The sequence below is a fragment of the Zonotrichia leucophrys genome, chromosome 2 (assembly GCF_028769735.1).
Source record: "Zonotrichia leucophrys gambelii isolate GWCS_2022_RI chromosome 2, RI_Zleu_2.0, whole genome shotgun sequence".
NCBI lineage: Eukaryota > Metazoa > Chordata > Aves > Passeriformes > Passerellidae > Zonotrichia > Zonotrichia leucophrys.
This window is the reverse complement of record NC_088171.1, coordinates 3,177,168-3,319,229: the sequence shown is the minus strand read 5'-3', so window position 1 is coordinate 3,319,229 and position 142,062 is coordinate 3,177,168. Positions and strand designations below refer to the sequence as shown.

The 142,062-nt window shown below is 45.6% G+C and overlaps 4 protein-coding genes and 1 pseudogene across 17 annotated transcripts in view; 2 read left to right on the top strand and 3 right to left on the bottom strand.

Annotated features, from left to right (window-relative positions):
- Positions 1-8,045, bottom strand: part of SEC22C (SEC22 homolog C, vesicle trafficking protein) — a 24,443-nt gene extending 16,398 nt beyond the window's left edge. Inside the window, exons 1-4 of one of the 7 annotated variants that reach the window (XM_064703801.1) lie at positions 7,188-7,244; positions 4,416-4,469; positions 2,941-2,993; positions 2,178-2,387 (exon numbers count right to left, since the gene is read on the bottom strand). In XM_064703801.1, the coding sequence (XP_064559871.1) occupies positions 2,178-2,359 (182 nt within the window). In that variant the 5' untranslated portion in view covers positions 2,360-2,387; positions 2,941-2,993; positions 4,416-4,469; positions 7,188-7,244. Of the gene's footprint in view, positions 1-2,177; positions 2,388-2,803; positions 2,911-2,940; positions 2,994-4,415; positions 4,470-4,878; positions 5,089-7,011; positions 7,168-7,187; positions 7,245-8,000 lie in introns of those variants that run through there. The other 6 variants (XM_064703803.1, XM_064703800.1, XM_064703805.1 and 3 more) reach the window with 6 other exon arrangements.
- Positions 8,046-30,323: 22,278 nt separating this feature from the next.
- NKTR (natural killer cell triggering receptor) lies at positions 30,324-80,069 on the top strand. Of its 8 annotated transcripts, none has more exons than XM_064703795.1 (17): positions 30,324-30,424; positions 30,689-30,768; positions 42,149-42,223; positions 49,684-49,791; positions 50,407-50,451; positions 52,073-52,160; positions 62,589-62,618; positions 63,430-63,575; positions 65,319-65,541; positions 66,077-66,226; positions 67,443-67,530; positions 68,885-69,030; positions 70,466-73,396; positions 73,975-74,070; positions 74,199-74,258; positions 75,933-76,028; positions 77,721-80,069. In XM_064703795.1, exons 2-17 carry the CDS (start codon positions 30,711-30,713, stop codon positions 77,797-77,799), a joined length of 4,419 nt encoding a protein of 1,472 aa, XP_064559865.1. In that variant the 5' UTR covers positions 30,324-30,424; positions 30,689-30,710; the 3' UTR covers positions 77,800-80,069. The 8 variants fall into 8 exon arrangements, with proteins under 8 accessions (XP_064559865.1, XP_064559863.1, XP_064559862.1 ...); XM_064703793.1 differs by having other exon boundaries at positions 75,930-76,028; XM_064703792.1 differs by having other exon boundaries at positions 66,074-66,226; positions 75,930-76,028.
- Positions 80,070-88,802: 8,733 nt separating this feature from the next.
- Positions 88,803-90,705, bottom strand: LOC135444248 (PWWP domain-containing DNA repair factor 3A-like; annotated as a pseudogene).
- Positions 90,706-100,941: 10,236 nt separating this feature from the next.
- On the top strand, positions 100,942-124,132 carry ZBTB47 (zinc finger and BTB domain containing 47). The gene is made up of 6 exons (XM_064703791.1): positions 100,942-101,371; positions 112,527-113,891; positions 117,247-117,394; positions 117,905-118,020; positions 118,355-118,499; positions 119,403-124,132. The coding sequence occupies exons 1-6, from the start codon at positions 101,369-101,371 to the stop codon at positions 119,768-119,770; spliced, it is 2,145 nt and encodes a 714-aa protein (XP_064559861.1). The 5' UTR covers positions 100,942-101,368; the 3' UTR covers positions 119,771-124,132.
- A 3,442-nt stretch (positions 124,133-127,574) lies between these two features.
- On the bottom strand, positions 127,575-139,461 carry KLHL40 (kelch like family member 40). Its single transcript, XM_064703262.1, has 6 exons — positions 137,087-139,461; positions 133,245-133,405; positions 131,634-131,741; positions 129,742-129,927; positions 128,613-128,759; positions 127,575-127,775 (listed from the first exon to the last, which is right to left on the bottom strand). The coding sequence occupies exons 1-6, from the start codon at positions 138,230-138,232 to the stop codon at positions 127,664-127,666; spliced, it is 1,860 nt and encodes a 619-aa protein (XP_064559332.1). The 5' UTR covers positions 138,233-139,461; the 3' UTR covers positions 127,575-127,663.
- Between the last annotated feature and the right edge of the window lie 2,601 nt (positions 139,462-142,062).

Here is a 142,062-nt window from a genome sequence, read left to right as displayed (position 1 = left end):
TTGTTTAGTAATTAAATGTAATTATTATATAACCATAAGAAGAATACTGAGAAACTATGTTGGAAATTCAGAGAGGGGCTGAATTAATGTACACAATAGAACAATACAAGTTTAATAATTAACATGAAAGTGATGTAATGATCATTTTGGATGTATGGTTGGAGTCAGATTTGGGTTGAATACACCCCAATTCCCAGAGCTCTTAATAAAAACAACACATATAATCCCTGTGATTATGTGTTTTTGAACACTAACAACCAGGTAAAATTCACTTTCTTAAATGAGTTTCAAGAATTTTCTTCATTTCCTTCTCTGTAATTTCTTTAACAAATTTCTTCTCCTAAACCAAATCATTCCAAGGTACTTGGATGCCTTCTTAAAGGGATTTGTAGAAATCCATGATTCTCCAGCTGCTAAGAGTAACAAGCACTGCACATTTTTGCTACCCAAAATGAAAATTAACATGAGCAAAATATATGTAAATAAGAAATACACAATATATATAACTAAATGTGTATAAATATTGTGTGGGTATCTATAAATATATAACTAAATGTACATAAGTATTGTGTGTATATATAAAATATATAACTAAATACATACATATATATACTGTGTATGTATATAAATTATATAAGTAAATATGTATAAATATTGCGTATTTGTGTAAAATATATAACTAAATGTGTATAAATATTGTGTATGTGTATAAAATATATAACTAAATGTGTATAAATATTGTGTATGTGTATAAAATATATAACTAAATGTGTATAAGTACTGTGTATGTATATAAAATAAATAACTAAATATATAAATATTGTGAATGCATACAAAATATATAACTAAAAATATATATTGTGTATGTATATAAAATATATAACTAAATACATATATATACTATGTATGTATTAAAAATATAACTAAATGTGTATAAATATTGTGTCTGTACATAAAATATGTAACTAAATACATATATATACTGTGTATGTATATAAAATATATAAATTTGTATAAATATTGTGAATATATCTATAAATATATAACTAAATGTATATAAATATTGTGTAGTTATCTATAAATATATAACTACTTATAAATATTGTGTATGCATATAAAATATATAACTAAATACATATATTGTGTATGTATATGAAATATATAACTAAATATATATAAATATTGTGAATGTATACAAAATATATAACTAAAAATATATATTGTGTATGTATATAAAATATATAAATGTGCACAAATATGGTGAATATATCTATAAATATATAACTAAATGTATATAAATATTGTGTAGGTATAAAAATATATAACTAAAAATATATATTGTGTATGTATATAAAATATACAGATGTGTACAAATATTGTGAATATATATATATAACTAAATGTGTATAAATATTGTGTAGGTATCTATAAATATATAACTGTATAAATATTGTGTAGGTATCTATAAATATATAACTGTGCATAAGTACTGTGTATGTATACAAAATATATAACTAAATGTGTATAAATATTGTGTATGTATATAAAATACATAACAAAATACATATATATATTGTGTATGTATATAAAATATATGACTAAACATGTATAAATATTGTGAATATATAAATATATAACTAAATGTGCATGTATATAAAATATATAACTAAATACATATATACTGTGTATGTATATAAAATATATTACTAAATATATATAAATCTTGTGTAGTTATCTATAAATATATAACTAAATATTAATAAACATTGTTTGTGTATGTATATTTAAATATGCATAAATGCATGTGTATTTATATGTATAAATGTAAGTGCAAATTGAAATCTATGTAAATATAATATAGTATAAAATAAATAAGAGTTATGTAAGTGTGTTTATATAAATGAACATCCAAAATACAATATATGAACATACAAATATACATATAAATATATACAAATATATAACTAAGCACATGCTCACTACACTGAGCAGGAAATGAGGAATAAGCTTCAAAATCACTGGAATTCACACCCTACACAAGCAGTGTGGCATTTCAGGCTGGAATCAGCCACTGCACACCACACCCACAGCATTATTTCAATACAATTCTGCCCCCTAAGAGCAATATTTCAAAAATTAAAGCAAAAAAGCCCCATCAGAGCAGAGCAGGGACTCACTGGATGCTGAGGTTACGTCCTCTGGCCGTGCCCCGACTGGGGTACCGCGCCAGGATGGAGGACAGAGCCTTCAGCCTCTTCCTGCACTCCAGAAAGTCCTGGTTGAGATGGAAATCCGTGGAGGCTGAGAGGGGAAGCCCATCCCTCACCCTCACCACGCAGGCAAAGAAGATCATGGACATTCTCCACGGGAGTATTCATGAGGACAACCTGGAAATGAAAGGTTTTGAGTCAGTTCTTTCTGAAATTCCAGGCAGGATCAGAGTGAATTCAGCACTGGAACTGAACAGCACCTCTGCCACTGCAAGGCAACCAAACTGTTCTCAAAACTCATGGCTGTGCCCAATTCTTGCCTCTCAGATTAAAAGATGAGGCAGAGGATTTGATAGAGCAATTATCTACCTGAAAAATATTCCTGTTTTCCCTCCTGCTTTGCCCAAAGCCTCAGAAAGGCTGAGGAAAGCTCTCACAGGAGTCTGTGGAAGCTGCTGTGCTGATCCCACATCCCACTGATGTGCTGCATCCAAAAACCTGCCTGAGCATGGCACTTCTCTATTTTCTAGTGTAACACACAAATCCAAAAATAAATTTTAGGCTAGAGCCCATCAGGTTCTTTTTAAACTCACCTAGGGCTAAATATAGAATAAAAGTTGCCCTCTCTTGACTTCTTCCTCTTTAAGAGGTCACAAACTCCTGTGGAAAGTTATTCTTGGGCTTCACCTGGCAAATTCAGAACATGCAGAGATGTGTCCTTCAGACATACCATGAGGATCCAGGGCACGGTGTCAGAGGATTTAACAGCACTTCATATCATCCCTGAAAGAGAATCAGAATGAACTAATTAACAATTAGTTTAAAAACTTCATTAATTACCTGTATTTACATGCATTTTTACCATCAGATCTCCTGTGCAGTGGGAAAACATATCCTAGAGGAAGTGTTTTGCCTGAAGGAAAACAAACAACTCATTTTCTTATCTAATATATTCATTTCTCGACTCAGTCAAAGATGGTGTGGAATGACATGCAAAATATTTATGATGCCCCAATCATGGTTTTTTTACGTTATATCAGTAAAAGAGCAGCTCTAAATCAGCAGATTTTAAGGGATTATCACAAACAACTCAAGGAATTAAAAAAAGGCAAAAAAGGAAAACCAAAGGCATTTACTTGGCTTCAGGCAAACTACACAAATAAAGCAATGGGGAAATAAAAAGAAAGGGAAAAAACACTTTGTGAAGTCAAACTTTTGATAGAGAAAACAACTGCTTTGACCAGGCCTGTATCACACAATTCATTAGGGTGCTCAAAGTGTCTTTGAAATGTGGCTCTTCAGGATGAGCTTTTCTTGTCTGAGAAGTCCAGAGAGCAAAATCTTCTCTCCTGATGTCTGATAAGGGCTGAGCTCCTGCCACAGGCAGCACTGACAGGGTCTCATTTCTCCCCCACAGGAACCAATCCCACAGAAATTGTGGGAATCATCCCTCTGTCCAAGGTGCCAGCACGTTAAAGCAACTGCAATTATCAGAGGGTAATTATCAGAGGAATTAGCAGAAAGCACAATGGCACAAAACTTGTTTCCTTAGAAAAGCATTTTAAAACTACAGAAGATCAGACATCTCTTGAGAAGTGTTATCTTGAACTTTGTAAACAGAGATTAAAGAATTAGATGTGATTTTTTTTTCCACAATCCCTCTGACAGTTCTCTTCCAGCTGTCATTTCAGTTGTGACAGCAAACTAAGCTCACAAAATCCAACACATATCAAAAAGGATTTCAACAATAATCATGATTGTTGTAAATCAGTTTGAAACATCTCACCCATCTTCAGTGTGCCAATAAGCATTGATAAAACAGTGCAGAAAATTTTCAGATCAAAGTGAAATAAACCCAAAAAATATGAACTTTAACAGAAATATTAACTTCAACACAGCCAACTTGTTGCTCAGAATTGCTCAGAAGTTTTAGAGTGAAGGGTTGGTAATGCTGATGAAGTTTAGCTCCAAAATAACTCCCAAAAAACCAAAAGATGATCAGGACAATGAAAAAGCACCAAACTGAGAAATCAAAGACATTTTCTAAAACCTACTCAGCCCATGAAATTATTCAGCTCCCTATGCCACTAACAGCAAGAGTTGAAATTTAAATATCCATATTTTTTATAAATCACCAAGGATGACATCACCTACAGTTAACCAACTGCACATAGAGAGCTTTCCAACTTTCCAAAACATACAAACCTTCTTGATGAAGGGCCTAATGCTGCCAGCTGCCCATCAGAGGGATCCTTTGCTCTGGGAAGGAAAAATCCAGGAAAACTTCCAAATGAAATGGCAGACTTCACTGGAGAAAGGAATGCACTCTCCTTCCTCAGAAAAAGAGGTGCTGGGTGTCCCTTTGGCACAGCCCTTGCTGCTCTCCCACCAGAGGATGGGCAGAGCTCTGTGGCTTTGCCAAGTGACAGCCACCACTGGCACTGCCCTTGGAATTTTAACGACTTACAAGCCAGTTCTGCCACGTCACCTGTGCCCAAGCACAAAGTGTCACAGCTGAGCAAGGTGTGCCCACAGACAGGTGGCTCAGAGCTGTCCCTGTGTCACCCTGGCTGCCCTTTCCTCCTGCAGACTCTCTGTTTGCTCCCCATCAGCAGCCCAAAGATCTGTCACCGCCAGGACGTGGCAGCTCTTTGCCCTTGGCTCTGACCTTGGACAATGAACTCGAGGCTCTGCATTCAAATCTGGCAGAGTTCACAGGTGATAACATCATGGCAGCATCTGGCACAGAGCAGAACCTTGGGAAGGATTTCAAGCAATTATTTCAGAACTGGTTATAATTTAGGAGTGAAGGAAACAAAGTTGTTTTGTTTTTTTTTTTCATTTCTTGAAGCACCTGTACACCCAACAATGCTTCAGAGTAAAAGTGCCCAGTGCAAGACTCACATTAACAGCCCCAATCTCAGAATAAACCATTCCTCAGTGTATCTAAGTGACCTGGAGCACAATTCCCCCTTCCCTCACTTCCCAGGGAGCAGCCAACTCTCCCCTGGCTGAGCAGGGATTATCAAGGCAGCCTCAATCAGACCTCCTGCACTTCACTGTGTGTTACACAAGCTCCTCTGGGTAAGAAGATTACACCCAACCCACCAGGCCACGCTTCCCCAAATGCTCAACAAACTCCAGCCTAATTGCCTGGACTTAGAAAACAATCTGCTCAAAAAGCTGTGAGAGCAAATGCAAAGCAGTGCTGAGTTCATAAGGGAGATTGTATCCAAAACCTGGTTCTTTCACAAATTATCTCACCAGCAAAAGCAGGTTTCCTTCCAAGAATGGCACACTGCTCCCAAAAGATGTGATTTCTCTCAAGTATTCACTGTCTCTCCCTGCTCAGACACATTTCCCTGCTCTCTAGAGGTGTCCAGCTTCAAGCCCATCTGCTTTGTCCAACTCTCTCCTTCCTGCTGAAGGAAGAGCCAAAAGCTTTAGTGGATATTTCCATGGCCCTGAAACAGAACGTGAATTTTTTTGGACACATGACAGATTGATATCTGAACAAAACTATTGCCCTAAAGCATCCTTGCTCAGGCAGTTGATCTCCAGAAGGAGCCCTGGACAGCTCCAGGTGGGATGAACATCAAACAGATTCAGGTTGACTCATCAAACACAAAACCTGAGCTGCAGCTCCAGTGCTGCTTTGGGTCTCACCCAACAAGGATGTGGTTCATGAGGGAGATTTATCACCCCCCCGAGGGATCACAAAGTGGAGTTTATCTTCTTCTCAGATATATAAAACAACAAATCCAGACCAGTGTTAAACTTCTCATTTTCTAAGATTGCACCAGTATCCACCTGATCCTTGCCAGTGAGCTGCCTCCAAGCCCCCAGCAGCGCTGAGCAGCTACAGACACCCCAGACTCACCTTCCAGACTGAGCAGTGAATAAAAGCAATTTGAAAACACACTACTATCTCAAAGTTTAACACAGGATTTGTGCATATCCAGAGCTTTTAGGCTCCTATAAATCCTACAGGCTTACTCTTATCCCCAAGGGGAAGCATGTGGAAAAAACCCTTACCATCACAAATCTGTCTGCACACACTCCTGTGGATTACCAGAAATAAAGCACACACAAACCTCCAACCCCAGCATCCAGCTCCCACATCAATCCCACTGCTCCAACAGACAATGCTCCAAACCACACTGCAACAACTCTGTGATGCTCTGAGGCTCTGCCCCACCTTCACCTCTCAGAGACACCAAATTCACCTGGTCCCAAATATTCACCCACCCCATATGCTTCAATCCTGATGCCTCCCCAAACGCAGCAGCTCATCCCTGTCCCCTGACGATCCCACCTAAGGACCCATCCTACATCCATCCTGTTCTACTCACATTACACAGAACTACCCCTCACTCCCACCTCTCCTCCCCTGCATTAAACATCCTAATATCCCTCAAAGAACCCTCTTCCCACACTCTTCAATAAACCCAAGCACTTTGAAAGCAAACACACCCATGCCCCCACTCAGGGCTCTGCTTTGTGCTGACAAGGCCTTCCACACATCCCTCCAGCACGCAGACACCCCAAAACCTTACCCCCATCCCCAAAGGCTCACGTTATCCCTGCTCATCCCAAACCATCCCCAACCCTCCTCCTCTACCCTTCAAACACCCCAAGGAACCCCCAAATCTTATATCCTATATCCCAACACACACATCCCCTCGCTCCCTACCACATCCCCAAACTCCCCTCATCGCCTTCCCAAGCACCCCAATCCCCCCAGACACCCCCACACCCCAATTCCCCCCCGGTCCCTCCCAGTTCGCTTCACCACACACACCCCGGACCGCCCCGCCCCGGGGACAGGGGCACAGGAAGAGGATGCGGAGCAGGGTCGGTGTCCCCCTGTCCAGCCGGGACCCTCCGGAGCAGGGTCGGTGTCCCCCTGCCCACCGGGGACCCTCCGGAGCAGCGCCGGTGCCCCCTGCCCAGCCGGGACCCTCGGCCGCCGCTCACCTCCCGTCCCCCGGCGGCCCCGCGGCCTCGGCCCCGCTCCGCCCGGCGCCGGCCCCGCCCGCATCACCAGCGAGGAGCGGCGGGAGCGGCCGCGCGGGGAGCGCCGGGACAGCGCCGGGAGGACCGGGAGAGCGGGGTGGGAACCGGGATAGGGACCGGGACTGGGAACGGGAGAGCGGGCTGGGAACCGGGATAGGGACCGGGACTGGGAACGGGAGAGCGGGCTGGGAACCGGGCTGGGGAACGGGAGAGCGGGCCGGGAAAGGGGATGGGAACAGGGCTGGAGACCGGGATTGAGAACCGGGCTGGGGACCGGGAGACCGGGCTGGGACCGGGGCCGAGAACCGGGATTGGGAACCGGCCCGGAACCGGGAGAGCTGGGTAGGAACCGGGCTGGGGAACGGGAGAGCGGGGTGGAAATGGGGCTAACACCGGGACGGGGAAGGGGACTGGGGAGCGGGCATGAGGAACTGGGCTGGGAACGGGATAGGGGAACGGTTGAAGAGCGGGCGAGAACGGGCTGGCACGGGACTGGGACCGGAATGGAAGGCTGGGCCCAGGAACCGGGGGACGGACTGGAACGGGTGGAACAGGCCGGACGGGGGAGCGGATTGGGAACGGGGATGAGAACTGGGCTGGGAACGGGAGAGCGGGCTGGGAACGGGCTAGGAACGGGACTGGGGACCGGGAATGGGAAGGGGCTGGAGAGCGGGTTGGTACCGGGCTGGGAACGGGACTGGGAACGGGTTGGGGGTGCCTCGGGATAGCGATGGCGTGTGGGGAAATCCCTCTAGGAAAAGGCAGTGTCCATACAGGAGGAGAGAGAGGGTCCTGCAGCCTCATTCAGTAAAGGAGAGCGGCCCTGGGCACATCCCCGCGGGGTTTTCTCTCTCTCTCTCGGTTCCGGAGGGTGCAGCCTCCTTTACCCGAACTGCGCCGCTCGCTGCCCTCTGCCTTCCCCCTCTGGCGGGGGTACCAGGGACATGCCGCCTTCCCGAACCGCCTGCCACATATCCCCCCTCCAACCTGTCATTTTACCCCAAAGTTTAGAAACTCAGGGTTGTGCGGCCCCATTTGGCTGGTTCGGGAGTCAAACTGCCCGGGCTCTGTAACAAACCCGCGGCTGAAGTTGGTACAGTCATTAAACCCCATATCAAAGCCGTTAACAGCCATCCCCTCACCCTGGAATTGTTTGTAGAGACATAGGCACACATCTTCCCTATCGGGAATGAGTGAGGATGGGGTTGGGGATGAGAATGGGAATGGGGCCAGGGTGTAGAGATGAGGATTGGCGTGGGAATAGGGATGGGTGCAGGGTTGGGATTAAATACCCGAGGTGGTATTTTTTGTTTGGACTTAGATGTTTATTAATTCTTATCTATATTACAGTCTCACAGACTATGAGTTCTACAGCACTTCACTCTAACAAACTAAAAATAGAGTCTTATCTCTTTCTCTACAAGTGCTTTTTAAGGATAAACTGTCTAATTAAGAAATTACATTTAGATTACTTTTACTTTTAACCTAACAACTGTGGCTTGTAATGTGGAATTTTATCTAATTACACAATACCACCTACACCTATTAAGAAGAAGGATTAGTCTCAGTCCTAAAACTTTCATCTTGCATTATATATCTAAAACCTTTATGTTTTGTTCTATGTGATATTACACATTTCTATTCAAACTATACACTTATAATCTCAGTTTTATCATTCAATTTTGGAAGTCTTCTCTATGGCTTTAGGTCAAATGCAGTGTTCTCTTGGGGGTCAGTGCCTGTCAGCACAGAAAGTCAAAAATTCTCAGTATCCGGGGTTCCAAGAGGGGTGGGACTGGATATCTTTAATAATCTTCCCAAACCCAAACCATCCCCTGACATCACTCTGTGTTTCGCATTGCAGGTGTTGCAGCAGCAACACAACACAAACTGCTCTCACAGGACATTCATCTGAAAAAGCAGCAGAATAAAAAGAGTAAACAATAAATCACTGCTGAACAAGGGAGCTCTGCACTCAAAAGCTGTGACGTGGAGCTGTTAGATCTGAGTTGCTGCTGTCTCTCAGCAATAGCAGCCCTGCTCAGCACCACTGAATGGCCACTGGTGTTCTGCTGCTCCTCTGACAGATTCCACTCCCCACAAACACATTTATAAGGAAAAAAAAAATAATATTTCCATCTACACATCAGCAATGATCTACCCAGTGGAGCAGGAGAGAAACAAAAAGCTGATTTTTCCCTTGCCACAGCCCCAGCTGTAAGAATGTGAACAATGAGGCACAGAGCACCACTGAAGTTCCAAAGAAAACAAGTTTACATGCAGACAGGCTTGAGCCAGATAAGCTGACACAATCTGTATCCCATATGAGAAGCTTTGCCAGGGAATTTGAAGCCAATCTATGCTTCCATTTTTAAGCAGAAAATCTTTATGTCAAAGAAAAAAAAAATCTGTAGAGAAAAGCATGGACTGAGTATTTGGGGCAAAAGGCATAAAAATAAAGCTGCACCACTGAATAGTGGAGTGTTGGGAGAATCCTTCTGTGTTAAGCACTACAAACAAACAAACAAACAAAAAAGCCACAAAACAACCAAATCCAGGGAACATTCTGAAATGACAGCATGGTTTATACAAATAAAATATGAATATATTTGAAGGTTTCCTTCCTCAGGGTGCCATGGAGTGGGGTCAGCACACTTTAGAAATGGCATATATAGGGTCAGGCAGCTCAGCCAAGGGGGTCACACAAACTCAGGCATTATTCCCTAAATCCTCAGGGAGCTGGGGAAGTGCCAGCCCTCATGAGCAGGGCCTTGCTGTGAAAATACCTTGCAGTTATTTCACTGAATGGGTTTCTAGGCTGTATTAAATGCAAATTCACTTCTTCTTGCCATGGCATGGGGGTTAGAAAGAGGCAGGGCACTCATCTACTCAGCTCCCCAGGGCACTCAGGAAAATGTGATTTTTTGACTGACCTCCTGTTTGAATTATCCTGCCAACCTCAGAACAAAAGATTGCTTTATGAGATTGCTTGCCTTTGGGATTTTTTTAGGATTTAATGATCCTAGCCATGACTGGGAAAGAACAGAGCGTGTCAAATACTGGAACTTTCCCTAAAATTTTAAATTAAACTAGAAGAGAACACAGTGACATGCAAAACCCTTGACAGCTCTCTGGATGAATCCAAGCTGGCATTTGGTGGTTGTGTTAAAATAGACATGATGGCTTGTGAGAGCTCAAATGTCCTCACCACTGCTTCCTGAGTGAGCAGGAGGGCTGGACACTAAGCCTGGGTTTAAAAGGCCACAGTGCTGCTTCCAAGGTAAATAATTGTGAATTACTCAAGTGATAGCACACAGCTCTCCCTGAAAGGAAAGGTACACCCTGGTCTGACAGACAAAGCTCTGGCAGGCTTTCTGCCCTTCACAAATGCTTATTTATGGTTATGTGGATGCACCTTGTGGGTGTCTGAGTAGTGGAGTGAAACCACTGCTGTGAATCTGAGGGTTTAGATGGGATATTGGAAGGGAATTCTTGGCTGTGAGGGTGGGGAGGCCCTGGAACAGCTTTCCCAGAGAAGCTGTGGCTGCTCCTGCATCCCTGGAAGTGTCCAAGGCCGGGTTGGACGGGGTTTGGAGCAACCTGGGACAGTGGAAGGTGTCCCTGCCATGGCAGGGGTGGGATGGGATGAGCTTTAGTGTCCCATTCCAACCCAAACCATTCTGGGATTCTGGCACCTTAGATATGCAAACAGTGAACGAAAACCATTGCAAAGAGGGGAGGAGTGTAAGATGAAAACCTCAGCACGCTCCATTTGACACCTGCCCAGGAACCAGAGCCTCCATGAAGAGCTGCTGGGGGAGGTATCAGTCACTCTCTGGGTGTTTTGATGTCCCACCCACAGCAGGGGATCAGGACACCCCTCTGACAGAGGCTGGCAGGACCAGGTAGCTCAGCACCTTCTGCAGCAGCCACATTTCTGTCTCACCCTGCCAGAAGGGTGACAGGATGTCACCAGAGATGTCATTAAACATTTTGTGTCACCAGCACATCAGTGTAAGACCCTGTAAGCTCTACATTCACACAGTAATGACAGTCTCCAAATCACATCATAATGCTAATTTCATTCCTTCCCAAAACCTCCACGATGGAGTAACTGAGAAAATAAAGCCTTAAATTTCCATTTCCTAAGAATTTGGGTTAACCTCTAGAACAACTGATTTCATGCTGTAGCAGGAGGTAAATCCTTTTATTTACTGTATATTATTGCAGAAGAACATGTCATAACTTGTAATCCAAATCCTCAATCTTGTGAGCATTTGATGAGCATGTGGGAGGTTTATTTGTCTGACTGCTCTCCCTGAACTGAATGCATCTATGCCTTTAAAGAAATGTCATTTTGGCTTGTTTAAATGTGCTCAGGATATAGGGTTTGTTTTACACTTCATTTGGAAAGAATCATTGAATAATTATTCTGCTTTTTAATATTCATGTGAATGGTTTCTTGTTAATATATAAAAAGGGACAGGGATACTGATTCAGATGGAATGTCTAAGTAGTTTTCAAAAGTACCTAGAAAAGCACATGTCAAAGAAAGGATAAGTGATATTTCCCACATGAGCTAGAGCTTCCAACTACTTTCATCCCAGAGAATTCTGTGAACCTTATGTGGTTTTTCTACTTGGTAATCCTCAGCAGGACTCTCTCAAGTCCTGCCTTAATTTCCTTTTCAAGCCAGGAAAGCTTTCTCCATCCACAACCTCTGGCAAGGAGTTCTAAGGTTCAGCTGCCCACAGCATGAAGAAACATCTCATCTTCCTCTGTATTAATATTGAAATATGCAAATGCACACTGACCTTCTTCCCTGTGTTTGTTGTTTGGGGTTTTGGGTTGTTTTTTTTCATAATGAATTTACTCTAAGTTCTCCTGTCTTTGCCATGTTACCATGGCTCACATACAGTGTGAAAAAATGCGTGTATTTTATGATTGGCTTTTCGCAAATATTAAAATGAATATTATCTGTGTTGTGTTAGAAAGTAATGCTGTATTAATTTTGTTAAGTACTGTGTTAAATATAGTTTTAGGTTATAAAAATTGTTAAAATAGAAACTATGCTATGTAAGATGCTTTGTTTAACAGAAAGGGCTTGCAGTGAGACAGCAGCCACAGGACACCTGAATCTTTCAGAGAAAGGGAATTTATTGCCTTCTTATCAGAAAAAATGAACTTTTGCCCGCCTCGAAGGCGCTGTTAGGATTAGAAGGAAGAAGTTGACACTGACCAGATGGAATCCTGTGTTTGAATGGAATTTATGCATCATGTATGAGGTGTATGAATATACAACAGGCTGTTGTTCTTAAGGGTTAATCCTTTGTTAACCTGTGTCCTTTTTCGGGCTCGTGATGCCCAGAAAAGGTACCCGGACGTCCGTAACTCTTTGTTTTTATTGTCTCATATTGTCTTAATTCAATTTGTCCAAATTGTTATTACTCTAATTGTGTTACTGTTTTTATAACCATTTTATCACTATCAAACTTTAAAAATTTTTAAAACAAGTGATTGGTGTTTTTCACACACAGATAATTTCCATCGCTCCTGCTGCCCCTGTGCCATGAACGCTGAGCAAACCCGGAGCCTCTGGGTTTGCTCTTCCACTCCCCGTCTCCAAGGACAAAGAAAGGAGCCGCATCCTCAGGCAGTCCCAGCAGCTTTCCACTCTCTGCCCAGGTTTTACAGGTGCTAAAACCGACAGAAATGCTTGAAGTCTTGTGACACCCTGCTGCTCATCCCTGTCCCGCTCTGCCGCGGTGGTTTTGGTGGGGGCAGATCAGAGCAGGAAGGCAGAAAAAGGAGGAGATTGACGAACTCCTCCGTGTGAGCCCCGGGGCAGGCGGTGCAGCCAAAGGAGCGGTTCAGGAGGAGGTGAGAGCGCTCTAAGCTTTGAGGAGGTTTCGCGTTACGTTCACCCTGGAGTCAAGCAGCAGCTCGGAATATTTTTATCAGCAGGGAGCCCCGAGTACTTTTGACTTTTAAAAGCCTGAACAGCATAAGCAATAAACCAGACGTGCTGTTTGTCTGCTAAATGCAGCCCCATCACCGAGGTTTCATTCTGTGTCCATGTGAAACGGGGACTAGAGGGCACCATGCCTCTGGAAAGGGAAATAATAATCAATTCCACATTCATACTGGCAAAGAATCCCACCATTGTAATACTTAAGTGACCAGAATGGGAATTAGCTTTGATTTTATTATTTCCTACTTCCCTCTGTTATGAATAAGAAGCTTGACTAGGCCAATATTCAAGCAGCAATCAATTTATTATTTAATATGGTAAAGTATGAGCAATACAGCGCTGGGTACAGTGGGGGAAGTTTTCCCTCCAACTGCACACCGATAACTGATGGTTATAGGTATTTTTAGGGGTACTCATCCGTTTTTTTCAGCAGTTTCTATTTCCAATCTTTTACTCATCAGCAATTTTTATTGCAATTTCATCACAATTCTATACATTATTGTGATTTTAATTTCTCAGGATGTATCTCAAAGGAGTATCCCCATATGGTGATGGTCCAGTTTCCAAAAGAAGAAAGACAAATCCCATCTGGTGGGGTCCAGCTCCCCAGATGTGTGTCCACCTTTTAATTGCAGAGACTCTAAATCTCATAACAGTGATGTCCGGCTTCCCTTTGGTTGAAACCATAAATCCTCGAGGTGATGTTCATCTTCCTTTCTCAAGCTGTTTTTCTCTGCTTCAATAAGGCGTGAGATAAGCATATTTCCTTTATATATATTCCAAAGCTATAGTTTCAAGGATACAAGTAATATTCTAAAATTATACTTCAAAAGGTTATTATTGCAGAGCTTTTTATGGATTAAATGCAAGGAAAAAGCAACATCTTTAACACCTTAATTCCATTGTTCCTAAATCAACCAGGGTTAATTGCAAACAAAAGATAGGTTCAAAGGCCTTTTTCCATGCTTTATTTTCCTCAGTTATTATGAGAATTCGCAACTATCCCATTGTCAGTGTCCACACATATCACAGTCACAAGTACACATGTCACCTGTCTGTACCTGACACGAAACACAACTTTGTATTTCACATCTCTGCCAGGAAGAGCTGCTTGGCAAGGCAGGGCAGGCAGAGCCAGACCTGCACCCCAGCTCAGGCAAGGACCAGGGGCATGGTGCTTGTGAAAAATGTGTATTTTATGATTGGCTTTTCGCAAATATTCAAATGAATATTATATGTGTTTTGTTAGAAAGTAATGCTGTATTAATTCTCTTAAGTAGAGTGTTAAATATAGTTTTAGGTTATAAAAATTGTTAAAATAGAAACTGTTATGTAGGATACTTTTTTAAACAAAGGACTCTCAGCGAGACAGCAGCCACAGGACACCTGAATCTTTCAGAGAAAGAGAATTTATTGCTCCATTTTCAGAAGAAATTAACTTCTTCCTGCCTCGAAGGCGCTGTCAGGATTCAGAGGAAGAAGTTGACTCTGACAGAATCCTGTGTTTGAATGGAATTTATGCATCCTGTATGAGGTGTATGAATATGCAACAGGCTGTTGCTTTTAAGGGTTAATCCTCTGTTAACCTGTGTCCTTTTTCGGGCTTGTGCTGCCCAGAAAAGGTACCTGGACATCCGTAACACTTTGTATTTGTTGTCTCATATTGTCCTAATTCAAATTGTCCAAATTATTATTACTCTAATTGTATTACTATTTTTATAACCATTTTATTACTATTAAACGTTTAAAAATTTTAAAACAAGTGACTGGCGTTTTTCACAGTGCTGAAACAGATCCCTCAAGGCCAGGGCTGCAGGTTCATGGGGAAAACTCCAAGCAGGAATTCTCAGGTTTCCACAGCAGCCTGATCCAATGTTCCAGCTGCCCTGAACGAGGGCTGACCCTGAGCACCTGCAGCCAAAGGGCTGGGAGGGGCAGGAAGAGGCTGCAGAACCTGTTGGTGCACTCAGGGCTGTCACAGTCACCTCCTTTCACCACTGTTTGTCCCCATTTATTGTATTTGTTGGGAATGACTCCATGAGGGCAGGAATGATCAATTTAACTTTATGTTTTTAGAAGGCTAATTTCTTACTTTATGATACGATATTATATTAAGGAATACTATATTAAACTAAAGAATACAGAAAGAATATTTACTCAATAATAAAAAGATAATAATGACAATTTGTGACTCTTTCCAGAGTCCTGACACAGCTTGGCCCTGATTGGCCAAAGAGTGAAAACAACTCACACCAGAATCCAATGAAACAATCACCTGTGGGTAAACAATTTCTAAATACATGTTACATGAACAAAACAGAGGAGAAGCAAATGAGATAAGAATTGTTTTCAGGTTTTTTGAGACTTTTCAGCTTCCCAAGAGAAAAATCCTGAGCAAAAGGATTTTTTTCAGAGAATGTGAATGCTACAACCACAATGTTACAAAGATCCTGCTTTGGAGGAGCAGGTGTGAAATGCTTGGTGCACAGATATCATCCCTCAGAGGCCACATTCACCTCAAGGTGTCCAGAGCCAGGACAGGTGTCTCAGTTTGGGGTGCAAAGCTCTGTAGATGCTCCCAACAGGCTCAGCTGTGCTGGGATTGCACCAACAGGACAGCCAGCAGGGCATTGAAGTGTCAGGGCCTCTGTCCCCTGCTGTCCCCTCTCAAGGGCCACAAAGATGTTCTGAGGGCTGGAACATGTTTTGCTCTGGAGCCAGGCTGAGAGATCTGGAGAACAGAAGGCTCCAGCGAGACCTTAGGGCAGTTTCCAGTAGCTAAAGGGGCTCCAAGAGAGATGGAGAGGGACTTGGGACAAGAGCCTGGAGTGACAGGACACAGGGAATGGCTTCCCACTGCCAGAGGGCAGGGTGAGATGGGATATTGGGAAGGAATTCTTGGCTCTGAGGGTGCTGAGGCCCTGGCACAGGGTGCCCAGAGCAGCTGTGGCTGCCCCTGGATCCCTGGAAGTGTCCAAGGCCAGGCTGGATGGGGCTTGGAGCACCTGGGACAGTGGAAGGTGTCCCTGCCCATGGCAGGGGTGGGGCTGGATGGTCCCTTCCAGCCCAGGCCACTCTGTGATTCTATGGAAGATGTTGGCAGGCACTTCATCCATCTGGGACTGTGGCTGAGAATGAAGGGGACAATCCTGTGTGCAAGGCAGGGACTGAATCCTGAGAGTGCAGCACAGGGCAGGAGAGAGCCAGAGCCCCCAGGTGGAGCAGTGACCTGGAGGGGAACAGAAATGCAGGTGACAGCCCCTGAGAGCCTCCCACAGCACCTGGGCAAGGGGAGCACAGCAGGCCCAGTGACAGTGGCCACGAGTCCAGCAGATGCCACACAAATCCAGAGCACGAGGCAGGTGCAGGAAGCCAGGAGCAGGTCAGGATCAGCAAGGAACAAGGCAGGGCACACAGAGACCTCAGCATCCCTCAGGCAAGGGAAGGAGCTTCAGTGCAGCTCCTGAAATGCAGGAGAGAGACCCAGACAGGTCCTTCCACACTCAGAGCTCAGCAGGAGGACCCAAAGCCGTGGCTGAACCTTGTCAGGGCTCCCCCAGCACAGGCAGCCCCAGGGAAGAGAGGAGGCTGCAGAGCTCAGTGGTGCATGCAAGGCCCCGAGGGGGTTTCCTCTCTCCCTGTACATCCTCTTGTCATGCTGCATTAACATTTGAGACCAGACACAGGGCAGGAGCCTCTCCAGCTGTCTGGGACTGTGAGGGAGCTGTTTGCAGCTTTGTGCTCCTTAAAACAGAGCCTCCCTCTCTCTGCTCCCTTTCCCTGTGGAGAGCCTGGTTTAAGCATGGCTTAAAGAAAGAGGCCATGAAGGTATTCAGCAAAGAAAAAAGCAGCCTTTCCCAGGCTTGATCCTGTAAATAATTAGGTTCTCAGCCACCTTTTATATAAACAACAAGATTCTCAGACCGTTCTGTCTTTGGCTGCTACTGGGAACAGACGGCCAGTCTGGGAATAGATATGAAGGTTTTGAGAACCTTTCATATCATGGTGGGAACACTGATCTTGGTTTCAGTAAACTAACTTCAGGTATTGTAAACAAAAGGAGGAGCTGAAGTTTTCTCTACAGCCTGTCAGGAGCTCAGATTGTGCAATATGCATGAACTTAATTAACACGGTTATAAAAAGGGACGGATTGAGTAAATAAACGGAGTCAGATGCGAAAATCAACAAAGGTGGTCGCTCCCTCACTTCGACATTTCCCCCTGTAATTCACAGAACCTTCAGGCTTTAAAAATTGTCAGCAGTTCATACTGGAGAGCTTTGATGTTTCTTGGGAACTAACATGTCATTCAGAATAAATGTTATGGCAGTTCTTCCATCATTGCTGCTGCTCCTCCTCCTCAGGACTGGTCCTGCACTGACAGGACATGGTTTAAAAGCTCAGCCATTTTTCTGCCTCACAAATAAGCTAATTGACAGTATCTCTACCTGTAAATAAAGGTCAGGGTTCATCCTGTGACCTGAGAGCAGGGCTCCTGTTGATGCAGCTGAACTGTGCTCCTGCTCTCCCCACAGGACAGGCTGGCTCCTTCCTGCTGCTGGGCCATGGCTCTCGCAGAGCCTGAGGCAGGCAGGAGATGCCAACAGCATCCCAAAGTGATGCCAACATCTCCACAGACAAGTGTCCACACCAGTAAAGTGTCCCTCTTTACTGGTTTTAGGTGTCCATGCAGTCCTTGGGGTGGGTATGTACTTAATTCTTTGTAAGATTTGATCCTAAAAGCTGTCTCATTTTCTCCTCTGATTCCCAACTCAAAAAGGGAGAATTTCAATGTACCTGCCATCCACAGGTTGCTGACTTTTACTTCCCCCTCTTTCATGCCAAATTACAGAATATATGGAGAAATACCTGGGGAAAAATCCAATCCCAAATGAGGTCAGACAGGACAATTTCCTCAGAGGACATTTCCTCAGAGCCCTTTAGCTCTCACTATCTGAGGACTTGGGTGCTGACACTTCTGCCTTTTCCATCTTTGTTTTTCTGCCTGCCCTGTGTCACTGGCCAGCCTGGCTGAGCTGGGGTCCAGCTTTCCCTCAGTGCCAGCATGTAGGAATGCAGCACTTCAGAGAGGCAGGCACGACCTTGGTTTTGGTTTGCAGCATCTCCTGTCCCCTGTGGCACTGTCAGACACCAGATAAAGAGCCTCTGTGCTTGATGAGTGCTCTTGCTTTCTCTCAGCCAGAAGGAATATTTCAATTTCACAGCCTGAGTTTCCCTTCTTAACCCTTCCCCTGCTCTCAGGGTATTTTTATTCTTCCCAGTCTCCAAGAAGATTCAGACTGCAGGTTATGTTTGACTAATTAGCAGTAGGCAAATATGCAGTTTTATAATGTTCAAAGAACCTTTTTTCCCCCTGGGGATTCTTAGAATTAGTGATTTAGAGCAACAACATCACCCACCACACAAACACACCCTGCTGGAGCACCTTCATGCTGAATGCACTGCAAAATTTAAAAAAAAAGCTTATCAAGAGTGGCCAGGGATAATTAGAGGAGGAAGGAAGGCCTGGCAGCAGCAGCCAGGAGCAGCAGAGCTCACAGCCCCACTAAAATGCTGTTGTTTAATGAATCCTGGTGCCAGGATTCACACAGCAGGAGGAACTGTGGCACCCGCAGTGAGTGACAGTACGGGGGTAGCACACCCTGCTCATCCAAAGAGAGAGGAACAACAGAGTTACTGCTCCTTCCACCCTGCTTCACATCCCTGCCCACAGGGATGCAACCTGTGAGATGTCTCATGGATTCACTGAATCATTTTGATGGAAAAGATCTCTGAGGTCATCAATTCCTACCATTAATCCAGCACTGCCCATTCACCACCAAACCATGTCCCCAAGTAACACATCCACCCATTTTTTGAACACTTTCAGGGAAGTGTTTTACTACAATATATAAAATATGAGGTTTTAAGGTTCAAAATTCTGGGATAATGGGAAACCAAGGAAAATCCTTTCCAGAGCTGTCCTGGGGTGACGTTATAATTCTTATATCCCCATTCATCTCTTCTGTGCCTTTAAGACCAGCTCTGAAGAGTGGAAGTTTTGTTTGGGTTTCTCTTATCAGGGACACAGAGACAAGCGGTACATAGGGCTGGTTTGCACTTCCAGCTTCAGCTTGCTGCTTTTGCTTGCTCTCTTTTTCTGCTCTGCTTTGGCCTCTGCTTATTAGCTAGCTCTAGCTAACAGTCCACATTGCTTCCTCTCCTGTGTCTGTGACCATCTGAACCTGCTCCGGACTGGGACCCGGGAACACCGAAGGTTCGGCTGCAGCGGCTGCCCCAGCGCCGGAGGGACTGAGAACAGAGCAACCACCCCCGACAGAGACTTTCTGATTTTGCCATCTTTCTCAGAGCGGTGTCATCGGGTATTGTTCATTTTGTGTGCTGGGGGTGCTGTGTCTGTCAAACAAACAGGTTCTTTCCACCTCTCTCCGAGGAATTTTTTCCCGAACCGGTTGTGGGGAGGGGCCGTGTGGGTTTTGCTTTCTGGAGGGGCCTCCTTTGCAGATTCTTTAACAAATTTGCCCTAAACCAGGACAAGAGCAAAGGTACTTTGTAAATATTATAACAGGAAAGTAGAGCAAAATTATGAATCCCTGCAAGCATTTTTTAAAAAGCACTCCAGCTGTCTTTGCTTTAAAAATCTTAGAGGCTTTAATTTGGGTTTATGATCCTTTGGGGTTGGACTCGGGGGATGAGCATCTGGAGGTGATGTATCTGAGATACCAGAATACCCAGATACCACAGAGCCTGTGCCATGGCAGGGACACCTCCCACTACCCCAGGCTGCTCCAAGCCCTTCCAAGCTGGCCTGGGACACTTCCAGGGCTGGAGCAGCCCCAGCTTCCATGGACAACCTGTGCCAGGGCCAGAAACTTCCCCATCTTGCTGCCACATCCTTTAAGAGCTCATGGCAGCCTGATCCAGAGCTGCTTCCTAATCCAGAGCAATGCCCACACATCCCTTGTGTGGCATTCACATCTTCTGAAAAAATCCCTTCACCCAGGATTTTTCTCCTGGGAAGCTGAGGAGCCTCAGAGAAAAGGAAAGCAATTCTTATCCCATTTGCTTCTCCTGTGTTTTGCTTGTCTAGAATGTGTTTGGAGATTGTTTGCCCACAGGTGATTGTTTCATTGGATTCTGCTGTGAGGTGTTTTGACTCATTCACCAATCATGGCCTGTTATTATTATTAATATTATTCATTATTATCTTTTTAGCATTAAGTAGCTTTTCTGTATTCTCTAGTATAGTTAGTATAGTATTCTTTAATATATTATATTATTATAAAGTAATAAATTGGCCTTCTGAGAACATGGAATCAGATGCATCATTCCTGCCTTTGTCGGGGCATTTCCCTGCAATTACAATACCCCTGCTGCCTGCAGAACAAATATTTGGTGGGTATTAAGCAGGGAAGGATGTAGAAAATGACAATGTGCTCACATTTGCACAAATCCCAGAAGTCAGGCAGGCTCAGCCTTACAGGTGGTTTTGATGTTGTTTTCTCAATTTTCCTCCCAAGAGCCCACATTTCACTGCTCTCAGCAAATGATGCCTTTGCTCACAAATATTGTTTCTCCCAGAAACCTCCCTTCTAGGACAAAGCTCACCCAACCGTGGCACTACAACATTCCAGTTACATTTAATCCAAATTAACTTGTCTCAGTTTTCACACATCAGTACCACCAGTGCTGGTAACAGCCCATAAAACTGCAAGGGAGACACCAAAGCACCAGGAAAATTATTCAGAAATTCTGCCCCATTAGGGAGAGAACAAACCAAAAGAAAATCACCGGCCTCGGGAACAGAAAATGAGCTGTGTCCCTCAAACATGATGTTTGCTGGGAATAATGTGGCATATTCATGCTGACTTTTGCAAATGCTGCAATTACTGTCTGGCTGCCTAAATAGTCCCATTTATCTCGGGAGACTTTCTCTGCTCTGTGTGATTTTTCACGGCTCATCCTCGGAGCTGTTTGCTCCCCGGCAGAGTTGTTTACATGCTCGTTATTTTTATGGTTTTCCCCTTCATTTCCCTGTAAGTAGAACAGCAAATAAAAGGTGTGGAGAGGGTGAGTTCCTGCCAGGGGTCAGTGGCAGCTCAGTCAGCAAGAAGGTGGTTCTGACAGCAGGTTCATGCTACAATTGTTTGAGACAAGTCAACGGCTGAGGTTGACTTTAGAGAAGGAAAATGATTTATTTATGTGGTGCTCTGGCAGGAAAACAGGAAGAAAATTAAGGCAGAGACATAGTTTTACTTCAAGAAATAAATTGCTTTCACCTCAGAATTAAAGGACACATTATTCACGTTTATAGCACCAGGAGGATTTGATTCAGCCACACCTTACTTGTCAGTGCCAGCAGCGATGCAGGAGAAAACGTGGCCACAGAGATGTGATTAAAGAAGTATTCCAATTGTTTTCCTTGGCTCATATGTTCTAACTAGACCCAGGTGCATCCAGTGTTTGGGTCAGAAATGACACTCAAAACCTTTTTCTATTCTGTGGGTTTCAGTTTGGTCAGCTCTGCAGATGTTGCTCAGTAGCACTGAAGCAGCCAGCATCTGAAACATTTGCTGGTGTAGCCAGGATCTAAAAGCCTAGGCAGAAAGAGTCATAGAATGGAATCACAGAACTGTTCAGGTTGCTAAGGTCTTCTAAAATCAAAATTAACCATTAACCTTGCCAAGGCCACCTCTAAACCATTCTCTAAGTGCTACATCTACACATCTTTTAAAGGAATGGTGACTCTCCCACTTCCCTGGGCATCCTGTTCCAATGCCTGACCACCCTTCCCATGAAGAAATCTTCCTTAATATCCGATCTAAACTTCTCCTGGTGCAACCTGAGGCCATTTCCTCTCGTTCTGTCACTGGGAGAAGGGACCAACCCCCAGCTGGCTGCACCCTCCCATCAGGGAATTGTAGAGATCAAAACCCCCCTGAGCCTCCTTTTCTGTGGGAACCCCCAGTTCCATGGGGTTTATATACAAACCTACATGTGGGTTTACAGCTGTTTCTTGCCTCAGAAGCTGAGGCTGGATCTGTGCAGCCACTCTTGCATTGATCCTGATTTATGTTTATGGACACTGTGTGATTTTATCCCTCCTTCATTTACCCACATCCATTAACCCTTCCACACCTGACTGCCTGTTAGAGACCAACAGACAGAAACAGCTTCATGGCTGGATTTTCCCTCATTCTGTTCCTTAATTCACCATTAAAACTTCATTATTACTGTGATGGGAAAAGGCTCAGTTATTCATTATCACTGTCCCAAAGGCCAGGCAGATCCCCTGGACAAACACGGGGCAGATTCAAGCACCAGGGCTAAATCTCATAGGGTGATGCAGAATGGAACAGAAATTATTTCCTGCTGATCCATAATCCTCCATCAGAAAAGCAACATTTATCAGTCTTTGACTGACAAATATACATGATTTGATCAGCTGCAGGTACAGGATGCCTCCCTACATGACATCTGCAAAAGATGATCTTCAAAAGGTCTGTTCCAACTCAAACTATTCTATGATTTTCAAAATCTCTGCATTGTTTCTCACATGGCCAATCCTAATTTCTCACACTGGGAGGGAAATTTTGGCAGGCATTGGGAGCAAGCAGGCTGGAGTTTGGCTGCTCCCTAATTCACATTTTATTTACATGTTTAAATTCAGGTTGTACTTTAAGCACCTATCTTATCATAAGGCAAACTCTTCCTATGCAGAGGCATAAATAAGATTTTCACTACATCATGCCAGAGTTTTATATATCTCTGTCCACCAAGATATCTTTTAGTATCAAATTAAGTGAGGCACTGAACTCCCAGCACAGATATTTTGCTGTTGCTGCAGGAAAGAGAAATTGTGATTCCCAAACAGATCGATGCAGTTTCCTGTCTCTGACAGTGGCCAGCGCTGAATGTTTCAGAAGACAATATAAATCCTTCCCTTCTTCCAACCTGCTCTGGCCATAAGTGCACACACTGCACTTAATTGTTCCAGCCAGAAAAATAATACCTTCCTAACCTTAGCTGATTGTAATTGCATAGAGCTTTATTTATATCACCATCAATATTCATCTGGATGGGTATTACCAGCACTGCTACCAGAGGCACTGAGTGTTTTATTACTGCTGTTCTCTGAAGGCACTGTGCCAATCCAGGACTTCTGGCAATCCTTCATTCCCCGGATAGAAACCGCCCACTTTGCTGGAACTCCCTGCAGGAATCCATCCTGCCTGTGCCCACAAGCCAGAATTTCACAGGGTCACAGAATCACTGAATTATTTGGGAAGGAATGGACCTGAAAGATCATAATCTTCCAACCTCCCACTGTCCCAGGGTGCTCTAAGCCCATCCAGCCTGGCCTTGAACACTTCCAGGGATCCAGGGGCAGCCACAGTTTCTCTGGGAATCCTGTGCCAGGGTCTGCCCACCCTCACAGGGAACAATTCCTGCCCAATATCCCACCTAACCCTGCCCTCTCTCAGTTTGAAGCCATTCCTCCTGTTGCTGTCACTCCATCCTGCCTGTGCCCACAAGCCAGAATTTCACAGGGTCACAGAATCACTGAATTATTTGGGAAGGAATGGACCTGAAGGATCATCTTCCAAACCCCTGCCATGGTAGGGACACATTCCACCATCCCAGCGTGCTCCAAGCCCATCCAGCCTGGCCTTGGGCACTTCCAGGGATCCAGGGGCAGCCACAGCTTCTCTGGGCACCTGTCCCAGGGTCTGCCCACCCTCACAGGGAACAATTCCTTCCCAGTATCCCACCTAACCCTGCCCTCTCTCAGTCTGAAGCCATTTCCCCTATTGCTGTCACTGCAGGCCCTTCTCCAAATCCCCTCTCCAGCTCTCCTGGAGCCCCTTTAGAGCTCTGAGGCCACCCCAGACCTTTCCTCCGGGTGAACGTCCCCAGCTCTCCCAGCCTGGCTCCAGAGGTGTTCCAGCCCTTGGAGCATCTCCATGAGCTCCTCTGGACCAGCTCTAAAGATCCATGTCTGTCCTGCACTGAGGATTCCAGAGCTGGACAGGGCACCCCCAGGTGGGGTCTCATGACAGAGTAGAGGGGCAGAATCACCTCCCTTGACCGGCTGACCTGAATTTTTCCATGCCCTCATTTGTTACCAGGATTCTCTGTTCATTCCTCAGGTTCAAGAGCAGGGAGCTGCTCCCTTTTGCCTACTCAGATCCTCTGTGAATCCCCCAGCTCGCTGCAGCCATGGCTCTGCCAACTGCTCAGCTTTTCCTTCCTGGCACTGCTCTTGCTGTTATTGTCACTCTGCTCTGGAGCCTCAGCTGCAGATTCACTGCTTTAACACCAGAACAAAGCACTGTATCAATTAGTTTGACCTCCCAGCTCACAGGGGCCACTACATTTCACCCAGTTCCCTTCGTGCTGTGCCTTCAATTCTTTATTTTTAAAGCACTGGCAGCTGTATGGATTTATCCATCCCCGACATGGCTTTGTGTGGAGTCAGCGTGGTTTCCATATGATTCAATGGTTCAGGAGCAGCAGTGCATACAAATGGAGCTGCACTTGTTCCAGAGCCAATTTGGGTCTCAGAGCGATGCAGAGCTCAGCTGGTCCTGCTTGGAGCCAGCTCCAGCCTCTCCGTGCCACATGTCACACCCCTGGAGCAGAAGTTTGGGACAGCAGTGACAAGGTGTCCCACCAGCACCACGTGAAGTCATCTCTGGCTCAGCACAGCGAAGTGATGAATCCCTGCCGCTCTGCAGAGCTGCTTTGATGGTCCCCAGCACAGGCAGGGCCCCGAATCTCTGCCTATATTTGCATCTCAGCTAATTAACAATCCCTCCTGCGAGCTGCAGAAGCTGTCTGAGCTGAAGCTAACAAGCTCTGAAGCACCTGAGCTGACTCAGATTCAAGCGTTTCAAGCTGCATGACAGAGTGTTCTCAGATGGTGCTGGGTGAGAATATCGAGCTGGATTTACACGGCTTTAATAATGCAAAAGCAAAAAAAGGTAAATTAAACTTTAGGGGAAAAAAGAAAGGGAAAAATCTAGGGGAGAGGAATCATCGTGCCATGTTCCCCTCAAAAAGGTATTAATTAAATATTAGTTCCAATCGGAGTGATCCTGGGGATATCACAGCCTCTCACAGGGTTGTGTGGTTGCCTCCAGCAATACACATGAATTTTCTGTTTCTACTTGCTCAGTACCATTTCTTATTTCTAATCTCTGCCTTGGTGTCACTTCTGAACAAGAGCAGGCTTTTAGGCAAAATTGCCTTATCCCTTTTCCCGACAGCAGACCGATAGAGGCTGTCACAGTCCCTACCAAAAGCTCTGCGTTGTCACCCACTCCGAGAGCTCAGGATTTAACAGGAGAGACAAGAGGCACAGGGAGACAGATGGGAGATGGCAAGAACACAGCAACACAAACAGTTTAATTTTACTGAGAAGGGTAAAACCTCCCCTGAGCTGCTGTTCTGCAGCATGTCCCACTTACTGGTTTTCCACGTAAGGCTCCACATGCAGAAGCAGACATGGCATCATTAACCTCCACAATCTCCCAAATTCACTGGTTAATTATACACTGCAGAAACGAACCTCTTGCTTTTGACCTAGTTTGAGTGCTACTGAGTGGGTAAATCATGTCTGAGATGAGGTAATACACTTCTGCCTGTGCATAAAGAATAGTTTGGAGTGCTAGCAAGACATCAGGGTGGGAGGTTTTTTCATAATTCTGAATTTTAACACCTTGAAGTAAATGGAAAAAAAAATAAATTAATCACTTCAGGGTTGGGATCAGGCCAAGTGTGATCTTGAGACATTCTCAAGACACCGACCCACACATCAGGCATTTATTAGTTAAGGAGATGTAAAATCATCAACTTCTTTATCTTACACAGTAGAATATTTTTAAAATTGAGATATTTTTGTAAGATTATTTAGAGAGAACTCATACTAATGCAGGCAGAGGAGCAAATAAGCATGTAAATAGAGAGGAAGGTTGTGGAAGTAGGGATCGCCCTGCAGCAGCTGGGATGAAATGTGGATTTCAAGGCCTGGAGAAGCCACAAGCACAGGAATACTCCCTGCCCCATTAAGCAATTCACACATCATGGATTAATGAGTTGCTGATATTTCTATCACGCTGGGGCAGTCATTAACAAATTCTGTTTACTGCCTGGATGGCAGATGGGGCCACCTACTCATGCCAGGGATGGAAACACTGCTAAAGCTTCAGGGCAGCATGGGGGGATGCTCAGTAATCCTTCAGAAGTGTGTTAGTGGCTCAGGTATTAAGTGGGCTCACAGGAAATCCCAGGGGAAAGGGAAGCCTGAGTGAAGAGAAGCACAGGCAGATTTTGGATGTTTGAGGTTACAGATACTCCTGTACCCTGGCCAAGTGTGTCCCCACATCAATGCTCCTTCCCAGAAAAAGCCCTGGGATAAAAGCTTTGCTTGAGATGTGCTGTTTCCTCTCCTTTAGCTCTCTAAACTCAAGTGCTGACCTGGGTTTTTTTTAATGAAGCCCCTTTTTGCTGTTCCTGTTTGTTCAACAGATAAACTGCCTACCAGCCTTTCATTTTTAATTTCAAGTGTGCTCAGCACGGAGGCTTGCCATAATTAAAGCCCCTTTTCAGTTCTTCTGGACTGCAATATTTACTTTTAGTAACAAGCACCAAAGAGATGGCTTTGCATGAGTGACTGACTGAAGGGAACACTCCAGGTGCTCGTCTGTTCTTCAGTAACAAGTTTTTTAAATTTAAATGTACAATTTTCCAGCTCTTTTTTAATCTTTGAATGCTCAAAGCCTCAGTGACCCCTGTGAACAGTTCTTTTCCTGGTGTCAACACTTTGCATCCCCCTCCTGGAGCAGAATCTGCATGGAACAGTGAAGAGTGAGATTTTGAACAAGCAGCCATGAATTTGTCTCACCAAAGAATTCTGAGCACCAGCCCCCGAACCCAAATGACCCAGATAATGAAAAGCTTTGTTGGAAATTCCTTCTCCTCCTTGAGTAACAAAATGGACATATTTTTGTAATATTATTTGGGGAGAACTCATACTAATGCAGGCAGGGGAGCAAATAAGCATGTAGATAGACACAAAGTTGTGGAAGTAGAGAAAATCCCACATTTCATCCCTGCAGCAGCTTGGATGAAATGTGGGTTTCAAGGCCTGAAGAAAGGCAGGAAAATACTCAGCACCAAGGAGTAGAGCAGAGGTTTTTCAGGCTCTAGGCCCTCTACCAACAACTTGCTCAGGAAAAAAACTCATTTCCCATTGCAGTCTCAGGTTCCATGCATGGAATTTACAAAAAAAAAAAAAGATAAGGAAAAGCCTCTACAAATACCTAAACAAAAGCTGCTTAGCTCAAGCCTTCATGGCCACATGGAGACTAACAGTTATTAAGGCAATCAAAGGCTGTTTGGAAATTAAAGTGTGTGCCCCAGTTCAAGCAGTTTTACCCCAAAATGCCTGCAGGCTCTGTAGCTTTGCAGCCTCCTACTTTTCACCATCCCAGACCAAGAGGGCTCTGTCTCAGGGAAGAATGCAGCTTCCAGCCAAGATTTGTCAATGTGCATTCTTAGGCATGAGCTGTACCACCAAGAAATATCTAAAGTTGATTTGAGATAGGATAAAGTTGGATCCTTGGTGTGCTCAAAAGTTGTGTCTTGGACTGGAAAATAAATAATCAGGAAAATTTTAGGAGGGTGTTTCACACTCTTATGGCTTATCAAACATGAGGATGACACAGAAGCAATTATTCATAACAGTGCTGAGTGTGCTGCCCCTCACACAGCCTACACCCAGAGCCACTGCCATCAAAGGGCACTTTGTCACTGCTTTCAATGGACACAGGATGTGACCAGAGCAGCATCTGCAGCAGCTCCCAGAGAGGAGCACGAGAGGAAAAATCTTCATTTGTAACTCAGTGTTTCATCTTTCAAAAGATCAGCTTCAGAAACTCTCCTTTTGGGTATCTCTTTCACCAAGCTGCATATTTATCAGCTCTGTCCTAGACATGATCTTAGGAGCTTATCTCCCAAGTGATCAGAACTTCTTTCCAATTTGCTTTTTTATTAAAATAATCAGGGCTTGAAATCAGCTTCTTTTTTTTTATTATTGCTCACAATCTTTGCTATTTTCATCATGAGCAAGCAGCACATTTCCATGTCTTTTTTGAGACTTTCTGCTTATTTATTTGCTCACCTGCCTCTAGCAAGTTCATTCATGAGGACAGAAAAGCAAGAAACTGCAGGTGAAAGGGAATCAAGAATCTATTTGAAGATTAAGGAAATCAAGGAGATGTGCTTTCAAATTTTAATTCTGGCAAGGAATTCCTGCAGCTCAACCCCTCAGTAGCTTTGTTTCTCAGCTACCATGGAAAAGTGAGGCAAATAACACCCTTCTACTTTATGAGAGCATTTCACAGCCAAATAATTGAGGGCCAGACTTGCTCCTTTTTTTTTTTTATTTCACTTTTTTTGACAGCTTACCCTGTAAGTGTCCCCCCAAGGACCAGCAAACCAGCGTGACAACTCCAGTGACAGGATTCCTGAGGGACCACTTGCACAATCATGTATTATTAGACCTAATAAAGAATGACAGAATCTGGCTGTTGAAACTTCAAGAGATTCTCAAACACTATCGTGACAGCAACCATTAAACTATAGATAAATTACATCTAAAACAATCCCACTTTGCTGCATTCCCAACTGCTAAAACATCCTGTGATTTCAGCATTGCTACTTTATTCTCAGCAGGGTTGTTTTGGGTTTTTTTTTTTCATCTAAAACCTCTGAATTTCTCCTCAGACAAGGACATAATTGCAGACACTGCTGCCAGGTAAAATTACTGCAGAGTTCTGGTTTGTACAACTTTTGGGAAACATTGGAAATAATTTGTTTTTTGAGTGCTGAGGACTAAATGTCCTTCCTGCTTGGAAAGGAACAAAACTTCTTTCTGCAGTTACTACAAGTACTGTTACAAGAGGATTTATATAAATTAAATTAATAAACTGAAGTAGTTTAAGCTTCTGGATATCCTTGGTGTGAAGTAATTTTGCCTGAAGGATGTGTTGAGCTGAGGATTTACAGTTTTAACACTCCTTCCTCAACAGTTTGACACTTCAATTTCTCGTTGCCACTTCCACACTCCAGCACAGTCCAACATCCACGACGCAGAATAAATAACCTATGGCCTGCTGCAATCATTAAAATGTATTTGGTTTAAATTTTTTTGAGTTTTTAAGATTGAGGCTGAGCAAGAGGCAGGGTGACCCCAGGCTGGCAGCAGCCACATTCTCATCCTGAGGGGGAATCAGGAATTCATTGCAGCAATCATTTTCCATGCATATTCTTCTGAGGGCTTATTTATACTCGCAAAAATAGTTTTCTTTTGTGGAGAGTTGTGAAATTAAATGTGAAATTGAAGAGGTGAAGGAACTGGGGGGATCCCTCAGCACGGCCATAAGAGTGAGGGGTCAGGGCAGCGAGATACGCCGACCATGGGGTATTATTTATTCTGTAAAGGTTATTTATTCTGTTATTTATTCACTGTATTTATTCTGCAAAGCTTATTTATGATGCTATTTATTCTCGTTATGTATTCTGTAAAGCCCCTTTGTGCTCCCCGAGCCGCGTTCAAAGAGGTGGGCAAGCAAATTCCCACTCCATTTGTATAGAGAGGGGAAAACACCGGAGGGAATCGAGCCGCTATTTCCAGGATTCAAACTCACTTACAGGCAATTACACTTCCCACAGGGGGAAAGCATGAGTTAAGAGTTGGATTTTTAATTTTTTTTTTTTTTTTAACATTCATCGTTTTAAACGCGGCAGCGGAGAAGCTCGCTCACGCCATGTCTAGCAAGGAGCGGAGCCCCCTTCCCCTCACGGCGCCACTTCCTTTCGCGCCCACCTCAGCAAAGCATGAGTTAAGAGCTGGATTTATTTTTCACACTATTACTATTATTAATTAATTAAACATTCATCATTTCCAACGCGGCACGGGGGAGGTCGCTCACGCCTTCCCTCACGGCACCGCCCCCCGGCCCCTCACGCAGAGGGCGGGAAAGCGCGGCGGGCAGGGCGAGCAGGGGGCGTGGCCTGGCGCGGCCATTGGGGCCGGGCGGGTAATGGCGGCCGGGGGCGGCGGCGCCGCCTGGCGGCGGGGCGGGGAGGCAGAGGGGGCTGAGGGGGCCGCGCCGTGAGGGGACAAAGCGCCGGAGCCGCCAGGTAAAACCCCGGGAGAAGGGAGCGATGGGGCGGGCTGGGAAGCGGCTGCGAGGAGAAGGAGGAGGGGATGGGCCGCGCTGACGGTGTCGAGCCCGGCTGCGCGTTCGCGGCAGGAACCGCTTCCCCTCAGAGCGAGTTTCCCCCGCCGCCGGGGTCGGGGCTGAGGCGGAGCCGCCCCGCTGTAATTGAAGCCCTGGGTGAGGAGGGAGGGAGGGACGGACAGAGGGAGGGACTGCGGGGGCTCCTTCTGTGCTTTGTGTCCAGGTGGCGAGGCCGAGGGGCGGCCATGGGGGTGCAGGACCGGCCCCAGTGCTTCTTCGAGATAGAGATCAACAGGGAGCCAGGTAAGGCTTTTAAAGGGGCTTTTAAATCACGGGCTTGCCCGCATCATGGGCCCAAGCCGCTAGCAGCGACTTTGGCCATTGATGCGTTATTTCTGAGTTACTTTTTAATAACTTCGGCTGTTTTCTGGGGTGCTGGATGCTCCTCGTTGCCCCTTGAGATCGATTTTTATTTGCACGCGTGAATATAAAGGTTCGGCAGGGCTGAGAAACGCAGTTCTGAAGGTAAAAAGCCGTCTGGTGATGTGTTATACCTTTTCTATTATATCTTTGTTATGCCACTTCTGTAAACTGTGGAAAATCGGGGCAGACTGAGCAGAGACTGGATATTTACTCCTATAAGTGTTTTAATTATGCAGTAATTAGAACTGGGAAGGAACTTAGGAGGTCATCTGGGCTAAATCTTTCCTTGTCCTGCTCAAAATGCGTCTTCTGAATGTAAAGGGAGAACAGGGCATTTAATCATAGAAGCACAGAACACCTCACCAGCTGGCCTGTTAAAAAAAAAATCCAATAATAAAAATAAATCCATCTTTTAACTCATATTTTCCCTACACAAGTGTAATGCCCAGAAGCAGTGGGCTGTGAGTTGTAATGCTGAACAGCAGCTTGGTTCCCTCTTGTGTTTTCCCCCCTCTCTGTAAAGATGGGAGTGGAGATTTTCTCACCCATCTCTTTGAACGAGCATTTATCAATGCATATTAGTTGTCTCGCACATACTCCGTGCTTTATCTTGCTACCACTTGTCTCTAGAAAAATGAATGTATGTGATGGCTTCATTAGGCTTTCACTTTCATTTTCTGCTTCAATGTTTCTCTGAAAACCTTTGAATTAAGAGCCTCTATCTCAGACATGAATTTCAGCCTCATTCAGATGCAACTGAAACCCTTTCAGTGTTTTATTTCCACCACAGTTTCAGAAGAGAGGCTCTGTTCTAATTTCAGAGACCTGATAGGGCATATCTATAAATCTGTTGCTGTTGGAACTCCTCTCTGAGTTATTTTGATTGGCACTGTGGTTTCTGAGCACTTCCAGTGAGGAGATAAGTGAGGATGTAAACGGAGTTTTAACGTGTTCAGGTGGAATTTACTATGGAATGAGACAACTAAAGCTGTTTCAGGTTGGGTGGGTTTCCACTTAGGAATGGTAGCTTGATGGGATTGATTAACAGCAAATGAGATTGAGAATGAATTGTCTTTGCTCTAAATCTTTTTAGGTTTAGTGTGGGTTTGTTTGGTTTTTGTTCTGACTCCATCTGAAGGCTCTCTCCCCGTGCTGTTCCCTCTGCTCTCCCTGCACGGGTTGCTGCTCCCGTTTCATAATCTCCCTCCTGCCTCGTCCCCTCCTCAGCCTTGAGCTGTTCATCCCCAGTGAAAGTGGATTTGGGTTTGGTGGCTGCTGGAGCTGGCAGGGAGGAATTGCAGCCTTGGTGCTCCTGGTGCTGCAGAGCTTGGCTCACCAGGGCTTTGGCTCTCTTTGTGTCTGTCTGCATTTATTTGCTTTCGAAAATAACAGGAATCTCCCAGCTGCACATCAAACTTGGAGCCCTGCTGGTGTTCATTCCACCTGACTCATGGCTTGGGTTTTTGCAGGAAAAATGCCAGTTTGTGAAATTAGTGCTGGGACTTGTGTGCTGTCTGCTCATGCTGCTTTATTCTGGTGCCTGTTTATTAATTCACCACGCAGCTCTGGCTCAGGATTTAAGGATATATTTAAAAAGCTTCAATGTTGCTCTCTTAGCTTGAAGATGACCTTCAAAAGCTGAATCAAGTGGTAAATCAGAGCTTCCAGATGACACCGAGCACTAACTCTGAGATGTGCTCTCCTGCTGGCACTGGTGAGGGATTCATTTTAACTTTCACACTGCCAGCACATTTCCAAATGAACATTTTGCTTATTTTGACTTCAGCAAATAAGCTGATAAAAAGGCTTATTGCATTTCAGGAGGAGTGGTGAAATGCATCACTTTTTATTTGTTAAAATATTCATTCAAATGAACATTTTGCTTATTTTGACTTCAATAAATAAGCTGATAAAAAAGCTTATTGCATTTCAGGAGGAGTGGTGAAATGCATCACTTTTTATTTGTTAAAATATTCATTCAAATGAACATTTTGCTTATTTTGACTTTAGTAAATAAGCTGATAAAAAAGCTTATTGCATTTCAGGAGGAGTGGTGAAATGCATCACTTTTTATTTGTTCAAATGTTCATTCAAATGAGCATTTTTGTTAACTTTTACACTGCCAGCACATTTCCAAATGAGCATTTTGCTTATTTTGACTTCAGTAAATAAGCTGATAAAAAGGCTTATTGCATTTCAGGAGGAGTGGTGAAATGCATCACTTTTTATTTGTTCAAATATTCAAGTGAACATTTTCCTTATTTTGACTTTAAAAAATAAGCTGATAAAAAAGCTTATTGCATTTCAGGAGGAGTGGTGAAATGCATCACTTTTTATTTGTTAAAATATTCATTCAAATGAGCATTTTTGTTAACTTTCACACTGCCAGCAGATTTCCAAATGAACATTTTGCTTATTTTGACTTTAGTAAATAAGCTGATAAAAAAGCTTATTGCATTTCAGGAGGAGTGGTGAAATGCATCACTTTTTATTTGTTAAAATATTCATTCAAATGAACATTTTGCTTATTTTGACTTCAGCAAATAAGCTGATAAAAAGGCTTATTGCATTTCAGGAGGAGTGGTGAAATGCATCACTTTTTATTTGTTCAAATGTTCATTCAAATGAGCATTTTTGTTAACTTTCACACTGCCAGCAGATTTCCAAATGAACATTTTGCTTTTTTTGACTTCAATAAATAAGCTGATAAAAAAGCTTATTGCATTTCAGGAGGAGTGGTGAAATGCATCACTTTTTATTTGTTAAAATATTCATTCAAATGAACATTTTGCTTATTTTGACTTCAATAAATAAGCTGATAAAAAGGCTTATTGCATTTCAGGAGCAGTGGGCAGCAGAACAGCCCTGCATTTTGTTGCTAGCCAAGACAAAAGGCCTTGCCCCACCTTGTGTGCCCTGAAAAGCTGCCCCAACATGCAGAGAGAAGGGGATGTGCCCCTTGCAGCATCTTTTTGCCTGCAGAACACAGAACTCTCCATTTTTACACTCTGCCAGTCCAAAAGCATTTTTAAAAAGCATTTTTCCCAGTCCCAAAGCTTTCCCCCCCTGCAGCTGCCAGGCCTTGGCTCTGCCTGCCCAGGGTGTGCCAGGATACCTGGAGCAATTAAAAGTCAGCTCAGTTTTACTCTCCTCAGATCCCTTGGAGAATGCAGGAGTGCAGCTCTGGTCTGGCTGTGCTTCCAGAAGCTTTGTTACAGCTTTTGTGTCCTTATTTTATTACAGCTCCACAACCTTGGAGTGAAACTCAGTGCCAGCTTGTACTTGCCTCTTCCAGTGGGGCAAACTTTGTTGGCTTGGTGGTTTTTAGAGCTAAATTTAGTCTGCTTTTAACTAAGTTGCCTGTTCAGCATTTTTTGTAATGAATGCAGGTTGTGGCTCATAATTTTTAAAGGGCAAATGGAAAACAAATCAGGAAGAAGCATTTCTGCATTTCTTTTGATGGTGGCACAAACAGTGCTGCTCCTTTCTTTTGGGCCCAGTGAGTGTGCACACAGGATTAAAGTGCTTACAGTATTCCCAGAATTTTGGGATGGCAGCAGATGCCTGTTTCAATAATTCTGTCTTTACTGTGTGAGGCAAAATCTGTGTGAAGCTGCAGAATTCAGGTACCGTGGTCATTGGAACAGATGTCCCACCAGGATGTCACAGATGCAGTCTGTGACCATCCAAAATCTTCTTCCCACATCTCACCCCACCCCTGAGTGGTTTCATCCATCATGAAGTTTGGTAAATTTCTCAGTTTTGCTTTGTTTCATTCTTATTCATAAAATAATTTAATTTTTTTTTTCTCCTGTCTTCTGTTACTGGCTCATTGATTTGTTCCACTTGAGTTTCTTTCATTCCTGGGATGTGTCCCTTCCCAGAACAGCCTGGTTTTTCCTTATTTCTGTCTTTCTGGTCACTTTAGCCTGAAGTTTGATGTATTTTGGGATTTCAGCTGCTATGAATTTATGTGAAAGGAGCAACCTTGTAAAAATCATTCTCTTGTGCCTCCAGTAATAGCCCCAGTGATGCCTTGTGGGATTTTTGTTAAATTCCTAAAGACAGAAACTGTTCTCAACTGGTTTCATATTAACTTTTAGTCTTTAGAAGGGAAAAAATTGTATATTTGCAGAAAATAGAAGCCAGAACTTTGGCTGTCCATGAACCCACTGTGTGTGGGAAAGGGGATCCCATATGGAGAAAACATTTCTCAGGGGTGGGAAATGGAGATTTGAAAGGAATTGATTCAATAAAAAATTTATTCAGAATAACCACGTGGAATTGTCAGTGCAGGATGAAACACCCTGAGGTCTGGAACAAGTTGGATCAGTCAATAAAAGAAAAATTGATATCAGCCTCTTCTCCAGCAGGCCAAGGGCAGCCTCTCACTTCCTGAAGTGAGAGGACTGAAATCAAAGTTTGGTTTTGTGCAGAATGCAGGGAATTTCAGGTGGTGTTTGTGAAGAATGGGCTTAGAGAGAAGTTTATGGAGTTTTTCCTTGCAAAGAGTGCAGGTGAGGCACAAAGGTGTTAACAAAATGTTCATGTGTCAGGGCATCCATTCTTCATACTCCTATTTTAAATTTTAAATAAAATCCATTCTTATTCCACACTAAGATTTTATTTCCTTGAAAACTGTAACCACATTTCTACTTTGAAGCAGCTTTTTTAAAATTCATATGCCTTAGCATTGACAAATTTAAGGATAAACAAATGAATAAAATTGAAATTGAGTCCTTTTAGTGAGCTGTTATTGAGCCTTTGGGCCCTGGGCTGTGCATCATTGGCTCCCTGCCTGAACCCCTGCTTGCTCCTTCAGCAGGATATTCCTGCTGATAGGCTGGCAAATACCTCTGCTTTGGTTCACTCTTCAGAAATTGAGAAAAGATAAAATGCAGTTTTGAAAAACCAGGTTTGTTTTGGGAGTGTGTAGCTGAACTCAATAGCTGTGGGTTCAAACATCATAAAGCAAAGCATTTCCCATTACTTGGAAAATAACTTGAAACAATGTGTGTTTGCCTCCAAAGGGTTTTTTTCCAAAAGGTTAAGCAGCTAAATTAGAGGATTTACCTTTGAAACAATAAACATTTGAAATCAATGATTATTTTAATAAACTTTGCTTATTGCAGTATAGCATGGACATTCCTACCCTGATTAATTAGAATCAAGTACTAGCTCTTCCTCAGCTGGAAAATTGTTCAGGAGTTCAAAAACAAAATCATCTTTTAGTTTGAAGACAGAGTTCTGAAATTGGATTATTTTTGGTCATTTTACTTTCTGGTTTCTCTAATTGGTACAGCTCATTAGCTGCAGAGAGCATTTCATCAAATTTCCAACCAGATTTTATATAGGCATCACTTGTATAATGCATCAATTAAATAATGTACATATTTCTTTCACCACTTACTCTGATTCTTTAAAAAATAAGTTCAAAGCCTGCTTACAAATAATACTTTATCAAATTATCATTTTATAAATAATAGGCAAGTGCAATCCCAGCAGTTTTTAGTTCAGCCTGGAGTTGGGGTGTCTGTGCTGTCATTTCTTGGTTAAAGCCAGCTCAGGGCTCTGGGTGGGTTTGTCAGCAGCTTTGCTTACTGGACTGACTTTGTAGCGATTTTTGTTTGTTTATTTTCATTTACTGTGCAAATATTGTGGTTATCACAGAGAGCTTGTTCCCTGATCACATCACTGAACCTTTGCATGGGGAAATGAAGCTGAAAAAGCTGAAATTGTCTGCACTGAAGGTGGATCATCTCAGAGGAGAGGTGTCTAAATCTGGGGTTATAACAGCATCTCAAATGCTTTTTTTATCTGTGTTATATCAGCATCTACCTCAGTTCCAAGTTTAAAATGAGATTTTTCTCTTTTTTTTTTTTTTTTGTGATGAGAGATAAGCCAAGAGAAAGATTTGTAGGTGCTAATCATACATACTTGTATTATTTTTTTTTGATCAGCAGCTGTTCTTTCTGCATCTTTGCCCAAGGTGTGAAAATGGGTTTGATCTTGCTGTGGCACATTTCATTGCCTGTTTGTCAGTGGCAAACACGAGCTCTCAGTGCTGATGGCATCCATGCAGTTGCAGGGAAATGCAGGCAGTAACCCAGCAGATGGATTCCCAGTGTGTGCTTTGCATCTGCTGGGGCTGCTCCAGGTTTTATCCAGCCCTCATCTCATAAACTGTGTCTGTCATCTTTGGATCTTGCCTAGGTGTGCATTACAATTTGTAGGATTAAAGGATCAGGCTGGATGGGCATGGAGCAACCTGATGTAGTGCGAGGTGTCCCTGCACAGGGAACTGGATGATTGAAGGTCCCTTCCAGCAGGGATCCTGTTGTAATCTTCACTGCAGTGTTCTCTCCTCTCTGCTGGGGCTCTTCTCCATTCTCTGCAGCCCAGCCCCTCCTGTCTTCTCAGGGGCTCCTCCTGGGCTCTCAACCCACCCCTATTTATCTCAGTTACCTTCACAAGCTACAGCTGCTGCCCAACCAAGGACCCTGCAGCTGCAGCTCGTTTGGAGCAACTCAGACCCACACAGATCTTACACTACACCATATATTCAGGCCCCCACAGGATCCTTCTGTGATTTTATGAGCACCTGGCAGATTTGTTATTGACAAAGCACTGGTGAAAACACTGCTGGAAGTGATGAATGTCTCCTTCCATCTTCTGCCTTGTCATCTGCAGGAACATCAGAGAGTTCTTCTGTCCGGTTTTCGGCTGTTTGGAGGGCCTGGAAAGGCCCGGGGTGGCCTTGGGGCAGCCCGCGTATCAAAGGATGAGAAGAGGCTTCAGTTCTTTTCTTGGTCTCGGTGTTTATTAATTGTTTATCTAAAAGATTTTCTCTCAGCCCGACAGAGCTCTGCTCAGCAGCCAGCCATGAGCACACTCCTGCCCTCCGGGCGGTCACCTATCTTTATACCCAAAGTTACTATACAATATTTATCATTTTTCCCCAATACCTTTTACCCTTATTGCCAGTGCACTTTTAGTAATGACCAATCCCAAAGTGCCACCATCACCACAGAAGATGGAGGAGAAGAAGAAGAAGAAGAAGGACAGGACACGCCCCAATTCCTCCATCTTACTTCTCTAAACCCCCCTGTACAGAAATCCTAAACCCTGTGTTTCACTCTCTAATTAACTGATCCCTTCACCATTCACCCCGGTGAAACCCTCCTATCCTCATACAGGTGTCGTCTCCTGTGTAGGATCAAAGTCCAGCCACCAGACACTTCTGGAACATTCCAGGACTCCCGAGCCCCCCAAGGGTGCTCTCGGTGACTCGGCACCTCAGTCCTGAGGTGCTGAGATCCCACATTCTTCCGGTGGTGGTGCTGTCTGCTGGTGCTCAATGTGCTGGCTTTGCAGCAAAATCCTTCTACAATTTATGCCTCAGAGCACCAGTCCCTTCTGGAGGCTGCAGGGACTGACAGCCCTCAGTTCCTTGGCACTGGGCAGAGCAGGATGGGGGCAGTGCCAGCTTTTTCCCTGGAAAGTGTCCTGGGTGACTTCACCAGAGAATGCAGAGACAGAGCTGGGGCTGTTCAGCCTGGAGAAGAGAAGGCTCCAGGGAGATCTCCCAGGAGCTGGACAGGGACTCACATGTGAACTGAAGGGGGATGGGATTGTTAGTGTTCAAAACCACAAAATCACAGGGATTATATGCGTGGTTTTTATTCAGAGCTCTGGGAATTGGGGGGTATTCAACCCAAATCTGACTCCGACCATACATCCAAAATGATCATTACATCACTTTCATGTTAATTATTAAACTTATATTGTTCTATTGTATACATTAATTCAGCCCCTCTCTGAATTTCCAACATAGTTTCTCACTATTCTTCTTATGGTTATATAATAATTACATTTAATTACTAAACAACCATCACATCTAACAATTATATAATTTATCACACTGCTTATGCAGGTGCAGTTGATCTGGGAAAGCACAAAGCCCAACATTTTAGATTCTATCTTGAACTTTTTCCAGGGTTCCACTATCAGGATTATATGAGATATTAGGTAGAAATTCCTCCCTGGGAGGCTGCTGAGCCCTGGCACAGGTGCCCAGGGAATCTGTGGCTGCCCTTGGATCCCTGGAAGTGCCCAAGGCCAGGTTGGAGAGGGCTGGGATAGTGAAAGGTGTCCCTGGAGGGGGCTGGGACAGTGGCAGTGTCCCTGGGACAGCAGAGGTGTCCCTGCCATGGCAGCAGAGCTGGCACTGGATGAATTTCCAAGTCCCTCCCACCCCAAACCATTTTGGGTTCTCTCCATAACTCACGTGGCTCTGAAGCTCTCGGTCACTGCTCAGTTTGTGCACAGAGAGTGGGAGTGGGATTTGTGTTCTCCTGGATTCCTGGGCTTGGATGGAAATTGGGAACTCTTCAACCAAACTCTCTGGTGTGTTCCTTGTAGGAATGCTCAGTCTCCCAGCTCATGTGGGATCTCAGCAGCTCAGGACTGAGGTGCTGAGTCACCGAGAGCACCCTTGGGGGGCTCGGGAGTCCTGGAATGTTCCAGAAGTGTCTGGTGGCTGGACTTTGATCCTACACAGGAGACGACACCTGTATGAGGATAGGAGGGTTTCACCGGGGTGAATGGTGAAGGGATGAGTTAATTAGAGAGTGAGACACAGGGTTTAGGATTTCTGTACAGGGGGGTTTAGAGAAGTAAGATGGAGGAATTGGGGTGTGTCCTGTCCTTCTTCTTCTCTCTCTTCTCCTCCATCTTCTGTGGTGATGGTGGCACTTTGGGATTGGTTATTACTGAAAGTGCACTGGGCAATAAGGGTGAAAGGTATTGGGGAAAAATGATAAATATTGTATATGTAACTTTGGGTATAAAGATAGGTGACCGTCCGGAGGGCAGGGGAGTGTGCTCATGGCTGGCTATTGGAATATGAATACCAATATAACCAGTTAGATGGTGCCTGGGCCAGTTCTGACTCTCGCTGCTGGGCCAAAGGCAGCACTGTGGTGTTTTACCCCAGAGATACCTTGGCTGCTGGAGATTGCAGCGGGGCACAGACGCAAGTCCAGGCTTGTCAGGACTCCATTTACCTCAGGAGACAGAGCTTCTGGCGATGGTGAAGATAAGAAAGGAGTGGATTCTGCTGGAGGGTTACCAGATGTTTATTCCATGGGTACAGAGGTCTGACCCGGAGCAACTGCTGCCAACAGAATGCGGCCGCATGGTCTCATTAACCTTTTAAGCTCAGGGCAGGGGAAGGGGAGGGGACAGGTGAGCCACCAACCAGGTGAAGGGGCAGGGTCTCAAGGGACTGGGGACACCTATACGGGCCAATGTCCCCCAGGCCTGAGGGACCAATCACACGACGCCTTGCTGGTATGTTAGCCTGATTGACAGGGCACACTCAGCGAGGGGCGAGGGGGAAGGGAGAAGGGATAGGCACACCTGGGAAGGGACTGAAAGTTTAAAACACGACATTGCAACACACCGCAACAGCTGGCTGCTGAGCAGAGCTCTGTGGGAAGAGAGAAAATCTTTTAGATAAACAATTAATAAACACCGAGCCCGAGAAAAGAACTGAAGCCTCTTCTGTTCCTTTGATACGCGGGCTGCCCCAAGGCCACCCCGGGCCTTTCCAGGCCATCCCAACAGCCAAAAATCAGACAAGCTTAGGGCGCTTTCACACCTGCAGGCAGCCTTTGTGTCCGTGCTGGTTGCAGAGGTGCTGTTTTCTTGCTGAGGGGGGCATATGTGGCCCGAAGTTCAGAGTCCGGCTAGCTGAGGGCGAAAGGCCGACGCCCCTCTGCAATTCCTGGCCAGCTCCCTTCGGCGTCTGAGGGCCTCGGGCTGTGCTGGCTGCGGACTGGCTCACACCGCTGGTATAGGGGAGGAACGGAGCTGACCATTTCCCGGGGGTTAAACATCGGTTTATTGAAGGTGTTGCGGGATCCAAACGCGGGGAAACCAACCGGGAAAAAGTTTTTTTTTCATAGGGGGTGAAAAGAGGATTATAAAGCAAGGGGGTGGGTACAGACGGAACCAATCGGGAAAGGTGAGGGGATGAACTTCACAGAACTGACACTCCATGGAGACCAATAATCAAAAGGTAAAGGAGGTGTCCTGGGACCCCAGCCAGCCACCATCTCCAGAGAGGAGAAGGTTCTCGAAACCTGGGAGGAGAAAGGGGGTGATTGACTGGACAGGGAGGAAACAACTTTCACTGATAAGGGAAACCAGGGGAGGAGCAATTACACATCGGCAACTATGAATAGCGGTTACTATGGCAACTTAGCTGACAGGCTAGCAGTGGCGGGAAAAACTGGGGGAACGAAACCATTTTACACATAATAGGGGAGAACAATACATAAATTGGGGGAATAACACAAGAAACTTAACAACACACTACAACACTGTTTGATATTCTCAATTTCTTCATTCTTTGGACTCTCTCTGCCATTTTCATTTTCATTTCATTTTCATTTCCCTGCTGTGGTGATGAATGCTCAGAGAACATTCTTGCTGCACTCATTGAGATTCAGACCTTCCAACAGCTCAAGGCACCTTGAATCTTTATCTCATTTTATATAATGCTGTTATTTTAATTCTTCCTTTCTGAACCAACAATTCACCATCTTATAACTGCATATATTTGGCCAGAGCCTTAAAATCGAATGCAGTTTCTTAGGAGCCTCTCAATTTTATTTTTTTTTAAGTATTGAATGAAATACATTTGAACTTTCTTTTTTAAAGGAAAGAGAAGTTATTCCTGGAGTTGTTATTTTTAAAATGAAGTCTTACCAATGTGCACCACTAGAGTGTAGTGCTCATTGCCAGATGCTCTCCTTGTAATTCCAACACTGAGGATTATTTTACAACCTGCAGACATAGCAATTTTGTCTTTATTAATTATGTATTTTTTAAAGATTTCATACATTTGGTCATGGATTTTTTTTATTACTTTACATCCCACTATCTTGGAAAATAAAATAGAAAATGTAAATCAGTTTTAAAACCAATTTTTATTCTATTCAACCACTTTTCAGCAGTATTTAAATAGAATTAATGGAATTTAATTACTTATTGTCTTATTTTTTATTATTCTGTTATTCTTCTTTCTTGCTGTGTATTCTAATATATGCATACCTAAGATATTTTCTTATCCTGCTTGATAAAGTAACCTTTTCTCAGAAAATTATGATTTTAGAACATACAGATTGATTTATATGCAGAATTTCTTATTCCACACAGTTCTAAAACTCTAATTAATTTTTAAATTATTTTCTAGTTGGTCGAATTATGTTTCAGCTCTTCTCAGACATTTGTCCAAAGACTTGTAAGAACTTCCTTTGCTTGTGCTCAGGTATGTAGCTGATATTTCAGATTTTTATTGCTAATAAATAACATTTTTAATGCTAATAATTATATTGATAGTGATTTTATTGGCAGTTATGAATGTCTTCTTCCATTTTCTGCCCAACAGCAGGCTTTTATGGATTATTTTACAACCTGCAGAAATACCAATTTTTCTTTATTAATTATGTATTTTTTAAAGATTTCATACATTTGGGAGCAGACATTTGCTTTTCACTTCTGGGTCTGCAGTAGAGGCAACACTGGAGATGTTCTGTTGGTGCAGGAATGGAATTCTTTGAATAAGTTTAAAATTAATAATCAATAACGGTTTTTTAATTGGTGGGGGTTTTTAATTGATAAGGGTTTTTTTATTGATGGGGGTTTGTTATTGATGGGGTTTTTATTGATGGAGTTTTTTTATTGGTGAGGGTTTTTAATTGGTGGGGGTTTTTATTGTGGGGGTTTTTATTGATATGGGTTTTTTTAATTGGTGGGGGTTTTAATTGTAGGGGGCTTTTAATTGGATGATGGGGCTTTTTATTGATGGGGGTTGTTTATTGATGGGATTTTTATTGGTTGGTTTTTTTTTAATTGATGGGGGTTTTTAATTGATTGGGGTTTTTTAATTGATGGGGGGCTTTTAATTGATGGGGGGCTTTTAATTGATGGGGGTTTTAATTGATGGAGGGCTTTTAATTGATGAGGGTTATAATAATATATTATTAATTATAATTATTAATTATAACTATTATAATGGTATATATAATAATTTTCAATATTTTTATTATGAGGTTTTTTAATTATGGGTTTTTTTTTTTTAATTGATGGGTTTTTTTTTAATTGATGGGGGGTTTAATTGATGGGGGTTTAATTGATGGGGGTTTTAATTGATGGATTTTTTTTATTGATGGGGGCTTTTAATTGATGGGGGTTTTTAATTGATATTATTGTTGGGTTTTTTTAATTGATGGGGGGCTTTTAAGTGATGGGGGTTTTAATTGTGGGGGTTTTTATTGATGAGGGTTTTTAATTGATGGGGGTTTTAATTGATGGGGGTTTTTTATTGATGGGGGCTTTTAATTGATAGAGGGCTTTTAATTGATGAGGGTTATAATTATAATTAATTAATTATTATTAATTATTAATTATAATTATTACTAATGATATATAAATAATTTTCAATATTTTTATTGATTGGGTTTTTTTAATTGATGGGGGGTTTTATTGATGGGGGTTGTTTATTGATGGGGTTTTTATTGATTGTTTTTTTTTAATTGATGGGGCTTTTTCATTGATGGGGGTTTTTAATTGATACAGGGTTTTTTTTATTAATGGGGGTTTTTACCTGATGTGAGATTTTTAACGGATAGTGATTTTTATTGATGGGGGATTTGAATGGATAATGCTTTTTATTGATAGTGGATTTTTAACTGATAGGGGGTTTTTAATTGATGGTGATTTTATTGCTAATAATGATTTGTTCATCCAAGCACAAAGCCCAGCCCTCTGCAAGGCCTGTGCCCCCCTGAGGAGGTGAATTACAGTGGGCAGGGGATGCAGAATCTGCACAAAGCCATCATCAAGCCATGATGTTTTTGGCAGGTGGAGGAGGACAGAGTGAGCCTGAAGTAGATTTGGCCCCTGGAAATGTCATTTTTCCATTCCACAGCTGGCCTTGCAGATGTGCCCACCTATGGAACCAAGCTGTGGGGTTTGTCAGGAGCTGATTCCCTTCTGATCTCAAACTGGCACCCAATTCCCACTGAGCTGCCCCTCAGTGCCAGGGCACCTCTGCCATCCCAGTGCCCAGGGCTTTGCAGGCCATGGAAAGAGCTGCTTGGGCAGGATGGGCTCAAAGCCAAGGATTCTTCTTTTCCTGCCAAAATTCCTGCATGTCTGGGGCAGAAAGAGCAAGGCTGGTGTTTGGCCTGGTGTGGGATCTCAGGATCTGAGTCCTGAGGTGCTGAGCCACCAAGAGCACCCTTGGGGGGCTCGGGAGTCCTGGAATGTTCCAGAAGTGTCTGGTGGCTGGACTTTGATCCTACACAGGAGACGACACCTGTATGAGGACAGGAGGGTTTCACCGGGGTGAATGGTGAAGGGATTGGTTAATTAGAGGGTGAAACACAGGGTTTAGGATTTCTGTACAGGGGGGTTTAGAGAAGTAAGATGGAGGAATTGGGGCGTGTCCTGTCCTTCTTCTTCTTCTTCTTCTCCTCCATCTTCTGTGGTGATGGTGGCACTTTGGATTGGTCATTACTAAAAGTGCACCGGCAATAAGGTAAAGGTATTGGGGAAAAATGATAAATATTGTACACGTACACATGGGTATAAAGATAGGTGACTGTCGGAGGGCGGGAGTGTGCTCATGGCTGGCTGCTGAGCAGAGCTCTGTTGGGCTGAAAGAAAATCTTTTAGATAAACAATTAATAAACATAAAAACCGAAAGAAGAACTGAAGCCTCTTCTCGTCCTTCGATACGCGGGCTGTCCCAAGGCCACCCCGGGCCTTTCCAGGCCCTTCAAACAGCCGAAAACCCGACAACCTGGAGCAGAGGGCTGGGTGCTGTGTGAGGGGGTCTGAGCTCAGGAGGGGCTGCAGCCCTGCCAGGGAACAACTGCTCTGCCTGGGAAGGGAAAGCACTGGTGTGGGAATCCATAAAATTAGAGGGTTTTTAGGAAATGGTTCAAAAAGAGTATTTAGGCCTCAGGATGTGGCCCGAAGTTCTGTTACAGCAGAAAAGTTTCCCAAGCAGTAGACGTGGCAAATAACAATAGGACTTTGTAGATTTGGCTTTAGGATGGCAACAAGTTTATTTAATGTATATCTTTAGAAGGTTACTGTGAATAGAGCTCTGTTTTTTGTCTTTTATGAACCAGTCTTTGTTCTAACTACTATTACATATGTTTTATAAGGATTGGATGGAAAGCTTGTCAATATGTCTTGTTTTGGTGTGATTGGCTGAAATCTAAACTGAGATGGTTTTATGTCATTCTGTTTTACCCCACCTTCGGGGGCATTTTCCTTTAGGCCAGCATGCTGTTAACATCTAACAATGTTCTGAGGCTGATGTGTTAATAATAATAATAATAAAAGCTGGTCTAGATTTGTCCAGTGTGGTCCATATTTGGACTTTTTGCCGTGGCAAGTGGGTTCCTCTCTTAAGACGTGGGTTCCTGGCACCATTGGATCTATGGCTACCCTGGTGCCCCGTGTGCCCACTGCTCTAAAGGGGGGTAACAAAAGGGACTGGGATTGTGGCCGCTGCCAAAGCTCCCAGCTCACCACCAGCTCTGTTTAAGAGCTTTAATTTTCAGTTTTAAAAGGAACAGAAATGTTATTTATGTGTTCAGAATATAGAATTCAGAAAATACCATGAAAGTATTACAGCGTGTGTGACCGTGCTCACAGGGCTCTGAGGGTGAGGGAGAGATGAGGATCTGACTCCATGTTCCACAAGGCTGATTTATTATTTTATGATCTATATTACATTAAAACTATACTAAAAGAATAGAAGAAAGGATTTCATCAGAAGGCTGGCTAAGAATAGAAAAAGAAAGAATGAATAAGGTTTGTGGCTCAGACTCTCTGTCTGAGCCAGCTGACTGTGATTGGCCATTAATTAAAAACAACCACATGAGACCAATCACAGATGCACCTGTTGCATTCCACAGCAGCAGATAATCAATGTTTACATTTTGTTCCTGAGGCCTCTCAGCTTCTCAGGAGGAAAAATCCTAAGGAAAGGATTTTTCATAAAATATCATGGCTACACAGTGCCATGAAAATCCTTCATTTGTGTGAAGTGTAGCACAGATCACCTGTGAAGAGCCTGGTTCAGACATGGCTTAAAGAAAGAGGCCATGAAGGTATTCAGCAAAGGAAAAGCAGCCTTTCCCAGGCTTGATCCTGTAAATAATTAAGGTTCTCAGCCACCTTTTATATAAACAACAAGATTCTCAGACCGTTCTGTCCTTGACTGCTACTGGGAACAGACGGCCAGTCTGGGAATAGATATGAAGGTTTTGAGAACCTTTCATGTCATGGTGTGAACACTGGTCTTGGTTTCAGTAAACTAACTTCAGGTATTGTAAACAAAAGGAGGAGCTGAAGTTTTCTCTACATCCTGTCAGGAGCTCAGATTGTGCAATGTGCATGAAGTGAATTAACACGGTTATAAAAAGTGCTGGGTTGTTTAATAAATGGGAGCCAGATGCGAAATCAACAAAGGTGGTCACTCCCTCACTTCCACAATCACCCATTTCATTGTTCGTTTTTGAAGGTCTAAAATGTTTCAACTGATGTAATATTTGTTTGGAAAAGTGTGTAACAACTCCTCATTGGAGGGTTTTATGAGATCCCATCTTATTAAGACAATTTAAATGCAAACTCTGGTCTGAGCTGCTTTTCCCTGGTGATGCTCTGGAACTGTTCCAGCTCAGTGCAGGATCCCATCTGAGGGGATTTTCCATGGCCCTGAGGGAATGCTGAGGCTTGGCCAAACATGCAGGCAGATATTCCATGGTGGTGTTCAATGAAGGTTTTCAGTGCTGCACAAAGAGGGAGGAGTGTGTCCATCCCTGTCATCAACAGCTCTGCTTGCATAACTCATGTGGAAATCAAAAACAGGGGAGGAGGAGGTGTGGATTGGGATTATGGGTGTGGAGAGACAGGTAAATAACTAATAAATAAATATTCCATGAGTGAGGGATGATAAACAGCAGTGCCCTGAGTGGGTTTGGTGCCACAAAGTGCCCTTATCCTGGCACTGCTGGGCTTGGAATGGCAAATTTGGGGTGATTGGGGTGGCACAGGAATAGATGGCAGCAGGGGAGTGCTGGCTCTGGGTAATGAGTGGATCTGCATTTCTGAGGGTGCAGAATATTTGGTGAAATGTCAAATACCTGTTCCATAACCAGTGATGGTGTGACACTGAATTTTGGGTTCTTTGTCCTGTTATTTATTCTGTCAATTCATGTTTCAGTGCACTGCATCTCCTGTACATATGGATTTAACAGTTGCACAGTGTATAATATTGTTATTTTAATCTTTTATTGTTAATTGGCACATTGTGCCAGCTCCCCCACTCTGGGAAGCTCCAGTCAGTGTCACCTGAGCAGCACAAATCCCTCATGGCCCTGCTGCCCTGAACCTCACCTGGCATTGTCACCTCACCCACGAGCCCAGGGCAGCTTCTCTTCTCAATTTTGGAAGAAATACAAACAAAACTTGAAGTTGTGGGATCACTAATTCAAAAATCTCCAGCCCACCTGATTGCAGCTGCTGTAAAGGGGTGTGCAGACACTGGGCATGGATTGGGGAAGGTGTGGAAGCTTGGAGTAGCTCAGTCCCTGTACATGTGGATAATGTGGGGCTTTAACTGTTTGGCATATCATTATTATTATTATAATTTTATTATAATTATACTTTTTATAATTATTTTATAATTATTATAATTTTATTATAATTTTTATAATAAAATTATAATATTATAATACAGTTGCACAGTGTATAATATTATTATTATTGTTATTATTATTATATTTTACTGTTAATTGGCACATTGTGCCAGCTCCCCCCCTCTGGGAAGCTCCAGTCAGTGTCTCCTGACCAGCACAAATCCCTCATGGCCCTGCTGCCCTGAACCTCACCCTGGCATTGTCACCTCACCCACGAGCCCAGGGCAGCTTTTCTTCTGAATTTTAGAAGAAATACAAACAAAATTTGGATGAAATACAAACAAAACTTGAGATTGTGGGATCAGTAACTCAAAAACCTCCAGCCCACCTGATCTGCAGCTGCTGTAAAGGGATGTGCAGACACTGTGCAAGGCTTGGGGAAGGTGTGGAAGCTTGGAGTAACTCAGTCCCTGTACATGCGGATAATGTGGGGCTTTAACAGTTGCACAGTGTATAATATTATTATTATTATATTTTACTGTTAATTGGCACATTGTGCCAGCTCCCCTTCCCTGGGAAGCTCCAGTCAGTGTTTCCTGAGCAGCACAAATCCCTCATGGCCCTGCTGCCCTGAACCTCACCTGGCATTGTCACCTCACCCACGAGCCCAGGGCAGCTTCTGTTCTCAATTTTGGAAGAAATACAAACAAAATTTGATGTTGTGGGATCAGTAACTCAAAAATCTCCAGCCCACCTGATCTGCAGCTGCTGTAAAGGGATGTGCAGACACTGGGCATGGATTGGGGAAGGTGTGGAAGCTTGGAGTAGCTCAATCCCTGTACATGTGGATAATGGGGGCCTTTAACTGTTTGGCTGCTGCTCCTCCTCCTCCTCCTCCTCCTTCTCCTTCTCCTCCTTCTCCTTCCTATTATTATTATTATATTTTACCTGTTAAATGGCACATTGTGCCAGCTCCCCCACTCTGGGAAGCTCCAGTCAGTGTCACCTGAGCAGCACAAATCCCTCATGGCCCTGCTGCCCTGAACCTCACCCTGGCATTGTCACCTCACCCACGAGCCCAGGGCAGCTTCTCTTCTCAATTTTGGAAGAAATACAAACAAAATTTGTGGTTATGGAACCACTAATTCAAAAATCTCCAGCCCACCTGATTGCAGCTGCTGTAAAGGGATGTGCAGACACTGTGCAAGGCTTGGGGAAGGTGTGGAAGCTTGGAGTAGCTCAATCCCACTTTTCCAAATGTGGATCACATTGAAATTGAGTTGAATCCTGGCTTTTCTGCTGGGAATCATTTGGCACATCCAGATGTGGGAGTGGTTTGAAAAGGATGCTGTGACCTGCAGAGGAGTGTAGCTGTACCCACAGAAAATAGTGACCCCACCATTATCCTCACCTCTTGTTTTTTTATAAATCATCCTGAGTAGATTTACACACTTCTTCTTGAGGGGGAAAGGGAAATTTTTTAAGAAACAACTTAATTTTCACCTCCAAGTCCCCATGTAAAGATCCCCTTTCTGGATGGTGAAAAGGCATCAGGCAGGACTGTGTTGGGAGATTTTTTCAGAAATGGCTTGGAAGGCAGCTGTGGGGGACAGGTTCTCACAGCCTGTTCCTGTGAACAGCAGAGGTTCTCAGGTTGTTTTTAATTACAAGTAAAAGTGACAAACATGAAGGCCTTGAGAACCTTGCATACCAGAGTTCTCAGGCAGCTTCCTCATAACAAGTAGATGTTCTATCTTTGGCTGTTTTGGGAAAGCAAAAATAATTTTGAGAACCCAAATCTTGGTATTGGAAACATAAGGAGGGGTTGGTGTGTTATCTCTGACCTGTTGTGAGCTCGGGTTTGCAATATGCATGAACTTAATTAACACGGTTATAAAAAGTGATTGATTGAGTGAATAAACGGAGTCAGATGCAAAATAAGGAAGTTGGGTCTCTCCCTCCATCTCCAATAAGTTATGGCTGCCATGTCCCTTAGAGCTAAGGAGAGAAACCTTTGGAATTTGTGCAGTGACAATCTGTGGATTCTTTTGGTTTCCCCTTCTTGCAGGTGAAAAAGGAATTGGCAAAACAACTGGGAAGAAGCTGTGCTACAAAGGCACCACATTCCATCGTGTGGTTAAAAACTTCATGATTCAGGGTGGGGACTTCAGTGAAGGTAAAAATGGGCTTTTAAAACTGCCAAGTTTGAAATGGAACAGAAATGTTGTCATTTTTGTGTTCCTAACTTCAGAAAACACCACAAAAGTATTACAGCGCCATAAAAATCCTTCATTTGTGTGAAGTATGGCATAGATCACCCATTTTATTGTTCATTTTTGAAGTTTTAAATTGTTTCTGCTGATGTAATATTTGTTTAGAAAAGTGTGTTAAAAACTCCTCACGTTTTTATGAGGGTTTTATGATATTCCATCTTATTAAAACAATTCAGTGCAGACTGATCTGAACTGCTTCTCACTGTGGGTCTGCAGTAGAGGCATCAACAACTCTGATGCTACAGGAATTGAACTGTTTGAATAAGATTAAAATAATAATAAAGCACTGAATGAGCTAGAAATGTCTGCAGAATGTTTTCCTGGATTGTTGGTTCCTCTCCTGAAATCCCTGTCCTTACCAAAATATCTGTTTTCACTGTGTCCTGACCCAAAGAGCCTGAGGAAGGAATATCCTCTTTTGAGAGTCAAATGCTCATGGAATGTTCTGCACAACTTTTGTATAAATGAAACAAAAAGTTTTCAACAAAAAAAATTAATTGCTGCTTTTTAATCTGTAGGTAATGGAAAAGGAGGTGAATCTATTTATGGTGGCTATTTCAAAGGTAAGAGCAAATTTGTCTTTGCAGATTCTCTGTTCAGTCCTGAGATAAACAAGTCTTGATTCCCAAACTACTTAATGAAAACAGGTTCACTCATAGATCACCTTTTTGCATGAAACTAATGTTGCATGAGAATTCCTTTTATGTGCATGACTTTCAGATAATTTTTTTGTTAATATTTAACTTAAATTGACAATTAATTAAGGCTAACATAATTGGTTAAACATGACTTTCAGCATGGAGGCTAGGCAACTTTATTCATGAATAAACTCCTATCTTCCTGCCTAAAACTGTCAACATATTCTTTTGTTTATAGAGAATGTGGTCTTTTGCAAAATGAAAAGGTAAGAGACAAAAGCTCAGTAACACAAATTCAAACTCTGTTCCCTTGTCCCCTCCCTAGTAAATTTATAGACAACTGCTAAGTCCCTTTGTAGATGGATATCTGTGTTGCTTGGAGAAATAAAGAGTTGTGGCTAACCTTTCTGAGGGTTAATGACTTATTCTGAGAGAAAATCCACATCATTCCAGCTCCAAACAGTGATTTCTTCTTTTGTTCATGTCCCTTTTCCTCCCCTTCCCTGCTCAAGGTTTGTATGCTTAGGGTTCATTTTTTACTTGATTTATATGCTACACCAGTCATTTTCCTGGCAAAGAATTGATAAATAAATGTACAATTACCTCTTGTAAAAGTCTGTTGGAAGGAAAATGGTGAGTTTTTAAATGATTTGTTTAAAGACATACAATTATTTCTTAAAAAAAAACCAGGTGGTTGCTGATATTCAAATGTTAAGATAGTGAATATATTAATTTACAGCCTCTGGTTCTGGGTGTGGTTAGATGCATGAAATTAAGTTTTTCTTTAAAAAAAGACCCAGTTTGATGTGGGACTATTGAAGTTTTTAGTCAAGGAAAGGCTTGAACAGATCCTTTTACTAAGAAGTTACTCAGGGTTTGTTTCTCATGCAGGATTGTGTTTTGATATGTGATCTAAAAATGAATAGCTTTGTACATTGAAATTATTATTTTTATCTTTGGAAATGACCTGGAGATGATCTGGTTTTATATTCTGTACAACCAGAACTCCTTTTTAATTCACTGCAATATAAAATGCATGTTCAGTTTTGTCTTTTATACTTAGATTGAGATATAGAGAGTTTTTTTTTTTCCCTTCTATGCTTTGAGACTTCCAGTTTTGAGTGTAGAGGTGGCATTTTTAGTGTGCCATAGCAGGGAAATAATCAGCTTTTTCTCCTGCCCTTTCCACCTGCAGTGTAAATAACAGCATCATGTCTGTTCATTCCTGTTTTAGAATGTCAGTAATTCTGCCAGCCTTGTTCTTACCCAAATAACCCAGGATTTAAATCCATATTGAAGACACTCATAATGAATTATTTTAAATTAGAAATGTTTGCACTATATCTGCACCATTTTAAGAACCAAAGTTTTGTCTCAAGTGTCATTTGAAGAGACTTGTTTCAACCTGCTTGTTGTTTTTCCTCCATCCTGTTCCCTTTCTCCAGCAGCAGCAGAATTTCTCCTTAGAGCATCCATAAATTACTAAGAAAACAACCTGCCTCCCTTACCAGGGGAAATCTGACAAACATATTTTTTCTTCAAACAGATGAAAACTTTATTCTCAAACATGACAGAGCGTTCCTTTTGTCAATGGCAAACCGAGGGAAACATACCAATGGTTCCCAATTTTTCATGTGAGTAAAAGTGATCCCACAGTGGAGCTTTTCTTACACAGAGAAGCGCTGTTCATGAGAAAGATGGTATTGCTAAATTCTCCAGAAATCCATGTTCTCCAGCTGAGAGAATCAGTGGCACCTGCACTAGGAATTGCTAGAGATCAATATTTCCTTGTGGCATTCATGGGTGTTCTTCCTTTGTGGCTTTTTTTTCCCCTAAAAATATGATTTATGTTCAGGAAATGGATTCTTTGCTTGGTGGGTGCACAGATCTCATCAGGTTTTCTGCAAATGTCAGTGGGGAGCATTGTGTGTAAGGGGGACTGAGACCTAGAGGTGGTTTGTGTGGTTTTGCTCTTTAAAAAATGATGATTTATGATTTTTGGGGGGCTGTTTTGTTATTTTTTCAGAGGGAGAATGAGTGGGGATTTTTATTTCATTATTACAATTACTATTACTATTTTATTTGAGTATTTGTTCCCTGAATTGATTTATTTCATTACACCAGAATTTTATTACTTGTGGTGCAATTTCACCAAAACAGTGTGAGATTGTGTAGTGCTGATAACCAGATTTTGTTTTTTATATTTAAAAAATACCATTTAGAATTCATTTGCTATTTGTTATTCAGAGAGAACAGTATTTTAGTCTTTACTCAGTACAAAAGTATTGTCTGACATTTTAATTACACATATTTTGTAATGCATTTACCAACACTGTAGATTTATGTGCTGATAACCAGATTTTTCCTTCATTACCTTTAAAAATACCATTCTAGTAACAACATTCTGCTAAATTCTAGAAATTACAGCAAACACTTTTACCTTTACTCAGGAAAACACTCAGGTCTGATAATTCCACATAGTGCTGCATTTACCAACACTGTGTAGAATGATGTGCTGATAACAGAAAATTCGTTATTACTTTAAAAAATACCATTCTAGTAACAACATTCTGTTAAATTCTAGAAATTACAGCAAACACTTTTACCTTTACTCAGGAAAACATTCAGGTCTGATAATTCCACATAGTGCTGCATTTACCAACACTATTTAGATTTATGTGCTGATAACCAGATTTTTCTTTCATTATCTTTAAAAATACCATTCTAGTAACCACATTCTGTTAAATTCTAGAATTTACAGCAAACACTTTTAGCTTTACTCAGGAAAACACTCAGGTCTGATAATTCCACATAAAGCTGCATTTACCAACACTGTAGATTTATGTGCTGATAACCAGATTTTTCCTTCATTACCTTTAAAAAATACCATTCTAGTAACCACATTCTGTTAAATTCTAGAAATTACAGCAAACACTTTTAGCTTTACTCAGGAAAACACTCAGGTCTGATAATTCCACATAGTGCTGCATTTACCAACACTATGTAGAATGATGTGCTGATGAAAGAAAAATCTGGTTATTACCTTTAAAAATACCATTCTAGTAACAACATTCTGTTAAATTCTAGAAATTACAGCAAACACTTTTAGCTTTACTCAGGAAAACACTCAGGTCTGATAATTCCACATAAAGCTGCATTTACCAACACTATGTAGAATGATGTGCTGATAACCAGATTTTTCTTTCATTACCTTTAAAAATACCATTCTAGTAACAACATTCTGTTAAATTCTAGAAATTTCAGCAAACACTTTTAGCTTTACTCATAAGTAAAACACTCAGGTCTGATAATTCTACATAGTGTTGCATTTACCAACACTATTTAGATTTATGTGTTGATAACCAGATTTTTCCTTCATTACCTTTAAAAATGTCATTTTAGTAACCACATTCTGTTAAATTTTAGAATTTACAGCAAACACTTTTAGCTTTACTCATAAGTAAAACACTCAGGTCTGATAATTCTACATAGTGCTGCATTTACCAACACTGTAGATTTATGTGCTGATAACCAGATTTTTCCTTCATTACCTTTAAAAATGCCATTTTAGTAACCACATTCTGTTAAATTTTAGAATTTACAGCAAACACTTTTAGCTTTATTCATAAGTAAAACACTCAGGTGTGATAATTGAGGGTTTCCAGCTCAAAGCAGGTGTATTTTAGGTTGAGTATCAGTTTTTCTAAGCTTGAAAACTTTAATGTGATTATTCCTTTTGTTAACTCCCTTTTCAAATTTGCCTCCTGTTAATGTTTACCAGTTTATATTTGGGAAGAGCAGGTTGATAACTTTAGTCCAGAAATACTTTGTGCAACAACACTGGGGTTTGAAAAGTCAATTTTAGCATAGTTCCTTAACTAGAAAAAGTCTTTTTTTCTTTGCCATCTTTCTTGGGGGATAAGAATGAATGGCGCTTCCCTGTCTTCAGTAAAGGAGTAAATTATCCTCAAAAATCTTGGATTTTTTTTCCTTTGCCTGAAAAAGATCTTCAGTATGATATGATGTAGTTCAGATAAGAAACATTTTTAGGTCTTTTCCTAAAAAATGTCCTGAAAATGGAAGATGCATAGGAACCTAAAAGAAAGTCTCACACTTAGCACTGTTCAGACATTCCATAGAGATAAAATTGTTTCAGAAGCTTCTTTTCTGTTCCCTTCAAAGGAAATTGTACATGTTGTGCTTCATTGCAATAAATCTGAAAGGATGTGTGCACATTAATATGGAAAACAGTTTATATAAATACAACTCCATGCCTTAATCAGCTCTCTGAAGGCATTGCTTCATTATTTTTTATTTGATGACTTGCCTTTGGGTTCTCTTGCCGTAATTTTCCATTTTTAAGCTTATCTGAACATTAAACATGAAAACCTAATGATGTGCCATCAGTCAAGCAGCTGTCATTTGAGGGCTCTAAAGTTTCTTTTCTCTCCTGCATTTGATTCCAAAGTCATCCTCTTGCCCTGATGCTGTGTAGGCTCAGCTTGTCCAATCTGATTTAAACCCCTCGTCTCTCCCCACACACCAAAACAACCCAAGCTTGTGTTGGATACTAAATTATAATTAACACAGGCCAATAAATGACGATTATTTAAAAGCACTTTCATCAAGTATAGAAGTATTTTGAATGATGCAGATCCCTTGAAAAATTCTGATTGTGTGGGCGACGGGGGTCACGCACGGTAGGGAGGGACGAGATCGCTTTGAAGTTTGTTACAAAGTTTGAGGTTTGTTACAAAGGCCGTGGGTGCAGGGCCCTGTTGTGAGCAGGGCCCAGAGAGGAGAGGCTGAAAGTGTGAGAGAGTCAATGGCAAAGGTTTAAGAGTGGAGGGGGTGAAGAAGTGCAGAGGGAAGGCAGAGAGACAAAGAAAGAAAAGGGCACAAAGAGGAGCAGAGGAGACGAGAGAGAAGAGAGAGCAAAAAGAGAGCAAAGCTCCCATTACAACACAATAAATCCTCTTCAGTGTTGAATATGCAGATTCTCATTAACCAATCTACTACAGCATGCATATCTTACAACATTTCCACACAACCTGTAAGAATCACTACATTACCATACTATGTTTATGTGTGTCCTGGTTTAGGGCAAATTTGTTAAAGAATCTGCAAAGGAGGGCCCCTCCAGAAAGCAAAACCCACACGGCCCCTCCCACAACCGGTTCGGGAAAAAATTCCTCGGAGAGAGGTGGAAAGAACCTGTTTGTTTGACAGACACAGCACCCCCAGCACACAAAATGAACAATACCCGATGGCACCGCTCTGAGAAAGATGGCAAAATCAGAAAGTCTCTGTCGGGGGTGGTTGCTCTGTTCTCAGTCCCTCCGGCGCTGGGCCAGCCGCTGCAGCCGAACCTTCGGTGTTCCCGGGTCCCAGTGCGGAGCAGGTTCAGATGGTCACAGGAACAGGAGAGGAGAAACAGTCCAGGAAGCAATGTGCACTGTTAGCTAGAACTAGCTAATAGGCAGAGGTGAAAGCAGAGCAGAAAAAGAGAGCGAGCAAAAGCAGCAAGCTGAAGCTGGAAGTGCAAACCAGCCCTATGTACCGCTTGTCTCTGTGTCCCTGATAAGAGAAACCCAAACAAAACTTCCACTCTTCAGAGCCGGTCTTAAAGGCACAGAACAGATGAATGGGGATATAGAAGCATCATAATGTCACCCCAGCACAACGTGTTAAACCCTAAATCTTATTCTTTGGGCCCCATCTGCCAAGCTGCAAGGCCTGCTCTGACTCCTAGGCCTGCCTGCTTGCAGGGGGAATTGTTTCCTCCAGGGGGATTACATTGAACTGGTCACAACTGAGGTATCTCAAAGGTTGCTTTCATTTCCATCTCCCTTATAGTTTCTATAGTCTCAAAATCTTCTGCCAGGCAGTCATATTTAAAAGGCTGTCTTGTTTCATCCTCCCCAACATGATTGTTTTCATAGAATCACTTTAAGGAGAAGTGTGAGTTCAGTGGGAATTGAGGCAGAGGAAGAAACCTAAAAACCTCCATGGGAGCTGGGTTCACCTGAGCTCTGCAGGAATGCAGAGCTGCATTTACCCTGCTTAGGCTCAGCCCAGGGCTGCTGTGTCCTCTGTGCCCTTCAGCACGAGGCTGCTCTGGAGCTTTTGCCTTCCCATGCCCATTTCTGGGGTCTCCAATGTCTGCAAAGGCCCCAGGCTGCCCTGGAGCCAGGAGAGAATCAGGGTTCCCAGTGGGAAACAGCTCCTGAAGGTTCTAGCCAGGCAGTTTGTGCCTTCACTATAAAATACACTTTATTAAAGCAGTTACTCTTGCTGGGTGGCATTTTCTGATTACTGTAGGAAATCTGCATCTATAGCGATTTTCTTCAATAAAATATTTTCTTCCTTTATGCTTTAAGCTGAAATTAAAATGTGGTTTTTATACTCCCAGTAATGCTCAGTTTCTCTGTAGTTTATCATTAGGAAAAATATTCTTCAAATGTTGAACCTGAAGAGTGTGTGAAAGGCAATATTCAGTGGTAGCCATCAGATTATTATTTTTTTATATCTGTGTCTATTTAATTTCATTGATTAAATGTATAGAAAGGGAGATGGTTCATCTGAGCTTCTTAAGAGCTCTGCATTTGTTCTCAGGAATGAGAACTCTGTATTTTATGCACATCTAATGTGGCAGATAAGGAGTGCAAAAAAGTGGTTTTCTTTTCTAGAACAGTTTGCCAAGTAGGGCTAAAATAATAGCAGGGATCCTGACTATAGAGTTCTGTTAATTCCCTGCTCTCCAGAGAAAAGCTGTATTTGGAATAATGAATTTAAGGAATTAATCAGACAGCAAATGTCTCTTTGGCATAGTGCACCAGCAAGCCAGGCACAAGAATTCAATGCCTAAAAGTTGATTTAAAGTGGACAGTTAACTTGAAACAGAATCTCCAGACTCATCTTTATGTTAACAGGCATCTGAGGCATCCCAACAAATCATCAGCTTTCCTGGAGTAGTCAGGGATTTCTCAGGATCCTGACTATAGAGTTCTGTTAATTCATCAGAATTCCCTGCTCTCCAGAGAAAAGCTGTATTTGGAATAATGAATTAAAGGAATTAATCAGACAGCAAATGTCTCTTTGGCATATTGCACCAGCAAGCCAGGCACAAGAATTCAATGCCTAAAAGTTGATTTAAAGTGGACAGTTAACTTGAAACAGAATGTCCAGACTCATCTTAATGTAAACAGGCATCTGAGGCATCCCAAAAAATCATCAGCTTTCCTGGAGTAGTCAGGGATTTCTGTGGCATGAAAGCTGTGAGGATTTATGGGCGGCAGTGAGAGCTGGGCATGGAAAAGGCGTGGAAGGGATGTTTGGGAGGCTTCAGGGAAAAGCATGGCCTGAATCCAGGTGTGCTGGGGAGTGGATCAGAAATGTGTCTGTGCAGGGTCAGAAGTGCTGGGTTAAATGCCTGGAGAGTATTTTCCTCCTTTTTTTAAAATTTTCCCTTAATTGAGTAGGAGCAGCAGTTGGGTGGGAAGGAGAAAGTGGAGCTGAGGGAGGATTGTGAGTTCCATGCACATGTGCTGTGAATAGGCCAAGTCTGCTCTCGTGTGCCTGAGGAACATTTCCTGCTCTGGAGGAACACAGCGTTTTGCAGTTCAGCAGAAAGGATCCAGAGAATCCCTCTAGATGTGTCAAACCCTGCAGTTTCAGTTTGCTGTACCCAGAGGTTTCTGTACCCAGCTCACTGCAGGCTTGTGTTGGAGAGAGCTGTAAAGGCAGGAATTGCCTCAGGGAACTCCACTCTGATTTATTTTTTTGTGAATAACTTCCTGTAGAACTCTGTGATTTTACAAGTGTTCTAAACCCATGTGGGGGTGTAAATCTGTAACTGTCCTGTTTCCATTCCAAGTTAGGAATTAGGATGGGGCAGAGGTTGGCAGAACCATCCAGAACCACCTTTCCTTTTGCTGGAGCTGCTTTGAGTCAGCAGCAGCTCCTGAGTTGATCCCAGGGCTCTGCTGGGCTTTCCAGCTCAGCGCCTGCACCCTCTGGGTGATGCTCTGCAGCCACTGCTCCCTCCTCTTTTCTCTGTAAATCCCTTTTTGTTCAGAGCCATTCCACCATTCCTGTGGCCCACCTGCCAGGGAGGAACTCCCAGTATAGAATTGTGCAGCTCTGCTGAAAATGAGGGAATAAAATAACATTAATGACTCCTGATCCTCCTCCCACTGCTCAGCTCTGTTTCCCCTCTCACCAAATCTCCCAAACTCCATTTGTAGCAAACCACAAGTGCCCCTGCAGGAGGCAGAGTAAAGCAGCAATAGGAAACCAAACCAAACAACCTCTTTGTGAAAAGAGGGAAATTTGTGTCATAATTATTTAATTATAGTTCAGCTGTGGGGTGTGCTGAGGAATTAGCCCTTAGTGCAACCTAAAGAGGATCCTGGATTCTGTTCCTTATCAGCTCAAATGCTTGGAGTTCTTGTCTCTCTCTTCCACAGCTTGAGTCTGATTTCCTATTACTGACAGATTTTTTTTTCCTTATTGAGGGTACTGTTGGTTTAATGTGTCTCTCAAGCTCAGTTTTCTTGCTCAGAACTAAATAGGATTTTTTGGTTTAAAAATGTTTTACTGTGTGGTGCCATGCCCAGTTCATAAACTGAAACAAAGGAACCACTTTGATCTGCTAAATGAGGGATAAAATAATTTGAGAGTACTCTTGTTTTGAATTTACAAATTATTTCTGAATGTTACCAGCTCATTAAAAGTAGTTCATATCTTTTTGGTGTCCCAAACCAGGTATTTTTCTAATCAACAGTTAATAATTTCCATTTTTGTTGTTGTTGTTGTGAATGAAATAATTTTTGAGCTAATTATTGCCTAATACAAAAATGAAAATTGTCAGATGGAAGGGGCTGATGTTGCATTATCTTTGAGCATTATTGGTACACGTGCACTTCTCACACAAGCAGGTCCCATTGGCTTCATCAAAAGTTGATGGAAAAATGAAAACTTTCCCAGGATACTTTAATGTGTAATCAATAACAAAAAGATAATTAATCACTGATAGTGTGTTGGGGGTGGGGGGAGGGCTGAGCTCAGCTGATCATTCAGTTTTCAAACATTGCTGCTGCTCAGAATTCCACCAGGCTAAAACCCAGCATCAGCTGCTGCAGCTGCTTGGGCTGGTTTGCACCTGCAATGTGATTTTTGTTTTAAACTCTGAGCAGAAGCAATCAATGCACATATCTGAGAGAAAACACTGATTTTTCTCACTTGTAGAAAAGGTTCCTGGTAGGAGGAGGATGTAGCTAAGTGTGACCTGGCTGAGGTTGGCAAACCTGGCTGCTCACATTTCCTCTGAATCCCAACCTTTGTGTGCCGGCCTGGGCAGCTCCTGCTTGGGGATGGATTCAGCAGAACCCAGAAATTGCTTATTCATCTGCTTCAAGTGGGGCATTTTTTGCTGGATTGACACTCAGAGGGGAGTGGGGGAATTCTCTTTTGAACTGTTTGTTTTTGCAGTAGTTTTGCAAGCAGGTTTTGTCTCCAGTTTTCTTTTTGTTTTTAAGGCGAACTTTAGTTTTCAAAGTGTATCCTAAAGAAAATTTAGAGCCCTCTTTTAGGCATCCTTTTTTCTGCATACAACTTGATTAATAATAATTTTAAACTTGTGTTTAATAAAACATAGACTCAGTTTTGTCTGAAAATGTATTACAATTTATTTCTGCCATTTTTGTGTAAAATTTACAGAAACAGTGTTACATCGTGCGCTCCAAAGGTAATGTCTCATTCCTCTAAGGCTGTGTCCTTTCCTTTTCTTTCTGTTTTTCTCTTTCTTGTTTTTCTGATCATATTGTTATGTGCATTGAACCCTTTCTTAGGCCTGAGGTTCTTTGGGGGGGGTGGGTGAGAACGTGCTTTTATCAAAAAAGATGATTTTTCTCTTCAGCAGTATCTTAAACCAATTTAAACTTGAGTGAAGAAAGATATTTGTCCTTCTGTAAATAACCTGTTTATTAAAAGGCAGATTTGGAATGGTTGAAATGATGAGAGCTCTATATAGAAATGTTCTGATAAAATATTATTTTGGGGGGATGAACTGATCATGGCTTTAGGTTTCCATAGTGCCAGGACAGGAGGTAGGTTTGCTCCTGGCAAACATTCAAGGATTGCTGCAGAAAACCTTGGAATGCTTTTTGAAAGCGCACCTTTGCAGAATAAATGTCACATTCCAGCCCTGCCACTGAGGGGAGAGAACTTTCAGAGGCACCACAAGGATTTGGGGCTCTGTTTGCTGAAGTTGTTCGGTCACCCAAGTCCTTGTGGAGCATCTGAAAGGGACAGAGCTGCTCCTGGAGAACAAGGACAAACCCTGCTTGTTTTACCCCTCAGACTGCCAGGGGAGTGGGGCAGCCTCTGCATGGCTTTAATGCACCAAGCACCAGCCCAAAGGCAGCTCCTGCTTAGTTAATTTACCTAATTAGTCTCCAGTGCTGCTGCAGCATGGCAGGAGCACCTGCAGCCTCCCCAGCCCTGGTTTTGAGCTCTTTGCTGTTTCCAGCTAATTCTAAACCCTCAGCCTTCACTACTGTTGGTTTCATTGAAGTAACCCACTTCTGGTTTTCCACCCCTTTAAATCAGCTTCATAATTAAAGCCACTTCAGCTGTTTACTTAGCAGCAGGTTGTTAATGCAGTTAACTCTTGCTTCAAAAGCCATAAGGATTTATCTTTTTGTAGCAATATGCTGTGTTAGCAAGGAAAAATCAAAGAACACCCGCTGCTAGTGAGAAATTTAATGTTGTGTTAATAGCATTTCTAACCCTGTGTTAACCCAAAGCTTTCTGTATTATTCACTATTAAGGAAGTGGGTGGGCTGCTTGACATTTGGAGCTTAAAAAAAAAAAAATCAAGAGTGTAAACACTCCTGATTCCCAGTTCCACCTTTTGGGATGTGTTCAGCACTCTGCAGGGTTTTGTGACCTGACAGTTCAAAACTCAAGGGAACAGAAGTGTTTAAGAATTCTTATTTTATCCTAGCAGTGAAAAACTTCATACCAAATCTGTGTTATTGTAAATCTAGAAAAATCACCTGTGATTGATTATTTATTTTGAGTTCATTGGAAGAAGGCTTTAAAAGCGCAATAGTGCTTGGGAGGAGAGAGAGAAAGAATGAGAAGTGATTTCTATTTTATTTAGAAGTGATTTCTATTTTATTTCTCCCCCAATATTTGAGCAGGCTCTGATGTTCTTCACTCATTATTCCTGCATAGCAGGATCCCCTGTGCAGCAGGAATTCAGGCTCACTTGGAGAAGTCACTTTATTTTGCTTTTAGAAAAGGATTCACAGCATTAAAACCCAAAAGATTTGTACAAAAGGCAGTTGCATTTTCCATTCAGGCTCAATGTGAGCAGCTGAAAAATAGGGAGGGAATTGCATTTATCAGTGAGGTGTAGGTGGCACAGAATGTCTGCTGTGGATTTTGGGAAGCCTGTGAGGTTTTGAGCTGAAGTGTTTGAGATTTAAGACACAAATATTGCTTTGTGTTCTGAGTCAGGGGGCCAAGCAGGGAAATGGGGAGTGAGAAAGAAGTGGTGGGAGATGAGGAGAAGCAGAGAATCTCTCACATATCATAACTCTTCTTTTTTAAAATAAACTGTCTTTAAAGTGACCTTGCAATCTAAGAAGCTAACAAGCTCAGAAACATTTAAATCCCACTGGTCACCTAATAATATTTATCACCAAATTGTTTCTTCTCTGTGATTAAAAATCATAAAGTTACATTAAATGTGTATTTAAAGACACTTGGAAATTGTTTACTGCATGCATGAAATGATACTTGGTACAGCTTTCAGTATGCACACTTAGCTAAACTTCAAACAAACACCATGTAAAAGTTTAAGAAAGCCTGTGTGTATAATCTGTAATTTTCATTTGTTAATTCCATATATTTAACTGTGTTTTTTCACTATTTTTGTCTTACCTTCACCTCTTTTTTTTTTTTTTTTCTGTGTCATTCTCCTCTTTTACTTCATCTGAATCCCTGATTTTCTTTTATTTTACCATCTTCCCATCTTGCTGTTTGTCCAACAGAACAACAAAACCTGCTCCTCATCTGGATGGGTAAGAATCCTTTCATATTTCTCAAATAATTGCTGAAGTTTGAGGATTATATTGAAAGTACACAACAATGGGGAAACAAATCCTTAACTCTGTGGAAATTATACAATGGGATGAGATGGAAAACAAAAGTTTCAGTTCTATAAAAATTTCAAGTCACAACTTATTTCCTAAAGCTGGACAAAAAATTGAATTGTCTTAAATCCTAGGATTATTTCTTTAAAACTGCTTGCTGCCCTCAGCCCATAAATCTGGGAGTTGAATTGCCAAACTGAATATATTTGAGCAGTCATCTCTTTTGGGGCTTGTTTTTAGCCCTAAAATTTATGGGGCAAATGGAAGACAGGAAGAGAAATGTGGTACCACAGAACAAAACCAAAGATTCCTTTATTTTAACTGTCCTGCAGTGCCAGGGGGGAATTGGATCCTGGGTTTGTGGAGATCTGTAAATTCTGCTCCTCTGGGGAGGAGTTCTGTCATGTTTGTGGATGGGCTCTTGATCTCTATTGCACAAAACTGCAAAAATAGAAGGGTGGGTTAGGAATTTTCATCTGTTTACCCTGCTCTTGTGGAGGAGATGAGACTGCTTCAGTTTGAGGGAAATACTTGATGTCAGAGTGGATCTTTGTTTCACATTGCATAAAATCTTAGCATGCTTGTCAATGTTCAACTTAAAACCATAAAAAACCTTATTTAATGCATTAAGAGCTCAATGTTTCTATCTCCCACTGACTTTTTAAATGTGAAATTAATTGGGAAATAATCACAGCAATTCACAGCTGTTTTGTACTTTGTAAACACTTCCTTTCTGCAGTGTGCACGTTGTCTTTGGGCTGGTCATTTCTGGGTTTGAGGTCATAGAACAGATAGAAAATCTCAAAACCGACACGGCCAGCAGGCCCTACGCAGACGTGCGAGTCATTGACTGCGGGGTGCTGCTCCCCAGCTCAGCCAGGGATGGTGAGTCCCCAAAATTCATTCCACTTTCCCAAAATCCATGCTGTTCATGTGTGGGAAATGGGTTTGGAGGGAATTCTCCAAGCCTGACAGAAAGCTCACACGGTGTGTGCATCCATATGCAAACTTTGAGATGAGAAATGCGGACTTGGAAATGGCATGGAATGGACAGACATGGCTGAGAGAGAAATGGAACAAGTTTCAAAAGATAACCTTGCAAATAAGGCTGGATACTTTGGAGAAACAGAACTGTGAAAGATGCATTGTAGTGAGACCCACAAGGGGTCATTTTAGATGATTGGCTTGAAGGCATTTTCAGCATGGTGTGGCTAAAGCTGATAGGCCAAGAAACACTTATAATGTATTATAACTAAATAATAGTTATAAATATATATAATATAAATATATCATGCAGTTATATATATTTATAATATAAATAATAGCTTCTAATTATAATAATATAAATTATAACATCTGTATTGTCTCACCTTTCACATGAGACTGAAAATGGAATAAAAGTTTTTAAACCCCCTCTGAGCTGCCCCAGCTGTGGGTCAGGAAAGGGCTTAATCCAACATCCCCCCCTTCCAGGAGCTTTTCCTGATCTTTCTTTTTGCTACAGAATCTCCTGAGTGACAGAGTTCCTGTGTTCTGTGTGGGTCTCAGGGTGGTTTGTCCACTCTTGAAGCAAACAGGGAAGAACTCAAGGTCTGCTGGAGTTTAATCAATGTCATTGTACCAGTGTGACCCTGGGAGCTCAGGGGTTTCCATCAGAACAGGAGGGACTGAATCACTGAGAATTGAAAAATCCATTCTGATGATGTATCAGAAATTCAAACAGAAATGAGTGGGTCAGAACAGGGCTTAATCCAACACTTATGTTCTCAGAGTGCAATTCCACCAACAGCTAAAAATCATTATGGTAGACATGTAGAATTGTAATTAATTCTTGCAAGCCTGTAAAATGTAAATCTTGGTGTAGGAAAGGAAAGCACAGCAACAAAAAAATAATTTCTGCCCTCACCATTTGTCCCCTGTTCATGTTAGAGGTTGACATGACAAACTGAAAAAGGAATCAAAAATTACTTCTCTGTTTTTTTGAAAGAGGGAGACACAAATGCACTTTTCTTAAAGTTGAATTTTGTGCACTTTCCAAAGGTTTATTTAAAGATTCTGTAAAGTCAGTATATGCAATATATGTGGTCAAGCTTATTTTCCTTTTCCTGAAGATTCATAGAGAATAAATGATCTTAAATATACGTTTGGACAGTGTCTGTGAAAATTTGCTATTTCTACCTAATTTCTAATTTTCCTTAGGATAAGGTGGTAATTTATCTCCTTTAGAGAAAGTCAAGAGGAGCTCTAGTGTAAATGTGTGAGGATGCAGAAAAGAGGAAATAACAAAATTTTAAAAATAAAAAATACACAACTGGGCCAGCAACTAATTTATTCTTAATCTTTGATTTGCAACCTGTGCATTGTTTCTAAAAGTACCTAATTTTTTTAGTATAAGTGGTCTTTGCTTATCTGTGTATTCTGTCTTTGCTGGAAAATATTTGTATAATACCAATGTGGATTTAGTCTGGACACAATCAGATGATTTTTTGATTCTTTGATATTGTGAAAAAGTTCAGAGTTTTTTCTAAAATGGCCCATTTGTATATTTATACATCTATAAAATGATGTGCTTTGTGCTTTTACGTGCACACACATGTGCACAGTGTCAATTGAAAATATCTGTTCAAGCTTTGGAGAAGAAGAAGAAAGTTTGCTCTGACTCAGAAGCCTCAGAGTCCTCTTCCAGTGCATGCAGCTCTTCAGAATCCTCCTCTGAGAGTGAGGCTGAGAATGAAAGGAGCAGGAGGAAAAAGAGGAAAAGAAGAGCTAAAACCAAACAGTCCAGGAAGCGAAGGAAGGAGGAGAGGAAGAAGGAGGATCCAAGGTGCAAGCGAACCTCAAGCCAAAGACGGTGACTGCTCTCTAAAATCTAACAATGGCAGTAAAATCTGGGCAGTTCTGCTTTGTTTTCATGAAGTGCTCAAGCAGTAAATGCTTGAAAATGCTTTTAAATTTAGGGTTTGCTGCATGATTTTATAAACAAACAAAAACCCCTAAAGTTGAGCTTGTTGAGTTTTCCATTAAATTGAAGATATTTGTAGATAACAGCAAGAGTGATGTTGAAATTACTAAATTCCACAGGGCTCAGCACACCTGTGTAAAAGTGAGACTTTAGGCAAACTGCACAACTTTGGACATATATTTGATTATCTTTTAAAAATATTTCTCAACAAGTCGTAAATGAAAAGCAAAATCACTTCCTTTAAAGCAAGAACTGAATTTTCCAGTAATAACGACCCATCCTCCCTTTACCTAAAATGGGTTGTGAAACACATCTTGGTTTTTAAGCCAGCTTTTTAAAGTTTGATGCATCTTCTCTTGGAGCCCAGCTGGCCAAGGGGTTTCCCAGCTAACTGTGATTTCTCCCCCTGCTCTTGCCTCAGCAGCCTTTCTGACAGGAGCGATGGCGCCGACAAAGCCGACCTTAGCACCAAGCGGGACAAGCCCGTGGTACGTCCTGAGGAAATCCCCCCAGTGCCTGAAAATAGATTTTTGCTCAGAAGAGATGTGCCTGTTGTCAATATAGAGCCTGAACCGTAAGGAACTCTGAGCTTTTTATTCTGACTTGCTGAAAATTGTGCATGAAATATTCCTGTTAACGTTGTCTTGCTGGTGCTGCTGGCTGCAGTGTCAGGATTGCTGCATGTGGTCATTTCATTGGCCTGTTCACAGTTTCTTTTCCTTGTGAGATCTCAAGATGATTTCTTTGGTCTTTAAGGGTATTAAACTCAATTAAAAACAATTAATGAATAATTTCAGAAGTAATCATGCAATGCAAACCACAGGAAATACTTGATTGCAAGGGAGACTTGGGGTTGGGAGAGGTGATTTTTCATCTTTCTTAGACTGATGAAGAAACTTTGGTTCAAAATCAATCTCCTGGAATTTCATGACTTTAGCAGTGTTTGAGAATAAAGCAAAATACTCTTCTTTTGCTACAAAGGAAGTCACAAGTTCATGAGATGCTTTCAATGTGTTTTGTATCTCCACTGTCAAATTCCATTGCTTTTGATTAGCTGAGCTAATCCATTACAGTAGATTAGCTCTAAAATGAGTGTTGGGTTTGTTTGGTGTTGGGTTTGTTTGGTGTTGGGTTTGTTTGGTGTTGGGTTTGTTTGGTGTTGGGTTTGTTTGGTGTTGGGTTTGTTTGGTGTTGGGTTTGTTTGGTGTTGGGTTTGTTTGGTGTTGGGTTTGTTTGGTGTTGGGTTTGTTTGGTGTTGGGTTTGTTTGGTGTTGGGTTTTTGTTTGGTGTTGGGTTTTTGTTTGGTGTTGGGTTTGTTTGGTGTTGGGTTTTTATATTCCCTTACAGTCTCCTGTAAGTCTTTCCTTGGAACATCACTCACATTCCCAAAGATTTCCTCACTGTTTCTGGGGATATTACACAGGCTGAAAGAAGCAAAGCTTTAGAACCTGTGAACTATCCTGAACTGAGATCCCAAAACTCTTCTGCCCGTGTTGTGTTCAGGATTTGTGCCCCAAACACAAGTTAACCTCTTGTGACAGTGTTTTGCAAGTTCATTGTTAGCATTAATTTCTGTGTCAAGAGATCAGGCTGCACATTTGGTTGGAAACAAATACATGTTGATTTGCCTTTTGTTGCAGAACTCTCTTGCTTTGTTTCTTGAAAAAAAACACTGAATTCTGTCTGAAAATGAATACAATGATGAATATTTCTCATTTTTAACTTAAACTAATTGTAAGTTAATTGTGTTTTTTTGCTGTGTAACTTCATACTTTTATTAATTTATGTAGGAAGCTTCTTGATGCTGCACCAGTTCTGACTGACCAGAAACCATCAGTCTCTAAATCTGGACGAAAAATTAAAGGAAGAGGCACAATAGTATGTGACAATTTTATTTATTTCTTTATTTCCTCTCACCCAGAGTAACATCCCTGACTTTGAGCTTTGAATTTCCCTGGAGGGCTTTGTGTGACACTTTATTTACATGTTGTAGGATCCAGTTTAGAAAGCATTGAAATCCTGTCAGGTAGTTGATTTTATAACACTTCTTTTCCATCCTTCCTGTGACTTCTTTTAACTTAAAAATTGTTTGGACAAAAAAAATGCCTAAATGGAATGTTTGGGAATACTTATGTAAATAAAGACTTGGGGAAAAGTAACTTAAGGCAGAGTAGAATTGGCTTCTGACAGATTTTGGGGGTTTCTGTCTTTTTTTTTTTTCATCATTTTGGCAGCCTCTCAGCAAAATGAAGAATGAAAAAGGTGTCATTTAGGGCTGGCAGTTGCAGAAATACATTTTTCTTCCATCTCTTATAGTCTTTATTAGCACAGCTTCTGTCCAGGTGTGATGTTTTTCAAAATCCTTGTTTGTAGGTTCCACGAGACTCCAGAGTATAAAATGTGAGAATTAGGGAGGTCCATGACACCCTGCAATCTTTCAGGCCATTCTTCTGTAAAAGCTGGTTTTTATGTAGTCATTGCTTCAGCTGAAACAATAGGGAATCTCAAGTTACCTTGATTTTTGTTTTTTTTATATAAGAAGGATGTTTTAAAACCTTCTGTAATTACCTGGATAAATAAATACATGCATCTTTGTCATTTTATTCTGGGACAATGCTTTTTTCCCCCCATTTTATTGCTTTTATAAGTGGCTCAAAATAATTGAGTCAAACCCAGATGTGCTTTTATTGAGTCAAGGAGGATCTGATTTCCTCACAGAATTTACCTAAGTGTGTATCCCACTGGGTAATGGAAAATAATGAGTTAGCAGTAGCAGAGTTCTTCTTTCTCTGCTGCACAAGTAGCTCTTGTTACCTACTTAAATTCTCTGCCTAAGCATCATTTTTTTATAATGTGAAGCTTCATTGCTCTTTTTTGTGAAAGAGTTTTGGGGTTTTTTGGGGGGGTTTTTTATTTTTTTAATTGCTTTAAAGTGATTCCCATTTCTGAAGAGTTGAACAGCAGTAACTTTTGAAATGAGGCTTGTCTTTGCTCCTGCAAACCATGAAGAGTGACTGAAGTGAAACATCTCTGCTTTAAAAACGAGCGTGGTTATCCGCAATAATCTCATTATTCCGAAAGGGAATCCATGGCCTCCTCCTTGATTCTTCCCTTCACATTTCCAAAAGCTGGCTGAGCTGCTGGCCTCTCTCAGGCTTAGAAGTCTATATAAAAAGTATAAAAGGTGCAGGAGTTGTGTGAGAAAGCCTTGCTGTGTGTGTTTGTGTGGCAGCGCTATCACACCCCGCCGCGGTCGCGCTCCTGCTCCGAGTCGGACGATGAGGAGAGCAGCGAGACCCCTCCGCACTGGAGGGAGGAGATGCAGAGGCTGCGGACGTACCGAGCGCCCAGCGGCGAGAAGTGGAGCAAAGGAGACAAGTAAGAGCCTGTTGTGGTGTGTTGCAATGTCCTGTTTTACCTTCTCCCTCACCCCTCGCTGAGTGTGCCCTGTCAGTCAGGCTAACATACCAGCAAGGCGTCGTGTGATTGGTCCCTCAGGCCTGGGGGACATTGGCCCGTATAGGTGTCCCCAGTCCCTTGAGACCCTGCCCCTTCACCTGGTTGGTGGCTCACCTGTCCCCTCCCCTTCCCCTGCCCTGAGCTTAAAAGGTTAATGAGACCATGCGGCCGCATTCTGTTGGCAGCAGTTGCCCGGTGCAGACATCTCTGTACCCATGGAATAAACATCTGGCAACCTTCTAGCAGAATCCACTCCCTTTCTCTCCACCATCGCCAGAAGCTCTCTCTCCTGAGGTAACGGAGTCCTGACAAGCCTGGACTTGCCCCGCTGCACTCTCCAGCAGCCAAGGTACCTCTGGGGTAAAACACCACAGTGCTGCCTTTGGCCCAGCAGCGAGGGTCAGAACTGGCCCAGGCACCATCTAACTGGTTATATTGGGATTCGTATTCCAATAAGAGCCTCAGCCCCACAGCTCTGACATGTCCTGCCTTTGGGAAGCCCCAAGAAGTTGGTTGTGTAGATATAACCACTGCCTATGAGTGCCAAGGGAGGTTTAGATCAGATAGTAGGAAATTATTTTTTTCACAAAAAACACTGCAGCAGGCTGCCCAGAGAAGTGTGGAGTCACCACCCCTGGAATTGCTCAGAAAACATCTATGTGGCACCTGACAACATGGTTTAGTTCTGAACCAGGTGGTGGGACTTGGTGATCTTAAAGATCTTTTCCAACCTTAAGGATTCAGTGATTTCCTTCTCCTCAAAGTGGATTACATGGTTTGGAGTGAAACAATCAAATCCACTAAGCCGTTATTGTTTTAGTTGTATGTTCTTTGAGCAGTTACAAACTGTGTGATGGATGAAAGTCAGCTCTCCAGAATTCCTGATGGCTTGATACTAAATATGAGCTTCTATCAAATTACAGGAGATCAATCTTTAATGGAAAACTTAAAAATATTATATGTAACTAGTAGTGCATAATTACAAATGTTCCAGATTATTCTTTTTTATGTACTGAGATGTTTTAAAATTGTTATTTAAGTGTGGTTTAAGGATCCTGTTTTGTAGAGGTCAAAGTCCTGCAGACTGAGGTAATTTAAATCTCTTCACACAGGTCCTAAAATATGCGAAACTTGCTGTGTTGGCTGATTTATTTCTTAGGGAGAAGTAGCTCTTGATAGTGATGTAATTCTACATCTTAAAATGAGTGTAAGGAACTCAAAGCAATTCTCTGGTAATAAAATGTGTGCTAGTGTTTATGTAAGCTTATTTAAAATTAAGTTTAAAAAGACTTAATTTATATAAATGTTTTTAAAGCTTTTGCTTTAGTCTGGGGTTTCTCTGTTTGTTTTCCAGGCTGAGTGACCCCTGTAGCAGCAGATGGGATGAGAGAAGTGCATCCCGGAGATCCAGGTCATGGTCCCATAATGGTTATGCTGATCTGAGCACTGTGAGATACTCCAGCCATCACAAGAAGCACAGGAAAGAGAAGAAGAAGGTGAAACATAAAAAGAAATCTAAAAAGCAGAAACATTTCAAGAAGCACAAGCAAACGAAGAAAAAGAAAACATCAGCCTCATCAGATGTAGAATCCTCTCATTCCTTCCACAGGAGGACAAAATCATCTTGTGATCGTGAGAGGAAATCTCGTTCTTCCTCATTGTCTTCCAGGCGCTCATCCAGGAGGGACTGGTCTAAATCTGATAAGGAAGACCAGAGCTTGTCATCTTTATCAAGCAGAGGGTCTCGATCGTACTACAGGTCCAGATCCAGGTCTAGATCTAAATCAAGGTCTTACTCCAGAAGAAGTTCCAGATCAAGATCAGCCTCTAAATCATCGCGATCTCGAAGTAGGTCGCGGTCAAGTTCTAACCCCAGGCAGCAAAAGACTGTTCCCAGTTCTCCACGGAATATTTCAGCACGGTTAAATGACACTAAGCTGACCAAGACTGCTGAGCCTGTCCGAGCAGTGATCCTGCCCAGTGACAAGGTTATTGTGCCACCAGTGGTCCCAGAAAACCTCCCTGTCATACCCTTAAGCGACAGTCCCCCACCTTCAAGGTGGAAACCTGGGCAGAAACCTTGGAAGCCATCGTATGAGCGAATTCAGGAGATGAAAGCTAAAACAACCCACTTAATTCCCACCCAAGCTAATTACAATTTAGTGGTGGTTAAGGAGGCCAACACTTCTTCCTCCTATCGCAAGCAGGAGAGGAGCTCCGGGAGCGAGCGGAGCGCTTATTCCAAAGGCCGCAGCGACAGGAGCTCCGAGAGCTGGCCCAGGTCCAGGAGCAGATCCTCTCGAAGCCGCTCCTACTCAAGATCTTACTCAAGGTCTAGAAGCCCATCGAGCTCCAGGACCAAATCTCCTTCCTCTGGCAGGTCACGGTCCCCCGGGAAATACCGCAGTGACCGGTCGGGGTACAGCGAGTCCACGTCCGACTGTTCCCTCAGCGATGAGGACAGGCACAGGAGCAAAAGGAAATCCAGCCACCCCAAAGCTCGGGGCCTCAAAGTGAGGCAGGAAACGAGCTCTGATAGCACTTTGCCTTACAAGCATCCAAAGGACTACGATGAGTCTTCCCAAGGGTTGAAGGAGAGCGACAGTTTGTCATCCTCAGACTTGTCCTCCGACAGCGAGCGCTCTGCCAAAGCCAAAGCGCTCCAAGAAAAAGAAAGCCGCTTTCCTTTAGAAGGGGATGCTGAGAAACAGGATAAAAATAGCTTAAGTTGTGAGAGAGGGGAGGAGAAAGGCAAGGGTGAGCGGGATTGTGATCACTCCAAAAAGAAAGCAGCTAAGGAGAAATGCTCAGAGCAGCCCAGAGGTGGTGCAAAAACAAAACGCAAATCCTACTCAGGTAGCAAATGGGACTCGGAGTCCAACTCTGAAAGAGGAGAGGCAAAGCATAACAGGGGGGATTCCAGACCCTCCTCTGGCAAAGAAGAAGGAGAGGCCACCTCAGGGTCTGACACAGAGCTTAGTGTTACCAAAAGGATAAAAAAACAATCCAATTCCTCAGAGGGCTTTTTGGGTTCTGACTGCACGTGGAAGACAAGCAAACAGTTGTCATCTTCTGAGTCTGAGAGTTCTTGTTCCAGCTCAGCAGACACTCGAGGCAAGTTGAAAAAACACAAACATGGCTTGAAAAAGACTCCTAAAAAATCACATTCCAAAAAAGCAAAAGAAAAATCGAAAGGCAAAAAGGAGAAAAAACACAAAGTCCAGAAAAGAAAAGAAATGTTTCATTGGCAGCCCCCCCTTGAGTTTGGGGAAGAAGAGGATGATGAGATAAATGAAAAGCCGGTTACCAAGGATGATAAAAAAGAAAAGCAGCTTAGCAGGGACATAAAGGATAAAAAACAAGTTTATGAAAAGGATGAAATAGTCACAGATAAAATGGGAAATGGTGAAAAGTCGTGTGTGAATGAAAACCTTTTAGATAAAAACACCACATGTGGGGCCTCGCCAGATCGCAGCAACCTTAATAAAGAGCCCATTGAAACCAGCACTTCAACTGGTATTTTAAACTCAGGAATAAACGTGGCTGCCTGCAAGAGTGAGATTAAACAAGCTGAAGAAAATAACCAGAATGGGCTGGAAGATGTTATTCAGACAGATGACAACATGGAGATTTGTACTCCGGATCGTAACTCGCCGGGGAAGGCTGATGTGGATGTTTTGTCTCCTGTCATTCTCACTGCTAAACCTTTAAGTGCTGGTGTACAAAAAGAGTTACAGGTTGAGACCCCTGAGCAAGATGCTGTCAAACTGGGAAACAACTTAAGAGACTTTACTAATATTAAAGAAGAAAAAGAAACGGGAAGGCAAGAAAATAACTCTGTCCCTGTGTCTGGTGCTAAAGACTGTAGTTTAAAAAGTGAAATTTCTGAAAATACACCAAGCAATATGATAGACAATAAATGGAAGCCTTTGCAAGGTGCTGGTAACTTAAAAGCAGCAACAATCAGTATGACCACAGAGGTTAAAAATGTAGCATCAGCACCAGAGCCTAAACCAGCAGGTTTAAGAATTGAAATAAAAGCAAAAAATAAAGTAAGGCCTGGGTCTCTCTTTGATGAAGTGAGGAAAACAGCCCGGCTAAATCGTCGGCCAAGGAACCAAGAAAGTTCCAGTGAGGAGGAATCTCCGAGCAGGGATGACAACAGCCCTTCCAGGAGTCTCAGCAGGTCACGAAGCAAATCTGAGTCTAAATCCAGACACAGAACCAGGTCCATATCCTACAGTCACTCGAGAAGTCGATCCCGAAGTTCTACATATTCATATAGGTGAGAAGCGTGTGCTGCTCCCACAGCCAGCCCTGGCAGATTGAATGTTCTGGTCATTTCAAGGAATGCTTTCCAGGTTGTGGTTTTTGTTTTTTAACAGCCCTGTGTTGTAGAACCACAGAGTGGTTTGGGTTGGAAGGGACCTTAAACACCATCCATGGACAGGGACACCTTCCATTATGCCAGGGGGCTCCAGGTCCCATCCAGCCTGGCCTTGGGCACTTCCAGGGATCCAGGGGCAGCCACAGCTGCTCTGGGCACCCTGTGCCAGTGTGAAATGACCTCTTTGTCCTGTCCCTTCATCCCTTATCTAATATCCCTTTCCAGCTCTCCTTTAGGCCCTGGAAGGGGCTCTGAGCTCTCCCTGGAGCCTTCTCCTCTCCAGGTGAACATTCCCAGCTCTCCCAGCCTGGCTCCTGAGCGCAGGGGCTCCAGCACTTGGATTAACTCAGTGCCCATATCACCTAGCAAGTATGGAATAAATATTTAGCTAGCAAGCTAAAGATTCATTACTTCTTCTGGTTCCCATTTTCTGCTGCTCTCCTCAGCTGTGTTCTCTCCTGTGTCCTTGGTTGTAGGTCCAGGAGTTACTCGAGGAGCCGGAGCCGGGGCTGGTACAGCCGGGATCGCTCCAGGAGCCGGAGCAGTTCCTACCACAGCTACAAGAGCCGTAGGTGAGTTCACCCAGCTGCAAACTGTGCCAGACGTGTTCTCCTCCTCTTGTTCCCCCTCTCCCCCTGCTCTCTTCAGCACTTTTGGTTTCTGTTAACTAAAAACTCCTCTGTGGTTTTGATTTTGGCAGTCGGAGCTACAGCAGGAGCCGATCCAGGAGCAGTTCCTATGGGCACCACAGTCGGTCCAGGTATGGATTTGATGCCTTGTGCAGGCTGACCTAGAACAGAGACTGGACAGAGCTAAAGAATAAAGCAGGGATTTATCCAAAGGATCTCCTCCATGGATGCACCTTGGGCAGCACCAGAGCCCAGCCAGGGCTGCACCCAAGATGAACCAAAATGGCCCCAAAATGCACGAGCGCTCCCGGGCTCTCTCCCTGGGATCAGTTCTGCTCCATTTGCACCTTGCAGTTCATTGTCCCATTCCAGCTTTAGCCCAGGCACTCCCACCCTGCTTGTTTTTCTCTCTCCAGCCCACGGGGTTTGTGCTCCTGGGCTGAGATTTGGATCATTTGTCCTTGGTGCCCAGCTGGAGCAGGAATTGTTTTGTCTCCCTGCTCTGTGCACAGAGCTCACCATGCCCTGATGTGGAGCTCAGACCCACACACTAAAGCAGCACAGAATCTGAAAATATAAAAGCCAAAACCTGAGGCATCAGATTGTCCTTTTATACAAACTGCAAGAAATGTGCTGCCCATCAAATCATCTTAGTATAAGTCTACTTTTATTTACATTTCTTTAAAATAGACTTTATCATATAATTATTGTCTATGAAACTATTATATATCATACATACTACCTATTTTACTGTGCATACTGTAATACAAATGCATATCTAAATACATATTTATTTATAAAAATACTTTCAAAGATTATTTTTATCTCATAAAATTGCAGAATGGTTTGAGTTAGAGACAGGACCTTAAAGATGATCCAACCCCCTGCCATGGGCAGGGGCACCCTCCCCTATCCCAGGGTACTCCAAGCCCCATCCAGCCTGGCCTTGGACACTCCCAGAGATCTGTAGTACATCAAACTATTATTATAATTATAAAATTATTATTATAATTATATAAATTATTATAATTATAAAAATATTATTATAATATCATGATGGCAACGTGAATCAAAGCAAAATGAACACAAGACACTTTCAAAAGTTGAAAATCACCAAACCGTCCTGGCATTACAGTTGTAGGTAATGCTGTAAGTAGTAGTGAACACATTTGCTTTTGTTTTTTTAAATAATATTGAGTTATAAATGGAATTGCTTGCTTTCAGAAGTATCAGCAAAGAAGAATTTTACTAGAAATAAAATGGACAGCACAAAGCTTCATAAATGCTTAGATGTTTTTCCTAATAAAATTTGAGATTTTTACTCTTACTTTGAAGATTGTTGTTGTGTTGAAAGCATAGAATTGTTTGCCACATCCTTGACAGTAATTCCTATACATCCTCTCATATCTCCATATAAATATCATTTAAAACAGCATTTTAGAGCAGAAATTGTGAATTCAGTATTATTTTCCCCCTTTAAAGCAGGTCCTATACCTATGTAGCAGTGAAGACATTACTTGGCTTGCTTTCAGAATTATCAGCAAAGAAGAATTTTACTAGGGAAAAAAAGGGACAGCACAAAGCTTTGTAAAGGCTTGCTATGTCCTTCCTAATAAAATTTGAAATTTTTAGTGTTATTTTGAAGATTGTTGTTGTGTTGAAACCTTTATAAAGCGTAGAATTGTTTGCCACATCCTTGACAGTAATTCCTATACATCCTCTCATATCTCCATATAAATATCATTTAAAACAGCATTTTAGAGCAGAAATTGTGAATTCAGTATTATTTCCCCCCTTTAAAGCAGGTCCTACACCTATGACAGTTACTACAGCCGGAGCCGCAGCAGGAGCAAGAGGAGCGACAGCTACCGGAGATCTCGGAGCTACGAGCGCAGATCCAGGTGGGGCTGACCCTGCTGGGCTGCTCCAGGATTCCCTGAACACAAACACAGGGGGTTGAACAAGGCCACAGTGATGCTTTTTCCCCATAAGAACAAGAAGTACACTCAGCAAAAGTAATAATTCCAACCAAATTCGAATTAAATTCAAAGCGTGCGTGCGAGCGAGGAAGTTGGAAGTTCTGACATTCCAAATATGAGGATGGGGAAGCAGCCAGGATAAGGAAAAGTTGATTTCCAGTTCATTGTATCCATGCATTCAAAATTAGGACATTTTTCCAGGGAAATGATGAAGTCCCCATCCCTGGAAGTGTTGAAAACTTGTGGCAGTGAGGACATGGATTAATAGTGAAGGCTGTGGGGCTGGGTTAGCTTGGTGACCTCAAAGGTCTTTGCCAACCCTAATGATTTTATTATTTGATTTATTATATTCTTTAAACAATATAAAGTGTTTGTTAAAACCCACATAGCTCACAAGATTTAACTCAAGTGCTCTCTTATGGATTAAAAGCTGCCTGGTATGCAAAGAATTCCAGTGTATGGTAAATTCCTTTTGGTTATGCTGCAGAAGTGGATCTAAAACAATCTGGAAGGGAAATTAAAAGTTTTGCTGCAATCCACATTTAATTTTTAACTTTGTAGAATATGTTTTGAAAGAATATTTTTACCTGCAAATCTGCTGAGTTTAGAATATATTTTCTTCTCCTCAGTCCAGAGGATTTATGTAAGTGTAAGTTAGCAAATTTCACAGAGATCAGAGATATGGAAAGTTGTAGATACATTTAATATCACTGATGATTTGTTTTATTCCTTTTAATATGCCCTCTATTAGTAATAAATCAAGTTTCTAAGACCACTATACATTTTAATCCTCTCCTCATATGAATTTTTTCCCAGCTTTATACCAACTCTTAATGGACTTTGCTCTCACCCATTTGCACAAGCCAACTTTCATCTTGTGTTAGAGGGAAAATTAATGAGTTTTAATGAAGAATGTGAAAATAAACTTAAAAACCATTGCTTTATTAAGTTGAGGAGCTTCAGTGTGTGATTAGGAAACGCTCACCTTTCACTTAGAAAGCTTCTCTTACAGGCAGGGGGCTGGAAAATCTCTGAAAGCTTGTTCTGTGTAATTTGAACGTGTCCTGTGGCTCGTCTGAAACCATCTGGGCTCTGTGCTGACATTTGGCCAGGTGCTGAGCTTGGAATTTGTCTGGAGGAGCCAAAACATTTTAAATACAATTTCCACGCTGCAGACACACAAACACACCTCTGTTGTGCTTATGGGGCCTAAGTTTTAAGACCCTCCTTCAAACAGAAAAATAAAATATATAAATCAAGGATTTGTGAAATTATCCTAGCTTGCAGTGTAAAATTCCACTTGTTGAATACATTTCTCACTCAGCTCAATTAGCTTTTATAAAAACATTCATTTTGAATGGTTTTTAGCTATAACAGAGCAAGAAGTTACAAACAGTTTGACTTGAGTCACACCGAGTTTTCATCACATCAATTTAATGATTATTTCCATTTTGAGTATCCTTTAATGAACCCTTCACTTCCAAGAAATACAATCCTGTAAAAGACTGGTGTGTTTCCTTATCTGTAACAATTTTTTGACATGATGCAATTTTCAATTTGAAGCTCAAACTGCAGCTTTGGGGCATTTAAATATTTTTTTTTTTCTCCTTGCAGATCCTACGGCTCCGACAGCGACAGCGATCGCAGCTACTCCAACAACAGGAGCCCCAGCGAGAGCAGCAGATACAGCTGAGACTGCTCCTGGGAGGGTGCAAACTCTGCTCCACGATTTTTTCAGTGTTACATTCAAAAAACCTCTTCTGACAGTGTCACAAGTGAAGGTTGTTTGCTGAATTAGCTGAAATTTCCTGTTTAACAGCGAATTCAGCTCTGCTTACACAGAGAAGGACTGAGCTCGACAGCTGATGTTATTTTTTATTTTTTTTTATGTCAAATGCAACTTTTACAAAATAATAATTAAAAAAGCCCAGTTTGGTTTCCTTGAATCAGCTTTTCCAAGCCATGTATTACATTTAGGTGAATTGCTGCTGCCACTTTTTGGGTGCAGCAGTCAGGACTGTCTTCAAGTCTGTTTATAAACACCTTAGCAGAGATGTGCTAGCAACTATTAAACTGTGAAGTAAAATTTCTTAAAAAGGCTGCCATTTCTAGTTGAAAATGCTTTTTTTATTGCTGGAAGCTGTTTCCATTCTGTCTTGATTGTTGATTATTGCATTCTGTACAGGAAATGGGTGAGGAAAACAAAGCCTGCCACTCTGTCTTAATCCCTCCTGAACTGTGGAGTTCTGGAATTGTGCTGGAAAAGTTGAGCTGATGCCCACTGGGAATTGTCAAACTCACAAGCAGTGAGCAAAAATGTGATGAATGAGTTTGGAGCTTAATATCCAACCTGTCTAAACTTTTTATGTTTAAAAGAGGAATTTTGTCATAAACAGCAATGTCCTTCAGAGGCTAAAAATGTGTTTCCAAACACTGCCTGACTGATTTTCAGTTCCTATCACAGTGCTTGGCATCCTTCAACACATTTTAAATGTTGTAAACCATGAGTGTGTCATGAGTTTGTCCAAAGCACTCTTTCAAACACTGACATGATGATCATTTTTTGAGAAAACCAGTTCCTTTATAAAAGCTCTGTATCCCATTCACCACAGGGAATATCAGAATCTGATATTGCAGATATTGAACTATATCTTGTTAAAGCAGGGCTACAGAAATACTGGGATGCCTCATAAAAAACATGAGCAACACCTTCAAAGTAAAGTTTAGTACCAAAAATTACTCTGAAGTTCCAGGCAAATGCCTTGCAAAAATATAAATAGATTCAAGCTGAAGACCTTTGAGTAATTCTTACAATATTCTGAATTCAGCTGATTTAAAATAATCTGTAAAGTTTTTGAGGGGGTTTAGAAAGTTGTATTCTGAGAACCAGATTTTTTTATTGGCATAATGTAACCTGAAAATTGGGGTCTGTGGTGACCAAAGCAACGTGGTTTGATTAGAATTAATGAGCACTCTTGTACCATACTGACTTTCTGGAATATCTGGACATGCTTTCATTTGCTCATTTTCAAATATTGGAAATTATTTTTCTTAATCTCATCAAGACCCAGTAGCTTTGAAAATGAAAAGTGGTAATTTCTCACTGAGGCATCAATTCCTTCTCTCTTTGATTGAATTAAGCTCCTCAGAATTTGATGATTTTTTTGGTACACTGATGAAAAGCAAGTTCCAAGGGAGATGGTGATGATTGCCTCCATTTCTGTCCACCCACAGCACATTCCTGACATTGAATTGGCCATTGGGGTTTTTCACTTTTCTAGAAGTACCCAAAACTCTGCTCTTACCCCTTTCCTACACTTCAGAATTTAGTGACAAAGTGTTTGCATGCAACCCTTCCACCCTTTGGTAAACTTTTTAGCATTAAATACATTTAATACCTAAGCCAGGATACATTTACAAACATATTTGTAACAGCAGCAGAGACCTGAACAAACATTTCAGTGAGATTTGTTGTAGTTTCATCATTTTCAGTACAGCTGTAACTTGTTTTTTTCCCTTTCTAAGAAAATAGAACTAGAGGGTTCATGGTCTTACAAAATATACAAATATAACCATTACTATTCAACATCTATTAGTAAAAATATTGCTCCAGGATCAGATTTTTATCATATTTCAGATCTGATTTGACTTTTTAAGGCCAGGAAAGGTAATAAAAGTATGGTCAAACAACAGCTGTAGTTATCAGAAATTATTGCACTGTCACTAAAATCTTTCATATCTTTAGTCAGTGGTTTCTAAAGAAATTCCATCAGGTAGAGAATGGTTGGGGAGGGGTTGAGGGAAGGGCTGGGGGTATTTTTCCTTAGTGAAATCTGTTAAATTGTGCTTCAGATGGAAAATGTCCCCCTGAGCTGGTTTTCTAACGCTGCTCTATGTTTTTGCAATTTTGTTATTCCAAAGTAGTTGCTGTTTGTAAAATAAACTTTTGTACATATCTGCAAATGCTGTTTTCTCTACATCTGGAGAAATCCGTGGTGCTGCTTGAAGGAAACAGGCAGGAAAATGAAAAATACACTTTCAGAATTCACTTTTGTCCCTTGCAAGACTCAGACATGAAGTTGCTTTTCCTTTTCTTGACCTACATAGGGGAGCTGTTCCTCAGCAGGACTCTGGGTTTACATAATAGTCATTGCAGGAACAAATATTTTGAAATGTCCAAGTGATTTGAGGTCTCACCATTTCCTCAGGATCTATAAAAGGTTCCTCTGCTTGGTGAAGAGAAATTCTTAAGAGATCTCCACAGAAATCTGGGAATGGGCTGAGCTTATCCACTCTGCTGACTCTCCTTTCCCAAATGCACATTCCCAGACCATTCCCTCAGCATTTTGGAAATGTGCTGTTAGCCCAGGGCAGCAGATGTGGTGCCTTGCAGGCTGATCCATCAGGATTTCAGACCTTCTGCTCCACAGAATCTGGACTGCAGTGGAACTGAAATCATTTGATTTCATTGAAATGATTGAAATGAAACTGGATTTCAGTGGAAAGGCTGCCTTTGGCACGAGGTGAGGAGGATGGGGGAGGTGGTTCCTTGGTGTTTGAGGTTTTCAGTGTGACCTGGATAACCTGGCACTGCCTGACCTTGGGGGGGAGTGGCACCACCACAGTGAGTGTTGGACCAGCCTTGTGTCCCAGGGCAGCTTAAACCAGCTTGTCATGGAATGGCTTGGTTGGAAGGGACCTTAAAAGGGACCTAAAGCCCATCCAGTGCCACCCCTGCCATGGCAGGGACACCTTCCACCATCCCAGGGTGCTCCCAGCCCATCCAGCCTGGCCTTGGGCACTGCCAGGGATCCAGGGGCAGCCACAGCTCCTCTGGGAGACCTGTGCCATTACACAGAAAATTGGGAATTTATTCCCATTGTCTCATCTAACCCAGTTCTCTTGCAGTTTGAAGCCATTCCCTGTGTCCTGTTCCTCCATCCCTATCCAGCTCTCCTGGAGCCCCTTCAGGCCCTGCCAGGGGCTCTGAGCTCTGCCTGGAGCTTCTCCTCTCCAGGTGAGCATTCCCAGCTCTCCAGCCTGGCTCCAGCCCCTGGAGCATCCCCACGGCCTCCTCTGGACCCCAGAGCTGACCCAGCCCTGCAGGGTGGGGTGAAGGGGCAGAATCCCCTCCCCAGCAGGGTGTTCAAGTAGTCACCAACCTTTATTTCAATGACACCATGTTTTGGGTGCTTCCAGAGCTGCAGGAGTCAATCCTGGGGATCGCAGGTGCCGCTGCTGTGGAGGTCACGCTGTCACCTCGAGCTGGCTGTGCAGGCAGGGCTGGGTAAAAATAGAGTGGTGACACCCAGGCACGGAGTGCTCAGGATGGAAACAGGTCTGAAATCCTGTTGTAATCTTCACTGCAGTGTTCTCACCTCTCTGCTGGGGCTCTTCTCCATTCTCTGCAGCCCAGCCCCTCCTGTCTTCTCAGGGGCTCCTCCTGGGCTCTCAACCCACCCCTATTTATTTGTTACCTTCACGAGCTACAGCTGCTGCCCAGCCAAGGACCCTGCAGCTCGTTTGGAGCAACTCAGACCCACACAGATCTTACACTACACCATCTATCCAGGCCCCCACATTTCCCCCCTTTTCTTTTAGCAGTTACACAATGACAATACACACACAGTCCCAGCTCTCAGGCTGCCACAGATTTTGGCTGTCTTAGATATATACATAGAATATATACATATCCCTATACAGTCCCAGCTCTCAGGCTGCCACAGATCTTGGCTGTCCGGGGGATTCCAACCCCCACAAAATCCTGCAATGAAGTGAAATCAGAGCTCAATTAGGAGTGATTTCATCAAAAACAAGAAAAGAAAAAGGTTCTAAGCAAGGTTTGGTGTGCAGGTCTGGGGTTTTTCTGGGAATGGGTTATCCACAGGATGTTGTGGAGTGGCTCTGTCTCCAGTTGCAGGTGAGTGCCTTGTCTCAAATTAAATGACCCATCTGCCTCTCCAACAACTACTTATGAATCCCAGATTTACAAAGCCACAGCATAAACACACTTTCCCTGCAGACCCTGTGCCAAGAGATTCCCTTCCCACTCTGTCACTCCCAAACAAGAGCTGTTTGTGCTTGAGCTCCAGGGGAAGGAGCATTCCCAGGGCCCTTCCCCAGGATCCCTGGCTCTGTGGGATCCTGTGGATTAAATTTCTGCTCTGGCTTTGTGTGGTTCCTGATGATCCCACCCAGAGCAGAGCACCGTGTTTGGATGACCTTGGGCTGCACCCTGCAATCCCATCTGCTGTCATTCCCAAAGGGAACACTGCCTGGGATTTAAATCAGGAGGAAATCGAGCTCTGCATGCCCCACCCCTGCTTACATCCATGTAAATAATGCTTTTTTAGGTGGTGGAACAGGAATGATTTTCCACCTGGTACATTAAAACTGCTTACAAATCATCTGAACAATTAAAGGAACCCAGGCCTGAATTTCATCATAGCCATGTAATCCCTGGGAAGTGGATGGGATTGCATGAGTGGAATCAGAGGGCCTGTGGCAGGTTTGGGGAAGCTTTTTAATAAAGGTAATAATTTTTTGGGTTTGAGTTCTGCAAAGATGCTCTTTCTTCAGGCTTTGAAGCTGTATTCATCTCTTTCTGTATAAGGAATTGGTGTTGCATTAATTGCTGCATGTAATTAGAATTGGAGGTGGATGCACAAAGAAGGGATTTGCATTAATGTGGGATTAATTGATATTTCTGCCATGTACCTGTCTGTGGCATTGTGTGTTTTTACAAGTTTTATATTTTTTTTTCCTCATGGAAAGGGTGCTCAGGCATTGGAAGAGGCTGCCCAGAGCAGTGGTGGAATCCCCATCCCTGGAAGCACTCAGGAAATGTGTGGCTGTGGCACTTGGGGACAGGGTTTGTGGTGAACAGTGCTGGGGTAATGGCTGGACTTGATTTTGGAGCTCCTTTCCAACCTTAAGGATTTTGTGATTCTGGCACGGAGAGTTGTGAGCTCAACACAGCTGGTGAACACTTGCAGCTCCCACTCTGCCATCATGTCCCAGTCCTGGCCTCAGGCTGCAAAATTCCTCAATTAATTCCTGAACACGGGAAGGGGCTGCCTTCCCTCTTGGGGCTGCTTTTCCTTCCAGCTCGTGGTGCACCCTGTGAGAGAGGATGAGGAAGGTCCTTCCCCTCTCCTTGGTGCCTTGGCCACCCACTTGGGCAATATTCACATAATTTTACCCCAATGAATTTTGGCCAATGAATATGATGCCTCAGGTTTTGACTTTTATATTTTCAGATTCTGTGCTGCTTTAGTGTGTGGGTCTGAGCTTCACATCAGGGGATGGTGAGCTCTGTGCACAGAGCAGGGAGACAAAACAATTCCTGCTCCAGCTGGGCACCAAGGACAAATGATCCAAATCTCAGCCCAGGAGCACAAACCCCGTGGGCTGGAGAGAGAAAAACAAGCAGGGTGGGACTGCCTGGGCTAAAGCTGGAATGGGACAATGAACTGCAAGGTGCAAATGGAGCAGAACTGATCCCAGGGAGAGAGCCCGGGAGCGCTCGTGCATTTTGGGGCCATTTTGGTTCATCTTGGGTGCAGCCCTGGCTGGGCTCTGGTGCTGCCCAAGGTGCATCCATGGAGGCCTTTGAATAAATCCCTGCTTTATTCTTTGGCTCTGTCCAGCCTCTGCTCTAGGATGAGGGGGAACAGCTTCAAACTGATAGAGAATAGGTTTATATTGGGTATTAGGAATAAAGTCTTGGCTGTGAGGGTGCTGAGGCCCTGGAAAAAGTTTGCTGGAGAAGCTGTGGCTGCCCCTGGATCCCTGGAAATGCCCAAAGCCAGGCTGGGCAGGGCTTGGAGCACCCTGGTACACTGGAAGGTGTCCCTGCCCATGGCAGGGGTGGCACTGGATGATCTTTTAGGTTCCTTCCAACCCAAACCATTCTGGGATTCTGTGATGATTTTAGGGAACATGTTGGAAATGTCATATTCCACACAGACCTAAAGGTCCTCCACCTATGGCTAAATAGGAATCACCCTCAGCCCATGGGGCTTTAGACCCTGAGCCTTACCTCTCCCTTCTTCAAAGATCAGATCTTTCCCTTGACTCAAACAATTGTTCATTTAAAAAATGAAAAATTGTTAAAAAAAGCCCAGCAGAGAGGGAGGATGTCAAGGACTCGCTGTTCTCATCTGTGGGGAGCAGGGCTGGTGAGTGGGAGCCCTTGCAGGGACTCTGAGGTGCATTTTGGTTTCCTTGTGCCACCAAAGCCCCGGAGAATCATCTGGGACAATTCTCTGCTCCCGAGAGCTCCCAGGTTGCTGTGAGGGTGTGATTCCCTCCTTTGGCAGGGTTGGTTATCACAGCAGGGAGAGCTGTCTGAGCAAAACCTGGGAATGTGAGCTCTCATCACCTCAAACCCAGGCTGCCTGCTCGTGTCTCTGGTGGGATTTTTGATTGCAGGAATGCAGCAATGCACCTCATTCTATTAAACACAGCAAAAAAATAAAATCTGTTTTATCAGAACTGCTCTCTGTACCAAACCCACATATTGATGGAGGAATCCTGCTTTAGCCGTGGATTTCCTGCTGACTTTCTGCAGGAAGCTGCATGGATTCCATGCTCATCTTTCATTTCCATGAATAGCTCTGAACTGACACCTTTCACAAGGGGTTTGTGCCAGAGAACATGGCAAAAAAAGGGCCCTTTTCAGCTCTGCACAGCCTCCTCCTTTGCAGAGTCAGGATCAACTCCAGCTGTACAAATCACAGCATTTCTTATCCAACCAATCTGCAAAAAATTTCAGGGCTGATATTGAGCAGTTGTGCTGCCAAAACCAAAATTGTCTGAACTATGCACTCTATTAAAAAAATAAAAAATAATAATAAAAAAAAAAACAGATCCAAAAAAGAAACCAAGACAAAACTCCCAACTTTGCTGTTGTTGTTGTTGTCTAAATTAAATCTCCTTTTCTCTTGCATAAGCCCATCACTGCTGGTCACAGAGAGGAAGAGAACAGCCTATTTCCTTCTCAGAAAATCAACTGCAAAATGCAAACAGAGAATCTCAAAATGGTTTGGGTTGGAAGGGACCCTAAAGTTCATCCCATTCCTTCCCCTGCCATGGGCAGGGACACCTCCCACCATCCCAGGCTGCTCCAAACCCCATCCAGCCTGGCCTTGGGCACTTCCAGGGATCCAGAGGCAGCCACAGCTGCTCTGGGAATTCAATTCCAAGCCCTCAGCACCCTCACAGGGAAGAATTCCTTCCCAAAATCCCATGTAACCCTGCCCTGGCAGTGGGAATCCATTCCTCCTTGTCCTGTCACTCCAGGCCCCTGTGAATATTTCAATAAAGGGAACAGACTGCCTTAAATATTTGTAACAGCTCTAAGGTAACTCTTGCCCAAGCCTGGTCTTCTCTGCAACAAGTAACTTCCAACTTCCTTTGATTATTCTGGGGGAGCTTGAGGGGTTTTTGGAGTTTGGGTGAGTTTGGTTGGATTTCTTCTCTCAGCTTCTGTGATTGATCCACCACCAGCCCACGACCTCCCCAAATCCCCACATCTCTGCAGACAGCCCACTCCTGGTGAGGATCCATGGATCCTCAGGGATCTAAATCCCCTCTCCACGTGTCCTGCAGGCACCATTCACCTGCCCTCGCCTGTGGTTTGCTGCTTTTCCCTCAGAACAAGGAGAGCTGCCCATCCCAGGCAGGGATGTGAATCTCTGCCCCATCCCTGCTATTCCATTCCCTCCCCAGCAGCCCAGCTCCTCTTATACAAGCAGCATTTTCCCTTTGTTTCCCCTAAATTGCCGACTATTTTATTTTTTCCAGGCTGCCTCAAGCTTGTTTTGAAGCCCCAGCCCATCCTCCAGAGCTCCCTCCCTCCTCGCTATCATTTGCAGCTGGAAGAAGCAGCAAACTCTCTATTCATGCAAGTAATTATTAAAAAAATATTTTGAGCAGCACCAGGCCTGGGACAGATCCCCAGGGAGTCCCGGGCTGTGCATCTCCTCGCTTTCCTGGCAAATCACAAATAACTGCTGTGAGCAATGTTCTCTCCTTGCAGCGCTGCTTCCCTCCAGTGTCATCCGTCCCTGCCATCTTCCCTCTTCCAGCTGTGCTGGGATGTCAGCAGGGGCTGCCTGGTGTTTTAGATATAATTGGAACTTCAGCTTCTGGATTTGGTTCTTCTAAAACCTTCCTGAAGGTGCCCATGGTTTGTTTTCCATTCCCACCCTCGGAGCCTTGGTGTTTCTAAACCCCACTCTGAATTTAGCTGTGAAAAGGCTGAATTTCTGTCTGAATTTAGGGTGAATTTTCTACCCTGAGACACCTCTTGGAGGCCTTCACATCACCCCTGTGTCCTTAGATTGTAGAATTAGGGAAAACCTCGTGTTGGAAGGGACCCTAAAAGTTCATCCACTCCTGCCCCCCTGCCATGGACAGGGAACTTTTCTCTGCTGAATATTTCAGCACAAATAACAGCAGTTAATGGGGATTTGTAACACTAATATAAAAATATAAATCAGACTATTTCTGTGGGATCCTCATCCTGGAATTTTTCTTATTTTGTTTTTTTGGTTGGTTTTTTTGTTGTTGGTTTTGGGGGTGTCTTGTGGTTTTGCATTTGTTTTTCTGGGTATTTTTTTCTGTGTGGGTTTTGGGGATTTTTTGGGGTTTGGTGGTTTTAGGTTTTTTTTTTGTTTGTTTGGTTGGTTTGGGGGATTTTTTGTTTGTTTTTTTTTTTGTTGTTGTTGTGTTGTTTTGATTTTTTGTTTTTTGTTTGGTGCATTATATAACATGGCTTAGGCAGGGGAGGAAAATTCAATGGATGTTTCCTGTTTAGGAATATTTTCAGAGTAAGATGCTTTCTTGTCTTTCACATTACCGATTTCACAGAATCCCAGAATGGTTTGGGTTGGAAGGAACATTAAATCCCATTCCATCCCAGCCCCTGCCATGGCAGGGACACATTCCACTGTCCCAGGGTGAATCCAAGCCCTGACCAATGTGGCTTTGGACACTTCCAGGGATCCAGGGGCAGCCACAGCATCCCTGGATACTCCTGTTTTGATGGATTCTGTGGATTTCAGGGACCTAAAAGCCAAAGGGGAGAGAAGGGATGTAAGATTGATCACAAAGGAGTAGTGAAATTATTGCAGTTCCTATGTATCTGCTTTGCAACTCCAGCACTTCCACAGCAGCCTTAAAAATCAGGATTATCTACAGAATAAAAAGTAAGAATCTAAGAAAACAGGTAAAGGGGGTTTTGAAAGGTGGGGGCTTCATTCTGTGCTGCATCCCTGAGCAGAAACTCCTATTTGGGGCAAAGTTTCCCCAACTCCCTGGAGACTCTCTTGAATATTAAATGCATCTCTGGGTATTTCCTGTAATTCTTGATAATTATTTCAATCAAGGTATCAATTTGTGACTTCCTGACTAATGAAAAGCTGCTCCTTGCTGCATTCTCCTTTGATATGCAAAGCTGCCCTGGGGCTGCCAGCCCCGTGCTGGGCAGAGCCTGCAGATGCACACCTGGCAAACCCAGGGGTGACACCAACGCCCTTCAGAGCTGCCACGGGAATCCACCCTGGGCTGCGCACACAGGAACCATTCCATCACCTTTGCACTGTGGATTGGATGGGGGATGAAGTTTATTGTTCATTTAAGTTTATGGTTTGTTTATTGGTGAAGCTTGCAGGTGCTGAGCAGTGATCCAAGCGCATCTCGCTGCCTTTGGGAGAGTCTGTCCCATTTTTTCTGTGAGTTTATCAAAACTCTTGCTCTTTTCCAGAAGCAAAAGGAGGTAAAACACTCCAAGATCAGATTTTGGAGCGTACTGGTCTAGTGGGAGGTGTCCAGGCAGGGGATGAGCTTTAATGGGGAGACCCTGAGGGGCATCCCCTAATTTATACCCCATTGGCTCCTTGCCCTGTTCCTATGTCTGTTCCTGTGTTCCTGAGCCACTGCCTCCCATTCCCCTGATTGTCCCTTACCTTTGTACTGCCCCAAGATCAGGGTGAGAGAAAGCTGGGCCCTGAATGTGAAGGCCCCAGGTGCTGAGCAGTGATCCAAGCGCATCTCGCTGCCTTTGGGAGAGTCTGTCCCATTTTTTCGGTGAGTTTATCAAAACTCTTGGTCTTTTCCAGAAGCAAAAGGAGGTAACACACTCCAAGACCAGGTTTGGAGCATCCTGGTGTAGTGGGAGGTGTCCAGGCAAGGGATGAGCTTTAATGGGGAGGCACTGAGGGGCATCCCCTAATTTATACCCCATTGGCTCCTTGCCCTGTTCCTATGTCTGTTCCTGTGTTCCTGAGCCACTGCCTCCCATTCCCCTGATTGTCCCTTACCTTTGTACTGCCCCAAGACCAGAGTCAGCCCACAAGAACTTGGAGAGAAACAAAATGGGACCCTGAAGGTGTCTGGGACCTGACCATCTCACACACAGCTGAATTAAACATCTGTGGATATTCTGCAAAAGCCCTTTTTGCTTCTGTACCTTGGACTTTAGTAGACAAGGAAGGAGATCACATTTCATCATCACAGGGAAACGCTGTTTGGAGATCCTGGTCTGGTGGGAGGTGTCCAGGAGGGCAATGATGGATGAGGATCCTGAACACAGTGAGGCCATGGGAAGCAGCAGGGGCTGAGAGCAGAGGATTTGGGAATTTACACACAGACTTTACAAAGAATGCCATGTTTTATACAAATCACCTCTGCTTATTTACACCTGGCCCCAGGACAGCCCCTCCACTCCTCAGCTCTCCACAGGCTCTGCCTCCATCCTGAGCTTTTTGCTTGTTCATCAAAGAGCTCTTTCTCTCTTTTGCTCACAGGTTGTCCTTTAATGAACTTCTGCCTTCTCAGAATCAATGCCATCCATGGCAGCAGTGGCACAGGTGATGGCCTCAGGTAAAAAACACATCTGAGATGAATCTGATGCCATCCCCCAGGATCTGCTGCAGGTTCTTGATGCCCATCTCTCCTTCAGGTACCCAACCACCAGGTCCAGCTGCTCCTCATCCTCCAAATGGGTCTCCACAGTGGTTATGTACCAGCTGGAATCCAGGAATTTCTTCAGCCAGCAGGGTTGTTTCCTGTTGGGGTGTTGTGAGGGTCCCCAGGACGAGGTGAGAAATAAGAATCTGACTCCATCCCTCTCAATATATTATTATATTATATTATATTATATTATATTATATTATATTATATTATATTAATTACATTATATTATATTATATTATATTATATTATATTATATTATATTATATTATATTATATTATTACATTACATTACATTACATCATATTACATTATATTAAAATGATATACTAAAACTACACTAAAGAAAGAGAAAGGAGACTTTAGAAGGCTAGAAAGGAATGAATAATAAAAACCTGTGACAGACCAGAGTCTCGACACAGCTGGACTGGGATTGGTCATTAATTAAAAACAATTCACATGGAGCCAATCAAAGATGCACCTGGTGGTGGGCAGCCTCCAGACCACATTGCAAGCAATCAGATAATTATTTCTTACATTTTGTTTCTGAGGCTTCTCACTTTCTCACGAGAAAAATCCTGGTGAAGGGATTTCTCATAAAAGATCATGGTGACAGTTTCCCACTTTTCAAGATCCCCAGGAGATGCTTTAGTCTTCACTATGAACTCCACCAGCTTCTTGTTCTCTCTGTCCCTGGCAGCTCTGGTCCTCTCAGGGAGGAATTTCCTCAGGGGTTTCTGGGGGGAAGTGTCTGTCACTATAGGACACAAAATAACACAGTGTGGACACTAAGTTTTCTGATGGTAAAAACAGCAATTTTAATTTCTGACTCCAACGTTTATAGATTTCCAATAGTGAAGTGGATTGGAGGGTGACAGTGCCACCTCTCCAATGACACTGGACGAACCAACAGTCCATCAAATTTCTCCTCCTCCATAAAAGAATGCAAAACAATAAATTATTTATATAAAGTGTGTGCGAAAGTTAGTTATAAGAATGTAAACATCAGAAGGCTTAGAAAAACTTAAAAAAACAGGGTGACAGGTGTCTGAGGAAGACTGTCCAGCCCCTTCCTCCCCTGTGTTGGGGAATGCCATCTGCAGCACACCCTGGTATCCCTCTTTCCTCACTGGGTAGCTGATGGCAGCAGCAAAATACTGCAGGAAGGACTCAGTGGAAGAATGAGAGCCCAGTGGGATCTGACAGTCCAGGATGAGCTGGAGGCACCCCTGGATTTCCCTGGAAGAGTTCCCTTGGCTCCTTCAATGAACTCCTGCTTCTCCCCACAGTCAGAGGGCTGCAGGCTCTTCAGAGACACTGAGGAACCTTTTTTCTTCTCATTTGTGGTGCCATCTATGAAGTCTTCTGGTGCTTCTTCTTCTTCACTGCTTCCACCACTCTGGCCAATACAGATACCACCAGTTTGCACCTCACCAGCATCCCTTCCTCGAGGAATTTGGGTTCTCAATGGGACAGAACACCTGGGACATTTCCCTCCTCTTTGGTGACACTTTAAGGTCCCCTCCAACCCAAGCCATAGGACTGCATGATCTCTATAATTTGATAATAATCTCACATTCCCTGACCTCGTCACCTTCAGGATTTGCTGCCCCTGGTTCATCAGCTTTTGTTTTGTCTCCCTGCTCTGTGCACAGAGCTCACCACCCCCTGATGTGAAGCTCAGACCCACACACTAAAGCAGCACAGAATCTGAAAATATAAAAGCTCAAACCTGAGGATGAGGTTCTCGTCCATCAATAGGACGAGGGGGAATGGCTTCAAACTGAGAGAGAATAGGTTTAGATTGGATATTAGGAATAAAGTCTTGGCTGTGAGGGTGGTGAGACCCTGGAAGAAGTTTCCTGGAGAAGCTGTGGCTGCCCCTGGATCCCTGGAAGTGTCCAAGGTGCAAAGCAGCTGCCCCATCCCAGTGGTCATTTAATTGTTGTTTCTTCTCCATCATCACTGTGCTCCCCTTGGAGATCAGGGCTGCAGAGTTATTGAAACAAGAGCACATCAAGGTTTCCTGCAGCAGCAAAGTGATGCCCTGAGCATTGGAGGTGTGCAGGGAAGGCTGAGAAATAACAATTTCTTGTCTCTTTTTAGCTGCCACCTTGAACACTCCTTGGCCACGTGCTGAGCCAGTGATTTCTGGGGGCAGGCCAAGATCTCAGCTCGTGGTGCCAGTCCCAGCCTTGGCACAGCACCAGAGTTGCTCACATCTTTTTTTCTCCAGATGCTTTACTTTATCTATTCCTACATCAAAGCTTATTTGAAATTTCTTCTCAGCTTTTTCTGTTTAAGAGTCTTTTGGAGTTTCTTGCCCTCAGTGTGGCACTTGGTGCCCTCAGAAGGTCTCTCCTGCAGAAATGGAGATGTGGGGCTGCTCTGGCTCCTGCAGGTTGTGGGTGAGGATGTTGAAAATCTCAGGACTCAATCTCTGTACCACACCCTGGACTTATTTCAATCCCAAAAAATGACTGTTGAAACGTCTTGCTTTCCATCTTTTTCACCAGTTTTCAAGCAACAAAAGGACCTTTCCTCCAGTCATGTGGCAACATAGTTTCTTCAATTGTATTGTGAAGGGTTAAAAAAAAAAAAACAAAAGTAAATAAAATCCTGTGGTTTTCCCACCTAGATCATAGAATCTTCATGTGGTTTATCAGGAAAAGGTTAAATTTTACTAAATTTATTTTTGTCCAGTGCCCTGAACATCACAGGGGTTAAATTGTTCGTGCCGCAAAGCAGTAGCCAATAATGGCTGGAGAAAGGCCTGGTGGGAGAATAAAAATATTTCATTCCCCAAAATGTTGAAACTGCCAAGTCAAGTTGTTAATAGAGATTGTTCCTCCAGCACAACAGCAGTGAGGACAACTTGGCTTGGGCTGCTTGGCTTGGCTCAGCTCGGTGCATGCAGAGCACAGACCTTGGTTGTAAAACCTGCTCTTAAATAACTCTCAAATCAGCCCTTTTCCACCCAAAAGGAGCACCTGGCAATGCTCTGCTGTAACTCATCCAGAGGGATGAGCAGAGCCAGCTCCAAAAGCAGGGTCATGGCAGCTGCTCCGTGATCTCCTTACTTGTAACACATTTGGGTGACCCACCTGTCCCTGGAAGTGCCCAAGGCCAGGCTGGACAGGGCTTGGAGCAGCCTGGGATGGTGGAATGTGTCCCTACCATGGCAGGGGGTGGAAATGAATGATCTCCAAGGTTCCTTCCAGCCCAAACCATTCTGGAATTCCATGAGGACATCCCCCAGGGCCCCAGTTCTGATGGGTCTCGCTGCTAACGGTGTCTGCCAAGATCAGCACAGCCGGGGATGCGCAGACGCTGAGGCCACGCTGGGCCAGGCAGCGAGCACAGACCCAGCACAGACCCAGCACAGCCTCACCTGCCCCAGCTCTGCCAGCCAAGGAGCGCTTCTCAAAGTCCAACAGCTGGGCAGATGTTTGGGCTGTGGTGGATGCAGCTCCAGTGTCAGGAGCCAGGACATCCCTCTGGCTGTCCTGGACTGCCAGGACCCCTGCCAGGGGGCTCAGGGACCCTGGCACAGAGCCCAAGATGCCCCTGTGGGTTTGATTGTGACCCGTGGATCAAGTTGCCAACCTCAGATGAAGATCTGCAGGCCATGACAAATTAAGTAGAATGATAGTGAATTTATCACAGGGTGAAAAAGTAGATTTTGGGGGTTTTGGTATGGGGGTTCAGGGGGCAAGATGGAGGAATCTGGGTGTGTCCAGCCTTTCTCCTTCTTCTTGGCCTCCATCTTCTGCTGTGATGGTGGCACTTTTGGATTGGTTTAGAGTAGAAGCTCACTGTCTAACATAGGTGATGGGTATTAATATTGGGAAGTAATTGTAAACATTGTACACGTAGTTTTTAGTATAAAGACATAACACTGCCCCAGGGGCAGGCAGAGTGACTGGAACTGTCCTGCTGGACAGACCTCAGCGGGGCAGGAGAAAGAATTTTATAGATAAGATGCAATAAACAACTTTGAGACCGAGAAATTAAAAAACAGCCCTGACTCCTTCTTCAAGAGCCAGGCTGGGAAAAGAGACTTTCTAACTTTTCTTGGGGTCACTCTGAGCAGTGAGAGATCCCAACAGGCCAGGAACCTGCTCCAGTGTGGGCTCTCCATGGGGTCACAGGGGGCTTTGAGCATCCCCCAGCTCCAGCGTGGGCTCCTCCATGTCCTGCAGGTGGATCATGGGCTGCACCATAGAATCTCAGGGGAATTGCAGCTCCAGCACCTGCAGCAGCTCCTGCTCTTCCTCCTGGGGGTCTGCAGGGCTGTTCCTCTCACATATCCTCACTGCTCTTGATACTTGTGAAGGCTGACCTACAACAGAGACGAGGTTGAGCTAAAGCAGGGATTTATTCAAAGCCTCCATGGATGCACCTTGGGCAGCACCAGAGCCCAGCCAGGGCTGCACCCAAGATGAACCAAAATGGCCCCAAAATGCACGAGCGCTCCCGGGCTCTCTCCCTGGGATCAGTTCTGCTCCATTTGCACCTTGCAGTTCATTGTCCCATTCCAGCTTTAGCCCAGGCACTCCCACCCTGCTTGTTTTTCTCTCTGCAGCCCACGGTGTTTGTGCTCCTGGGCTGAGATTTGGATCATTTGTCCTTGGTGCCCAGCTGGAGCAGGAATTGTTTTGTCTCCCTGCTCTGTGCACAGAGCTCACCATGCCCTGATGTGGAGCTCAGACCCACACACTAAAGCAGCACAGAATGGGAAAAATATAAAAGCCAAAACCTGAGGCCTCTCTCTGTCTGCAGCTGCAGGGATTTTTTTTCCCACTTCCTAAATCTGTTTGCCCCCATCTCTGGTGGGTTCAGCTTTGGACAGGCTGGGTCAGTCCTGGCTGGAATTGGCTCTGCTGGACATGGGAGAAATTTCAGCAGCTTCTCACAGAAGCCACCCCTGTAGCCCCCCACTACCAAAACCTGGCCACCAAATCAAATTCACTCATCCAAGCATTTTTTCATTAATTCTTGGATCTTCTCATCGCTGTGTGATAACTCAAAGGTTAAAACTTCCTTACATTGGTGTTATCAAACATAAAATTAAACCTGGTGATTACAAAATTGGTAGAAAAAAAGGCCTAGAATCCAATATGAGCTCCTCTGAGAATTAAAACCTGGCTGCTGCCGGATCCAGAAGATACCCGTGGGTGGATAAATTCTTGGGTGCGTGAAAAATACAGAAAAATACAAATTCAATGGGGTTTCTATGAGTCAGGGTGTGGATTCCCCTCTCTGCCTTAGCCAAACAGAGGCAAAAAGTTATTCCTGGTGAAAATGCCACCTGCCATGGGGTAGGGACTCTTTTGCAGCTTTGGGAGGTGGTGGTTCCATCCCAGGCAGCAGATTCTGGGTCAGCCAGGGCCGGGGTTTGCAGCAGTGGATGGATGGGCTTGGCACAGACATCGTGCTTGAGAGTGGAGTAGCAACATCTTCCCTGCTTGGATCACAGCCCTTCCAGGGCCCAGGGCAGGATAAACACCAGCCCAGAGCAGGATAAACACCAGCACAGCCACTGCTGGAAAGGGAACAGCTCAGGGGGCTTCACCCTCTGAACCTGCTCCCCACCCCACCATGGGAGGGTTTCACCTGGACCCAGCCAGCCCTGCCTGAATCATCACTTTTCTTTTTAAATGTGGTTTTTTGTTTTTGGGGTTTTTTTTGTTGATTATTTTGAGGTTTTTTTGGGGGGGAGGGGGCTTTGGTTTGGTTGGGTTTTTTTTGGTTTTTTTTGGTTTTTTTTTTTTTTGTTTGGCTTGGCATTTTTTTGTTTGGTTTTTATGGTTTGGCTTTTTTTTTGTTTTGTGGGTTTTTTTGTTTGTTTGGTTGGTTGGTTTTTGTTTTTTTGGGGGGTTTTTTGGTTTTTTTTTGGTTTTTTGTTTTTTTTCGCTTCCCCTCTCCCCTGTTTGGAGGCAGAAGTGAGAACTCCGAGAGAGAGAGAGAGAGAGAGAGAGAGAGAGAGGAAAAAAAAAAAAAAAAAAAGAAAAAAAAAAAAGAAGAGAAGAATCGGGGTCAACACGAGCAGCAGTATTTCAGTCGTCCTTTGAGAGCTTGTCTATACTCACTGTGGGTGTTCTCCTTGCAGGCACTGAGCAGGAGATGTTTTCCCTTAGTAGGGCAGGATCCTGTGCTTGGCCCTCCTTGCCTGGCCATAAAAGGGCAGCGTTTTCTGCAGGACCCCCGGATCCTCCGAGGGCTGGCGGGTTTTTGGGAAGGGGCCTGCCCCAGCACTGCTTGCTTTGGACCTCACAGCCCTCGTGTTAGTGCTATTTTGGCTCCTTCTTTTCTTGTGCCTTTTGTTTTGTCTCCCTCCTCCTCCTGCTCCTCTCAGGAGGTTGGAGGGAGAGAGGCCAGACAGCCTCCAGGAATGTTCTTGCTTCCCCTATTTTTTATTCTTTCTTTCTCCCTCCCTTGGCCTGATTTGATCCCTTCTTTTCCATGATCCTGCTCAGAAAGCCAGCTGCTGAGTGAAAACCTCTGGCCAAGCCCAGGATATGTCCCTAACCACGTCCCCAGCCTCCATCCCGTGTCCCAAGGGAATCTGGAGGGCTCTTCCCTCCTGCTCTGCCCGAGCCCTGACCCTCTCAGGAAGGGGGGACACCACAGAACCTCCTCTCACCATCTCCTGGAGCACCTCCCCATGGGAATTCCAGCCTAGAGGAGATGCTCAGCAGAGCAGAGCACAGCTGTAAAAGCAGGGGATCCCAGGCAGGCAGAGCCATGGTTCCACCTTGGAATTCATCATCCCAGGTCCACTTGGCTCTTCACAGAATCATTTAGGTTGGAAAAGACCCTCAAGGTCATCAAGTCTGACCCTTAACTGCCAGGCACTGCCACATCCACCACCAAACTCTGTCCCCAGGTGCCCCATCTGCACAAACACCTCCAGGTTCTTCTGTGGTTCCTCACAACCCCAAAGCTCCCTGAGCTCCTACAGGGTCTCAGCTTTCTTCTCATCCCTTGTCCTTGATGACACTTCCTTTGGGGAAGTCTGAAACCATGGAGATGCAAATGGAAATACCATGGAAATGCAAATGGAAATACCATCTGTCAGCTGAACCAAGGAAACAGGAACCTCTCCTGGTTTCCCTAAACATTTTCCTCTGCGTTGTTGCAGCTGATCTTTCATTTAAGACCCTCTGTGGCCTTGCAGTTTCCATCTCATGGCCTGGGGAGAGAAAGGAAGAGGTGAAGCTACAGGAGATGTCCCTTCTGTGGCCACCATGCTGCAGGAAGGTCCCAGGGAGGGGACCCAGCACTTCTGTGTCAACAAGAAACCCCTTGTTACCAGTTTCTCCAGAACTTTGCCTTCCTGGAGATCCTGTTCCCTAACAGCAACTGAGCTGAACTCTGGACCCTCAGATCCCTCTGTGGACCCTGTTAACCTCCCCTTCACCATTTTTCACAGTCAGTGATGCTGTGCAAGCTGTGCCTGAGCCATTTCCCAGCCCACAGCCTTCCAGGAAGACTCCAGAACTTCCAGAACTTTTTATGAAAGCACCAAGAGCTTGGAGTTGCCCTCAGCCAGCAATCCCAGCAGCTGAAGAAGCTCCAACGAGGGATCAGTCACTCACATGCCCCATGAACCAACACCAGAAAGCCCCCAAGCCAGGCTGGGTGGGATCTCACCCCACTGGGATTTGTGGGGACCCTCAGGAGGTTCTTTCAGCAAACCCCACGCAGCCCCTGGGTGGCTGTGGCCAAGAAACCACCTGTGTTTTGTCTCTCAGGAGCATTGCTGTGCTCAAAAGAAAGGATTTCACCCAAATGTGTCACTGGTTGTGCCCCTTCCAAGGCGTTTCCCCTTGTCTTGGTGGCTCCTGCAGGAACAGCTTCTCCCTCATCAGGAGCGAAGGAAGGAAAGAAGGAAGGAAAGAAGGAAGGAAAGATGGAAGAGTGAAGGAAGGAAGGAAAAACTGCACCTGGCAAGGACCGGGTCTCCATGTGAGAGGTGGGCTCAGCTTCTTCCAAAAACCTCTTGGTGAGCCCCTCAGAGTGGCATCAGGCTCTTTGGCCACCCCTGCAGATCTTCATATTCCAGAACTATGAGGACTCCAAGTTCTGGAGCTCCCTGATCCCCTGGCCACATCCATGAAAAGGCCACAGGGATTTGGGCCCTGGAGCAGAGCTTCAATCCCTTCTCCCACCTCCAGCCTCATCTCACCCTCACCCCAGCACTGGCTGCATTTCCAGGAGCTTATGTAGCTTTTTGGAAAGGTTTCCAGGCTAGGAGAGATGTCAGACAGGCCAGACACTCATCTCACAAAAACCTTTCTGACAGGGACGATGTTCTGGTGGCACTGGCCAGGAATTTTTTCCTGTGGAGCAGTGTGCAGGGTTGAGAATGAGAAAGAGCATTAAAAAAAATACTAAAAAAAAAATGTAAAAAGCTCTGCAATGAAGCCAGCACAGGCAGGACGTGGCCACGGGGACGTTATGCAAAGAGCTGCTCACATCTGGAAGGAGTTACTGAGCACAGCAACCAGGGCTGAGTCTAAACAAGTGCAGGACGTTTCCACATGGATGTCTGAGCTGGGAGTGGCTGGGGGAGCCAGGGGAGCTGGGAAGGTGGGATGAAAATCCCCAAGGCTCTGGGGATGCCCCCAGTGCCCCTCAGAGCCTCTGTGCTGCTCTGTTTGTAGGCTGGTGTGGATCCATGTGCTGTTTTGGGTGGTGTCTGCAGGAGGGTTGGGGGCAGGAATGGGTTTTGGAGGTGGTCACCATCCCACCAACCCAATGGGATTTTTGGGGTGTTCTCCCACTGTTTGGAGGAAATGAGGATCCCCCACATGGATGCATTTAAGGCAGGTGTGGAGCATTAATTGGGAGCATCCCCTGGATCCTGCTATGGTTGGGGAAACTGAGGCACACAACCTCTCACTCAGTCTGGAACCCCAATAAAAAGACTCAAAGCTTTTTTGGGGCATAAAACCTCCGTTTGAGGTACTGTGGAATAACAGCAATTTATTTAAAATGAGATTTTTGGGTTCTTCTCCCACTGTTTGGAGGAAATGAGGATCCCCCACATGGATGCATTTAAGGCAGGTGTGGAGCATTAATTGAGGAGCATCCCCTGGATCTTGCTGTGCTTGGGGAAACTGAGGCACACAACCTCTCACCCCGTCCGCAACTCCAATAGAAAGACCCCAAGGCTTTTTGGGTCATAAAACCTCAGTTTGAGGTACTGTAGAGTAACAGCAATTTATTTTAAATGGGATTTTGAGAGTTTTCTCCCGCTGTTTGGAGGAAATGGGGATCCTCCACCTGGATGTGTTTAAGGCACATTTGGAGCATTAGTTGGGAGCAATCTCTGGATCCTGCTACGGTTGGGGAAACTGAGGCACACAACCTCTCACCCTGTCTGGAACCCCAATAGAAAGACCTAAGGCTTTTTGGGGCATAAAACCTCCGTTTGAGGTACTGTGGAATAACAGCAATTTATTTTAAATGAGATTTTTGGGTTCTTCTCCCACTGTTTGGAGGAAATGAGGATCCCCCACATGGATGCGTTTAAGGCAGGTGTGGAGCATTAATTGGGAGCATCCCCTGGATCTTGCTGTGCTTGGGGAAACTGAGGCACACAACCTCTCACCCTGTCCCCAACTCCAATAGAAAGACCCCCAAGGCTTTTTGGGTCATAAAACCTCCGTTTGAGGTATTGTAGAGTAACAGCAATTTATTTAAAATGGGATTTTTGGGGTTTTCTCCCACTGTTTGGAAGAAATGGGGATCCCTCACCTGAATGTGTTAAAGGCAGATTTGGTTCTTGGGAGCATCTTCTGGTTCCTGCTGTGCTTGGGGAAACTGAGGCACACAACCTCTCACCCTGTCTGGAACCCCAATAAAAAGACCTAAGGCTTCTTGGGGGCATAAAACCTCGATTTGGGTTGTTGTGGAGTATCAGCAATTTATTTAAAATGAGATTTTTGGGGTTTTCTCCCACTGTTTGGAAGAAATGGGGATCCCTCACCTGAATGTGTTAAAGGCAGATTTGGTTCTTGGGAGCATCTTCTGGATCCTGCTGTGTTTGGGGAAACTGAGGCACACAACTTTTCCCCCCAATAGAAAGACCCCAAGGTGTTTTGGGACAAAAAACCTCAGTTTGGGTACTGTAGAAAACAGCAGTTTATTTTAAAATGGGATTTTGGGGTTTTCTCACTGTTGAGGAATGGTGGATCCTCCACTGGATGTGTTTAAGGCACATTTGAGATTATTGAGGAGCAATCCTTCCCAATGGGGAAATGTGCTACACACCCTCCCAGTTTGGAAAAAAATCCTCTTTTTCCTCCAAACAGTGGGGAAGTACACCCCAAAAATCTCCATTTTAATAAATGGACCCACCTATTGTTGACTACAATCCCAAACTGAGGATTTTCCCTCAATAAAGCCTTGGTGGTCTTTTCCCCATTTGGGTTTGAAAGGGGTATTAAAGGATTTGGTGTTCCTCAGTTTCCCCAACCACTGACGAATCCAGGATGCTCCCAAGAACCAAATGTGCTTAAACACATCCAGTGGGGATCCCCATTTCCTCCAAACAGTGGAGAACACCCCAAAAATCCCATTTTAAATAAACACCTTATTCATACACCCAAACTGAGGTTTTTTGCCTCAAAAAGCCTTGGGGTCTTTCTATTGGGTTTGAGGAGGGGGGGAGAGATTTGTGTGCCTCAGTTTCCCCAACCATAGCAGAATCCAGAGGATGCTCCCAATGACCAAATGTGCTTTAAACACATCCAAGTGGGGGATCCCCATTTCCTCCAAACAGTGGAAGAACACCCCAAAAATCCCATTTTAAATAAATTGCTGTTACTCTACAATACATCAAACTGAGGGTTTATGCCCCAAAAGCCCTGGGGTCTTTTTATTGGGTTTGGGGAGGGAGTGAGAGGTTTGTGTGCCTCAGTTTCCCCTGCCATAGCCGGATGCAGAGGATGCTCCCAACTAATGCTCCAAATGTGCCTTAAACACATCCAAGTGGGGGTCCTCATTTCCTCCAAACAGTGGGAGAAGAACCCAAAAATCTAGTTTTGAATAAATCCCTGTTACTCTGCAACACCTCAAATTGAGGTTTTATGACCCAAAAAGCCTTGGGGTCTTTCTGCTGGGGTTTGGGGAAGAGGTAAGGAGCTGTGTGCCTCAGTTTCCCCAACCATAGCGCAATCCAGAGGATGCTCCCAAGGACCAAACATGCCTTAAACACATCCAGATGGGGCATCCCCATTTCCTTCAAACAACAGGAAAACACTCCAAAAATCCCATTTTAATCAAATGGATGTTACTCCACGACACCTCAAATTGAGGTTTTACGCCTCAAAAAATATTGGGATCTTTTTATTTGGTTTGGGGAGGGGGTGTGAAGGGTTGTGTGCCTCAGTTTGCCCTGCCACATCAGGATGCAGAGGATGCTCCCAACTAATACTCCAAATGTGCCTTAAAGACATCCAGATGGGGCATCCCCATTTCATCCAAACAGTGGGAAAAGACTCAAAAAATCCCATTTTAAGCTCCATGACTCCTCAAATTGATCTTTTATGTCCCCCAAAAAGCCTTGGTATCTTTCTATTGGTTTTGGGGAGGGGGTGAGGAGCTGCGTGCCTCAGTTTCCCCTCCCCAGCGGGGTCCCGGGGATGCTCCCGGGGGATGCCGCGCTGCATTGGCGGCTATGGCGGAGGGCTCGGGGTGCGGGCACAGGGTGACAGGGGGGTGTCCCCCGTGGGGTGGCGGTGGCTGCTGTCGCTTTAAAGGGGCAGCCGCGGCCCCAGCTGATGCGGCGGCTCCAATCAGCGGCCCCGGGGCTCTTGGCAGCCGGAGCCGCCGCCGCTCCGCATTCCTCCGGCTTCCCAAAAGGGGCGAACATGGCGATGGGCAGGATGAGGTGAAGAGGAGGAGGAGGAAAAATATAAAAATTAAATTAAAAAAAAAAAGAGAGAGAAAGAAGAAAAACAATATATAAAGCAGGAGGAGAGGAAAATGATGAAAAGGGAAATATAGGGGGAAAAGAGGGACGGGGATGCAAGCAGCGCTGGCGCGGTGATTTCCTCCCCCCCCTTCTCCTCCTCCTCCAAAAGGCGAAAAAAAAAAGGAAAAAAAAGCAGAAATAAGGCGGCCAAAAAAAAAAAGAAAAACAGGAAAAAAAAAAGCCACCAAACCAGCAACCCACCCAACCCACCAATTCCTTGTTTTTTTCATGGAGAGCACAAACCCCAGGCCAGCGGAGGAGGACCGGGACTCCTCAGCGCGGAGACCTTTGCATCAAAATGGTAGAGCCTGAACCCCCCCTTTCCACCCGCCCCCCTTCTCCCTTTTCTCCTCGCTTTTATTTCCCCCTCTCCCTTCCCCTTCCTTCCTCCGTCGCTTCCTCGCTTTGCCGGGGCTTTGCCGACTTCCCAAAGGCCTCGAAACTTGCCCAAATCCCGGCCAGGGCGGCGGAGGTGCATGAGAGAGGTGGTGGGGGGAAGGGGGGGGGGGCTGCATGGGCAATGCTGCATCCAGGCCTGAGGGGACAGGGGAGGGGGCCGTGGATTATTTTTTATTTTATATTTTTTTGTGGGCTTGGGGGGTATAAAAAGCGCAGCCCGGCCGGGTTTGGGCCCGGTGCTGCTCTGCTGTGGGGGTTGCATGGGGGTGCCCCCTCCTGCAAGGCGAGGACGGGCTGGGTTTGGTGGAAATGGCATTAAAAACGCGGCCCCCCCCCACCATCACCAGCACCTTTGGGCTGCTTTAGAGGGGGATGGCGGTGCGGAAGGGCCGTGAGGAGGGGTCGGAGCCTTCTCTTGGGAGGAGCCCAGCTCGGCTCGGGGGTCCCTGGCAGGATTTGTGGGCACCCACACACTTTTGGAGCCCCCCAGGCCGGAGGATCCGCTGTGAGGGAGAGCGGGGGGGCGCAGGAGCTGCCGCTTCCTCGGCCATTCCCATTCCCCGGATGACTCCATCCTTTTGCCAATTCCTGCCCGCCTCCTTCCCCCCCCTTTTTCCACGGCTGGTTCCCGTCCTGGGCCCCCTTTTCCCGGCGGGTCTGGGGGGGGGTCGGGCGCTCCCCAACATCCCGGAGGAGCGAGGCTGCAGGGAGGGCGCAGCATCCCCCCCACCTCTGAAAAAGCGATTTTCTCTTAAAAAATAACAATAATAATAATACTAATAACACCAGAGCTGCTCGCCTGCAGCAGTGACCTATTTTATCGGCCGGTGGAGTTTTTTTGGGGGGGGTTTAGTTGGAGTTGCGGAGGGCAGGCCTGAGGTGGGAAAGATCCACGGGAAATCCCCCTGGGATGCGCTCCCGGTGCCTCAGAGCCTCCCCCATCCCAAAAAGTGCGGGGCTGGGTTTGCCCCAGCCCTGGCTCCCTGCCCGTCCTGACGCCCCGGGAAGCGTCCGAGTGGAATTTTGGAAAGGGCAAGAAAGTGCAAGCTCGGAAAAATGAGGAAAGGATGATGGATGGGATGGTGTGGGATGGGGCTCGGCGCCCCAAGACCGCGGGGGTTTAATTAACGCTGGGGTTAAAGTGGTCGGGATTGGGTTTGGGTTCACGCTGGGCAGTCACACTCGGCCTGTGAAATGCTGAATCCTGCGCCTGCATCCCTTGCCAGAGGAGATGCTGAGGGCTCGGGGGACACACCGGGGTGTTTTGGGGAGCATTTCGTGCCCTGAGGTGGAGCTGGAGACACCCGGAGCCCACCCCAGCGAGGAAGACGGGGAAAAGTTGGGAATTCAGCCTTCCTTCCACACCCTGCCTCGGCAAGAACCAGAGGAAGATTTGCTTTACAAAGCAAAATTCCTCCTTGGAAAGACACGAAAGGGATTTATTATTTTTTAATTTTTTTTTTTTTAATTTTTTTTGCCTGGATCTGTGGTGAAATCTCGCAGGGTGCAAACATTCTGCCTCCAGCTGCAGAGTTTCCCTGAGGATGCTCAGCCCCGCTCCGGGGCTTTTCCCGGGGTGGCCGCAGGGTCCCCTTTGCCACCTGGGCTTGGAATGACGGCGGAGCTTTGTTCTCCCCGGGAGGAATTAACGGAGCGTTCCCTTATCGGCAGGCGAGATAAACGGCCCCGTGCTCGTGTCTCTCGGGGCTGGAGCAGAGACATCGCCACCCCCTCCACAAAAATAACCCGCTGCCGCCTTTGGAGATGGATCCTTTGCAAAAGACAGGGAGAAAAACGGGAGGTCGCTTGCCTGGGAGTTGATGAAATATTGGTGCTTTTTAAGATGCAGGTTTTTCTGCTCGTGGAAAAATAAGGAGAAAAAAAAAAAATCAACCCAAACCTTTTGCGGATGAACTGAATGTGTCAAAACATCAGAGGGTCTTGGAAGGTTTTGGGGGGAATTGCTGATTTTCCTGTTCTCCTTCCTGGAGGAGAAGACTGACGGCTCTCCTGCGCTGCTGCATTTAAGCCTTTATAGAGGGGACCTGGTGGTGGCCCTGACAAAGTGACTTGCCAGGAAGAGCAAGGGATGAAGTTTTTAATTTGCTGCCATGTTTGCCTGATCCCAAAAATGTGGGTATTTAGATCCTCCATGTGGTTTGCATGCTAGATGTCATCCTAGATGTCCCCTGGCATTCCATGGGTCCCTGTAGAACTGGAGGAGGGGATGTTGGTGAGCAGGATGAGCTCTGTGCCTCCTGCCCCTAATTTTCCCTTATTTGTAAGGGAAATGGGTTGTGTTGTTGGGGTGGTTTGTGCAGGGCAGGGGTGGCCCCATTGGGTTTCCTGCATGGGGACACACCTGAGGACTTGTCCCCTTTCCTCTGGAGCTGCTGTCCCCTCTGCAGCCAACTCAGTGTTCATCCACCTCTCCTGATGGTGAAAACTGGGATGCCTTTGGATATGGGGAAAGACTGGCCATGGTGGCGCAGATGTGATGGGTAGAAGGCCTAATTACAACAAACTGTCTTTTTTTATTATTTTTTTTATGATTGCATCTTTTGCCTGGAGCCAGGAATGCTGACACCCTGTCTGAGTTAAAGCTCTTCTCCCCAAGCTACAGGAAAAAAGGGTGATAAAAATAAGGACAAAAATAATGCATGTCATAAAAAAGTTAAAAGTGTTGGGCAGGAAGGATCTGGGCAACTGGATCTGAAGGAAGATGGCCAATGGCAGGGAAGTTGGAACAAGATGATCTTTAGGGTTCCATGCTGCCCAAACCATTCCATGGCTGGATTACAGGAGCTTGGCTGGTGCTTCCCAAAGAGCCCTGGTCAAGGCTGGGTTAGGATGGATCTGGAGAAGGGGACCATCCCTGGGGTCAGAGCCAGGGTTTGGAGAAATGCTCTGGGATGGAAAGCCCTGCCCAGCATGCTGGGACAGGTGGAACCTTGGGTCTCTGGCAAGTTTGTGTCTGGCTTAGGAAATGCTGTGGTTTTAGGCTTTGCTGAGGGCTGAGTGTGGGACAAACCCTGCAGGTGTCACACCCCACAATGCTGCTGATCCACCTCGAGGGTCGTGGTGGCTGCCCCAGGGATGGGCACTGGGGTGCTGGGCAGGGGATGCTGGAAACCTCATTCAGCAGTGCTTGGGAGGAGGCTCCATCCATCCATCCATCCATCCATCCATCCATCCATCCATCCATCCATCCATCCATCCATCCATCCATCCATCCATCCCATCCCCATCCCCATCCCATCCATCATCTCATCCATCCATCCATCCATCCATCCATCCATCCATCATCCATCCATCCACTCCATCCTCCACTCCTCCATCCATCCTCCCTCCATCCATCCATCCTCATCCATCATCCACTCTCCATCCATCATCCCCATCCATCCATCCCTCCATCATCCATCCATCCCATCCATCATCCACATCCATCACCATCCCCATCTCCTCTCCATCATCATCCATCACCTCATCATCCCTCCATCCCTCCATCCATCCTCTCCGTCTCCTCCTCCATCTCTCCATCCATCATCTCCACCTCATCACCTGTCCTCATCCCTCATCCTGCCCCTCCATCTCCTGCGGATCCACCCCTTCCTGCATCCCTGGCTGCACATGGCAGGGGGGTGCCTTGGGGTTATGATGCCCTTGGGCTCTGCACAGGTGACATGGTGGCTGTCCTGCTGCACCCATCCCTGCTCCTGCACCATCCCTGCTCCCAGCACTGAATTTGGGGTTCCTGTGAGCTCTGGGGGGCTCTGAGCACCGCCTGTCCTGTTGCATCCAGACTCTCCCTCAGTGGCAGTGGCACTGGGGACATCCCTGGGCTCTCTGGGGTGATGTCCCCTCTGGAGTTGGCCCCTGGCGCAGCCTCTTGGCCGCCAGCCCAGCTGGGGAGGTCAGCCTTGGGTTTTGTCCTCATTTCCTCCCTCAGCCTTCCCTCTGCTTGTTTGTCTCGGGCAGGAGAGGGAGGGGGGCGATGGCTTTGTGTGTGTGTGTGTGTGTGTGTGTGTGTGTGTGTGCGTGTCCCGTGGGCTCTTCCACCCTGAGAGTGACCCTGAGGGCAGTCCTGCATCCCACAGATGTAAGGCAGCATCTCATCCCATCCCATCCCATCCCATCCCATCCCATCCCATCCCATCCCATCCCATCCCATCCCATCCCATCCCATCCCATCCCATCCCATCCCATCCCATCCCATCCCATCCCATCCCATCCCATCCCATCCCATCCCATCCCATCCCATCCCATCCCACCCCGTCCCTTCCCGTCCCATCCCCGTGCCAGCTTGGGGACATCTCCATCAGCCTGGCTGTGCCAGGCACTGGTGGTGCCCCCATGGCCTGGCTGTCCTGTCTGCCCTCAGTGTTTGCCAGGGCTGTGCCAGCTCTCCTGGAATCCACCACATCCCTTTGGGATTTAACCCCAGACCTGGCTTTGCCCAGCTCTGGAATCACCTGCAGAGCTTTTGCTGGGTCTGACTGAGCCACACCAGCCCTGACCAAGGGGACAGGGACACTCAGAAGGGTGTTCCCATCCAGGTTTTGGTGCCTCTGCTCTCTTGGAGGAATTGGGATTTGTCCTGAGATGAAAATAATGCAGCGTTGCTGGAGCCTGTGTATTTTTGCAGCAGAGGCTGTGTCTGAGCAGGGCACAGTGCTCCACTTCCCACGTGTTGGGATGGGCTCCCAGGGCTTGGCAGTGCCCTCACTGTCACCCTGGTGGAACAGAGGGACAGTGTCCTCGATGCCATCACAGTGGTGGCATCCTCCAGGAGCAGCATCACCTCACTGGGACAATTTGGGGATAGGAGTTGATCCATCCGTCCTTGGAAATATCACAGTGGCTTTGCAGCTCTGTGTACAAAAGGAAAGGCAAAAAGCACTGAGAGCAGCTGATTTGGTTTAAAAATTTTTAAAAATATGAGTTAAAAAAGCACCAAGCCATCAACCCTCTGTGGGCTGTGCTGTTGGGAAGGCAGTGCCTGCTCCCAGTAGATGAAGCTTTTGTGATGCTCATCCTGCTCCTCTGCCCACGCTGCTGGTGGCCATGGTGCTTCCAAAAAACCCCCAAATGAACCTTTTCCCCTTTGCAAAGGTGTCCTCTTGGTTGCAGGGAGACAGAGATGGGGGAAGGAGCAGTCCCTGTTCCATTCCACTAGAACTGCTGGGCCTGGTGCTGCTACCAACTCCCTGGGAAAAGCATCCTTGAGCCAAAGCCTATACAGGATGAATCTCATTAATAAAAAATTAGGAACAACCAAAAGGGAGGCGGAAAAAAAAAAGCCTGTGAAGCATCTGACTGTCCCACAGCTGGACTGATGCTCTTCTTCACCCAGCAGAGGCTGGGAGATGTTTTTTGGGGTGCCCAACACATCGCTGAGCCCCTTCCCCTCGCCTGCTGTCTGTGGCTGCACATGGCTCTGCTTTGGGCACCTTGAAGCCTTTTAGACAACTCATAAATAAAAATCACCGCTTGGGACGGTGTCAGCAGCATCCTGGGGGCTCCGGAGCGGGCCGGGCACATCCCTCGGGCAGGATGCCGGCGGTGGGCGCTCGCTCGGGGCCGTGCCGGCCGGCGCCTCGCCAGGCGGGGCTGTGGCCGAGCTATTGTTTTCCCTTCCTGCTTGTTTTTCCGGACAACCCTCTCGTCATTAAATAAAAACACCCGTCGGAGGAACGAGCAGACCCCACCCCCAGCGCGGTCCCGTGCCGAGAGCACCCACGGAGAGCTCCCCGGGGAGGGAGGGGACAGCAGAGCGGTCAAGGTAGGCGGCAGGAGAGGGACAGGAGCTTTGGGATGTGGTTTATCCCTCTGCCAGCTTCCCAGGCACGGCTGTGCTCCAGGAATGGGTGCTTGGGCAATGGGATGTGCACGGTCCAGCCAGCGCTGCTGGTTCTGGGCTGGTGTATCCTGGTTTGGGGAGCTGTGGGAAAACACATAATTTTGGAAAGAAAAAAATCTTCTAATGACCTCAGAACTAGGGAGAAAAGGCTGAAGGTTTCATGCAAGGGTCTGGCAACAGGAGAGGGACAGGAGCTTTGGGATGTGGTTTATGCCTCTGCCACTGTGCTCCAGGAATGGGTGGTTGGGCAGTGGGATGTGCACGGTCCAGGCAGCGCTGCTCGTTCTGGGCTGGTGTATCCTGGTTTGGGGAGCTGTGGGAAAACACAAAATTTTGAAAAACATCTTCTGATGGCCTCAGAATTAGGGAGAAAAGGCTGAAGGTTTCATGCAAGGGTCTTGCAACAGGAGAGGGACAGGAGCTTTGGGATGTGGTTTATGCCTCTGCCACCGTGCTCCAGGAATGGGTGTTTGGGAATTGGGGTGTGCACGGTCCAGGCAGCGCTGCTTATTCTGGGCTGGTGTAATTTTGAAAAGAAAAAAATCTTGTAATGGCATCAAAACTAGGGAGAAAAGGCTGAAGGTTTCATGCAAGGGTCTGGTGACAGGAGAGGGACAGGAGCTTTGGGTTGTGGTTTATTCTTCTGTCACTGTGCCCCAGGAACGGGTGCTTGGGCAATGGGATGTGCACAGTCCAGACAGCGCTGCTCGTTCTGGGCTGGTGTATCCTGGTTTGAGGAGCTGTAGGAAAACACATAATTTCGAAAAAAAATCTTGTAATGGCCTCAAAACTAGGGAGAAAAGGCTGAAGGTTTCATGCAGGGGTTTGGTTGCAGGAGAGGGACAGGAGCTTTGGGATGTGGTTTCTGCCTCTGCCCCAGGCATGGCTGTGTTCCAGAAATGGGTGGTTGGGCAATGGGATGTGCACGGTCCAGGAAGCGTTGCTCGTTCTGGGCTGGTGTATCCTGATTTGGGGAGCTTTTTTTTGAAAAAATATCTCCTGATGACCTCAAAACTAGGGAGAAAAGGCTGAAGGGTTCATGCCAGGGTCTGGAAGGCAGAGGGCAGGTTGTAGGAGGCCAAGGATTAAAACCGAAAGCGCGAGTGTTTGGGGTTTGTAACGATGCCCCTTTGTGTCATCTGAGGTTTTTACAGATTTTTAATCTGTAAAAATGGGGGTTTAATATTATTTCTTACTCCAGCAAAAGTCAAGTTTTGACATTAAATAGTTCCAGCCCTGCTCTTTTGTCCTGAAATGCAGCAATGTCCAAATTGAGAAGAGGGCATGGGGGACTTCTTTTTTTTTTGAGGAGCAAGTGCTGACATTGTATTTAGCTCCTTATTAAAGCACTTTTCTTTAATGCAATTTAATGCTGAAGGTCAACTATGAATGCTTTGGTGGTTGGAAATGATACAGAAAAGCAGATTGCTTTTTTTTTTTTTTTTGGTACATCTTGAGGGTGAAAAATTTAAAGAAATACCCAAATTTTGTGCTGAATGGGAAGTGGTTCACAGGCAGCTGGTCTTGTCACCACTTAAATGTGAATTTTATGCCCTAAGACCCCTTGTCCTTGTGCTTATGTGGGAAAGAATTACTCATGGTCCTCGATGCTGTGGTGATGAGGGCGCTAGAAATGAACAAATAATTAATTAAATAAAGAAGAGGCTGGTGAAGGTCAGAGATGATCTTCTTGGGGGACTGAGGATTTGAGTATTTAAATATATCCAGAGTGGCCCAGCCTTCTGGTCCTTTGGGGAGGTTTAGAGCTGCAGGAACATTTAGGGATCTCGTTCTCAATAGCTGCTGAGAGAAAGTGCTTTTGTCATAGTGCATTGATTTAAATCCAGCAGCAAACACCTTTCAGGGCAGGTGTTGGTGGGGATGTTTAGGGAAACTGAGGCACATGGTGGGGTGCAGGTTGGGATTTTTGATGCTTTGGTTGGAGAGGTGCTGCTCTGCCCCAGTGACCATCAGCATCTCCTTCCACCACCATTCCTCAACTCATCCTTTCCTTCCATCTCCTGCCTTCGGGGCTCCTCCACCCCACATCCCTCACCCCGAGCATCCTCCCCATCCTCTGGCCATCCTCTTGCCCCACAGGCTGTTTTGGGAAGGGGCTTTGGCAGCACCACGTGAAAACTCTCTTAAAATAGAGCTGGAGGGCAGCGGCAGGGCGGGGAGGGCTGGCTGGAGGCGCCGCCGGCCCCTCGGGGTGAGGAACTCACGGCCACGCTGCTTTCTAATAATTTTAGGGGTGTTTTACTGCACTGATGGTGCCAGAACCTTGCTTTGAGGTTGGCAGCGTGTGGTGGGGCCAGTTGGAGGGTTCACCCTGGTTTAGTGCATCCAGTGAGCTGCCCAGGTGTGTAGCAGGGGATGGAGATGGGATGGGCAAAGCCAGTGGGGCAGAGTGGTGGAAAAAAGCAAAACTCGTGATTATTTTCCTTTTTTTTTTTTTTTGTCTTTAATATGTATTTTAATATACGAAATATTAAAAGAGATCTATATTTCAAATATTTGCGTTTTCCCAGAGGAAGAGCCCTGGATTTAACCCTGCCATTAATCCCCATTAGCCAGGCTGCTCCGCTCCGCTGGAGCCGCAGGGACGGCAGCTGCCGGAGGGGCATTTTGGGGCAAGCCGGGGTCTTTTTGGGGATCTCACCCCGGCAGGCGCCTCTCGTCTCGGCCGGGGCTCTGGCTGCGGGGCAAGCTCACGAAAAGCATCTGAGAGCAATAAAGAGCAAAAGGCTCCCGCTGACAAGCCCGGGCTGAAGTCACCGGCGGGACGCGGCCAAGACACGCATTGTCCTCGCCGCTGCTGGGACTGATTAGAGCCGCCTGGCAAGGAGCGCCGCTGGGTGAGGGATCAGCCCCCTCTGCCAAAAATCCTCCATCCACAGGGCAAAAAAAAGCTGCCTTTTGTTTTCCAGGCTGGGCAATGCCGCCCCACAGACCCGTTTTCCTCTATTTTGCACCCATTCCTTTGTCGCTGTACCCCAAGCTTGGGGTATCCTAAATGAGATGGATCCCCGAAGATAAAAACTGAATTTAGGTTATTTTTTTCAACCTGGCAAACAGCAAACTGCTCTGCTGAATTCCTGCTGTCTCTTCAGTTTTTTGATATTTATTATATCCTTAATTATTTTCTACATGTCTTGGAGGGGGGAGGGCTGCACCATCCAAGATCTCATCAAAATGTTCTTGGCAGTCACGAGAGGCTCGGGAAATGGTGAAGGTGGATGGATGTTCCAGCTGGGATGGATTTTGTAGCAAGTACATGTATAAAGAATGTTCGTGTATTTATATATTTATCTATTTTTATATATAAGTAGTTTAACTATATATAAGCATGGATGTATAAAATATTGAAAATATTAAACATATATATATATATATATAAAAATTATAAAAAGTATATAAAAATATGTAAACACCCAACCCTTTTCCTACCTTTTTGCCCTGCTTCTGGCTGCAGAGCCAAGAATTTGGAGCAGAACTGGTTTTTCCATGTTTTCCCTGGGTGCCAGCGCTTGCTGGGATTCTCCAGGGCTATCAGGACCATGCAAAACTTGAGATCCCTATTGGTTGGACAAGTTGCTTGTGGAGCAAAAATCCAATGAAAATGAAAAAATTTGGCAGAGACGGGAAAGAATTTTTTTGCTTGTTGGGAAAACAGAGAAGAAAACACCCTTTTTTATTATTTAAACATTTTTGTCTGTGTGTCCTTTTGCCTTTGGCTCACCAGAAAAAAAAAAAAAAAAGACAAACAGAACATGTCTTGCTGGAATTTGTGTGTTGATCAAGAGCTTCCATTTGTTCCAGAAAAAATAGGAGTTGAAAATTCTTTTTGGAGCAGGAGGTGCAGGATAAACCTGGCAGGTTGAACCCTCCCTCTCTGCCACTGTTCTGCACCGTGTCCGTGGTCACATCCTACAAAGGTCAGGAAAAAGGGTATTATGGGGTCTGGGTGTGTTCCACCTTCTTTTAATGCAGGACACTGGATTTAGGGTGTGGGATATCCCTTGGATTTGGGATGGAGCAGGCAGACTCTTCCTGAGGCTCAGGTGTGACCAGGAGAGGGGATGAACCCCAGGGATGGTCTGGACCTTGTGAAATACGTGGGAGTTGGATTAAATACCCGGAAAACTCAGCCTGGGGAGGGTTGGCAGGGCAGCATTTCCCAGCGTGGGGGTGCTGCTCCCTCATTTGAATTTTTCCAGGTAGTGCCTTTCCCCAGGCAATGGAAAATGAGCATTAAGAAGTGCATAAATCATGCCAATGGATCCAGCTGTGAGTGAGCTGCTGTCGTGAGCGAGAGCACGCAGCGTAATTCAGAAATATGAGAGGATCTTGGGCTTTGTGTTATTGTCTGCAGAAACAGGGAGCTATAAAATCCTCATTTCCTTTTATTTAGGGGGCTCCATCTCGGCAGGTGCCTAAAATTGGCGTCCTGCTTGGGGCAAATATCTACCTCCATCTGGTTCAAGAGTTCAAGGCATCCCCTGTCCTGTGTGACATCTCTGAGTGACTGTGGACACCTGAGCCTGCCTTTGGACCTCCTGGGTGGCCATGGTGCTTCCTACACACCTTGAAGGGATATCAGTGGGTGCTGGTGTGGCCCTGAGCTGCCCTGTCACTGGGGCTTCTCCTCCTTGATTGAGTCTTCTGGACTCAAGCAGGCGATGGAGCTTCTTGGTTGGTGTCTTCAAGCTGGGCCTGGTGGTGGAGCTTCTTGGTGTTCCAAAGCTGGGGCTGGTAGTGGAGCATTTTGGTTGACATGTCCAAGCTGGGGTTGGTGATGGAGTTTCTTGGTTGGTATCTCCAAACTGGGGTTGGTGATAGAGAGTTTTTGTTGGTATATCCAAATTGGGTTGGTGATGGAGTTTCTTGGCTGGTATCTCCAAACTGGGGCTGGTGATGGAATTTCTTGGCTGGTATCTCCAAACTGGGGTTGGTGGTGGAGTGTTTTGGTTAGTATCTGCAAGCTGGGACTGGTGGTAGCACTTCATGGTTACTCCAAGCTGGAGTAGGGGACAGAATGTTTTGGTTGGTACCTCCAAGATGAGGCTGGTAGTACAACTTCTCAGGTGACATCGCTGACTTGGGGATGTGTGGACAGGGATGGATGGCATGGCCAGAAGGGCATTTTTGGGGGTAAAAAGAGCCCTGAATGATTTTATTTCTTTCCTCCCCACAGCTGATAGTCGAAAAAACGACTGACTACCCTTCGGCTGAGTACTCCCTGGTGGAGGATGTAGCCCTCCACTTCACGTGTTTGATGGACAGACTGAACGAGCAGCGCCTCTTTCAGCCGGACCTGTGCGACGTGGACATCGTGCTGGTGCAGCACAAGAGCATCTTCCCGGCGCACAAGGGGGTCCTGGCAGCCTACAGCCAGTTCTTCCACTCCCTCTTCACCCAGAACAAGCAGCTGCAGCGCGTGGAGCTCTCTCTGGAGGCCCTCACCTCGCAGGGCCTCCAGCAGATCCTCAACTTCATCTACACCTCCAAGCTGCTCGTCAACTCCTGCAATGTGCAGGACGTGCTGAACGCGGCCGCCGTGCTGCAGATGAACAACATCGCGTCCTCCTGCCAGGACCTGCTGGACACGCGCTCGCTCAGCCTGGCCACCGACATGGCCCTGCCCGCCGAGGGCTGCGCCGGACCCCCGCCCTACTACTGCGAGATCAAGCAGGAGGTGGACGCCCCCCACCCCAAAATCTATGCCCGGGAGGGCAACGACCCCTTCTCGGTGCGCGTGGAGGACGGGACGGGCAGCGGGACGCTCCCCCCCGGCCCGGCCAAGCAGTACTACAAGGAGGAGAAGGATGGAGGTCCCGGTGCTGTCTGTAAGATGGAGGGTGAGGAGTCTGAGGAGGACCTGGACAGCCAGGGCTCCTACAACAGGGAGCAGATCATCGTGGAGGTGAACCTCAACAACCAGACACTCAATGTCTCCAAGGGCATGGAGGGGAAGGCAGCTGCCAGCGAGGCAGCTGTGATGGGACAGCCAGATGGGCATGGGCGCGACACGGAGGAGGACGGGGAGGAGGAGAATGAGGAAGGGGAGGAGGAGGAGGAAGAGGAGGAGGATGCGGAGGTGGGGGAGGAGGAGGAGGAGGAGCGCAGCGAGGAGGAGGATCTGGAGGAGACGACGGAAGAAGAGGATGATGACGATGAAGATGCCTCAGAGATGAAAAGGGAAAAGAGCGGGCAGCCCCGCAGAGGCAGCCGGGCATCCAAAGCCACTAAACCTGCCATGGCAACCAGGTCCCAGGAGATGGCCAAGGTGGAAGAGGAGGAGGAGGAGGAAGAAGAAGGCCAGAGGGGGAGGAAGAGAAAGAAAGAACAAGATGGCTTGGGCCAGAAGGTGAAGCTGGAGGAGAAGCAGCATTATCCGTGCAAGAAGTGTCCGCGGATCTTCAACAACCGCTGGTACCTGGAGAAGCACATGAACGTCACGCACAGCCGGATGCAGATCTGCGACAAGTGCGGGAAGCGCTTCCTGCTGGAGAGCGAGCTCCTGCTGCACCACCAGACCGACTGTGAGAAGAACATCCAGGTGAGCAGGGATCCATCCAGGGCGTGGATCCCACCAAGGTGAACGTCCCGCCAAGGGGGAAATGCCTTACCCCAAGGTGGAGCATCCCACTAGAGATGGATGTCCCACCAAGGGGGGAATACCCCTCTAAAGTGGATGGATGTGCCAGCAAAGTGGGGACATCCCACCAAAGGAGGAGCATCCCACCACTGTGGGACATCCCAGTGAGGGAAGGGCATCCCAAGCACCACAGAGGTCATTCCATCCAGCTACACCATGGGATGGGCTCGTACTCAGATGATGTTGCAGTTGGCACATGTGTAGTGGTTTTGGTTGTTAATTTGAGATTTTGAGAATTTTGAGAATTTGAGATGTGAGATTTTTCTTCTTATGCAAAACTAGCAGAACATGGCAACTGGGAGGGAACCTTCCTTCACCCATGACTTGTATTCAGACTCAGGAGGGTCCCACAGTGGCCTGGAATTAGAAGATTTGTGCCACAGGGCTGTGGCTTCCCTTTGACTGCCTCGGTGGAAACACAGAGTTAATTTTTGAGGAGTAATTTTTCTTTTGAGTTTATTCAGTTAATCTGGATAAAACACTGCGAGCCCTTGATGGAGACACACTCCAGCATTCCCACCCAGCTGAACCCATTTTAGCTTAATTTGAAGATTTGCTGACAGGAGTTAAAATGGTTTTAATCTGCCTTTTGTGCTTTTTTTGTGTGCATTAGCAAATTTCTGAGTGCGTTTGACATCCATGCATGGCTCGGGCTTGGTGTGGCCTTCCCCTGTGCTAATGAGATCCTGTGTCACAAACTGACTTTGTTAAATCAGTGCAGTTTTGGGGGGATAGAGCAGCAAACATGTATGGTTCCAGAAGATCCCTCCAAATTCCCATCTCCTAATTCCTGATGAGCTGTTTTACAGGATGCTGCTGCTAATAATTACAAATATTATATAATATACAAATAAAAATATTATATCAAAATACAAATATTATATATTACAATATATTGAGAGCTTTTTGCATCACCCTTCCCACCAGCAACCAGATTTTGAATGATCTCACAGCTCTCCTCAATGGAGGTAACACAACCCAAGTGCTGCTGGAGCCCTTCACTGATGGCATCCCAAATAAAACAGGGAATGAGGCAGATCTTGGTAAGCAGGGAACACGGGAGCAGGAACAGTCTTGGCTCATAGGTGAAGCAGTCACTGACCCTTTGGTGCATCTTCCTGACAAATTCACAACTCTGAAGTTGCTTTTTTTGGATGCTTTTTCCCAGAATGGATGAGTGTAGCTCCAATACCTGCATGGTGGTGGCTATTTCAGGGCCTAACAAAAAAAAGTAAAAAGGAATTTTACCAGAATGTTTGTTCAGCTTCATCTGCTTTCCAGCTGGATAACATGGGGCTGTCACCTCATTGCTTGTTTTTTGTTTTGCCCTCTCCTTTTTATCCCTTTTCTAAATGATTTTGGAATAGAATGAACCAGAACTGCCTGTATAGTGACCTCCTTCTGTACAAAAAGGGATCATTGTCTCCCACTTAATTAAGCATTTTTAATTTTACAAATAGCCAAATCCACTCCATTTGCTCTGATAATATTTAATAACTTTATCAACATCCCATGGAATTATGTCTGGGTGGAAAAGGAATTTTTTTCAGCACTCTGCCTATAACAGTTTTTATTTCTTGTGTTTTCATCAGATCCATGGAGGGACTATCTACCTTTTCTCAGTTTGGTCTGCTGCTTTCTTTCCCTGTTTGTCCCCAAATTTCATCCATAAAGCTTTAGGATTTAAGAACCATCCTGCTCCCTGTGTTCATTCCCCATCTCCATAATGTGCATCCTACCTCTACCACCTGAAAAGTGATTCATCCTTTGCTTTATTGAGTTGTCCCTCAAACTCTTTTTATTTCCAGCTTCAGGATGGTTTTCCTTTTAACCTGCAAGAATTTATATCCTCATTTTTTCCCCTCATTTGGACATTACTTCCATATTTTTTGAGTGATGATTTTCAGCAGTGAGTGAGGACACAGAGCTCAGCCCTCCAGAGTGTTTGGTCCCAGCCCTGGGGGTTTTTCTACCTCTGCTGCTTTTCCTGTGCCTTTCATTTTGAAATTTCCCTGCCTCTTTCATTTTAAGTGGAGAAAATGGATATTGATGTGTCTTTGATATCAGGCTCTAGTCCTGAATTTGCCCTGAAATATCCCTTAAGACAGAGATAAATCTGTTCTGATCCATGGAAATACATACTTGGGAACAGCAGGACTTGGAGGACTGCTCATGTTGACATTTGAACATGACAAGATGAAGATGAGGAGGCTTGGGAATGGCTCGGTGACCCTAATTTTCTCTTTGGGGGCACATAAATATAAATGTATATGGAAAAATACAGTGACTTCATAGCACAATTATGTGTTTTTAATGATATCACAGCAAAATTTGGTTGAAACCCATCAAGGAGCATCTGTTCCTCTGGGAAGGAGAAGAAGTGGAGGAATCCTTCCCCAGGTTCAGTGGTGTAATTCAGCCATGTTGTTGCATGAATTCTTTTCTCAACAAATCTGTTCAAGGCATGAATTGTTTTCTCAACAAATCTGCAAGGAGAGAAGGGATGGTTTCATCCCTGTTGACCAAGAGGAATGTGAGCCATGGACAGGTGAAGGGGAAGGAGCTGATCCTTGGCTCCTGGTGTGGTTTCCTTGGTGGATATTTCTTTCCTGTGTTTTCCTGAGCACTGAACTGGTATCACAGGCCTCCAAGAGGTCTCACACAGAAGCTGGAGCTTTTCCTGAGAACTTCCAGAGGAACATTGAACTTGTTGGAGCTGAAGTGATTCTCTACCTTAACTTTTTGGGGAAGACTTTGCATGTTACATTGTTCTCCTTGTTCTGATGGACTGGGGGTTTGGGTCCATTTTGGTCCTTTTGGATATCATACAATCATAGATCTGCTTGGAAAACTAATTTAGTGGTGCAGTATCCATTATATCTGCTGAAGACTGAAGTTGTACTGCCCTGGATAGCGATTCTCCTTCTTTTCATATTTTTTGCAAATTTCCAATGCACAGAGGGTTGGGATTATTTTATGTAACATCTTCATTTAGGAATAAAATTCCCAGCTGGGAATAGGGCATGATCTGTTGCTTATCCAAATCCTGATGCAGCCATTGATGAAGATTCCACATCCTTCCCTGGAAGGTCATTGCCCCTTGCTCATTTTCACAGAAATATGAAATTTGGAGGTTTTGAAGTGACAAGGTCTATATCTGGTAGATGTGGTTTTTGATATCAGCTGTAGATTTCACCACGATGTTCCCTTTCCATAGACGAAGTTTCTTCCCTGACTGTCTCCCGTGTCCTTGCAGTGTGTGACGTGTGGGAAGGGCTTCAAGAAGCTCTGGTCTCTCCATGAGCACAACAAGATTGTCCATGGCTATGCAGAGAAGAAGTTCTCCTGCGAGATCTGCGAGAAGAAGTTCTACACCATGGCCCACGTGCGCAAACACATGGTTGGTGAGTGTGGGAGGCACCACGGGGAGATCTTGCTGGGGGTGTTGGCCCATCAGTTGGCAATGGAAGGTGTTTTCTGTTGCTGTCATGTTGGCTTACTCTTGGGTGAGCTTTCTCACATCCTCATCTTCAAATTTGGTCTGATACTCAATGCTGAGCCAATGTCTGCTCAGTGCTGGGTTTCGACATGGTGCTGGGGAATCCCATTTATTTTATTGATCAGAAGTGACCAGAGGAAGGTTTGACGTGTAAAAGGATCAGACCACATCAGTGCTGGGCTTTGAAAAGCAAATTGCATGTGACAACAATGGTTGGGTCCCTAGGCCTTGGAGCCACCAAAGACATCCAAAAGAATGGGAGTTTGGAAGAGAAATGCTTGAAACGTCATCGCCATTTATCTTCCAGATGTTCTTTGGGTTTGCTGGGGTTGGGCACTGGGAGCCAGAGCTGGGGTGTGGGGAGGTGGGTGGTGGAGGTGTGTGGAGGCTGCTGACCCGCCCCTGTCCCCACCAGCACACACCAAGGACATGCCCTTCACCTGTGAGACCTGCGGGAAGTCCTTCAAGCGCAGCATGTCCCTCAAGGTCCACTCGCTCCAGCACTCGGGGGAAAAGCCTTTCAAATGTGAGGTAAGGCAGAAACTCTGATCTGAGGAGAGATCTTCCACTGTGCTCTGCGACAGTGCAGCTGTAGGGATGATCCCACGCTTTTCCAAACTTTGCATCACCTCCTGGTTTGAGAGCCCCACCAACTTTATGATGATACTTGTCCAGTGCCAGGATCTGTCCCCGATAGATTGCCTGGACTTTGCATCCACCCAGCCTGCAAACTTGCTGGGTATGTCCCAAAAAACCTGTTTTGGGGGGTTTCTTGGGGGGAAAGAATAGGATTTCTTTGCTGCTGGTGATTTGAGGGGAATGTGGAGATATTTTGGGTGCTCATAACAACTCCTCACCCCCACAGAACTGCAACGAGCGCTTCCAGTACAAGTACCAGCTGCGCTCCCACATGAGCATCCACATCGGCCACAAGCAGTTCATGTGCCAGTGGTGTGGCAAGGACTTCAACATGAAGCAGTACTTTGATGAGCACATGAAGACGCACACGGGTGAGACCCGCCCCTTGCCTGGCCCCAAATCCCTGCAGGCAGTCTCTCCCTGGAAGGAGTGATGGGATGGGGGTGACATCTTTGGGTGGGTGGCAGGATGGGGTTTTGGGAAGCACTGATAAGGCCCCAGTCAGTTTATTCAACGAGACTTTTGGAAGGGCTTACAGTGGTCCATGATCTCTGAGCTGGACACACAGTAGAAATGCCAACAAGGTCTACTCAAGAAGTCAGAACAACTCAAAAGTTTGCTGGCAAACTTGAGAAAAACCAGGGAGCTTTGGCAAAAGGTTTAGTACAGCATTCAACCAACATTAAACACTTCTCACTAAACTTATAACTTCAGCATTAAATTTGGCCCATTCAACTTAGCAAACTTTAAACACGTTCGATGTTGAGGTACTCAAAATATTCCAAGGAGAATATTTTGGAGAGGGAAATTAGAAGAAGAAGAAAGAGAGAAAGACAGAAAAGCACATATAGGTGCTTTTTTACCTAGCACATATAGGTAGTTGGTAGCACAGGTTACCAACTCCTGGGTTCAGACAGAATTTTGAAGACGTAGGTAGGGTTTAGGTGAACATGATGGCCTGGTGTTTGACTTTAAATAGCCCTTGGTCCTCAAGGGGTATTTGATCCTCCCCTTTCTCCCACATGGGACTTCTGGTCATTTTGCCCTCAGGAATTGGATTAGGGGAGAATGGGGCATTGCCTCCCTGTGTGCCATGACTGACAGACACTGCCAGGCTGGGATACAGGCTCTAGGGCCTGGCATGTGGGGCCGTTCACTGCCTCACCAGGACAAGGCACACGCATGCACCCCAAAATACCTTGAGACATCAAATCTCCCCAGTCTCTGACACTCGCCCTAACCAGCAGCTTCTGTCCCTCTGCTCCCACCCTCAGGGGAGAAGCCCTACATCTGTGAGATCTGCGGGAAGAGCTTCACCAGCCGCCCCAACATGAAGCGGCACCGCCGGACCCACACCGGGGAGAAGCCGTACCCGTGCGACGTCTGCGGCCAGCGCTTCCGCTTCTCCAACATGCTCAAGGCCCACAAGGAGAAATGTTTCCGCGTCACCAACCCCCTGGCTTCGGACACGGCCGTCCCCCAGCCCGCCACCAGCCCGGCTCCGCTGCCCCCCGGCCCCGGCGTCTCCCCCCTGCCCCTGCCGCTGCTCCATCCTCTGCCACAGACCCTCCCTCCTCCTCCTCACCTACCGCCACCCCCTCCCCTGTTTCCCGCGGGGAGGATAAATTCCAACAACAATTAGGTGCCCTCCCCTCACCCACCCGGCCATGCGCCTGCACGGACTGCTCTGCCCTTCGGGAATGCCTTTCCCCCGGGGAGCCAAGGCTTTGCTTGCTCTCTACCCCTCCTTCCTCCTCGTTTTGGGGTTGTTTTGGGTTTTTATTCCTTTTTCTCACCCGTCATTCTCTGCAGAGAGGGGGAGCAGGAGGAAGCATCCCCCTGAGGAACATGGGTGTTGGGGGGATCCGCCGTCCGTCCGTAAGGGTGTAGGTAAAAGGTGTCACTCTTAGTTTCATCTTCCCACATGCTGGCATCACCTTCCTGCTGGGATGCTGGTGAGGCTGGGAGGAGCAGGATATCCGGGCTTGAGCTTGCTGGCCGGTGCATCAATATTTCAAAGCTGAATTCTAGTTAGTGGTGCTTGAATCCCTGTACTGTAAAGCTGGTCTTTCAAGTCAGGCTCTTCACCCACGGGGTTGGAAGGTGGGCATCCCAGGGGAGCCCCCCACTGCCAACCCCAGTGGCCTGTGGCGAGCGAGCAGGTGTCCCCATTGGGAAGCCATGAGCATGCCCTCGTTAGCAGCCCACAACGCGTCTTCCTTCCCTACAGCAGGTTTTCCTCCTCCACAGGCAAAAGCACAAACACCCACCTTGCATCTCGGGGCATCTGCAGCTCGCTGTCGGTTCAGTTCCGGGGTGCCCTAAGGGAGCTGGGTTCTGGTATGCCCTTTCTGCTAATCCCAGCAGGAGCTGTGCTCCTGGGGATGCTCTGGAGCTGGGGAGCTGATCCTGGGAGAGCTCAGGTACCTTTGGGACCGGCAGGAGGGGAGCCTGGGACAGAGGAGCAGGACGCTTCTGTTTCTCGGCAGAATCGGCCCAGAATAGTGCCTTAACAATCTGAACTAACCCCTGAGGGATGGGTGAGCTCCAGGTTGGTCCCACTGCAAGGTTCAGAGCTAAAGCAGGACCATGTTCAGCCTGGGGATGATCATGTCCCAGTCTCCAGTTTGTTGCCTGCTTTGCTCTCCCAAGCTTCACTTCTCCTTGTGGTGCTGGCATCCGTTGCCCTGTCCTGGTTTGGGGGGACCAGAGGGGACCAGTGAGGGTTGTGGTTGTTTTGGTGATGCTCTGTGGTGTTGCTTAGTGCTTGTTGAAGATGTTGAAGTCGAGCTGGTCTTTGGTTTCATTTACAAATAATATGACTGGTTTTATGCTGAGGAGGAGGAGAAGAGGAAGGCTTTGCTGTCATCTGTTTGTTGGGCACTGAGGTCCCAGCAGGGTTTCTCACTGCTGTGCTCTGCCCCAGGGTGCCATGCAGTGTCCTGACCATGGCTGTGGGGAAGTGTTCCCTTTGGAGTCAGAGAACACCCAGCATGGGCAGAGAAGGGCTGGCAAGAGGTGGGGGATGTTCCAGTTGATCCTGTGCTTCTAAAGCTGGTGTGGGGCAGGTCATGGAGGAGGTGGTGGAAGCACTGTTGATAGGTAAGAAGGAAAGAGGTCACTGAATGGGCTGCAGGAGCCTTTACTCATTTGCAGCTTATGCTGGGTGACAGCAGAGTGCTGGGGACAGGGAGCCTGGCTCTGTGAAAAGTCTTGGTGCTTTGTGTCCTGGACCAAATCAGCAAAGCACTTGGGCAGCATTGGGGCTGTCCCTGCAGAGATGGGAGGATTCAGACCCATGCTCAGGGGCTTTGCTGACTGGGGACATGCAGGAGCCTGATGGGGACAGGATCAGGGAGCATCTGCTGTTGTCCTGAGTGCTCTTTGAGGTGTGTGGTGTCATCTCCTGCTGAGTGCTGCTCCATTGGTGTCTGGCAGCTTGGGAAAGCTGACTGATGTTAGCATTTTGGAGCCACAAAGTCCTTTTCATCTTTGTGTTGGCTGGGATCCTGTGGATCCCCAGCGTGGCTCTCAGTACCAGTGAGCAAGCCTCCATCTCCATCTGCTCTGAGCACGAGGAGGTGGCTATGGCAGAGCTGCCTCACCTCACTGACCTTCTCAGGTGAGTTCCAAAGGCTTCTCTGCTGCCTCCCTCCATGACCCTGGGGCTCGTTGGGATGGTGCAAAGCCTCAAACACACCTGAGGGATGAGGGCTCTTGGGGCCATTGGCTGTAGGAAGGGACCATGACCCATACTGGAAGATGTTTGCTTTAGAGAAGCATTCAGTGAAACCCATGGAGGTGCTGGAGTGGTCAATGCTGTCTCCTCCTGTGCTGCCTCCCAGATCCCATCCCCTTGGGCTTCCTTGTGCTTCTTTCACCTCATGTTCAGCCTTGAGACAGGATGGGAGCGCTGTGCCCTGAGAAGGGCTCATTTTATGATCTTTTGTGATGGAGCCCATCAGCTGATAGGCTTCCCCCCACGTAAACACCCATGCCAACGTTGTGCTCCCTTATTCCACTCACCTGGAGGTGACTTTCCCTGTTCCTGTCCCAGTTCATCCTCTCCCAGTGAGGACCTGCCCCCCTTGGACATCTCTGTGAGATGAGAGCCCTTCCTTGAGGCTGGAAGCCCAGCAGAAAGCCCAGTGACTGATCCCAGCCACGTCCAATTCCCTTCGAGAGCCTGCTCCTAGAGCCACTTGGAGACGTCGAGATGTGACCATGCACACAGCACTTTGGAGAACCAGATCCCTGCTGCTCCCTCCCCTCTCCAAGGCCTGGGTAGTTCCCAGGAGTCCTACAAGGCCTCCAAGCCCTTTTGTCTACACCCTGACTCAGCCCCAGTGTGTCTCCATGTCTGGTTTTCATTTGTGTACTAAGAGCTCAGACGAGTCGCTCCCGCAGTGCCTCGTCCATCCCGGACCTATCCCAGCCCGCACTGTTGTACCCTTGGGGTTAGACAGAGCAGCAGGCAGGAGAGTTGGGTCTGTTGTTTTCAAGCTTTTTATGTTTTACTTTATTTTTTTTTTTAATTCTTTTTTTTGTTAACTCTTGCACCTTAATCTCTCACATCCCTTCTTTGACAGACCGCGAGGGTGGAGAGGGTCTCGATTTCCATTACGCGGTTCCTGAATACGCAACGTTCAGCTGACAGCTCTTCCCACACACTCAAACCCCAGACCCGCCTGGGTCGGAAATTTTTTTTTTCCACCCTTCATTTGAACTTTGGGGAGGGAGGGAATCATGTTGGGGAGGGTCACTTTTGGTTTATATATCCCAGGAGCCTGGTAGCACAGACCAGTTTGCCTCACGTATCCATGAGGCACGGCTGGCCCTTCGGACCACAGCCATAACCCTGGCGCGGTGGGAAGGCGATGGATGGATGGACAGATGGGTGGGAATGGCTGTGACAGTGCAATAGAGACGAGCATCCGCTGCTAGACAACTCCTCTGAGGTGACTCTTGGTTTGCCCGAAGTCAGGAGGGAAGGACAGACGGACAGACGCCCTTTGTTCACACGGACGGCCAGAGCTTCCCCACACGCAGCCCTGCCTAGAGACACGGAACCACGACGGGAGTTGGGTTGGACTTACAAAGGAAGAAAATAATAAATTTTTAAAAAAGGAGATAAAAAAATAGGAATAAGAACAACCTCTGTAGCATGGAACTTGAAGGAAATGAATGAAACCCCCAAGCACTTGCCTCAAAACTAGTTTCTCATGCCTGGTGTTTGGCTCTGAATTATTTTACGGCATTCAGTATCAGTTGCCCAAACATGCCAAGTTAAGAGTGTATTGGTGGCTCTACAAGTGTGAACAAACTAAACGAAGCACTTTATTCTGTATAGATTAAGGGAAGGCGGGGAGGGAAGGGGAAGCTTGGATGCTTTTCAGAAGCGTCTTAAGTAATGTTCTAGGAAATGTATTATTATTATTATTACCTTTTTTTTTTATGACCATGTGTAATCAATATATGTTTATCTTTAACTCCAAGTACAGCAGTTACTCTCTTTGGGATGGTGTGAGGAGGGGGAGGCTGAGATGGTTGGATCCATCCCCGTGGGGCCAACTGAGGCAAGTCATTGTCTACCGCAGGAACGGGCGAGTCTTGCTTCGTCGATGGTCCCAATGTCCAGGAGGTCCCAAGAGGTTCATCAAAGCCACCTCCCAGGGCACAGCTCCCAGTCAGAGATCCCCATCCCGAGCCATCTTCTGCCTGGGGGTGCTGGGGCTGCTCCCTGTGCCGCCCACCAGCGCAACAAGTCACGGTAGGGAGGCTGGCTTGGGTTGTCCCTCGAGGCCAGGTCCTTGGCCATGCTTTGAAATCTGCTTTTGGCCTCTCACCAAGGCACGTTGGGGCTCACTGAGCTCTGAAGTTGGTGAGAGGTCAGAACTGGGCCTTTCCACTGCGTTCTCCCAGTCTGGAAGTGTTATGACTGTTACCAAAGAGGTTGCAAGTGGAAGGACTGAATCAATAAACGATTTGTCTTTTATAAAAGAAAACCGAAAGCTCCACCACTTTCTTTTGTTACCTTAATTTTGCTTCATCTTTTTCTTCCCCTCCTTTTATTTTAACTTTTCTTTTAAAAGGGTTTTTTTTTTCAGGGAACTGTGTGAGCAGTCAGAGATAGGGAGGATGAGGAATCCTGTGGAATGTCGATTGCTGCCACTGCTTCACATGTACAGGCTCTGTGTTGGGTTTGGTGGGAGATGTGTGAATGTGTGTGAGACTGTTGTGGGGCCAACAAAAAAAGAGCTTTTCAGGGAAGGGTGATGAGTGGATAGAAGAAGGAATTCAGTGCTTACAGCCCTGGGGTAAGGACTGAGCACCTAATCCTACTGGCTCCGTCAGGTTGGTGTGAACTCTTGAGTAGGGGCTCTCTGATCTCTGTTGGCAGAGGAGAAACCAAGGAGCACATCCAAAAGCACTCAATGCCTTTATTAATTTAAAATGGAGCAGAAAGAGCCTCACCAACAATATCAGCATGGATATTTGGGATATATTGGGAAAATAATGGAAGAAGAGATGGTTTTCCCTCACCCTTTGGATGCAGTCTTTGCCACTGTCATTGTCTGTAGGGGAACCTGTGCCACTGAAGCTGTTGCATCTGAGCCAGGAAAACACCAGGCAGCAGGGAAGAGTGATGTCTCTCTGGTGGAATTTCTTATCTGTGATGTCCTTTAAGCTGACACAGCCTCTTGGAGGTGTGGAGGAACATCCCCAGGCCTCACCTTCACTTGGTGATGTCCAACTTTGCCTCCTTCCTCAGACCAGCGTGTGCTGAGATTTGCTTCTTGTTGCTCAAGCAGTGGGATATTTCAAGTTCTTCTGGATATTTTTATACAACAACCATTTTTCCTTTTATAGTTTCCTACCCTGTGCCAGTGGTGGCTTCTCCACAGCTTTATAATGGATGTGAACCACACATGAGCACCAAACTCCAGTTTATTTGAAACATCTCGAGCCTTTATCAGTGACTACATCACAGCAACTCATGGAAGGTCAGCAACATTCTCCTGCTGGCTTCACAAAACCCAGAACTCCTCCAGGAGAGCCAAGAAATGTGGCAGGAGGTGAGTGGGGATTAAATCTTTATCAGGATCATCAGCAACTTCCCAGCCTGCATTCAGCAAGAAGAGCTGAAGCAAAGGTCACAGAATCACAAAATCATTAAGGTATTTTCCAAATACCTTCAAGATCACTGAGCCTTTCACCAGGCACCACCTTGTCAGCCAGACCAGAGCACTGAGTGCAACTTCCACTCATTCCTTGAACAATTCCAGGGTTGGTGTTGCTGGAGGCAGGAGGTGGGATCCTGACACTGCAATAAATGACTTTTTTAAATAGTTACTCTATGCAGGGATTTTTTTAAAATCTTTTTTTCTGAATTTTTCTCTTTTTTTCTGCCAGAAGCTATTTGGAAGAGTCATCTTTAATTAGCTTGGGAATTGTCTACATGGATTTCTGCAGAACTAGGCAGAAGGTGTTTATTTCTTTTCCGTACCTTTTTCACACATTTGATTGTTTCAAAGATTTTTGTTCCTTTTTTTTTTTTTAAGCTACTTTGTGACAGCCAGTCACCTTGGATTTCTTTCTCTTTTGAAATATTTCATTACTGTTCTGATGTGATTGTCCTCTAAGGAGCTTATCCTGTAACTTCCTAAATCCTTCAAATGAAACCAGGACAAGACTCTGCTTCCTTTACTTCCCTTGAATTCTTTTTTCTTCCAAACATATCTGAGTTTCTCCACAACTGCATTTTGACCTAGATTTTTGATACCAGAATTTTCATACCACTTTGAGGCAACTGTTTTTCAAGGTGGTTTTTTTCTTTTTTTTTTGAATTATTATTGATTATTAACCCTGTTAATGGTACTATGACATCACAGAATCATAGAATTGTTGGAAGAATCATAGAATTGTTGGAAGAACTCAATTCATAGAATTGAAAGGTTGGAAAAGACCTTTAATCTCATTGAGTCCAACCACCACCATGTTCATCACTAAACCATGTCCCTAAGTGCCATATCCACATTTTTTTGAACACTTCCAGGGATGGTGACTCCATCACTGGAACTCCACTGCCTTTTCCAGTGCTTTACAATGAAAAAAGTCCTTTCCATGAAAAAACTCATCCTAATATCCAATCTAAACCTCCCCTGGCACAGTTTGAGGCCGTTTCTTCTCATCCTGTCAGTGCAGGCATCCAGCTTCCTTCTAGTCCTGGGTAAACTCCTGGTTGTGACATCCATAGGGAAGAGCTGTAAGGACACAGATCCTAAAATTTCAGCTCTCAAATGGGGGAAAATAAGAAAAGATGGGGCTCTCCATGAGGCTGTTTTGCTGCATGTGTCCATCACAACTTGTGCTCAGTCCTTGTCTTTGGTTGCTGTGAAGGATCAGTTTCAGCTTTATCAACGTGCAGACACAGGGGATTTCTTTTGGAAATTATTTATTTCATTTATTCATTTATTTTTAAATAAGCCACTGGTCAGATAGTGCGGGCATCAGGAGATTTTTGCCCTAACAGATCTTTTTTCCTGCTGCCAGTACAGTCATGTCTCTATCAAATCTTCATTATTGACAACTTTTAAATAAATATGCATTTTTCCTCAGTCAGAAGCTCTCTTTGAGCCAAACACATCTGAGATCTTAGCAAAGTAAAATACTCTTTAAAAAAAAATCTGAACATGAAAAATAAGAAAACAACAAAAATATAAAACCTTTCCCTAAAAACCAAAAACTAGCATTTGTCCGTCCATAGGTGAGGACATTGTGATCTGTGATTGAAGATGAGGAGCCCAAAAGGCTGGAAGTGACCACACATGGCATCCTCTGTCCATCCCTCCTCCCTTCCCACCCTACAACTTCCATGACTTCTCCTTTCCTCAGACTCAGCTCCTGGCCTCTCATCACTCCAAAGTCAAGCTGGAGGCAAAGAACTGAGATTATTTGCTTTTTATCACAACTCCCAAAGTGCTTCTGCTGCTCACATGATCTTTTGCCTGTCTCATCCCAGCAACCCTCTTCACTCAGGAACTCATCAGGTCTCTCCTGTGCCACTTGACTTTAACCCTTCCTTCTCCTCTCCAAGGAACACTGTGGTCATAGACACCTTAGGCTGGGAAATACTCTGTGGATGCCTTTCCCTGGGGAATGTCATCTTAGTCATCACTTTCTGCATCTGCTGTTTGTTGGAGGGGTCCAACAGCAGTTGAAAAGATGGGAAAAAACATGAAGAAATAAGCTAAAAAATGTATAATCTATTTGTCCCGTCTCCTGAGACTGAATAACTATTTTTTCTGTGCTTCTCAGCCTTCCTCAGCTCCTTGCAGGCTTCAGATCCCCTCTTTAATTACCTTGTGAGCCACTTCAGTTTCCCAGGAGGTTTTCCAGACACTCTCCCCTCTTTCCCACTTATCCAAAAAGTTACCAATCACAGATGCAATGTCTCGATGCCCCATCTCTGAGAAGCACCTCCCCACCCCTCCTTGCCCCAGCAGCCCATGGAAAGAAGAGCAATCTCTCCTGATCACATCTTGGTGAGGCGCAGGACGTTGAGGCGCACGGGCAGGAACGTGGCGCCGGAGGCGTACTGGATCTCCCGCAGAACCCCTTCCCACTTCTTCTGCTCCTCGTCGTACCTGGGGAGAGCAGGCAGACAATGGTGAGGAAAGGTCTCCTCTCCCTCCCTCCAGTTGCTCTCCATAGGGGTGGCAGCCCACAGGAGTTATTTGGACCCAAGAATTTGCGTGAATTTCAGCCCTGCTTTGGGGGACGTGGATATCAGCACGTGGTCCTGCAGGGGAGGGGAAATTTTTCTTCTGGGAGTTGGGTTGATGGCACCAAGGTGGAAGATCCATGGTGAAGGACAGCAGGATCCTGCTGAGGGTGCCAGAGCACTGAATTGAGGGACAGGAGCAGCCAGTGCTGTGCTAGCAGCTGTCACTAAAGTGCTTTCTGTCCACTCCTCTTGCATGTAAGACTATCAGCTTCTCAACCCAGACTCTCTGCTTCCCAGCCCAGACTCTCTGCTCCCAGCCCAAACTCTGCTTCCCAACCCAGAATCTGCTACACAACCTAGACCCCCTGTTTCCCAGCCCAGACTTTCTGCTTCCTAATCCAGACTCTCTGCTTCCCAGCCCGAGCACGGGCTGTTCCCAGGGAGAGGAAGCATTGCACAGATGCTGCTCCACACCAAAGGACAGTCTGGAACCAGCTCCAGGCAAAATGTCAATGCACAACAAAGCCAAAGGAGCAAGTTTTCCCTGGTCTGTTGCTGTGTGAGGCTGGGAGAGATCACTGAAGAACCAATGTGTCCTCCAGCACAGCACAGGGCAAAATTCCCAGACACTGAGTGCTGAGCCTGCAGCCTGCAACCTCCATCTCACAGTGACGGCATAAAAACAGACAGAAATGATCTATTTCATCACTGACATCCCCCCCATGCTCCCTGGGACAGCCCTGGGAAGGTTTGTCACCTCCAGACGTCGTTGAGCTCCGTTGGCACCAGCTCTCCCGACTCGGTCTCCACCGTGGCGAAGCCCCCGAGCAGGTAGAGCACCCCAGAGAGGCTGACCAGGCTGGCAGAGCTGCGCTCCTGGGGGAACTCAGGGAAGGTGTCCCACCTGCCACGGGAGAGAGGGGACAGGTTCATCACAGACTCATCACAGAACCACAGAATAATGAGGTTGGAAGAGACCTCCAAGATCATCGAGTCCAACCCATGCACTAACACCTCACCTAGACTCTAGCACCAAGTGCCATGTCCAGTCTTGTTGAACACATCCAGAGATGGTGATTCTACCACCTCCCTGGGAAGAGCATTCCAGTGCTTTGTTACTCTTTTGGGGCAAATTTTTTCCTAATATCCAACCTGTACCTTCCCTGAGGTAGCTGGAGACTGTGTCCTCTGGTTCTGTCAGAGACCAGCTCCCACTTGTTTACAGCCTCCATTCAGGGAGTTGTAGAGAGCAATAAGGTCCCCTCTAAGCCTCCTCTTCTCCAGGATAAACAACCCCAGCTCCTTCAAATGTTCCCAAAAGTTAGAGCATCCTTGCCACCCCCACACTGAGGATGGCCTCAAATCAGGATTCAACAGCTGAGCTCACTAGGGACAGATCCAGCTGTGCAGGTCTAGGTGAGATGGGACCATACCCTGGCTGTTTTTAGGGAAACTGCTCCCATCAACATTGTTCAGCTTGGTATTGCTTTGGGTGCATGGGCCAGTTTGTCCCAGTGCTGGGGCAGCAGCTGCCAGGACCTGTACCCAGGTATCCACCCAAACTCAGAGGGTTCATTGTGTTGGATGAAGCTCCAGGGAACCCAAGGATGGCACAGTGGGTAAAACCACTTTGAGGCTCAGCCTGAGATGATCCCCAGCCCAACCACAGTGATTTTGGTGATGCCCAGCTCTCTGAGGAACCACAGAACCCTAGAATGGCTTGGGTTGGAAGAGACCTTAAAGATTATCCAGCTCCAACTCCCCTCCCATGGGTGTATAAACTGGAGGAACTGACATCAGGAGCCACAAACAAACTCCAGGATGGTTGGAATTTGCTGAGCCTACACCTGCACCTACTCCTGGTGTAACCACAACTCAGGACATACTTGTTGGTGGCAATGTCATAGACCTCCACAGAGTTGGTCAAACCAGAGTCGGTGACACCAGCTGCCACGTAGATTTTGTCCTTGTGCACGGTGGCCCCGAACAGGGAGCGGGCAGTTTTCATGGGAGCCATTTCCTTCCACTCAAACTTGGCTGGGTTGTAGACACACATCTTCTTCAGGCACTTCCTGGAGAAAAAGGAGAGGGAAAAGGAGCCTTGATTGCTTGCCAAGGGGTGGTTTTGCCTTGCAGGGGTTTGGGGATGTCTGCTGGGAAGAGGGTGGGGTCTCTAGGTGTCAGGACCCAGGACATCCCTCTGTCTGTCCTGAGCAGTCAGGACCCCTGCCAGGGGGCTCAGAGACCCTGGCACAGAGCCCAAGATGCCCCTGTGGGTTTGATTATGACCTGTGGAGCAAATTACCAACCTTAGATGAAGATCTGCAGGCCATTACAATTTAAGTAGAATAATAGTGAAGTTATCACGGGGTGGAAAAAGAGATTTTGGGGTTTTTGGTATGAGGGTTCAGGAGGCAAGATGGAGGGAACTGGGCATGTCCAGCCTTTCTCCTTCTTCTTCTTGGCCTCCATCTTCTGCTGTGATGGTGGCACATTTGGATTGGTTTAGAGTAGAAGCTCACTGTCTAACATAGGTGATAGGGATTGGGAAGCAATTGTAAATATTGTACATGTGGTTTTTAGTATAAAGACATAACACTGCCCTGGGGGCAGGCAGAGTGCCTGGGACTGTCCTGCTGGATGGACCTGGGCAGGGCAGGAGAAAATTTTTTGTAGATAAGAAACAATAAACAAGCTTGAGACCGAGAAATGAAGAGCTCTGACTCCTTCTTCAAGCACCAGGCTGGGAAAAGAGACTTTCCAACTTTTCTTGGGGTCACTCTGACCAGCTAAAGATCCCGACATCTAGGGAGGATTTTGCTCCTTCACATTGGCATGAGGGGAGGAACACACCCCATTTGTTGGGTGTGAACCAAAGGATGTCCCTGCCTGGAGTGACCACGTGTGTGTGCAACACATCCCCTCCTGCTGTATCTTTGTTCAGGAGTCCTGAGAGCTCAGCTTGGTGCTCACACACCTGGATACAGGTCCAGACAGCCCCTTAGGACCTCTCACAGCCACCAAGGCATTGATTTATTGCTCCTGATCCACTGTGATGCTGCAGAATATCCTCAGTGGCGTTCCTGTGGCCAGGTGGGCAGTGTGAGGATGTTCTCACCTTTCAGACCATAACCCATCCTGAGCAGGACCAATCCTTGCTGGATTGTGGAATGTTTGCTCTGCAAACAGCCACATCTGTGCCCTGCAGGGCAGCCACTGTGATGCTCCTGAGAGAGGCTTTTCCTGCTGAGCTCATCTCCTGCAGGAGGGTGGGATGGGGTCAGGGTGGATCAGGTTTTTCCTTCCTGTTGCAAATACATGTCTGGATTTGGCTATGGTGACCACTCTGCTCCACAAGGCCAAGACAGGACACCCTAAAAGTGAAGGGGCTGCTTGCTCTTCAATGCCTCTCCCAATCTGAGTGACATTTGGTTTTTTTTGTGGTTTGATTTGGAAGGATCTTTAAAGAGCATCTCATTCCAACCCCCATGGGCAGGGCCACCTTCCACAGGACCAGTTTCCCTCAAAGTCCCCTCCAGCCTGCTTCCAGGGATGGGGCAATGCATTCTCTCTCCTGTAAGGACACTGCCATCATCTTCCTGATGTCCCTGTTGGCCTCCTAAGATTTTGGAAAGGGCTGCAAAGTGAGCAGAGAGGGGAGGATCCACATCTCCCATCCCATCCAGCCCTCCTTGAACCAGGCTGAGGAGGTACCAGCTCTGCACTCCCACTGGTTTGGGGATTGCCTCCTTGATTTTCCCTTGCTTTTTTGACTTACTTGTCACTTCCTTTGCCCCCAATGACGTAGACAAGATCCTTGTGTGATACCACTGCGTGGCCATAGACTGAGTAGGGAAGGGGATCAGCCTCACCCCACTTGAAGGACCTGGAAAAGATGGGAAAGAAAAAGATGGGAAATAAAAATATGGGTCAGAAAAAGATGGGAAGCAAAAGGATTTGTAGCTTGCTGGATGACACCTAGAGGATATGGCATTTCCCAGACCTAGAGGTGAGCACAGGGTTGGACTCAGTCTCAGAATCACAGGGTCTGCAATGGGACAGGCTCAGACAATAAATATCTAATAATCCTAAAAATAATAATAATGATCCTAAAAATAATAATAGTGATCCTAAGAAAGGGTGACAGTAAAATAAGCAGATTATTTATGCTAATATCCATTATTTTTTTGAGATCTTCAGGTAGGGATAGGGAGCAACAATGACCCCTTGAACCTCTTTTTCTCCAAGCTGAGTCCCCTCAGTTCTTTCAGCTGCTCCTGGTGCTCCAGACCCTTCCTCAGCTCTGCTCCCTTCTTGGGGGTCACTCCAGGCCCTCAATGTCCTTTTTGTCATGAGAGGCCCAAAACTGGATGCAGGATTTGAGGTGCAGCCTCACAGTGCCCAGAACAAAAGGAGAAGCATTTCCCTGGTCCTGCTGATCCATCCAGGATGGATGGATGGATGGATGGATGGATGGATGGATGGATGGATGGATGATGGATGGATGGATGGATGGATGGATGGATGGATGGATGGATGGATGGATGGATGGATACAATCCACTGCCCCTCTTGGCCACCTGAGCACATGGCTGGCTCATGTTCAATCAGAATAATATCAACCAAATAAAACCAGAGATAGAGTGGTGCTGATCACATCTCTACCAGTCTCAAACTGATACTCAAACCACCCACAATAACTTAGTGTGGGCAGATAAATTCTTTCCCAGAGTCTGCAGGGGCAGATAAATGCCCTGCTCTGTGGGAATGGAACTGGTTTCAAATCTCTGCCTATAAAACAGACTTGGAATCACACACATCTAAATATAGACCAAGCAAAGGCTTGTTGGTGCCTGCTGCTCTGTCTCTTTGGAAGTTTCTGTCTCCTGAGAGAAGAACAGGATGGTGCCTTTTAATAAAGCTCATGAGCTAGCATGGGTCAGAGCCCATTGTCCAAAAGTAATTGGATATTAAGCCTGATATCAATCAGGATGAGCCATTCTGTGACACATCTGAAAAAATTTAAAAACAAGCTTTTCTGTTCAAACCTCTTTTGGTGAGACCACAGTGAATGCCACCGATCCTTTAGTCAATGGGCAAGAGCAGGAGATTTAGCAGAAGGAAAAAACCACCTCTGTACATTTCTCACGTGAACATCTACTAATATCAGTCCCAGAAAACAAAATATCCCCATAAAGGCTCCCCTCTCCTGGAGGCTCAATAAAGGGAGCAGATGGAAGGAGACAGCTCAGAGCCCCAGGGCACAGCTCGAGGGCATTCCCAGCATCCTCATACAGGGTTCAAGCCCTTCTCCCAAATATTTTAACCCCTGGCAGCTGCTCCATTTCCCCTCCAAGCCCCTCCACCCCATGCTCACACTGGACACTCACAGGCGGTCGTAGCACAGCACTGAATCCAAGGTCTTCTCTCCCTCCTTCAGCTCCTTCCCTCCAACCACAAAAATTGAGTTTTCTGCCTCCCCCAGGCCAAAGAGGCAGCGAGGGGAGGGCAGGGGGGGCATCCCCAGCCAGTCTGCATCCAGGTGGTCGTACTGGAAGGGAACAAATGGTCATTAGTGTGTGCCCATTTGATCAGCAAAAGGCAGGGTCCAGAGGTGGAGGACGAAGTGTGTTCCCATGTGCAGCCTGGTCACCCCAGCAGCACTCCCTGCACTGCTCCTGTGGCTGTGCCTTTGCCAGCCTGAGCAGGATGGGAGACCTGAGAGCAAACCCAAGGCACAATTTGTATGATAAACCCTTTATGACATAGCACAAGAGCTGAGATGGGTCTGCAGCAACACTTTCTGCTCTATTCATCAAAGCCTGGACCTTATAGAATCACATTAAAGTTGGAAAATGCCTCTGAGATCATTGTGTCCAGCCTTTGACCAGCCACCTCCTTGTCAATTCCATGGCACTGAGTGCCACATCAAGCCATTTCTTGAACACCTCCAGGGATGGTGACTCCACAACTTCCCTGTGCAGCCCATCTCAATGCCTGATCACCCTTTTCAGTAAAATAATTCTCCGTGATGTCCAACCTGAACCTCCCTTGGTGCAGCCTGAGGCCTTGCCTCTTATCCTGTCCCTGGTTGCCTGGGAGAAGAGGCCAACCCCACCTGCTCCAGCCTCCTTTCAGGGAGTTGTGGAGTGATAAACTCTCTCCTAAATTTCCTCTTCTAACTTGGAACAAGCTTGGTTGTCTTTGGGTGAAAGCCTTCTTGCCGCACTTACAGTGGATGGTTCCTGGGACTGGAGGAATGGAAGCATTTCAATCCTAGAAATTCTCCTGAGCTTTTTCATGCATGGAACACCTCACAGTATTTCATCCTGGCATTTTCCATCTCTGCCAGGTGACAGGGTGCTGCCAGCAATGTTGGCTACACAGATAAAGTGTGCCAGAGCAAGCTGCTGGGTCAGATCACCAAATCCTTGGGCATTGCCTCATCTCCCACCCCAAAAAAATTAAAAAAAAAAAAGAAAAAATTCTTAGACTGAAGATTCTGAGCACTGTGGCTTAATGGGAATTGAGGAAAAAAAATATTATATCTTGATAGAGGAGGGAGGGATGTCTTGCAGCCAGTTTTGTGGGGCTGCAGGATGGGGCTGTGACGCAGCACTGCCTGGAGCATTGTTTGCCATGGGCTCAGGCCAAGGAGCCTCAGCCTGATGGGTTGGCTCCAAAGGCTCACCCTCAGCTGGGTGCCTGTGGTTTTTGTCCCTTTGTAAGCTGTGCTCCACACATGTGTTATTTATAGTGCAACCCTGAGCAGCTCAGTCATCGGGGTAGTTCCTGCTTCTTGATGGGTTCAGCATTGTTTTCGAGTCATAAATCTTGCAAGTGACAAAGAAAGGATACCCTTTCCCATCTGAAATGTCAATGGAATCATTTTACTCCTGCCAAAATCTGCAAGGCCCCTGGGATTTATCAGCATTTTTATATTTTGGTGCCTGTCCTTAAATCTAAATTATCCCTGACCTAATGCACCTGGCTTCAGCAGGGGGAATGTGAAATTTGGGGGAATAGAAAGAGTCAGAAGGTGTAGGGAGGTGTGCACTGTCATAGAGCTGCATGTCTAAATGTGCCATTTGAGCTGAAAAAAAGGGCTCAAAACCTCTCTTGCTCATACAGCAACTGTGAGCTACATAATGACACTGATACAATAAATTAAACATTGCAAACTGATGGCATTGTCCAGTCCCAGGGTTTGTCTGATTCTTCCAAGCACAAGTGACATGGTGATGTGTGAAGAGACCCTTGTGGGGAAGAGCTGAAACTGGCCCCACGATGCTCAGGACATTTGCCACTGAATTAGTGGCAAACAGAGAAATGTTGCTGTTTGCAGCTCAGAACCACAGAGTACTTTGGGGAGAAGGACCACCAAAGGTTTTTCATCCAACCCACATGTTCAAAGGGCGACAGGTTGAGAGTTAGAGCAGTTTCCCAGGGCTTTGTGCAGTCAAATATTAAATGTTTCCAAGGATGCTGCCCCACCCCTGGAAGTGTTCAGGGCCAAGTTGGATGGAGCTCTGAGCAGCCTGGTCTGGTGGGAGGTGTCCCTGCTCATGGCAGGGGCTTGGAGCTGGGAGATCTTCAAGGTCCCTCTCAAGATTCCATAGAATGGCCTCCCCTATGATTCTGTGGAGGTTCTGTGACCTCTCTGGGCCCTGCTCCTCCTCTGTTGGCAAGACTGAACTTTAGGCACAGGTTTGGCTGAATGCATGGCCCTGCTCTTCACAGGTAACTGATGGGGCTGCCCACACCTCTGTCATCCTGGACTGTGCACTGTGAAAGGCTGTACCTCAAACAGGACACCCCCAGCACTTCCTCAGCTTTCCCACTCCCTCCTGCTCTGTAGGGCTGGAGTTTCCTCCTGCTGGCTTCTCATTCCCTGGGCTTCACCTGGCGTGCACAATCCCCTGCTCATGGCAGGGGTTTGGAACTATGAGATCCTCAAGGTCCTTCTCAAGATTACATAGAATGAGCTCCCCTATGATTCTGTGGAGGTTCTGTGACCTCTCTGGACCCTGCTCCTCCTCTGCTGGGTAGATTGATCTTTAGGCACAGGTTTGGCTGAATGCATGGCCCTGCTCTTCACAGGTAACTGATGCGGCTGCCCACACCTCTGTCATCCTCGACTGTCCTGCTCTATAGGGCTGGAGTTTCCTCCTCCTGGCTTCTCATTCCCTGGGCTTCACCTGGCCTGCTCAACCCCCTGCCCCTTCCAGGTGAGGACAAGCCTGGTCCCTGCAGGATGTGCAACCCCACTGATGAGGGCAATGATTCAAGGCAGGGATCAGGGCTCCGCGTCTTGGCTTGGCAGCCACCCTCATTTTATCCTTTCTGCCTGGAGATGTTATTGTTTTTCCCAGAAGATGAGAGCCTGAGACATGTTATTGTTTCTTCCCAGAAGATTTGAGCCATGGAGAGGAACAAAAAAAGGAATTTCTGGGTATGGGAGGAAGAATAGAGGATTTACTGGATTCCTTGGGGTCAGGAGGAAGGGCAGGCGCCTTGTGTTAGCTGTCTGCAGGGAAAGAAATCTGGGCTGCAGCCCAGGCTGGGGCTCAGATTGCCTGACAGCTCAATCCAGCCACAGTTGGGTCATTGCTGAGTTAGAACAGCCCCTTTCCCTGAGGGTATCCCCAAAGACAGCTTGAGGTGGTTTCCCCCTCTCAGGATGGAAATGGCTGAGGCTCTGAGCTGGCCCAAGCCCATCTCCAGGGGCAGGAGCAGGGAATGGGGCAGTGTTGTGAGGCCATGGGGACATGCCCTGTGTCCTTGGGGTGTTTGCTCTGTGGCTGCAGCTGCTGCTGCTCCTTTTTCAGCACCTGGCAGCATCACCCTTGGGTTTTCCTGGGGTTCACAACCAGGGAAGGCAGGGGATGCAAAACAGAACCTGGGTCTGATGCCGTGAACTTCCCAGTTTGCCAACCCTGTGGCAGCCAAGGCTGGGCCAAATTCACTGCTCTAAACAATCCTCTCCTCAGGATTTGGATCAGGAAGGCTCATTCCTGTTTCCTACTCCTTCAAAGCTTCTTCCTCAACTACCACAACAACCTCTTGTAGAGTCATCCTTAAAAATAAAGGGAGAAGAATCTCCAGGAAAGCAACTCAGATCATTCTCCTCCATTTACAACTTTAACATCACATGGCAACAAATATTATGGGAGCTAAAGCTTGGTGATGTTCCCAAGTGGTCAAAGAAACAAAAGAAAGACAAAGGTAGTACCTGTAGGAAGTAGGAGCTCATGGGATCCTCTTTGTTGTCCTCGTTGTAGTACAGTCCTCCGACAATGAAGATCTGATTCTCTTTGGTCACCAGACTGACGTGGTTCTTCGGAATTTGAGTAGACAGGGAGGCAAAATAGCACTCGTTGGCATTGGGGTCATAGGCCACTGCTCCACTGTCGCTCACCATGAAGATAAGGTCCTGGAGGAACATCCCAAAGCGCATGGTGTCATTCAAGATCCCAGGGAGAGCATCCTCCTCCGTGTCCTCCCCTTCGTCCACCGCTCCATTGACAACATCCTCCTTCGCCTGATTCTCACTGCTCTTCTTCACTTTCTTCTTCTTCACCACGGTGAACTTGCCTTTCTGGGCGTCCTTCACCATCTGCAGCTTCTTGAGCAGCTCGGGGCTGGACTTTACCAGGGCGTGCTTCTCCACGTGCTCCCTGATGAAGTCGCCGGGCATGAGGCGGAAGCGGACGCTCTCGAAGATGACGGGCAGGGCCTTCTGCCGGCTCTCGCGCTCCTTGGCCCCCGCCCACTTCATCACCACCTCGAAGACGCTCTCCTCCTTCTCCACGTTGAGGGAATCGCTGGAGATGACGGCGATCAGCTCGTCGGGGGAGAGCTGGTAGAACTCCTCGTCGCGGGAGACCAGCGCGAAGCGGTCGCAGATGAAGTCGCGGGCGGCCACGGCCAGCCGGGCGCAGTCCAGCATCAGCCCCAGCCGGAAGATGGCCAGGCAGTTGCTGAGGCACAGCCTCTTCTGCAGGAAGGACACACACACGGTGAAGATGGAGGGGATCTGGAACATGTTGGCCACGGAGAAGATGTCCTGCACGTTCTGCTCGGTGATCTCCAGCTCGGAGGTGTAGATGTAGTGCAGGATCTTGCCCATGACGTCTGGGTCGACATCTTCCAGGCTGACCTCCCTCTTCTTGCTCTCTTCCATGTCTGAGAGGAACATGGCTCGGAAGTAGGGGCTGCAGGCTGCCAGCACCAGCCGGTGGCAGGGAAACTCCTTCCCTTTCACTTTTAAGACACAGTCCAGAAACTTATTGTGGTCCAACATGTCTTTGAGCCCATCCTGGAGAAGAGTTTGCTGGTAGAGACGCAATTCCTCCACTTGATCAAGAGGCAAACCCATGGTGGCGAAAAACTGCTCGTTCTTTGCCCCAATCCTTCTTTTATGGATAAATATTGGTGGCTGTACCTAAACCTGAGTAAAGAAAGCAGAGCTCACAGCCTCACGGGCTTCCAGACCGCTGGCACACTGGGAATGTGAAACCTTGCTATGCTCCCAGCTGTCTGTGCACTTCAGCTTCCAGCTTTATATATAGACACAGCCCTGCAGGGCTTAGGGAATCCATAGTGCAGCATGTGTAAGCCGATCACCCTTTAATATGACACATTGGACAAGGAGGAAGGGAGGGGGGCCGGGGGAACAGCTGTAATTCCAGCCCCAGGAACTCAGGAAGGGTCTGGCAGCTCATGAGTCACCGTGGGGAGAGCAGCAGGTTTGGCTGCTGTGACACCATGGGTTTGGGAAGAGGGCTCTGGGTGAATCTAACACCCCAATTTGCTGTTTGGGTCATGGGTGGCAAGGCTGGGGCTTCTTCCTCATGATGCTCTGAAAGTGCTGGACCTTTAGCTGTGCTAAGAATAGGCCATGAAGTCAAAACTGGAAGGATGGATGTGCTAAGGGAAGGTCTTGTGTGGGCTTTGTGGCATCCCCAGCTCCAGCCAGCTCCCACCCAGGCCTGCTTTGTACAGGTTTGTCCTTTATTCTCCTCTGGAGTCACTTTTCAGGGGTCTGGAAATGGGTGGGAAATGGAGATAGAGGTGTTTATTTACAGCCCTGTGTGGGATACGAGATCTGCACTGGAAGTTCCTTTAAAATCCTCCCTAAAGCAGGAGATTTGAGGACTGTGGGAGAGGGATGGCTCTTTTCCCCTGCAGTAGGTGGTGGAGTCTCCATCCCTGGAGGCATTAAGGAAAGACTGGACACAGCACTCAGGGCCATGGTCTGGTTCCACCACAGGTTGGAGTCAACCCCAGAGATCTTTTCCAGCCTCACTGGTTCTGTGACTCTGTCAAACATGCACATGGGCCCCAGTGGCACAGTCTGTGGGCACCAATAAATCCATCCTGGTGACAGAGAGAGTGTCTGAGGCAGAATAGAAATAAAGGAAATGCAATGGTGGGCTTCAACTCACAGATTAAGACATCTAAACACAAATACTTTCTAGTAAACTGAGGGTCTCCTGCTCAGGCCTTCTGGTTCATCATTCCCCTCTGGATGGAGTCTAGAGGCACAGCAGAACAGTCTGTCTGGCCTGGAGCTGATGCTCCAGACTGGCTGAGCTCTCCAGCAGCTCTTGTGTCCTGCTTGCCTACCCATGGATGTCCAGGAAGTCCCCTGGGCCCTGAAATGGCCAGTCCATGTCCAGCTGTTCCCACAGAGCTCACAAAGAAGCAAATTAGTTTTGACAGACATGGGCGAGCAGAGTAGCTCTAATTATTTATAGCCATAGTAAAACTTGCACATGAATCTGTTTTATCTCTTGCTGTGGACCCTCTGGGCTGTCTGACACTCAGTGATGGCACAGATTTAATTAACGATTTAATTAAGCCTATGAAAAAATATTAGCCATTATTCTTGATGTGTTTAAAGCCACAAAACCCCTTACTCTGGCAGGGATGTAAAATTTATAAAAATTGCCATGATGGTCATCTCTAGAAGAGGGAGGGAGCTGCACCAGTATGAAGCCCTTCTGTACTGGTGTGGTGCCAGCAGCAGCTGGGAGGTACCAACAGAGCAGGGAAATAATCTCAAACTGGTTTCAGAGCTCACATCACCCTGTGCTGCTCATCTGGGACAGGACAAAGTTTTGAGTGCTGATCTTTGAATTGGGTCGAACTTCAGGATTTTTTACTCCCTGACATCTGGGGCTGGACACCCCCTCCCTGCCCTCTCTGCATCAGCTCTGTGCCATCCCAGGTTTAATCCCGTGCTGTTGTGCCACCAGCTGGGATCTCCCCCCTCCCTCTGCCTTTAATCTCCTTTGAGCCCTGCCTTATTTTCCTTTTTGCTGTGCTGCCAGCTGAGTTTTGCTTCCTTATCCCCCATCCCATGGGGTGCCACTGCTAAAATTCAGCTGCAGCCCTTCCCAGAGGAGCTGGGTGCACTGTGCCCCAGGTCTGACAGGCCCACAGCCAGGCATTTCCAATGACCAGGGACTCCCACAGTCATTATAGGTGTCCCCAAGTGAACAAGAATCCCCCAGGACATGGGAGTGGGTGGAGGTCCTGGTTTCATCTGGGAGAGGGAATTTTCTGTCGCTGAGATCTTTTATGGAAAATCCTTTCCTTAGGATTTTTCCTCCTGAGAAGCTGAGAGGCCTCAGGAACAAAATGTAAACATTGATTATCTGCTGCTGTGGAATGCAACAGGTGCATCTGTGATTGGTCTCATGTCGTTGTTTGTAATTAATGGCCAATCACAGTCCAGCTGGCTCGGACAGAGAGCCGAGCCACAAACCTTTGTTATCATTCCATCTTTTTCTATTCTTAGCCAGCCTTCTGATGAAACCTTTTCTTCCATTCTTTTAGTATAGTTTTAATGTAATATATATCATAAAATAATAAATCAGCCTTCTGAAACATGGAGTCAGATCCTCGTCTCTTCCCTCATCCAAGAGCCCCTGTGAACACTGTCACAATTTTCCTCCTGCAGTGCTGTGTTTTTCCTGATTTAGGGTGAGGATAATGCTGATAACTCACCGATATTTTGGCTCCTGCTGTCATCCTCACCCTGAGTCAAGGATTTTCCATCTCTCACACTCTGCCAGGGAGGAGCTGCACCAAAAGCTGCACCAAAAGCGTGGCCAGGAGAGCTGACCTGAGCTGGCCAGAGGGATGTTCCATACCACGGAACATCATTCCCAGGATATAAACTGTGAAAATTACCCAGAAGGGAGCCAATGTGCTGTCTGGGGACAGGCTGGGCATCAGCCAGTGTGTGATGAGCAATTGTTGTGCCTCATTGTTCCTCTTGGGTTCTGTTGCTCTTTCTCCTCTCCTTGTCATTATTATTATAAGCATTGTTTTCTTTCAAATGTTAAACTGTTCTTATCTCCACAGATTTACCTGTTTACCTTTTATTTCTGATTCTCCTCCTAATGGGATGAGGGGGAGTGAGAGAGAAACTGTGTGGGATTAAACCACAACAGTGAGGGTGCACAGATACATCCTGAAGGGATGCAGTGCTGCAGGATCACTCCCAAATACAAAATGTTACAACAACCAAAAAAAAGGATGGAGGAAGGAATTTCAGCCATGTCAGGCTGAACAACAAAGTTCCCAGTGTAAGGCTGTTAAGTGGGATTTGTAATTACAATAAAAAATTGCTTTTCTTGGCTTCTTGGTGGAGTTTTGTGAAGGGGCAGGCAATAACCAGAGCAGATGAGTGGATAAATCCCACCCTACTGTGGGACTCAGTGCAAGGCTGAGCTGGTTGAGACAGCACCAGGGGGCTCAGACCTCCTGGGCTTGCCAGAGCAGCAAAAGCTGAAGGGAAAACTCCTGGAAAAGGAGGGCAAAGCCCAAATTCTCCCGTGAACTGTCTCTAACAGATCACTGGCTGGGCTGGTGTCTAAGATTAGCTCCTTCTGGCAGCTTCAGCAGATGCAGCTGCTGGGTAAATATAGGCTCTTAGTGAATGGGCTATTTTCTGTGCTGAAGTGTCCCAGTCAGGAGGGCAGTGCAGAGTCACTGGGCTTTGCCATGTGAGTCACCCACTTGGACACTGGAGGTGACTCTGTCCTCCCAGGCAGCCACAGAGCCTGACTGAGCCACCTCAGGGACAGAGCCCTTGGTGACAGCAGCTCAGGGAGGTGCCACCTGTGCAAGGACCCCTAAAGAGGGCAGGAGATGAACCCAGCCCTGCAGGAAGCACAGGGTGGCAGAGCTGGTTTG

What these genes read in the sequence shown, in the direction of transcription:
- ZBTB47 (XM_064703791.1), top strand. An exon ending in AAAAGCCTTTCAAATGTGAG is followed by an intron (nt 118,021 to 118,354) that starts GTAAGGCAGAAA and finishes TCACCCCCACAG; the next exon opens with AACTGCAACGAGCGCTTCCA. An exon ending in GCACATGAAGACGCACACGG is followed by an intron (nt 118,500 to 119,402) that starts GTGAGACCCGCC and finishes TCCCACCCTCAG; the next exon opens with GGGAGAAGCCCTACATCTGT.
- NKTR (XM_064703792.1), top strand. Translation starts at nt 30,711, where the DNA reads ATGGGGGTGCAGGACCGGCCCCAGTGCTTCTTCGAGATAGAGATCAAC. An exon ending in TTAAAGGAAGAGGCACAATA is followed by an intron (nt 67,531 to 68,884) that starts GTATGTGACAAT and finishes TTTGTGTGGCAG; the next exon opens with CGCTATCACACCCCGCCGCG. An exon ending in AGTTCTACATATTCATATAG is followed by an intron (nt 73,397 to 73,974) that starts GTGAGAAGCGTG and finishes CCTTGGTTGTAG; the next exon opens with GTCCAGGAGTTACTCGAGGA.
- KLHL40 (XM_064703262.1), bottom strand. Translation starts at nt 138,232, where the DNA reads ATGGGTTTGCCTCTTGATCAAGTGGAGGAATTGCGTCTCTACCAGCAA. An exon ending in GGGGGCAAAGGAAGTGACAA is followed by an intron (nt 129,928 to 131,633) that starts GTAAGTCAAAAA and finishes CTTTTTCTCCAG; the next exon opens with GAAGTGCCTGAAGAAGATGT. An exon ending in GAGCTCAACGACGTCTGGAG is followed by an intron (nt 127,776 to 128,612) that starts GTGACAAACCTT and finishes TGCTCTCCCCAG; the next exon opens with GTACGACGAGGAGCAGAAGA.